This window comes from Carassius carassius, chromosome 28 (genome assembly GCF_963082965.1).
Source record: "Carassius carassius chromosome 28, fCarCar2.1, whole genome shotgun sequence".
NCBI lineage: Eukaryota > Metazoa > Chordata > Actinopteri > Cypriniformes > Cyprinidae > Carassius > Carassius carassius.
Window position 1 is genome coordinate 29,717,511 of NC_081782.1, and position 141,101 is coordinate 29,858,611.

Here is a 141,101-nt window from a genome sequence, read left to right on the forward strand (position 1 = left end):
ACATCCATCAAACCAAGATGATACACAATGCTACAGCTGATGCCACAGTGGAAGTGAAAAAATACATCAACGATGCGTATTTGCCCAGAACTCATGATCCACTAACTTACTGGAAAGAGAGAGCAGTAATCTTTCCTCATTTGTATGTCCTTGCAAAAAAATATCTTTGTATGCCAGCAACAAGTGTCCCTTGTGAGAGGATTTTTTCAAAGGCTGGAGAAATTATCTGTAAAAAAAGAAGTAAGCTAAGTCCTTCCACAGCAGATAAATTAATATTTTTGAATAAAAATCTCTAAAAAAGTGAGACATTGTGGCTTGATTTCTTTTATTAATATTCATTTTTCATGACCAAAATAACATTATGCACAGTGAGGAGCCTATAGGTTACAAGCTTCACATATTAGAACATTATAATAATAAAAAACAACACATTTTTTTAATGGCTCGTCAAGGTTGTTTCAGATCAACACCTGCAAGTGACCACTAGGCGTCACCGTTGAGACAGGTGTTGGATTGATTCGAAGCCTCGAAACAATATGGCACATTTGGTTCAACTGTTTCATTGGTTCACGAGGCCTCGATTTTGCCATCACTACATAAAACTATACATTTCCACCTTTCGTACTTTACCTCTCAACCATCACTCCACCACAACTTGCCCTGACGACTTCTTCATCCCTTGGCTCATTGGCGACTCGCGCGCGTACATCGCCACCTATGGGGTTGCCCAATTATATTTAACAAAGAGGAACTCTCAGACTGGGAGGAAAAGAAAGAAGCAAAACAAAACAAAAAATTATATGACTTATATTTTTGGTAACACCATTGCTTTGAATATAATAGGAAAACACTATTGTTGTTGTTATTATTATTATTATTTTTAATGCAAAGTTAACGCAGTGTGTCATTATATCATTGTATATACAGAAAGATAGTAATACATTTTAATCATAATAACAATCTGTCTGAGGGAGCAGTTCGTTTTTCTGAGGGTTATACTACTAAAATAAATAGCAGGGGTTTTCACTCATGAAACCAGTTAAATTGTAATAAAAATTGGACTTAATAGAAATTTTTATTTTCCGTTAAATCTATCACATTTCACAAAGACGATTTTCCGTCGTTTAATATATCGTTACAGTCCGCTCATCAGCGCCGTTAAACACCGAAATGCCGTTGCGTGATTTTTTTTCCCCAAACCAGTTGAGCGCAAACCACGCCCCCCTACGCGAAAACCCCACCCGGCAGCCATTACTCACGTCTCTAGGTCGATTTCATTGGTCAACTCTTTTACGTCACCTGAGAAGAAGAAGTTTGGACGTCAATCAAAGTCGTTGATGGATCCGTCGCTGACTAACGGTAAACAGTTCTTTTCAATAACATTTTATTATTAGAAGTATTTGTAGGTCTCAATGTTAGTTTTTACATGTATTATTAAAGTTTTCATTTGAACTTTATCTTATTCATTAGGTTCGCTCTCAGGAGAGTGCCCATGTTTTGGCTGTGGTGAAGACCAAGCCGTACATCTGAAGGTAAAAATATGATCTCAGTAAAAAATAAAAATAAATAAACCCAGTTACATATTTATATATTTTACTCAATGACATGATATTCAACTCATTTATTAAACGCTCACTACTGCCACCTACTGGTCATTTTAATTTCGTTGAAAAGTATAATTTCCACCATAATTTCTTGTTTTTTATATATAAAAAAATATTTAAAATAATCACATGATATTATTTAATACAGCTGTATTTTTCAGTGTAAATTATTACATTTTATAGGTATAGATAATCACATTATTATAAATTGTATTCATGGATCAAATGTAAGAATTTGAAATAAAAGTATTAATGAGATTAATGGGAAAATGCCCTATATAAAGAAAAAAAAAAAAAAAACCCTGGATAAAATTTACATCCGTGTGACGTCATTGCTGATAGAGCCAATCTACTCCGTTTGAGAGACGCTCTTTCATTTTAGAGTTATGTCATGTTAACGTTACTTTAAGAGACCAATCATACAATTATTCTTAATAATATCTTCATTATTCACAATTGTATGGAAAGTAATGCGTTGTTGTCAGGTTTAACTGCGAGCGCGTAAACCCTCTCTCTAACACGCTGTCGCGTGCACTTAGAGCGAGAGCGAAAGCGAGAGAGAGATAGAAAGAGAGAGAACTCATAAGCCTTGACACCTTATTTGTTAGTGGGCTATAAGGTCTCATCAAAAACATTGGTCTGCATTCTTTTTCTTATCATGCTTTATCAAATAATATTATACATATCCATCAGAGACTTTTATAAACTTTGTGATTTAATAGAGTAACTTACAGTGATATTAATTATCTTCTCTCTCTTTTTCAGTGTCGATTGCCGTCTTATTGTTGTAAGGGGAGTCAATGCCATTTCTTATTTGCCAGATTTATCACAACATGTTTAATCAATAATCACTGATGAAAGTGAAAACATTTTAATGTGTACAGACATATCTCACTCGTATGCGTTCTTCTTTTTCTCTCTTTTTTTGTTTGTCTACAGCAGCTACATACACCACAACGGCTCTTTTAAGAGCCACATCTTGAGAACGTCTTTGACTTTGTAAGTTAATATTTTAAATGACCACCCAGTATTTGGGTTTAGATCAATTACAACAACATCATGCAGCATGTTAGTAATGTCTTAATGAAGACATTAAAGGAATACATAAATAAAGGAATAATATATATATATATATATATATATTAAATGCATGTGTGAATGAAATGGAAACAAAACTAGCATCCTGCATCTGATTTGCCAGATTCATCATAACATCCTAATTAATGAATAATCACTGATGAAAGTGAAAACATTTTAATGTGTACAGACATCTCATTTAAATGCATTCTTCATTTTCTCTTTTTTTTTGTTTGTCTACAGCAGCTACATACACCTGTTACCAACGGGCCACTTCCTTTAAATAAAGGGAGACCAAAAGGAAATGAACTACAATGTTCTCAAAAAATTAAACAAATTTATTGGCAAATAAATCAATAACAAATATATATATATATATATATATATATATATATATATATATATATATATATATATATATATATATATAATCAAAAAAAGAAACTACATTGTAGAGCAAAAACTCATCCCCCCCCCCATAAACGATGTAACTAGCCAGCCAACCTCTTATGGACCCCTATACAATCCCAACTTTAGCACACACCACAATTTCCAAGTAAAGTTACAAAGTAAATGACACCAACCCCAAAATCATATTAGATAAATATAAAACATACTCAGACCAACACCAAGAAATCCACTCCACTGCAAACTTAAGTCTCATGCAAATGGTTGGTGTGATTCAAAGCATCAATATAGTACAAAGAGTACAAGAGTTGGCTGGCAACACGAGGCTGGGAAGTGAGGTTCAAACAAGAAAAAAATAAAAAGAGGAAACACCCCACTAGCCAGTACGATTCACAACATCTATACACATAGCGCTGGGGGCATACAGCGCACACCTATCGGTACTGGCTAGATGGGAAAATCAAAACAAAACAAACTCAAGAAGAACAGCGATCAACTAAACCTAATACAAAAACAAAAACATTAACAATACAAATTAATACACAAAAATAACCGCAAAACGCATTTCTTTAATCTTGTTCGAAAATAAAACCAAGACACTTACAAACACTATAAAAAACCTCAAATTACCTGCAACACCACCACTAATCCTGGACTAACTTCCAAGATGGAAACGGGCGTGACCAGCGGCCTACAAATTCACACTATTTGGCATCTGCATTAAAACAATTCCCGAATTAAATAAAAGTCTTCATAAATATGAAACTAGTTTCGTACAAAAACAATCAATATTTGCTTGGCCTACCTTCTCAACCACACCACGTCTGTACACCACCACACCAGGGAAGGCTACCAAACAACACAATTCCACACAATAGATTGGACCTCCTCTCTAGGCCTCCCTAGAGGTGCCCGCTTAAAAACCCTCTACCTACCTGGCCACGCCCTCTACTAATTGCCACCTCACCGGCTACATTCTTCCCCCCAGGAATTAATCGGCGACCCGCCGATAAACACACAAAGTAGTGTTCTCATCACCATAATAAAGAGCATATCCAATCGGTCTCTGGGACTACAACTCCTCCCCGACTACTGGTGCAACAGCAGCCCGAGGCAATCTAAAAGGGTTTGAATGCTGACCCGCTGTACTCCTCCTAGAACGCCTCGGCTCTAAGGTTTGAGCCTCTGGAGAGTTCTCCTGTATCAAAGTGCTATATTCACCTGTCCTAGTTCGTGACACATCACAATCATCTTGCAATAATATACATGATGCCGACTCACTATCTGAATCTGTGGTAGACCCCCCATTCGAGCCAACAGCTTCAGACCCAGACGAGTCTACATCACCTAAGACAGGGTCAATAAACGCCTTACGCATTTCCATCCGGTGGACCTGCTTCACAGGCCCTGCCTGCAACACAGGGGCAACGGAATACACCACGCTTTGCTCCCCTGGTTCACGCACCACCTTATACAGACATGAATCATATACGTCCTGAATTTTATGTCGCCCACGATGATGGCTTTTGAGATAGATCAACTCGCCCTCTCCAAACCGTGTATCGTTTACTCTACTCTCATCACGTCGATTACGACGGGCAACCTTTTCTCTCAATCTCTCCTGTACCTCCTCATATGCTGCCTGAAGCCTACCTTGATGTTCCACAATCCACTGATCAGGTGTCTCTACGGTCTCTTCTAACTGATTTAACAAGAAATCAACTGGTAATTTGGGTTCACATCCAAACATTAAAAAATAGGGGCTCATCCCTGTGGAGTAATGCACTGTGGTGTTGTAAGCATAAACAAGCTGTGGTAGATGTTGTGGCCACCGCCTCTTTTTCTCTGGGGCCAAAGTCCGCAATAAATCATGGAGAGTACGATTAAAACGTTCGCACTGCCCATTACCCTGTGGATGGTACGGGGTAGTGCGACTCTTTTGTACACCATAAACCTTACATAACTGGCTAATAAGGTTACTTTCAAAATTTCGCCCTTGGTCTGAATGCAGACGACATGGAACCCCAAACAAATGGAACCAATGCCGGACCAACTCCTCCGCTACAGTGCTTGCTTGCTGATCCCGAGTAGGGATGGCCTGAGTGAACTTCGAAAAAACATCAGTGAGCACCAACACATTTTCCCTCCCGTCACTAGCAGGCTCCAACACTGTAAAATCAACAGCCAAAATTTCGTGAGGCCGGGTTGCATGTAATGTTCCCATAAAAGACCTCACCTTTGGTTGAACTGCTTTAGCGAGAATACACCGCTGACACTCCCGACACCACTTTTCCACATCTCTCACCATCCCTGGCCAATAACAACGACGCTTCACTAATTCTACCGTTCGATCCCTTCCTTGATGCCCATGACTGTCATGCAAACTACAAAACACCTCTCTTTGAAGTTTCTGAGGTAACAATAACTGATGTATCTCTCGATGACCATCAGGTGTGTACGCTATGCGATAGAGGCACCCATCCTTTTCACACAAACGGTCCCACTGCCTAGCCAACTCCTTTACAGCTCGGTCTCTACCGGTCAACTCCGAAGAACGCAACACACTACCTGCCTCCCAGGCCTTGGCAATAGTTCCAATGACTGGGTCGGTTTTCTGCAACTGAGAAAGATCTACCTGTGAACATCCAGGCAATGCAGCAACTTCACTGGCACTCATCACTACCCGCTCTGGAGATCTTCCCTTCACCTGCTGCTGTAACACTTGGGGAATTTCGGTTCCTGGAAACACATTATTCATGGCCTGCCGAGACAGTGCATCAGCATTTTGATTCACCCTTCCTGGGCGGTACTTGATCACAAAATTGAAAGAAGCCAACTGTGATAACCATCGCTGTTCCAGAGCACCCAACTTTGAGGTCTGCAGGTGACAGAGAGGATTATTGTCAGTATAAATAACAAAGTCATTCCCCAACAGATACTCTCTAAACTTATCACATACAGCCCATTTTAGGGCCAGACACTCCAGTTTCATGGAGCTATAGTTCTCCATATTCCGCTCTGTCCTCCGCAGACCTCTACTGGCATAAGCAATGGGACGAAGCTTACCACCCTGCTCCTGGGATAAAACGGCCCCCAAACCTTGATGGCTTGCATCGATCTCCAGAACAAATGGCTTCCGGAAGTCTGCATAAGCGAGCACAGGTGCCGTAACCAGCTTGGTCTTTAATGTTTGGAAACGGCTTTCACACTCTGCATCCCACACAGAAGCTAACGGCAGCCTTGGGGTCTTACCCTTCCTTGCAGAACCACTCAATCTTGTTACCAATTCATGAAGAGGCCTGGCCAGCTTAGCAAATCCATCAATAAACCGGCGATAATAGCTGGCAAAACCTAAAAATGAACGAAGCTCTGCCAAGTGTGCTGGACGACTCCATTCTTTTACTGCTGCCACTTTGTCAGGGTCTGTAGAAACCCCCTGCTCAGACACTAGGTGCCCCAAATACTTCACCTGCTTTTGAAAAAAACTGCATTTGCTCAATTTAATCTTTAGACCTTCCTGCTGCAATCGCTTAAACACCTCCTCCAGTCGTGACAAATGCTCCTGTACGGAAGAGGAAAATACAATTATATCATCCAGATACAAAAGCAAAGAAGAGAACCGCTTATCCCCAAACAGCCGTTCCATGAGTCTTTGGAATGTCCCTGGGGCATTACACAGCCCAAAGGGCATACGGTTAATTCGAACAACCCAAATGGAGTACAAAAAGCTGTCTTTGCCTTATCTGCCTCCGCTACCTCAACCTGATTATACCCACTTACTAAATCTAAGGTGGAGAACCACCTTGCCCCAGTCAGAGCATCTAAAGACTCTTCAATTCTCGGCAGTGGATAAGAGTCCTTTCTAGTCTTCGAATTCAAATGACGATAGTCAACACACATCCTAATGGTTCCATCCCGCTTCTGCGCCAGGACAATCGGGGACGAGTAAGGACTACTACTCTCCCTTATCACCTTACTGTCCAAAAGCTGTTGAATATGAGCCCTTACGGACTCATACTGGGAGGGAGGAATTCGTCTATATGGCTGTCTCACTGGTTTATCATCTTCCAACGGAATCTCTTGTTTAATCAGAGCAGTACACCCTATATCGCCCTCAGTCTTGGAAAAAATGACCTGATATTTATTTAATAGTTGCTTTGCCAGCTCTGATTCCTGTTCAGTAAGTCCCTCGCAGGAAGGAAGGTCAATGGCGCCACTGGACAACTGCTCAGCTACCTGAACAGACACCTGAACACTATACACATTTTCAGGACATATTTGTAATTTAGGCCCAGGGGCAGTAACCACGTTCACCACTTGGACTGTACCTATAATACGACGTGGTGCCACCCATACCACCGTACTACCTACATTAACAATAGGTGCATACACTAACCCCCTTTCTGCATATACCAAAGAGGGAGATAACAGCAAACCCTCTGGAAGGGCATTTTCCTCTGGCCCCAAAGGTTCTAAAAGAAATTCTATCACAGCATCTGAAACCTGGGGACAGGTCACCGGAACCATGGTCATGGTACCTGCAGCAACACGGACAGGGTTTTTTCCCTGAACTCTCACCTTGAATTCAGAAGAATTTGAGACTGCTTCGATTTTTTGACAACAGCGGAGTGCCTGTTTCCATGCTGGGGTAGCTGCTCGTATTTGGGGAATCTGAAAAAGCTCAGTACCATGTTCATTAAATAAATTAACATAGCACTCTCGGATAATATTCATGCCCAACACAGCTGGAATCTTCTCCTTCTGAGCATACATACTAGGGGAACAGGCATCTTTTACAATCAAAATTCCTTTCTTAGGTAATGTTACCCCAAATAAACTGACATCAAGTTCAACATACCCCACACATGGAATATCCATCCCATTTGCAGCTTTCAATGCCAACCATGCACAGTCTCGGAGACCACCTTTCCCCAAATCCGAAAAATAATGGTTAAAATAACTCTCTGTTATGGTGGTAACCATAGACCCTGTGTCCTACAAGCACAACACATCAACCATTCCCATTTTAACAATTAATGTTGGACAAGACCCTACTAAACTAGAAAAAGCTTGAGAATCACTTGAGCCTAATGTCCTCAGCTCCAGTGTGTGGCTCTGCATACTGGAGGGCTCTAGTTTTCCGGTGACGAGACAGACTCCACAACTACCCCCCCACTAGCACCTGAAGCAGGCAAAGCCCTAGTTTGCATATTGGGTACACAATATCTTGCTATATGACCAGCTTGATTACATTTGATACATATTGGTTGGCCATCAGGTGCTCTACGAAATCTACTAGTTCTAGGAGTTCTGTTAACATTATGTGCAACCCCTTCTGGAGTAGTCAAAGTTTTGAGAATCAAATCTAATTGTGCCTGTTGTTGTAGGACCATATCTTTCAATTCTGCCAATTCAGAACCAACCACCCGGTTCTCTTCACATGTCACAGCTTGAGTTTCAAATGAATGAGGAACTACTCTACTTGACCTATTTCTTTGAGGCTGTCCCTCCTCCACCCAACGCATTGCCTCCTTGCGCAAGTCAAGGAGAGTCAAAGAAAAATCCTGCCTCACCAACCGCTTTAATTCTCTACGAAGGGTATGGTCCAGAACATTTTCACAAAATTGATCTCGCAGAACTACCTGAGAGTCAGACACAGCATTTGGGTTAGCTTTTTGTACCCTGTCCATAAGAGCCATCAATGCATGAGAAAACTCTCGTAAAGATTCCCCCTCCTTCTGCTTTCTATCAAAGAACTGCTGCTGCAGGATAACATAGGGAGAAGAAGAGCAATACAGTTCGCGCAACACTGCAAATATCTCAGTGAAATTCTCTTTAACTTCCCCAGACCTAAACTTGATTTCTGTCCGAGCCTCCCCCTCTAAATGATCATAAACAAACATGGCTTTGTCTAATTCAGACATATGTCTCCCTCTAATACAACTCTCCACCTCTTCAATCCAATCATCCAGAGAAAGAGAACCAGGAGACAGTTTACCAGAGAATTTTGAACATTTTCTTTCTCTAGGCACATATATAGCCGGTTCACGCCGCTGTCCATTTCCTTCTAGGGCTGAACTCGATGCAACACTTGTTGAACCTCCAGCTTGATGAGGCCGTCTCAATCTTTCATTTTCAAGTCGCAGTTGCTCTAACTGCTCTCGTAGTTGCTGCAGCTCCTCTGCCATAACTGCAGCAGACCAATCCAATGTCGTCACCAGCAGTCGTCCCACAAGCCGATCGCTGTTCTTCCCTGCCAAATACACCAAAAAAAGAAAAAAACAAAAAAACTATCCACTTCCCAGCCTTTAATACCAAATACTAAAATATGGGGACCCTGCAGACTACGCCAAAATGTTACCAACGGGCCACTTCCTTTAAATAAGGGGAGACCAAAAGGAAATGAACTACAATGTTCTCAAAAAATTAAACAAATTTATTGGCAAATAAATCAATAACAATATATATATATATATATATATATATATATATATATATAATCAAAAAAAGAAACTACATTGTAGAGCAAAAACTCATCCCCCCCCCCATAAACGATGTAACTAGCCAGCCAACCTCTTATGGACCCCTATACAATCCCAACTTTAGCACACACCACAATTTCCAAGTAAAGTTACAAAGTAAATGACACCAACCCCAAAATCATATTAGATAAATATAAAACATACTCAGACCAACACCAAGAAATCCACTCCACTGCAAACTTAAGTCTCATGCAAATGGTTGGTGTGATTCAAAGCATCAATATAGTACAAAGAGTACAAGAGTTGGCTGGCAACACGAGGCTGGGAAGTGAGGTTCAAACAAGAAAAAAATAAAAAGAGGAAACACCCCACTAGCCAGTACGATTCACAACATCTATACACATAGCGCTGGGGGCATACAGCGCACACCTATCGGTACTGGCTAGATGGGAAAATCAAAACAAAACAAACTCAAGAAGAACAGCGATCAACTAAACCTAATACAAAAACAAAAACATTAACAATACAAATTAATACACAAAAATAACCGCAAAACGCATTTCTTTAATCTTGTTCGAAAATAAAACCAAGACACTTACAAACACTATTAAAAAACCTCAAATTACCTGCAACACCACCACTAATCCTGGACTAACTTCCAAGATGGAAACGGGCGTGACCAGCGGCCTACAAATTCACACTATTTGGCATCTGCATTAAAACAATTCCCGAATTAAATAAAAGTCTTCATAAATATGAAACTAGTTTCGTACAAAAACAATCAATATTTGCTTGGCCTACCTTCTCAACCACACCACGTCTGTACACCACCACACCAGGGAAGGCTACCAAACAACACAATTCCACACAATAGATTGGACCTCCTCTCTAGGCCTCCCTAGAGGTGCCCGCTTAAAAACCCTCTACCTACCTGGCCACGCCCTCTACTAATTGCCACCTCACCGGCTACACACCACAACGGCTCTTTTAGGAGCCACATCTTGAGAACGTCTTTGACTTTGTAAGTATATATTTTAAATGACCACCCAGTATTTGGGTTTAGATAAATTACAACAACATCATGCAGCATGTTAGTAAAGAGATTCTTACATACATAAATACTAGCATTCTGCATCTCTGATTTGCCAATTTCATCATAACAATTGATTTTTGATATCAGGAATTCACATTTTTAAAGGGATAGTTCACCCAAAAATTTTAAATCTGTCATTAATTACTCACCCTCCACGTCATTTCTATTTTCGAAACACAAATTAATATTTTTCGATGAAATCTGACAGCTCTCTGACCCTCCCGTAGACAACAACTCAACTGTAATGCAGGTCCAGAAACGCAGTAAGGACATGGGTAAAACAGTCCATGTGGCATCAGTGGCTCAACTTCAGTTTCGCAAAGAAAACAAAAATAACAATGTATTCAACAATTCTTACATACGCACGCTGACACAAATGCTAATTATGAAAATGCAGCCCTTACCCTGGAAACCCCCAAAATAAAGCAGCTGCACTACTTTAAAAAAACTTAAGTAGATTTCAATAACTATTTATATTTGTGTATTCGCTGTGGTGCTCATCACAGCACCAAATACTTAAATATTTAGACTTAATAGGCTATTCATTTTAAAACTTTTTTTTTACATTTTAATCTGGACTGCAACATGCCCTAGATATTGTTTGAAAGTGTTTTAATTCTTTGTTGTTTGTTTACACTTTACATTAGGGCTTCATTAGTTAACAAACTGCCAGTGAAAATTTCTTCTGAACATTCATTGATCTTAGGTATTCCAATATTTAATAACACAGTGTTAAAATCTAAAGTTGCAACTGTGTTATTTAATGAGCTAACATGAACTAAGACTTGTACTTTTTAACAAAGATTAATAACTTCTGTAGCAAATGTAGCTATTGCTTATTGTGAATGTTAATGCAGTAACTAAGGTTAACTAATGAGGTCTTATTGTAAAGTAATACCGGTAGCAATTTATTTTACAGTCCTGTTCCTCATGTAAATACTATGTACTTATTATAGTAATTACAACAACTATGTAATAACTAGGTACTAATCCTGAACCTACCCCTAAACCTAACCCTACCCCATGTAGTTACCTTGTATTACCAGAACTTTCTTAGATAAATACACTGTAAGTACACTATAAGTATGTGTTAGTACACGTACTGTAAAAAAAGTGCAACCGTAATACCTATTGGTCTTTATAGTTCTTTTGCACTTTAATCTGTGTAAAACCTTAACTTTATATAGTTTTCTGTATTGCTTTATTGTATTTTTATTTAAATATTCAGTTGTTTTTTTACAAAAAAAGTTTTTAAACCTGTTATACTGGATTATAACCATTTTTTAATACTAAATTTCAATAATGTGATAATACCGTATACCGTGATAAAGCATTAGTAATTAATCGCAACATGAAAATCTGATACCAGTATATCCCTACTCATGTCATTAAATTTTGGGCAGATCAAATTTATATTTTTACTTTCAATATTGACATTTTAGCCATTCTTATGAGTTTAGTTCCAACCCTCATCCAACAATTATCATCTGGTTGGAATTAGAGAAAAATTTTCAACTAGTTGAATTAAATGGATAAACTATCTAAAATAAGTGACCACACATATTTATTAAGCTTTTGCATGCTATTTCTAGGCAAACATTTAGATCCAATACTTTAAACACAACGACAAAACTGACATTACCTGTTATATTGCTTCCCCAATCACAGAAAGTTCTCTACAGTCAACCACACTCACTCAACGATATCCACAGTTCACACTTGATCAAAACCAAGGTATGTGTATTTATTGTGACAGAATTATTAGACATTACGCATTGTCACGCAATATGATGAGTTAAACCACATGTAAAAGACATCCAAAATGTGCAATGCAAGGGTCTTCCAAAACTTGAGTTGAGAACCACTGCATTTGGCTTATCAGGTTAGTGCACTGCATTTTCTGTGTGTGTTAATATCACAGTACCATGGATTGCAAAAAACCATCTTACTGGACATTGCGAAGAAAAGCCAAGGCTAAGGTGGGCAAACAACTCCAGTCAATAGAAGCATCACTACCATCATCATGGAACATGGAACAGTATGGTGGCATGAACAGTGACACAAGCAGCATCGCTGATGACAACAATGACTTTATGGACGGTTTGTCCCATATTGATGAGCCTGAATGTGTCACCATGGCAAGTGCTTCACATAGCAGTGAATCTGACACAGACTCAGACACAGATTCTGAACTGCATCCAAATTCCCTTAATGATGACTTGGCAACCTGGGCAACAGAACATCAAATAACACATGTGGCACTAAATTCATTACTTAATATCCTCCGCAAGCATGATCTGAATCTGCCAAAAGATGCCAGGACACTATTAGGAACAGTGCGTTCAAATAGAACTGAAGTCCAAAACAAGGCTGGTGGTCAGTACTATCATTTTGGTCTACTGGAATCCATTTCAGGTGTACTCTACAACAACATGGACATTTTGCGGAATGTGAGCAATTTGAAGCTCCAGGTGAGCATCGATGGTCTGCCTCTCTACAAGAGTTCAGCAACTCAATTCTGGCCCATTCTTGTAACTGTGCAACATTTGGTGCAGGAGGAACCTGTGACAATAGGTTTATTTTGTGGTGATAGAAAACCAAGCTCACTGGATGAGTATCTTGAGGACTTCATCTGTGAAATAAAAGACTTAAGTCATGGTTTTGAATTTGAAGGACTCAAGTTAACTTTACAGCTTACCTCAATGATTTGCGACGCACCTGCACGTGCATTTCTGAAAAAAGTGAAGGGCCATGCAGGCTACCATGGATGCGAAAAGTGCATTCAGGATGGTGTCTACCTGGAGAACAGGATGACATTCCCTAGAAATGACATGCCTCTTAGAAATAATGACAACTTCAGAAATAAGACTGATCCAGATCACCACCATGGCATCTCACCACTAGAAGAAACATCCTTGGATATGGTCTCTGGATTCCCCCTTGATTACACCTTGTGTGCCTTGGTGTCATGAGGCGGCTTCTCCACTTGTGGCTTCGACTGGGTCCTCTAACTTGCAGGCTGTCAGGATTTCAAGCCACTGTGCTGACAGAAAGGTTGGTTGATGCCAAACAAAATGTGCCTATGGAATTTGCGCGCAAACCAAGGGCAGTGAGGGAAATAGATCGATGGAAGGCGACCGAGTTTAGACAGTTTTTATTGTACACAGGCCCTGTTATGCTGAAAGACCTACTCAGCACGGAGGTGTACAAAAACTTCCTGCTGTTTTTTGTGGGAATCCTCATCTTGTGCAATAACAGCCTAATTGGTGATCACATCGACTATGCCAATGATATTCTGCGACTTTTTGTCACACACTTTGGACAGCTATACGGCCCCAAATTCCTGTCCTACAACGTCCACTGTCTTGTACATCTTGCAGAAGATGCAAAACACCATGGTGTCCTCGACAACTTCAGTGCTTTCCAGTATGAGGATCACCTTAACAAGCTGAAGAGACTCCTGCGGAAACCTACATGTCCACTGAGTCAAATTGTGAGAAGGTTCTCAGAAATGCAAAGCTGCAGCAAAAAAGGAGAAAAACAACCCACCACTGCTCAGAAAACAACACATGGCTGGCCCTCTACCTGAATGTTTTCATGGATCTTCACAGTACAAAGAAATAAAAACCTGCTCTTACACTCTTAAACTAGACCAGGCCAACAGTTTTGTTTACATTGATGGGAAAGTTGCAAAGCTGCAAAATATAATTTCAGCGAGGGATGACATTTACGTGGCCTACACTACCTTCAACAATCATGAACCTTTTTTGATTATCCCCTTCCATCCTCAGAACTTGGTATTCATCTAGTTGATGGCATCTCAGGACCAACACATTTCTGCAAGTTTGAGAACATTGAGGCGAAAGCTTTCTTAGTTCTTTATGACCGTAATTTTGTTTCAGTCCCTCATTTACACACACACTAATTTTTTTTTTTTTTTTTTGGACTTGCTACTTTAATTTTGGGTAACTGAATCATGCATATGAACAACTGAAATGTAATAATAATCGTTACACTTTATGGGGCTTTAGGTTGTTCCAGCTAAAATAAACAAAACAACTACAAAAAGAACATGTACCTGATAGTGGAGTTCGTCGGAGAAGGGAGTACCGGTCCTGTAGCAAAGTCCTGGTACTCAGATGGCCACTCATGGTGGCCTCCATACAAAGACTTGGACCGGTTACTAAAGAGCGTCAGGTTGATGGAGGCACCACAGCCAGATAAGGGTTGGACCAAGCATCAGGCCAGAATTCTACATGAGTCGGGTAAGCAAGTTAAAATACACTTTAAATAAACATTATTAAAACCGATGACAAAATCACTAATACATGGCATTCCACAGCTTAATGTTTTCATGAATTAAGATCACATACTTTGATAATTTCAGCATCATTTGACAACATTTCCAGAAAATGGAAAAGGGCATGCTACACTTCTGACATCTCAGAATCTGAAAATTCTATAAAAAGAATTCACAAGTAAGTTGTAAAAATACATATTTCACTTTAAAAAGATACACTGAAAAGTAATTTTAACAAACAGTAATATTCAGTATTCTGAAACTATACAAAGTTTATGTGAGTAACATAGATAAATTTAAGTTATTTACTTATCTTGAATTCAGCCCTACCTTTTCACTCACAATTAGAAACCAGCTATGTTCAGTTTCTAATGCAGGGTTTGACATTAACGCTTTTCAGCTTGTCCGGGACAAGTGGATTTTGTGAAGGGGCAAGTGAAAGAATTGTACTTGACCGACAGGACAATTAACCTCATTAAGGTGAGACACTGCAGGCAAAAACACTGTTTTTTCAAGCACGTCAATTTTGAGATTTTGGGCTTTTTGGTTTTTCATAAAGTGCTTTTTCAAACTAGTGGAAGGAAAACATCCAAAAGACACTGTTAATTGTTTCTTTTATAGCACTTTATCTGTTTGTGTCAATAGATTTCAATTACAATATATATTTTTAAAGGGCGTTTTCTCAAAATGAGTTTTTTCTTCAACACTGAGCCATAAATCTCCACTTCAGTAGCACTTACACACACCAAACTTGACATTTTTATTCCTGTCTATATTCTGAAGGATTTTACAGAGGGAAATGTTCATATATATTTTCCTTGATTATATACAACATTTTATTCCCCCCAAAATTGTGAAAATATATTGTTTTCTGGCTCTTCAAAGTATTTTCTGAATTATGGAGTGACAAAAAAAGATAACCAGAATTCCCTCTGTAAAAACATTTGACTCTAATATGTCAAAAAAATTTAAAAAGAAATTTGAAACTGACTTCATCTAGTGTTCAGATTTTTGTACTAGACATTTATGCAAATGAGCACATATTTCATTAAATAATGCCTCATTTGCATATTTAAACATAACATTTTTGAAAACTTGTAATACAAAAAATGTTTGCAATAATCAATGTAATCAATCAACTGGGTAAGTAAGGTGATAACTATTAGTTATTTTTTTTGCCCTATTCACCTGCAGTGTCTCGCCTTAAAATTTTAATAAACAATAACTAGGGCAGCACGGAAACTTTGGCGAGAATGACTCTGATTGTATTACTTTCACTTACTTACGCTGATTAGAGAACCGGCTTTACTGAAGAGATGTGCATTAATCATCGGCCGATATATATCGTGCACCCCTATTTAAAGTCTATACAAAAATTATTTTAGTCCACCAACGTTAATCCGGTCATTTCTCTCCGGTCTGGTTTAATTGTCGGACTAAAATCACAGATTTTGCGATATGATTGGTCAGCCCGCCTGCCTGTCAATCAAACTTCCTGCAAAGGGTCAATTTTGCCAATTTTTTTGCCACATTCAAATAAGAAGAGCTTCTTTTTTATATATTTTGGCCTTTTCCTAACGTACCTGGGTTATTGTACGGTGTCAGAAAACCTGTATATAGACCACAGAAAGTAGTATGCACCCTTTTTGGAGTTTGAATTGGAAAAGGAAATTACACTGTATTTATTGCTTTTTTTGTTTTTTATTTTTTTTAATTGACAAACATGCTAGTTTATTACCTATATAATCAATTTTTGTAAAATAATCCAATTCCCTGATTTTACTCTTAGAAAGAAAACATTCTCATCAGATGATGAGCTTCATGAAACCCCCAACAAAAAAAATAAAATTAATAGAGACAAAAATCCACCTACACCAAAAATCCAGCCCGCACCAAAACCTCCAGCACCTCTAAATTACATCAAGACAAAAGGTAAAAATACAATAAAAGAGTTAAATTACTAAGACATAATAGTGTGTGACTGCTGAGTGCTATTTTTTTTTCAGGTCCTGTTGTACGACCTCTGCTTACAACAAGCAAAGCAGTGAACTCTTTCAGCAATTGTGAGTTTTAAATTTAGAAAACTTGTATTTGTGGATGTTTTGTTCCATACTCAAGAATGTTCCTTAGCCATGGTAAGATCAATGTATAGCACAGGCTCTCGTGACTTGTTGGTTTACATCACTTTTCTTTTTCAGCCTTACCCAATTCTGTTGCTATTTTAACAGTTTGGACAGAACTACTATCATTACATTCATAACCTGAGGATTTACATACTAAGGATGATTTAATAATAAACATTTGGTTGCCAATTAGAAGCGATAGCAATTTCAAGCTTTAGTAAGGCTTTGTGTAGTACAAAATCTTGTTTTGTGAGGCAGACATAACATCTACATATCAATTCTTTCAACAGCACTTGTTAATCACCACCAAAGGGCCATGGAGAAGCCACAGCAGGCCCATTTTGAGACTTTCCCCAGCTGTCAAGGTAACAGGCTCTACATGAGTACTGTAAACACAAATAAATTCACAGCATTTATGACAACTCAAAAGCCTGACTCCATAACAGGGTGGATCTTTTACAGGTAAAATTGTCCATAAAAGAGATTTAACTCACAAGTTTACAATTATTGAAGGGGTCATATGATACGATTTCATTTTTTCCTCTCTCTTTGGAGCGTTACAAGCTCTTGCTGCATAAAGAAGATCTGTAAAGTTGCAAAGTTTCAAATCCAAAGAGATAGTAAACCACACCCTCCTAAAACGTTCTATGTCAGTACAGTCGTGGCCAAAAGTTTTGAGAATTACATAAATATTGCAAATTGGAAAAATTGCTACTTAAGTTTTTATAATAGCAATTTGCATATACTCCAAAATGTTATGAAGAGTGATCAGATGAATTGCATAGTTCTTCTTTGCCATGAAAATTAACTTAATCCCAAAAAAACCTTTCCACTGCATTTCATTGCTGTCATTAAAGGACCTGCTGAGATCATTTCAGTAATCGTCTTGTTAACTCAGGTGAGAATGTTGACGAGCACAAGGCTGGAGATCATTATGTCAGGCTGATTGGGTTAGAATGGCAGACTTGACATGTTAAAAAGAGGGTGATGCTTGAAATCATTGTTCTTCCATTGTTAACCATGGTGACCTGCAAAGAAACGCGTGCAGCCATCATTGCGTTGCATAAAAATGGCTTCACAGGCAAGGATATTGTGGCTACTAAGATTGCACCTAAATCAACAATTTATAGGATCATCAAGAACTTCAAGGAAAGAGGTTCAATTCTTGTAAAGAAGGCTTCAGGGCATCCAAGAAAGTCCAGCAAGCGCCAGGATGGTCTCCTAAAGAGGATTGAGCTGCGGGATCAGAGTGCCACCAGTGCAGAGCTTGCTCAGGAATGGCAGCAGGCAGGTGTGAGCGCATCTGCACACACAGTGAGGACAAGACTTCTGGAAGATGGCCTGGTGTCAAGAAGGGCAGCAAAGAAGCCACTTCTCTCCAAAAAAAAACATCAGGGACAGATTGATCTTCTGCAGAAAGTATAGTGAATGGACTGCTGAGGACTGGGGCAAAGTCATATTCTCCGATGAAGCCCCTTTCTGATTGTTCGGGGCATCTGGAAAAAGGCTTGTCCGGAGAAGAAAAGGTGAGCGCTACCATCAGTCCTGTGTCATGCCAACAGTAAAGCATCCTGACACCATTCATGTGTGGGGTTGCTTCTCATCCAAGGGAGTGGGCTCACTCACAATTCTGCCCAAAAACACAGCCATGAATAAAGAATGGTACCAAAACACCCTCCAACAGCAACTTCTTCCAACAATCCAACAACAGTTTGGTGAAGAACAATGCATTTTCCAGCACGATGGAGCACCGTGCCTTAAGGCAAAAGTGATAACTAAGTGGCTCGGGGACCAGAATGTTGAAATTTTGGGTCCATGGCCTGGAAACTCCCCAGATCTTAATCCCATTGAGAACTTGTGGTCAATCCTCAAGAGGCGGGTGGACAAACAAAAACCCACTAATTCTGACAAACTCCAAGAAGTGATCATGAAAGAATGGGTTGCTATCAGTCAGGATTTGGCCCAGAAGTTGATTGAGAACATGCCCAGTCGAATTGCAGAGGTCCTGAAAAAGAAGGGCCAACACTGCAAATACTGACTCTTTGCATAAATGTCATGTAATTGTCGATAAAAGCCTTTGAAACGTATGAAGTGCTTGTAATTATATTTCAGTACATCACAGAAACAACTGAAACAAAGATCTAAAAGCAGTTTAGCAGCAAACTTTTTGAAAACTAATATTTATGTAATTCTCAAAACTTTTGGCCATGACTGTATGTGGGAAGATTTGCATAATACCGCCCAAATGTTCACGCAAATAAAGAAGGCATAACTTTCATACTCGCTGTTGCCGTCGCTACCATGTTGTGGAGTCACTGTGTGTTTTGTTTTGAAAGCAAAACTAATTTGTTTGGCCTTCCAAAAGAGGACATTACTAGAAATCAGTGGTTAAGTTGTAGTTCATCCCAAATATACAGATGTGTGCAGCGAGGAGCAACAATAATGTACATTATGTGAAAAATGTAAACCACATAAACACATTCAATTGCACCAATTATGCAACAATGTTCTTTTTAGCAATGTCATATGACCCCTTTAAATGCCCAGGAGAAAGATGCAACACTATAGCAATTGCAAAATTGAGGCTTACTTGAACTAGTGGTAATACCTCAAGAGTCACTCTTAACCTATCTTCATCCTATCCATGAAACCCATCCATAAAACTTTTTTTTTTTAATCAGTCTTCATTTGTTTATGACACTTCAGCTTGTGGTTATGGGTTATTATGGTTTGTAATTGGCTAAATACTTGGATTTTTTTTGATCAGATATATACAAGCATAATAATTATGCACACACTGTAGATGTTTAGTCATGTGCTTATTCTGCCTGATGTCAGAAGTTGCAAGACACTTAAATGAATAAAAACCAGCCATTAAAATGAATGTGTCATGTAAAATTATTTAAATTTACCAGTTCCATCATTCTCAGCTCCAGATGTTCCCATGAGCTTCTCCCAGGCAGATGAGCCACAAGATGCTTGGGGTGAACACTCACCTGACATTCAAGGTAAAAAAAAACAATTAGTATTTGGTAAAAGAAAACAAAAAGGACAATTACTGTACACACATAAGGTAATTCAGCATGTTATGTACAATCCATCAGAGAATGCATTTTCTTTGCGGAGACCTTCAAGTTCCAAGCAAGAAAGAACACAGCGTAAGTTGTATGACTCACTTTTGGTAAGTACTGTAGGATTTCATGTAGGTGTACTATAGAAAATGTGCTTGTTTAAAGCAAAAATGTAAAGCTAAATAAGCTAGAATACAAAGAAATAGAGAGCACAATTCAGCAGCAGCAGAATGGGTAAATGTAATGTCAATTAAGCTCATTTAACAGAGAGCTTCTCTCATGCAGACCGCCAGCTGGGAAGAACACCCATCTATCACTCAAGGTAAAAAACATTAATTAGTTAGTATATGGAGGAAATCAAAAACACAATTGCAAATGAGTCATGGCCTAACACAACCTAATACAATTTATTTCACTTTTTCTAATTAGAGAACAAATTCTCTGCCTTAAGACTCTCTCAAGACCAAAGACCATCAACCACACAACAAGGGAGAATGCAAAGTAAAAAAATAAATAAAAAAAAGTAAATTTCAGACATTACTAAGGTATCCCTTTGTATATTTGGTGTAACAGAATATGTGGACATGCTTTCATATTCAAAAACATTTTTCAAATACTATACATTATTGTAGTTCCTCTATGTCCCGCCTCTCTCAAAAACGTCATTTTCAACAAAGTCCCTCCTTCCGACAAGCACAGGCTGCTCTGATTAGCCAACTTACCCAATACATTGTTATTGGCTGAACACCGCAAGCACTCGTCGGAAATGCAACACCCCTTTCCATAATCGCGAGCTTCATCTTTCCAAATAAATATCAAGACTGTTAATAATGTCATTAGTTTTACCATCAGTTCAAGCCCGAAAGGGCAACAGAGTCGTGTGACAGACACAGTGATGATGCAGTACACAAGCCACGGTTAAGACAACTTATGTGCTATGATTTCTGACAGTCTGTTTACTCTGCTGTGATGTTACCCTCAAACACACACGTAATCACACAACACGTTACTCTATGCTGCGCAAAACTCTGCATTTGAACAGTCAATAGCAAACACTTAAACTATTAAGAAAACATACTTGAAGTAGCGATTCAGAATAAGCACCAGATTCAATTCAAGTTTATTTGTGTAGCGCATTTTACAATACAATCGTTGCAAAGATTGTCATAGCAAAGTCGGAATTTACCTTTTTTTTTTTTTTGAAATAGCCTTTGTGCACAGCCAGCCTTGTACTCTCCTAGGTTCACAAAACTGTCATCCATTAAATGTGTTGTACTAATTTGAACATCTGGGTTGTTCTGTTGTAAATAAATCTTAACAATGAATCCTCATTGCATCTAGTTTCGGAAGGCCACATAAAGTGCTTTTGCTTTTGCCTAGAAACACAAAGCGTCTCCCTGACATGACTGCTTTAACACTAACTGCGGTTCCTGAAACCACACCTTTTTTTTGAGTGAACATTACGCAAATATTTCCACATCTTGACGTAGATGTGTGGGGGCGTGTTTGAATGAGCCGTTTAGCATGGTCTGGATCAGCCTTATCTTTTAGATAGAATAAATCCTTTAGTGGGAGACTTTAAGCTTTGTAACTCTGTAGATCTTATACATGTACAAATACCTACATAACACACTGAAGAAAAGGAAAAATAGAAATCACATTATATGACCCCTTTAGGAGCCCTTGAGCCAGATTTACTAAACAGACCAAATTAGCATTAGAGCGCAATTCCATAAATGTGAAAAAAAGAGGTGTTAATTATAGGACCTAAAACTCTGCTTGTAATAACCTAGAACACTGTCTAAGACTTGATGGTTGCTCTGTCAATTCTTCGTCATCAGTTAGGAACCTAGGTGTGCTATTTGATCGCAATCATTTGGCGCCTAAACTCTGGAATAACCTACCTAACATTGTTCGGGAGGCAGACACACTCTTGCAGTTTAAATCTAGATTAAAGACCCATCTCTTTAACCTGGCTTACACATAACATACTAATATGCTTTTAATATCCAAATCCGTTAAAGGATTTTTAGGCTGCATTAATTAGGTAAACCGGAACTGGAAACACTTTCCATAACACCCTATGTACTTGCTACATCATTAGAAGAATGGCTGCCAACACGGCACATTATTTAGTGCCGGGGCCCCATCCCCATTCGCCGTCTTGGCTGGCATTGGCCAGTGAGAGTTGCAACTTTACTGGCGTTGTGCAATAAGATTTCAGGTAGGTTGGGAAGGAAGGGAGTCCCCAAGGCATTAACGCCATGTCAAGATACCATTCTTGAGAGGGAACAATCTACCTCCCTTCCCTCAAACACTGTATCGGATTCCTGTGGAGAAGACCCGTGAGGGTAAATCTGTTAGGGTACAGTTATGTCAGGTTATGTCAAAAAACTCCCAACTAATTTTCTGTTCCAACATCAAAATCATCCTACATCGCTGGAGAAGCACAGACCCACTGTTTACAAAGTGAATTTGCAAGGAGCATCAAACACTCTTTCCAATTAAAAAAAGAAGGGTAAAACATCAGTGTAGGTCAATTTTGAAGGAGAAAAGTGTTGGGAGTTTTTAGACACACCCTGTTTAAAACCATTGTACACAGAGTATGCATGCACCAGACAGAGCTAGACGAACATTTGTGGTTAAAAAGTGTTTTTTTTTAAGAAAATGACTGATCGTTTCACTATATGAGTTGCGACTGATAAATTCAACAGAAATAGAAACATCTGTTCGCTTGTAATTGTCTAGAAATGTGTCGATGAGTAGTGAATGTTTGTCATTATTATTACTTGTAGATCTGATAAAGAATAGAGCAATACATTGGTGTACAAACTGCAGTGCCTTATCAATATGTTTCTGCATTGGGGACCACTGGGACAAGACCACAGGAAACAGATGATTCTTCTGCACAATCTGACTTTGCTGCAGCCTGGAGTTGAACTGCTGGTTTCGTCTGGTCAGAGGAGAACTGGCCCCCCAACTGAGCCTGGTTTCTCCCAAGGTTTTTTTCTCCATTCTGTCACCGATGGAGTTTCGGTTCCTTGCTGCTGCCGCCTCTGGCTTGCTTAGTTGGGGACACTTTATTTACAGCGATATCGTTGACTTGATCGCAAATGATTGCACAGATATTATTTAAACTGAACTGAGATGATGACATCACTGAATTCAATGAACTGAACTGCCTTTAATTGTCATTTTGCATTATTGACACACAGTTTTCCTAATTAATGTTGTTCAGTTGCTTTGACACAATCTTTTTTGTTTAAAGCGCTCTATAAACAAAGGTGACTTGACTTGATGACAGATTTTTTGAAGGAGGTGGGAACCACTGAGATAGCAAGGGAATCATTAAAAATATATGTAAACAAACCAGCGAGCTGATCAGCACAGGTCCTCAGAACACGGCCAGAAATTCTATCAGGAGTTCTCAGACACGGTGATCACATGATTATCTCTGCTCTGACTGCCGCTTCCTGACACGCTGATCGGCAGACTCGCGTTGCCGCAGTTGCATTCAAAGCGCCCATAGAAAGAGTTCACAGTTGCAGAGGATTTGTTTCCAAAGGCACGTGTGGTTCTTAGTCCTTGCCACATGCGTTGGGAGTCATTTAGCTTGAAATGTGACTCTATGCGTTCCCTGTATCTGTGTTTGGCAGCTCTTACTACGCGCCGGAGAGCATAGCACAATGTTTTGTTCTCACTTATGTTCCCTGACAAGAGACCGCTGTTGTACGCAGCAGTACATTTGTTTACTGCTGCACGGATTGTTCTGTCCACCCATGGTTTCTGATTTGAGAATGTCCTTATAATTATTGTATCCATAGCTTGTTCGGTTAGTGTGTTTACAAAGCTTAATTCTACATCCGTGAACGGGGCTGTGTGCTTTTTTTCTCAGTCGGTTGCAAATTCCAGCGTGTTTGTTTCTTGATCTGTCGCCTCGGGTGGTTATTCAGGTGGCCATAGTTCATCTCTGCGTTCCGGAGAATCTCAGATCGTCACGATGGTTTGAAGGATAAAGTGTCCTGAAACAGGTTAGAGAAATGGTTTCCAATGTCCAAAAGTGTTCCTTTGTCGGAAGTGATCAGTGCAGACGATATATGTGTAAAAAAAGAGCAAAATAAAGTACAAAAGTAAATAAAAACCTAATCTAAGTGGAGCAACCTGGACGGCATCCGAACTCAGCGGGCGCCATCTTGATTACCCATAATAGGGGCACTTTATACTCTTTTACTCAATATTTATGCAATTTTCTTCATGTCCACATCCACACAGGGCCAGTTTTAGACATTTAGAGGCCCCCACAAAGCTACATTACATATTTCATTTTCTATCATGACAGAAAATAAAGGAAGTGAATGTGACTTATGAGCATAGGAGGTTGCTATAAGCGAGGGCTTTGAAGAGGCCTTTAAATCTCACAGATGTCATTTACAGTATTTCCAAAATTCAGTATTTTTGAAATCTTGTGTTTTGTAATAATTTCCTTGCCTAACAGCAGAGAACTATAAGTAGTGTTTGTTTTTGTTAGTTTTGCATTTTGTGTTTAGAGATTTAGGACAGTGTACCAACTATTAAGCAAACTTTGGTAAACAATTTGGAAAAAACAATATCCTCTTTGAATTGAATCAATTGCATACAGAACTCTTTCAATGATTGAAACATAGTCGTCCTTATTAAGGTGGAATTAGGAGAATCTGCTCAAATTGGGTTGAAGTCTTTGCTTCCCTCTTTATCATTCCATTAACAAGTACATGTTCTTGGTCTTGTTCTTCCTTATCTACGACAAACACACAGTCTTCCTCCCTCCTTTGATTGTTGCCATCAACTACTGGTATTTACATTAATTATTTTGTTTTGAAAAAGTATTGCACAACATTTGCTAATTTTTTAACTACCTTGCCTTGCTTAAGGATTTTCCTTAATAAACAGTGATTTATTCAATATATCTTTGAAACTTCTGTTCAGTGGGACAGAAATTAGACACTTCCACCTTAAGACTTACTGAAATTGATTAGTGCATAGTAGTTTCCCAGAATTGCGTTAAAAATGTTAATGTTTAATCACTCCTCAAATACATGTTACAAAGGTTCATATTGGTATTTCACCTCTATCAGAGAGTTAAACCAGCACACATCACGTCAGCATGTACTACGCCACTGTGTGCTTTGTCACTTTTTTCATGTACATTTCTGTATGTGAAGGTAAGTGCATTTAAGGTTACAAACAGGTTTTCAAATTGTAGGTCACTAAGCAAGAAGGCAAAATTTGTGCATCTATGTTAGAAGATGATCTGTGGCCTGACAAAACAGGTTATATCCCTTTGTGGCTGTTATTATATTAAGAATTATTTCTGTAAGACATTTCCTGTACATTTCTGTAACGAATTAATCATTTGGTTGAGGCACTTACTAGAAAAGCACTGCTTTATTTTGTTTTGGATTATGAAATATAAAAATGATTCTTAAAATTCAATTAACAAGTTGGTTGGTGGGCATATATTTACATATTTCTGATGTGATTCATAAGTGGCAAGTAACAGATTACACTGTTGTTTCCAGAACTGCTTTTCAGTGGGAGTGATTCTTCAGGGCTGAAATCAAACATGCAATGTTATCTGTGCATCTGTAATGTCAATAGCAATTTGCTTATGAGCTGGTTCTTTTATTAATCTGTTTAAAAAGTATTACAAACACTAGAGTTTCTGGTTTAAATCAATCTGACAAATATTCCAATGAATAACCTCACCGCATCCAGTGACTAAATTTAAGTGGATATTCTGTAACTCTGTGTAAATTACTACATTTACATGCACACCAGAAATCCTCGTAGCAAAAAAGTGCCTTTAAACAAGAAAGTGGCATTTACATTTTCAGGCACTGTTAGCAGAGTATTCTCCATTTATACAGGTCAGTAAGCAGCTTTCTTCAGATCTCTTGTGCATGCACACTCTTCAATACTTGACTTGCTGTGTCACAAGAAAGCAAAATGCAGAAGTCAACATTTGAAGTGGACCAAAAAGCTTCATCAAAGTTGTCCTAACGCATTTCAGTTTTAGGTTAAGGACAACTTAGGAGAAAGGGTTTGACCCACTTCAAATGTTGACTACTATATATTCACTCTTTATCTAAAAACCTAATGTCTTTTTTGACAACTTTGCATAAAAATACCATAATATGTTTGCAGCTATTTAGGAAACATGCTAAGTGCACATACGTGTTTCTCTGAAAAATCAGTTATTCTACTTTGAAATATGTATTCTGTTTGCATCAGGTGTGGTTATCAGCATTGTGCTTCTACTACTGACATTAGCTTTGAGACACAATGAATTTCAGATCTGAAATAATCAAATGTTAAGGTTAATCAAATTGAATATTTCTGTTTCAGTGCAATCACAATATGACTATGATTATGAAGAGAACGTACCCAAAAACTGCAACACATCTGAGTCCATCACTGGAGGCATGGTGGAGTATTCCAATGGTGGAGCTGTAGGAAGTCTGCTAATTTATCGCTGCAGAGATGGATTTGAACCTTATCCAATCACCCAAAAAGTCTGCAGCTCTGATGGACAATGGAAGCCTAAAGTATCCAGGGTCAAATGTGAAGGTGATCTTCTTTAAGGGGCTTTTGCATCCAAAGAGCGTTTTCATAGTTCCTAAAATTATTGGCAGAAACGCACCGCTTTTTGGCACATTAAGAAGTACCAGTGACGTAAGTGTATGCTGATTGGCTGAATGCATGCCACGCAAATCACCAGCAGCAGCCATTTTTGAAAGTGCCAACTTTTGCCTAAATGGTATTAAACTTCGGTGGTTAACATTATTTGGTTACCTTTTATTCTGCAGCATAGATTACACAGAGATAATCTGTGCACATAGTGCACATTATTCTCTTCATCTCTGAAAGAAACCATACCAAAGGACATTTTTAAAATAGTAACATGAACGTTAACAGTGAACAACGTGTAAACAAACAAGTGTATTCCTTGACAAAGATTGGATCAGTTACTTAGTATGTACAACCCGAATTCCGGAAAAGTTGGGACGTTTTTTAAATTTTAATAAAATGAAAACTAAAGGAATTTCAAATCACATGAGCCAATATTTTATTCACAATAGAACATAGATAACGTAGCAAATGTTTAAACTGAGAAATTTTACACTTTTATCCACTTAATTAGCTCATTTAAAATTTAATGCCTGCTACAGGTCTCAAAAAAGTTGGCACGGGGGCAACAAATGGCTAAAAAAGCAAGCAGTTTTGAAAAGATTCAGCTGGGAGAACATCTAGTGATTAATTAAGTTAATTGATATCAGGTCTGTAACATGATTAGCTATAAAAGCTTTGTCTTAGAGAAGCAGAGTCTCTCAGAAGTAAAGATGGGCAGAGGCTCTCCAATCTGTGAAAGACTGCGTAAAAAAATTGTGGAAAACTTTAAAAACAATGTTCCTCAATGTCAAATTGCAAAGGCTTTGCAAATCTCATCATCTACAGTGCATAACATCATCAAAAGATTCAGAGAAACTGGAGAAATCTCTGTGCGTAAGGGACAAGGCCGGAGACCTTTATTGGATGCCCGTGGTCTTCGGGCTCTCAGACGACACTGCATCACTCATCGGCATGATTGTGTCAATGACATTACTAAATGGGCCCAGGAATACTTTCAGAAACCACTGTCGGTAAACACAATCCGCCGTGCCATCAGCAGATGCCAACTAAAGCTCTATCATGCAAAAAGGAAGCCATATGTGAACATGGTCCAGAAGCGCCGTCGTGTCCTGTGGGCCAAGGCTCATTTAAAATGGACTATTTCAAAGTGGAATAGTGTTTTATGGTCAGACGAGTCCAAATTTGACATTCTTGTTGGAAATCACGGACGCATTGTCCTCTGGGCTAAAGAGGAGGGAGACCTTCCAGCATGTTATCAGCGTTCAGTTCAAAAGCCAGCATCTCTGATGGTATGGGGGTGCATAAGTGCATACGGTATGGGCAGCTTGCATGTTTTGGAAGGCTCTGTGAATGCTGAAAGGTATATAAAGGTTTTAGAGCAACATATGCTTCCCTCCAAACAACGTCTATTTCAGGGAAGGCCTTGTTTATTTCAGCAGGACAATGCAAAACCACATACTGCAGCTATAACAACAGCATGGCTTCGTCGTAGAAGAGTCCGGGTGCTAACCTGGCCTGCCTGCAGTCCAGATCTTTCACCTATAGAGAATATTTGGCGCATCATTAAACGAAAAATACATCAAAGACGACCACGAACTCCTCAGCAGCTGGAAATCTATATAAGGCAAGAATGGGACCAAATTCCAACAGCAAAACTCCAGCAACTCATAGCCTCAATGCCCAGATGTCTTCAAACTGTTTTGAAAAGAAAAGGAGATGCTACACCATGGTAAACATGCCCCGTCCCAACTATTTTGAGACCTGTAGCAGAAATCAAAATTGAAATGAGCTCATTTTGTGCATAAAATTGTAAACTTTCTCAGTTTAAACATTTGCTATGTTATCTATGTTGTATTGTGAATAAAATATTGGCTCATGTGATTTGAAAGTATTTTAGTTTTCATTTTATTCAAATTTAAAAAACGTCCCAACTTTTCCGGAATTCGGGTTGTAATTTTAATCTTGTTAAAATGGTTTAATATTTGTGATTAGATATTAGATTATGTACTTATCCATTTGTTGCAAGTATAGTGTGCCTGCAGAGAGAGAGACTGCTCACGTGCTTTTCTAAATGGCTGTGATATTATTGATATTATTGACTTGGCGCCGGTACAGGATGGCTGCCTCCGTGACGTGCTCTGCATATGTTTTTGTCTTTTTGTTAGTTTGTCCTGTTTTTAGTTATATTCCTGCAATCAGTTTCACCAGGGATGAACTGCTGAACATTCGGCAGAACGCACCACAAGATGTTTTTCCGGATTTCAATTATTCAGACGTTTTACTAAATATTGTTATCGGAGGAGCAGCGGCACTGATCAAACGCTTCAGGACGCGCAGGCGGGGAAAGCGAGCGGGAGTGCTCGTCAGACTCAGGAAGCGCGGATTTCGAACGCCGTTGCCTAGCATCCATCTGGCAAATCTACGCTCTCTACCCAACAAAACGGACGAACTCCTTCTGCTTTCTCGGAAAAATAAGGATTTCACACACTCTGCTGCTCTGTGTTTCACGGAAACCTGGCTGAATGACGCCATACCGGACAGTGCGCTCCATCTGCCGGGCTTTCAGCTGTTTAGAGCGGATCGCGACGCAGAATCAACGGGGAAATCGCGCGGCGGCAGGACATGCTTTTACATCAATGAACGGTGGTGTACAGATGTAACTGTGTTAAAGAAGATGTGCTGTCCTGATCTAGAAATGCAGTTTGTCAACTGCAAGCCGTTCTATTCACCGCGGGAGTTTCACTCGCTCATTCTGGTTAGTGTTTACATCCCTCCGCAAGCGCAAGTAAGTCTGGCTTTACAGAAACTCGCTGAGCACATCACAGAGATAGAACAACAACACCCGGACTCTGTTTTAATCATTCTCGGGGACTTTAATAAAGCCAATCTCTCCCGTGAACTGCCAAAATACAGACAGCATGTTACATGTCCCACCAGAGACAGTAATATATTGGATCACTGTTACACCACAATAAAGGATGCATATCACTCTGTTCCACGAGCAGCTTTGGGACGTTCTGATCACCTTCTGGTTCATCTTATACCGACCTACAGGCAGAAACTAAAATCAGCTAAACCTGTATTAAGGACTGTAAAAAGATGGACTAATGAAGCAGAGCAGGATTTACAATCTTGTTTTGACCTCACTGATTGGAGTGTTTTTGAAGCTGCTGCCACCGATCTGGACGAACTCACAGAGACCGTAACATCATATATCAGTTTCTGTGAGGATATATGTATTCCTACCAAGACTCAACTAAATTACAACAATGACAAACCGTGGTTCACTGCAAAACTCAGACAGCTCCGTCAGGCCAAAGAAGATGCTTACAGGAAGGGGGACAATGTCTTGTATAAACAGGCTAAATACACACTGGAAAAGGAGATCAGAGTGGCAAAGAGGAATTATTCTGAAAAATAAGGACTCAGTTCACTTCCAACGACTCAGCATCAGTGTGGAAAAGTCTAAAGAAGATCACCAATTACAAGACACCACCCCCCAGGACTGTGGAGAATCAACGACTGGCAGACGATCTGAACGAGTTTTACTGCAGGTTTGAAAGAACACCCATCACCAGCCCTGAACACCTCTCCACACAACCGTTCACACCAATAACAACTCCTGCAACCAACCCTGAATGCCTCTCAACACAACCGTTCACACCATTAACAGCTCCTGCAACCCACCCTGAACACCTCTCCAATCAAGCGCTCTCACCATTCACACCTCCTGCATCCCCCCTCTCCCCCACACCTGCAATACAGATCAGCGAGGATGCGGTGCGCCAGGTCTTCCGGAAGCAGAAAAGGAAAAAAGCACCAGGCCCAGATTGTGTTACACCAGCCTGTCTGAAATCCTGTGCTGACCAGCTGGCCCCCATCTTCACAAAGATCTTGAACAGATCGCTGGAACTGTGTGAAGTCCCTTCATGCTTCAAACGCTCCACCATCATCCCCCTCCCAAAGAAATCCAAAATTACAGGACTAAATGACTACAGGCCTGTGGCTTTAACATCCGTAGTCATGAAGTCATTTAAAAAACTGGTGCTGGCCCACCTGAAGGACATCACTGGACCCTTGCTGGATCCTCTTCAGTTTGCCTACAGAGCAAACAGGTCTGTGGACGATGCAGTAAACATTGGACTGCATTATGTTCTGCAACACCTAAACAGACCGGGGACCTATGTGAGGATCCTGTTTGTGGACTTCAGCTTGGCTTTTAATACGATCATGCCAAACCTCCTCCTGCCCAAACTAACTCAGCTCTCCATGCCCACCTCCGTCTGTCAGTGGATCAACAGCTTCCTGACAGACAGGCAGCAGCTAGTGAGGCTGGGAAAATACACATCCAGCACCCGTACAATCAGCACCGGAGCTCCCCAGGGCTGCGTTCTCTCCCCACTGCTCTTCTCCCTGTACACTAATGACTGCACATCTAAGGACCCCTCTGTCAAGCTCCTGAAGTTTGCAGATGACACCACACTCATCGACCTCATTCAGGACGGTGACGAGTCTGCTTACAGACAGGAGGTTAAAGAGCTGGCTGTCTGGTGCACTCTCAACAACCTGGAGCTTAACACGCTCAAAACAGTGGAGATGACTGTGGACTTCAGGAGAAACCACCCTGCACTCCCCGCACTCACCATCATGAACAGCACTGTGACTGCAGTGGAGTCATTCAGGTTCCTGGGCACCACTATCTCTCAGGACCTGAAGTGGGACATTCACATTGACTCCATTGTGAAAAAGGCCCAGCAGAGGTTGTACTTCCTTCGCCAGCTGAGGAAGTTTAACCTGCCACAGGATCTGCTGAAACAGTTCTACTCCACCATCATCGAATCCATCCTCTGCACTTCAGTAACTGTTTGGTTCAGCTCAGCTTCTAAATCTGACCTCAGAAGACTACAGAGGGTAGTCCAGACTGCTGAGCGAATCATCGGTTCAACTCTCCCATCTATTCAAGAACTGTACTTATCCAGAGTGAGCAAAAGGGCTGTTAAAATCACTCTGGACCCCTCACATCCAGCACACTCCCTCTTTGAACTGTTGCAATCTGGTCGACGCTACAGAGCACTGAGCACCAGAACGACCAGACACAGGAACAGTTTCTTCCCTCAGGCAATCCATCTTATGAACAGCTGATACACACTGAACACACTGAACACACTACACTTTATATTTATATACACATACACTTAATTTATCTAACACACATACTTAGTATACACTTAAATTTTGCACATAATATACATGTACATACATAACTGCATTTTTGTAATATACCTGCCTACAATTGTCAATTTGTATATTGTCATTCCTTGTCTACTTATTTGTATTTTTTGTATTTTTATATTCTTTTATTATGTGTTTTATGTTCTGTCGCTGTTTCGCTTATCGTGTTGCGTCTTGTTAGACCAGGGAGTAAGTATAAAATATTTGTTTTCATATATTATGATGAAATAAAAATGTACTGCTATCTAATACCAAGATTACTATTGTTGAATTTTTATACTGATTGGAATCCCGAAAATCCTCTAATCCATATCTTAAATATCAAACCCATTTCAAATCAGTAGATTTGCCCTTGCCTGACAGATTAGGAAATTTTACCAGCGGCTTTTTTAGCGAGATGGGTAATATGTTCCAATAAGTACATATCACTGCAGTTTCCAAATTAAATGAACACTAGAGGCAGTAAAACTCTTAAACCTTTTATTCCTTTTCACACAAATTTACAGAATTTCGATTAATAAAGTGACTTGAACAAAATTACTTGAACAATATCATGTTCTGACTTCAAAACAATATTAATATGCTGGGAGATTTGAAAACTGATGCTTTTGAACGTTAGCATCGCACATATCCAGTTTCATATCTATGGGTTTTCAGAGATGGAAGGTTTGTTCAGTAGCTCATGGTGTATGGAGAGGTACTTGAGAGGTGAGGAGCTCCAGTTCAAATCCTGCTTAACCATTGTTCAACAAAGCAGTTCAAATCTGCATATAAGGAAGTTAATACGTACAGGTGCAGCTCAATAAATAAGAATGTTGTGGAAAAGTTAAATTATTTTATTAATTCAACTCAAATTGTGAAACTCGTGTATGTATTAAATAAATTCAGTGCACACAGACTGAAGTAGTTTAAGTCTTTGGTTCTTTTAATTGTGATGATTTTGGCCCACATTTAACAAAAACCCACCAATCTCAACAAATTAGAGTATGGTAACATGCCAATCAGCTAATCAAATCAAACACCTGCTAAGGTTTCAAACATTTAAGTTTTCAAACATTCATTGCCAAAGAAGCTGGCTGTTCACAGAGTGCTGTATCCAAGCATGTTAACAGAAAGTTGACTGGAAGGAAAAAGATGCACAACCAACCAAGAGAACCACAGCCTTATGAGGATTATCAAGCAAAATCAATTCAAGAATTTGGGTGAACTTCACAAAGAATGGACTGAGGCTGGGGTCAAGACATCAAGAGCCACCACACACAGATGTGTCAAGAGATTTACTGAACCACAGACAACATCAGAGGTGTCTTACCTGGGCTACTAAGAAGAATAACTGGACTGTTGCCAAGTTGGTCCAAAGTCCTTTTTTTTTAGATGAGATCAAGTTTTGTATTTCATTTGGAAACCAAGGTCCTAGAGTCTGGAGGAAGGATGATGAAGCTCTTAGCACAAGATGCTTGAAGTCCAGTGTTAAGTTTCCACAGTCTGTGATGATTTGGGGTGCAGTGTCATCTGCTGGTATTGGTCCATTGTGTTTTTTGAAAACCAAAGTGCTGCACCCGTTTACCAAGAAATCTTGGAGAACTTCATGCTTCCTTCTGCTGACCAGCTTTTTGAAGATGCTGATTTCATTTTCCAGCAAGATTTGGCACCTGCCCACACTGCCAAAAGCACCACAAGTTGGTAAAAAGACCATGGTGTTGGTGTGCTAGACTGGTCAGCAAACTCACCAGACCTGAACCCCAGAGAGAATCTATGGGCTATTGTCAAGAGGAAGATGAGAAACAAGAGACCAAACAATGCAGATGAGCTGAAGGCCACTGTCAAAGAAACCTGGGCTTCCATTCCACCTCAGCAGTGCCACAAACTGATCACCTCCATGACACGCTGAATTGAGGCAGCAATTAAAGCAAAAAGTACTGTGTAAATGTACAGTAAATGAACATGCTTTCCAGAAGGCCGACAATTCACTAAAATGTTTTTTTTTTTTTTGTTTTTTTTATTGGACTTGAAGTATTCTAATTTGTTGAGATTGTGAATTGGTGACATAACGTAACGTAACATAAAGTGTTACAAATGTAAATAAAAATTCTGTCCAGTTTTTTTGTGTTACTTTCAGTAAAACTGTGAAAACTTTATTGGCTTGTGAGTTAAATTTTTTAGTCTTACAAAATTACTTTATATCATTAAATAAAATAATAATTAATCATTATAAAGCATTTTCGTTTTTCTACCAAGTGAATCCAGAATATTCGTTTTCCGTTTCGGGCCCAGAATTTTCATTTCAGTGCATCCATAGATGTAAGACTACATGTTTTATTTAATTTGATTTAAATTGAACAGTTATTTTCTTTCAAATGCCCCAGTTGCTGAAGGGTCTGCACAACTTCAAGTTGCACTGTTATATCGCAATATACTGCAGAATATTGCAATATATTTAAAATCGCAGTAATATTGTATTGTGACACAAGTATCATGATAATATCATATGGAATTCTTCTGCTTTTTGACTTTACTGCTCCAGTCTTTTTGAATCCCTTGGACAAGGAGAGCATCAAAATGAATTTCTAGTTTACCTGGTTCATAGTTATTGTTCCGAATTGAGATTTGATCAAGGAATTGCACATTTATTGGGTTATTCGATTGAACACTATGAATCACATCTGTGTATTTTAGAAACCAATGATTATGGAGATTATGAGGAAACACCGAAGAACTGCACTTTGGATGTGTCCATAAAGGGAGGTAGCGTGTCCTACTCCAATGAGGGACTGGTGGGAAGTGTGCTGACCTATCACTGCAAAGCAGGACACTACCCTTTTCCAGCAATGCAAAGAGTCTGTGACAAAGATGGGGAATGGTCAGCCCTGATCCTCCCAAATGGACAGAGAAAACGCGATGCTGTGTGCAAGGGTATATTCTCATATACATCTAAGTCATTATTTAAATAGGCTTGATTTATTCGATCAATAATACAGTCATTACAGACATGATTGTTAAACTGGAATTTAATCCAGGCTAAAGATAGAACAGTGTGAAACATAATGTTAAACCAAGTTTGAACTTATTTAAGTGTGAAAATCCCAACAAATTTTGACTTCTACTTAAAGCACTCATGTCTCTGTTTGACTCTCAGAGATCCTTTGCCCTGCTCAACTTCAGCTTGACAACGGGCAGTTCTGGCCCAGGACACAGTGGTTCAAGATTGGAGAAAAGCAGACATTTTCTTGTCATGAAGGATTTGTTTTGACTGGATCTGCTGAGAGAAACTGCACTCAGTGGGGTGGATGGACCGGTACTACACCCGTTTGTGATGACCAGTGTAAGCATTTATACTGCTTGTCAGTATCTGAAGTTGCATTACTTTCAATGGACTACCTGCGATGAGATTTATATTTCTGTTTTCCAATAGTACAGCTCTCTAATTTCCAGTTATGTATATTTTCACTGTGATGTAGCCACCTAGTTGTCTAAACGAAACTTACAATGAGTGACTGCAGGAAGCTAAAGTAAAGATATTCTAATGACTAATAAAACAGTAACACTTTTGCAATTCTCACTATTAACTAGTTGCTTATTAGCAGGCCTATGATTAACATATTTATTTATTAGTACATATAAAGCAATTATTCTCATGACCATATTCTTCATAATCTTACGTAATATACCTAAACTTGAATCCTTACTGAAAAATGCATCGTTTCCATATAAAAATATATAGTATATAATTGATAAATATATTCATCATTGTTCCAGCGGAGGACTGCAAAAACCCAGGCACACCTCCAGGAGCCTTACGTTCTGGGGAACGCTTTCATATCGGAGACAAAGTGCACTATCTGTGTCAGTCAGGTCTGGATATGCTTGGCTCCTCTGAGAGACAGTGTTTGGATTCAAGGGAATGGAGCGGAGCAGAACCACGCTGCTATGGTCAGTCACAGAAACAGAGGTTTGTTTGCATGTAGTTGAGACAACATAAACATATCTCATTTGTTTTTTTTAGCCCAGTACACATATGATCAACCAGATGCTGTGGCTCAGGCCTTAGGAGGATCTCTGACCGCGGTCATGGACGTGTCACACCCTGACTTCAAAAAGAAAGGTGAAAAGAGCACTTTTGTAAAACATCATTTTCTTGTGCACAAGTGATGAGCATTACATCATTGCTTCATTATTGTAGTAGTTTACTTAGGTTGTGTTTAATCACTAGAGCAAGCTTTGGGCAGGACTATCAGGGTTGCAGAAGGACGTCTGAATGTCTTCATCCTTTTGGACACATCAGCCAGCATTTCACTGGAGAGTTTTCACTTAGCAAAAAATGCCACTATTCAACTTGTCCAGAAGGTTTGTATTTGTAAAACTTGAAAATTTAAAGGGAACCCCGAGTATTACGACTTGTAACATAAATGATTTGTCTCCTACTGAAATATGTAGTAGAAAACCCAAAAGAGATCTAAGCTATTTAAAAAAATCCATTTGGTTTTATACACATTTGGGACTATGGGAGGTGGCTGGTTTGATGTTGCCATTTTTAATGCACAATTTAGAAAATAAAATACTGATACGATGCCACATAAGCCCCTTTCCTGGTAAATTGCTGTAAAATTACCAGTATGACTTTACCAGTAAATAGAGACAATGTTGTTCACAAAGGCAACAGCGTTCTGGCTTTTTACTGTTAATAGACCATTCACACAGAAGCACCAAAATGCCATAAATTCATAAATGCTCATGAAGAAGATTCCTGAGGAGCACTTGTGCATTGAGCAAGTGGTTGAATGTACTTGCACCTCAGCTCAGAATGCTTTTATGATGCAAGATGAATGTAGCAGTGCCATGCGGCCTACTAAATAAGAGAGTGTTGAATTCGTCACATGTAGTGTTGGAGCCGAACCATGAGACACCATGGCCAACAGGCTTAGTCATCAGAGAGCAGTTAATTCGGCTCCCTTCTGAAGATAACGGTAAAATAGAGGTTACTGTTGAAAACCTGACTGACAATGACATCATGCTATGTAGTCGCACGACACTTGGGTGGTTGCACAGTGTTGATGCCATCTACCCGTCGCAGACAAAGTCTATGTTTGATCAGAGACCTGAGGCGCGAGACAGCAGCAGTGTCACCTCACTTGCACAGCAATCCAGCTCTATGCCACAAGCTGAGCCCTGGGACCCACCTGTGGACCTGAGCCATCTGCCAGATGACCAACGGCCACAGGTACAACAAATGCTCAAGGAGGAATGTGATGTTTTTGCAAAGGATGAGTGGGACACGGGTTGTATCAAAAATTTGCAGATGGACATACAATTAAAAGACAATGTGCCTGTCCAAAGAACATACAATGCAATTCCTAGACACCTCTACCAAGAAGTGAAAACTCACATACAGGACTTACTCAGTCGAGGCTGGATCCAGAAGTCTTGTTCGTCATATTCTTCGCCTGTGGTATGCGTGAGGAAGAAAGATGGAGGTCTACGCTTGTGCATAGACTACAGACTGCTGAACGGGAAAACACAGCCGGATCGTCATCCAATCCCGAGAATACAGGAGATCCTGGAAAACCTGGGGGGCAACTCCTGGTTCACGGTGTTGGACCAGGGCAAGGCTTACCACCAGGGTTTCATGAGTGAGAAAAGTAGACCCTGCACCGCATTCATAACACCATGGGGACTGTATGAATGGGTGAGGATCCCGTTTGGGCTTACTAATGCACCTGCAGCTTTTCAGCGCTACATGGAGGGATGTCTGGGAGATCTGAGAGATGAGGTGTGTGTCCCATATTTAGATGATGTGTTAGTGTTTAGCTCCAGCTTTGAACAACATATCCAAAACGTGAGACAGGTACTGCGACGGCAAAGAGAATGTGTGCCAAAAAAATGTGACTTTTTTAAAAGTGAGGTCTGTTATGTGGGTCGAGTAATCTCTGCAGAGGGATACAAGATGAACCCCAAAGAGGGGGAAGCAGTTCAAGCACTGAAGCATGAGACACCAACCACTGTGCGAGAGGTGAGGAAGCTGATGGGTTTCCTCAGTTACTATAGATCCTATATACCAGACTTCTCCAGGATAGCCAAACCTCTCTACGAACTGTTAGCAAAGCCCAAGTCTGAACAGACGCAAAGCCAAAAGAGAAAGAATGTAAGCCGTAGGTCTGCTCAGTTGCCACCATCCCATCCTGTCCAGTGGACAATGATTCACCAGGAAATACTGAACAGGATGGTAGATCAGCTGACAAATCCACCAGTGATGGCATATCCGGACTTGGAGAAACCCTTTGTACTTCACGTGGATGCCTCAGAAGAGGGCTTAGGTGCAGTATTGTACCAGCGTCAAGAGGGTGTTCTTAGGGTCATTGCCTATGGCTCACGGACATTGTCACCGGCAGAAAAGAATTACAAGAATTACATTCTGGCAAATTAGAATTTTTGGCACTAAAATGGGCCATCACAGAACGTTTTCGTGACCACCTGTTCCATGCACCTGACTTTGTGGTATATAGTGACAATAATCCCTTGACCTATGTCACGAGGTCAGCAAAGCTCAATGCAGCGGGACACCGCTGGGTGGCAGAGCTGGCGGATTATAGATTCACATTGAAGTACAGACCCGGAACAGCAAACAGAGATGCAGATTTCCTGTCACGAAGACAAAAGCCCATTGAAGAGATCATGCGAGAGTGTACAGAAGAATGCCCCCAGGAAGCTATAGAATGCATCGGAAAAGCTCTGGAAAGAGATAAAACCCAAGATGTTGATTGGATCTCTGTTGTCACATGTAACATCGATGCACTACCAGAGGAGTGTAACATCTCAGAGCCAATCCAGCCTCTTGCAGTGGAAGACATCAGAGTTGCCCAGAGTGCAGACTTAGCCATTAGTAGAGCACTGGCTTTGAAAAAAGCACATTTATTCTTGAAACATAAAGACAAGCTGGCAGAAAGTGGAGCAGTGAGACAACTTCTCCGAGAGTGGCCCCGTCTAAAGATTGATGGAGAATGGCATTCTCAGAAGAGAGACTGCAGCGAGAAAGCAGTTAGTTGTTCCTGAGTCCCTGAAGCCTATTGTGTACAAGCATCTCCACAGGGAAATGGGACACTTAGGTGCCGAACGAATGGTGGCTCTCGCAAGAGAACGGTTCTTCTGGCCAAAGATGAGACAGGAAATGGAACACTATGTTACCCAGATGTGTCGCTGCATAAAAAGGAAAAAACCTAACAGAATAATCAGGACACCTATCCAGACCATTGAGACCTCGGCACCGTTTGAGATGATATCCATTGACTACTTACACTTAGACAAGTGTAAAGGGGGTGAGGAGTATATACTTGTAGTGGTGGATCATTTTACCAAATACGCACAGGCCCTACGCAATGAAAGACAAGTCTGGGAAGACCGCGGCAAGAAAACTCTTTGATGATTTTATTATGCGTTTTGGTTTTCCATCTAAGATACATCATGATCAGGGAAAAGAGTTTGAAAATACTCTCTTTCACAGGTTACAAGACTACTGTGGTATTCGCCATTCACGCACCTCCCCATACCACCCTCAAGCTAATCCTGCAGAGCGCTTCAACAGAACGCTAGTGGGTAGGTTGCGCACGCTTGAAGAGTCTCAGAAGTCAAGGTGGAAAGAACACCTAAACAAAGTGGTCCATGCCTATAACTCAACTGTGCATGAGGCGACGGGATTCTCCCCATTCTTCCTTCTCTTTGGTCGTGAGTCAACTTTACCAGTCGATCTAATGTTCCCCAAGGAAGGAGGAGAAAGGAACCAGTCACAGACTGACTATGCAGGGAAATGGAGAGAAGTCATGCAAGAAGCCTATGCTATTGCGATGCAAAACATGAAGAAAAGTGCAAGGAGAGGACAGAAAAACTACAATCAGCGCACGTGGAGTTCTGTTCTGGAACCAGGTGATCATGTCCTGGTGAGAAACCTCACGCCCAGAGGCGGTACTGGAAAGCTGCGTAGCCACTGGGAAGACATGATTCATGTTGTCAAGGAAAGAAAAGGCCCTGATAGTCCAGTGTACGTGATTGAACCATTGCAAGGAACAGGGAGAAGACGGGTGTTACATCGTAACCTACTTCTACCATGCCCTTATCTGGTTGAAGAGCCGGAAGGTCATGAATCCAACCTTGAAGAGAAAAACAACAGAAAAAAAGCAAAACGGACAACAAGAAGGGATCATATAGCCAGACATGATACTTACCGAGCAGATACAGACAGTTCCAGTGAGGAGGAGTATCGTCTCTGGACAGCAGTGGGACATGCTGAGACACCTCTGAATGCAGAAGCAAAAGAGTTCTGTCCTAGAACAGAGACACCCCGAGACAGGCCTGAGAGGGCGCTTGTACCGGAGTTACAGCCTGAAGAGGAGCCTATTGAGGAGAGACATAGCTCGGAAAGGGAGATTGAGGTTCCGGCTGTTGAATCAGAGGATGAGCAAAGTGATACAGAGATGTGGAGAAACAGGCTAAGGAGAGCTAGGCAGCCCAGGCGTATCTATACCTATGACCAGCTAGGCCAGCCAACCTTTCAACAGCTGAAGGCCTGCCATGTTGGTGTGAAGACGTCCGCAGGAACTGCCTGTGGTTTCTCTACCAGATCATCATTTGTGTATCCTTTTTATCATGGATAGATATAAAAGACACATAGAGATAATCTTATTCGTTAGTTTATGGTTAATGTTTATCTATTACAAGTTACAGTTCATGGTAGTAGCTAACACATAATACAGAACAGGTAATCTGGACAGTTATTTAAGTAATAAGTACAGAACTAGGTTATTATCCTAGTATATTGAAATTAAAACAGTGGTGTAATATACAAGCAGTGGTTACAGGAACAGTAGTTGTGTTTACACTTACGGTATAGATTACTAAATGCATGGTTTTGGAATATGTAGACACATAAGTTTGGGTGTATGTGGTATTTTCCTTGTCCCTTTGTGAAGATTGGGGGGCCCACCAATACTTCAATGGATTATTCACCCTTCAATACTAATGGACTATGGACACTTAGTCTAGTATTGTTGCCATGAGAAACTTGAAAAAAGAGAAAAGAATATGGAGAGATAATATGTTATAACCACTCTGTAATGTATGTGTGTGAAAATACCTGGTTAATTACCTTCCTCCATGTGTTCCATTGTGGAGACATTGTTGATTAATATTGTGAAGATAGGAAAGAAAATGTTTGGACACATTTGTTTTTTTTCTAGTGGGGGAGGGTGTTGCGACCTAGAATTATTATTTATAAGTATTATTTTATCATTTCATAATTTCCTAGAATAGGGATATGTTTAGAACTATGTAAGGGGAATCACTATAATTTCATTGTAATTTAATTCGATAAATATTCTGGAAATTATTCTGATTTATGTTACTGAGAGGTGAAAGTTCAGTTATGATGATGTGATAGGCCAGCGCAGACGGAAAAAAAAGAAGGAACGTAGGCTATAGCGTGGCTGGTATGAGATGTTGTGTTGCTTCGTGTAAAAAAGATAGTTTCAACAGAACTGGCTAAATAAAGTTGCAAAAAGGAAGACGGAGTCTGTTTTAAGTGTGCAACAAATGCAAACAAAGCCCATTGTGAACACCCTTGTAATTCGATTCAAACTTTTCAAACTTTATGAATGATTATTTGAGGTTCAAGTGGTGTGTGTGAAAGGAACTGGAAGCAATCAGATTACAGCTGTTTCTAAAGCACCCAGTGCAACCTGCTGTTAAAATCTAAGCTCAGAATCGAGTCCAGAGAGAATCACGATGTATTTGGAAAATCGCAGAATCGTTTTTCGATTCACGATGCATCGATTTATTGTCATAGCCCTAATAAAATGATGTAGGGTTTTTTTTATAACGTAAGTCTTTGGGTTTTCTACCACATACTTCAGTAGGAGACATCTGTATTGTTAAATGTGCTAAATAAAGATGACTTCACTTGACATCATTTACATTATATTAAGCCATACAAGTCTTAACCCGGGTTCCTTTTAAAGCTCACTGCATATGAAAATAATAAATTCGAAAAACTTGTTTAAAACAGCTGGATGCAGAGCAACACTGAAAAAAAATATTTTCTTAGTATTTTTGTCTTGTTTTCTAGTAAAAATATATGAAAAAAAAGATAAAAATTGTGTTCATTTTTGCTTAAAATAAGCACAAATATCTGCCAGGGGGGAAAGAAAATATTCTTGTATAGCCTTTAAATTAAGATTGTTTTTCTTACCGCACTGGCTGATATTTTTGCTTATTTTAAGCAAAAAACTAACAACTTTTTATTAAAACTAGACTTAATATCTTTAATCATTGTACTATCGAGTAAATGCATCTTGATTTAAGAATGTTTAGATATTCATACTGGAAAACAAGACAAAAATACTATGAAAGAAAATCTTTATTATTATTTTTTTATTTTTTGCAGTGAATGTCCAAAGTCCAGACATTGTGTTGACATCCTGTGAACATCTGATACATGTAAAAACAGATCAAATGTTCAAAAATAGTGCGGTTAGAACACAGTGGGGTGTTTTCTGTGAATGACCCCTAAGGGCTGGAATACACTACAAGACTTTTGCCAAAATTTTACCTCGATTTAACCCGATTTGTCTGTTGTGCTTTTATGTGAGAAAATGATTCCAGACAGTCATGTAATAAGTAAAAAAAAAACTAACATTTAACCAATAATTCCTACTAGAGTTCTGTTCAATAACCAGCAAATTATTACACAGTTATAAAAATAACACTTTTTTTTATATAAAGGAAGCAGTCTAGGAGAAATATTCACATGATGATTATACACAAAACATTTCAAACCCTAGGCCTTCTCTGCATCACTGCTCCTCATATACTGTATGTGTGCATAATGTTTTACAGTATAAAACAGCCAGCGTCTGTTTGAATCAAAATAAACACTTGTGCAATAATTAATCTTCTAGCTGGACAGCTATGAAGTCACCATGAGGTTTGGCATCATCTCGTATGCCAGCGAGACCAAAGAAATCGTGTCCATTACAAACGACCTGAGTCAAGATGTGCATTACGTCATGAGGAAATTACAGGAGTTTAGCGATGAAAGTATGTTCACTTACTACAAACTTATCGCAGTGTTCTTACTCCAGTTTCTAATTTTATGAAATCATTTTAGGCCACGGGAGTAAGAGAGGCACCAATCTGCATGATGCCCTATACAGGGTGTACGAGCGGCTTGCTCTCCTCAGAGAGAACAAAAGAAGTCACTTCAATGAGACTCAGAACGTCATCATCATTGCAACCGACGGTAAGACTGACCTGTATGAGACGGCTAAGGGTAATGGGTTAAACAAAGTTACTTCTCCAGTATATGTGTGTGCTGTAGTGATCAGTGTAGATGCAACACACGGTTACACTTCTGTAGGATTGACCATCAGTCTCCAACTTACATTTTCTAGCATAAATATCTAAACATTCTTATATCAAGATGCATTTACTTGACAAGTAAAATTACTTAATATATTGAGTCTGTTTAAAACAAACAAACAAAAAAAAACGTAATTTTGTTAGCTTTTGCTTAAAACAAGCAAAAATATCTGCCAGTGCAGTAAGAAAAATCATCTTAATTCAGAGGCTAAACAAGAATATTTTTCTCTCACCCCACTGGCAGATATTTTTGCTTGTTTTAAGCAAAAACTAAAAAATATATATTTTTCAGAAAACAACACATAATATCCTAAGTCATTTTAGATTCAAGTAAAGTCATCCTGATTCAAGAATTTATAGATAATTATACCAGAAAAGAAAATGACAAAAATACTCTGTAAGAAAATATTTTCTTTTTTCAGTGTAAATCTGTCTGAAGGTGGTAGTTGACTGAAAAAGAAAAATTTTATTACTCACTTACCAATTCTTAGGTCATGTGACTTCTTAGGAACATAAAATAAAATGTGAACTGTAGGGTCCCAGCCTCAGTGGACTCCACTGACTTCATATGAATCGAAATATATTCTGTGCTACACAAAGGATGCAAAATATGTCGTTGGTGTTGAGAGTAAATTATAAAAGAATTTTAAATTTTAAGTGAACTATCTTAACGTCACTTCTTATTTTAGAGGTCATTCAATCATGTACTTATTTTGCTTTTGTGTATTTTCAGGTTACTCTAATATGGGACCCAGCCCACAAATCGTTTTACCCAAGATCCGAAACTTATTTGGCTACAAACCAAACTCACAAGACCACACACAAGAGGAGCTCCTGGGTTAGTCTCATAAAGGTTTAACCCTAATGCTACCAGACTAATGTATACAATGTCTATAATTTTACAATGAATATGGTTTAATTACCTTAATGACATACCTACTTGTATGTGACAAGTTTAAACGATTTTCATGTGTGTATTTCATGAAAGTTTAATTTTGTGAATGTTTCTAGGTAATGTTTTTTTCTCTCTCTCTCTTAATGTTACCAGTTGTGTATGTTGTTGTGTTTCTGCAGATGTCTATGTGTTTGCTGTTGGACAACAAGTTAACAAGATAGAACTCAAAAGCATTGCCTCTTGCAAGAAAGATGAGCGTCATGTTTTCGTTCTGAAGGACTACAGACAGCTCGGGCTTGTGTTCAATCAAATGATCAGTAAGTAATCAGGTCAGCAGTAGTAGAATCAGGATAAACTGTAGGCGTCGCAGATTCACTTTTAAATACAGCATCAAAAACAATTCACAATTGCAGGTATTATATATGAAACTTTTGCAACACTTTACAGGTGTTGCTAATGTGTTAAAGTATTAATTCCCTAATAAGATATTATATTAACTATAGTGTAAATGCATATGTTAATTACCACAATGGGTAGAAGCATGCATTTTCAACTTCCAGTCGTCTGCTTTAATGCATATTAGTGCCGCTGCATTGTAAAGTGTTACCAGACTTTTCTCTCCAGTCATAGTCTGTAGTGCCCTGCTGGTTCTTCTGCACAATAGAATCACAGTATCCAATAAAACAGATGTAAAAAATGCCAAATGATTGTGATTTCAACTATGAAGATGTATGCTGGTTTCTGTTGACCTTAAAAAAGTCTCTTTTCCAAGATGCAATCCCTTCAGTGTTGGATTTGCGCAGTGTAAACCTCCTTCTTCTTGTCCAGGTGATTCTGCCGTGACTAAGTGTGGAGTGGCACAAGAGGAGCAGGACAAATCTGAAACCACTTACACCACCAAACCTTGGCACGTCGATATTTACTGGGTTAGTAAATTCACATCAAGAGTGAAACTTACATAAAGAAGTGATAAAGACATCTGTCACAGTTATGTTCGATTTCATGGACTTTCTGCTTAGTTTTCCTTTGAAACTCTCTCTTGTTCCCTCTCTTCACTTGTTGATATGATTTGATTAATTGTGCTCACCTGTTCCCAGTTTTGTTCTCATTATCTTGCTGTATATCTGTTGCATGTTTCCCTTGTGGATTATCTGAGTTTTGTTTATAAAAACGGGTGCATTTGGAAGGTAGATGATATTTGATCAGTTTTTCTGTCATCCAGGGACCTCGAACATGCAGAGGGTCTATACTGACCAAGAACATGGTGTTGACAGCTGCACACTGCTTAATAAAAGTGGATTCGAATGAATCTATATCAACAGCCAGTGCTTCAGATATAACAGTTCAACATGGTAAGAACTGGTGTTTTTTTTATTTCCAGCATCTTCATGGAATTCAAGGACTTAAACTAATGCTATATTCCACACAAAGATAATCAATTAAGTTGGCAGAACCCAATTTGATAAAAGATTCAAACAGCATTTTGTGATTTAAAATAATGTGCAGAGATAAATCAATATGACCATGAACAGTAAATTGGGTCAGCATGTTGACTTCATGCTGTTAATGAGTCAAACTTCAACATGAACATTTACAATTCTTCGATTCTCTTACAAAGGTAATGGCAAAGCTAAAGCCATGGAGCTGATTCTTCATCCACGGTTTGATGTGAGAGGCCTTCAGGACAAGAATGTCAAAGAGTTTTATGATTACGACATTGCTTTGATTAGATTGAGTGATATTAAAATATCTAAGAATGCAAGGTACGATTCAGCTTTTACGTTTCTTCTCATTCTATTGGTTTTCACAAACAACTGCAATTGGATTTATGTTGTGTACCGAAGTTCACGGTTATACCAGTGGTCAAAAGATGTTTACTCATAAATTAAAACTAAACAATATATCAATAATGTGTATCTTTGTCATATCTTTAACATACATTACTAGCTTTGATGCAGTCATCATCTTCTCGAGGTGCAAACTGGAATTAAACTGCTCTGGTCATGTGAAAACTATTTATACTAGACATGTGAAACTGCACATATTTAATTACGCACTAAAAAGAGCTTGATTAATGAAAACCTTCCAGTGGGATTTAAATGGGTTAACGATATATCATAACTCTTAGTGGATTGCCTTCGGATTTATTGACATGTAGTTATGTCTTGCCAGTGAAAGCATTACATCTATAACTTTGTCCACAGGCCCATTTGTTTGCCTTGTACCAGTTCATCAAATCGTGCTCTCCGATTGGCTCCAGACTCTACATGTGACCAGCACAGTAAGTGTTCATAAAATTCTATTAATATCTATTGTTATGAAGATATTTTGAAGACTCTTAATCTGTAGCTAAAAATCATTTTATAACGAATGAATGGTTGTTTTCAGAGAATATGCTGCTGCATCTGGATGAGACTCCGGCTCAGTTCATCAGACAGGGCACTCATCGATCAGACACCCGCATACATATCGGTGCAAAAGTGAGGATTTCTTTATAAACTCCTATTTCTTAACACTTAACACAAACACGTTTTATATGGGAGGTGGCTGTCTCGAACCCTAACCCCTAAATTTCAACTTATGATATTGAATTAATTTTGCATTTTATTCCATTGTTGTTATATATATATATATATACAATAAAGTTAAGGTAAAAAAAATACTTATTTGATATTTTCTTTGTAAATTATGAAACTTAATGTAAATGTTTTGCGCATTTTCATGTCGCTATCAAAATGTAACGTTTTAGTCCATTGGCTGAGATTGATTTTAATTACACCCCTACATTTATGATCATGAAATATTCCTGTCTCAAAGCTACATTATGTGGGTAGATAGGTCTCATCATTTTGAGGTAAATGTGTTTAATATGGGATTTAAATGCTGCCATGATTCAAAACTGAAAATACAGGTCTGAAAGGTTGAAACTAAGTGTTCGAAAACTCAAAATCTTACAAAAAAAAGTTTTGCAAGATCGAAAAATAAGATTTGCAAGCTTGCAAAATGTAAAAAAAAAATAAAAATATCTGTGCAAACATTATGTTGTTTTTGAGATTTCCTTCTTCAGAACTGCAACATTTTTTTACGATGTTGCGCAAATAATCTTTCAGAGTTTCAAATTTGTCAGTGTTCTCCCACTGTATTAGATTGTTCCCTTTCGAAAGGGAACTCTACACTACGTCAGAATGACGCTTTGGGGAACGCCTCAGGCGTGACAGGTGTCTGAAATCACTATCAAATCACGGCAATCATAATGACCGGCGACAGCCCGTGAATCATTAACGTGAATGATTAACGTGCGACCTGCAAGTATAAAAGGGAGCCTTGCAAACATGACAAACATCTTTTCGTCTTCAGGGACTGTCTGTTTGATATCGCTGGAAAAGTCGGCAAAGAAAATGAAACGCACGGAGAAGGCTGAAAGCTTCAGGAAGTGTGCGGATCCGTGCCCAAGGTATTTGACGCCGGGTGATTCACACGAACTGTGCGTTCTCTGTCTGGGCAAAGAGCATGCACAGGCGGCTCTTGAGGGAGCTGTCTGTGCAAACTGTGAGCGTTTTGCTTTGAAAACGCTCCGCTCTCGTCTAGCCTTCTTCTCGAGTGAGGAGGGCTCACCATCTGTACCTCGTGGCTCAGGTCCCGCTCGCGCTGAGGCAGAGCGGCGACTCGCGTCATGGGGTTCCCAGAGGGATCTCGCCGATCGTCTTGAGAGAGGTGTTAACCTCTCAGATGATTCGGCGGATGACGAGGGTGAGTTGCAGGTGGATGACGAAGAGGATTTTTCTCCTACTGTTCCTGCAACAGATGCTCTTCAGGACGGGCAGGTGATGGATGATGAGGAGGTCATTCAGGTGGACCCTGAACCCTCTCAGCCACCCTGCCCCATGTATGCTGAGCTGCTGGATGTAATGGAACGCGCCACTGACAGGTTGCAACTGCCATGGCGGCGCGTTAGGGGAGAAGTTGTTCGTGGCAGGCTGGACGATCGATTTCTCCCCGGCCATAGACCACCAGCTCAGGCGAGCCTTCCATTTCTTCCTGATCTCCATACTGAGATCGAGAGGGCATGGAAGAACCCATACTCTGCTCGGATCCACCAACATCAGCGGGCTAGTTTCGCTGATGTTGAGGGGATTGGCGAGTATGGGTATGTGTCGATGCCGCCCATTGACGAGACGTTTGCGAACCATCTCGTGTCTGGGCGGGCGTCGACACTGAGTGCTCCAGCCCTGCCATCCAAACCGCTCAAGACCACAGCGCGTTTGAATGGCAGAGCATACACGGCAGCGGGTCAGGCCGGTGCTGCCCTGCACACTATGGCGGTGTTGCAGGCGTACCAGGCCGACCTGCTGGGGGATCTCGACCAGGGGGCAGGGCTGTCCCCTGAGGCGGTGGCTGAGCTGCGCCGCACCACAGATCTTGCTCTCCGGGCCACTAAACAGACTGCCGCTTCGATCGGTCGATCGATGGCGGCAATGGTGGCCACGGAGAGGCATCTGTGGTTGAACCTGGCTGGCATCGGGGAGAAAGAGAAGGCCTTTCTCCTTGATGCACCGGTTTCGCCCTCTGAACTTTTTGGCACCTCCGTGGAGGCGGTGGTTGGAAAGTTCAGGGAGGCGAAGGCGCGCTCAGCGGCGTTTAAGACCTGTATACCGCTGAGATCCGGATCCGAGCCCAGACAGGCGGGAGAGCCTGGCCCTTCACGACCTGAGGGCCGTAGACAGGGCCAGAGAGCTAGTGTCGCCTCTCGTGCACCCCCTCCATGTAGGAGCAGGTCACAGAGGAGGCGTGACTCCCGCAGGAAAAAGAAGGATCTGAGGGAGGTGATCCAGTACAAACGATCACAGCGTTAGTGATGGATCATCTCCTGGAGGGCTGTTGCTATCCTAGCCCTCTCCTCTTTTTCCCGACTCCCCAGGCGTTTCTTACACCAGGCCTGGGGCTGGGTCTATGATGAGAACAAGGTTCTGATGGCCCGCCTCGGCTTGGTTGGTGAGAGCGCCTCTTTCAGGCGTGTAAAGTGATGGCCCCCAGGTTCATAGAGAACTCTCTGGCGAGTCTTCACTCTGCACGCCGCAGGTGAACTGGTTGGTTTTTAATATAATTTCTGTGTGTATACTAACACTGATTTGTATTTCTCTACAGACCTTGTTCCCTGTATAGACCTAGGGAGTCATTCTTAGAGGAGCAATGAGGTAAGGTATTGGAACTTCAGGGCCCTGAAGCCCCCCCCCCCAGCTTGTGGCTAGAACGATTTAGGGAGAAGCTCAAAAAAGATTTGACTCCCGTGTGAGTAGGTGATGGCCTTCCTGTCATGACATTTTTATGCGTGGTGGGCCACCACTCATTTCTATGTTAGCCTCAGGGCTTTAAGCCGCCTAGGGGTAGAGTAGTTGATCTTCCTAAAAAAAAAAAAAAAGACTTTTTTACTTTAGGTTTAGACTGACGCTGGCGCTTCAGATAGATCTTATGTCCTACCTTTCGGTTTGTGACATTGGTATCCTGAGTACTTCGCTCCCCTGGCAGTAGGTTGAGTGTTTCACAGCCTCTCAATCAAGTAGGCTGTGGCTCCTCCGATCCCTCAGGTAGATCTATGCTTGTAGGTCGGCCCTAACCCGGGCCGCCTCTGTAGCTGGCCTAGGCTATGTTTGGGATGTTGGAGGCGTTTTGCTAAGTATAGCTGCCGCATTTTATTATGTGTAGGCTTCCTCCCCGAGATTTCAGCCTCCTCCCTTAAATGGGAGTTGTTGGCCAAAGCCCGCCCCTTTCACTGCATTCAGGGGTGATAGAGTAATGCAGGGTGGTAGTTGAGGTATGATCCTTCAGGCGGGTCAGGCTGTCTTTCGCTCTGCGATGTGATAGTTTGCCAGACCCTGCCGAACAGAGCTACTTGTTTTTAGGCCTCTAGAGCTGGCTCCACTCAGCCCGTTGAGCTGAACCGCTCGGACGATGGGTGAAAGTTGGTTGGCTTGCAAGCAAGCTCCGCTCCCCCAGGCTGGGCACAGGACAAATCCCTGTCACCCTTTGGAGCCACTTGCAGGCCCGCTCCCTGTCTAACATTTCAGGGGCATATGGTGTTACTCCCCCGCTAACGCAGGGTAGTTTTGAGTAATCCATTCTCAGCTCTGTATTATCTACCTCACACCATGATGGCTCCGGTTGAGCAGGGAGTTCTAACTACATTTCATTCCGGTATTTGAACTCCGCTCCCTTGAAGCCAGAGCATTGCCATGAGCTGATGCCCTTGCATTTAGTAGGTAGGCCCTTAAAATGGGGCCTCCACTAGGCAGAGTGGCGTATGTTGTACTCCCCTGCTATGAGGGTATTGCTTTTTGCTGAGTACACTGCCTTTGGCAATGTGATTAGGTACCAGGATGCTGTAAGCGCTGTAGTAACAGTTTTTCTGCCTTGAAGGCTGCACAGTTAGGTAGTAGGCCCCAGCAGGCCTCCTTGACTGGGTAACCCCTAAGATAGGGCTCCTAGGCCAGCTCACCTTTGGTGGTTGGCCCTGGTAGTTTGGGCAGAAGACTCACTACCGAGTAGTAGGTCTTAACAGGCCTCCTCGGAGGTGGGTCACAACATTGTGGAGCATACACTAGGTCAAAACTTTAGGAAAGTTTTTTATTAGTATGGTTCCAGCAGTGTTCATTAAAGTAGCAGAAAGACTCGCTATCAGCTAGTAGGCTCGACCGGGCCTCCCTGTTAGGCGAGTCCCCAGCAGCAGTACACATCCAGCTGATTAGACCGTTTCAGGAAGTAGGCCTCTTCAGGCCTCCCTGAAGATGGGCTCCCACATTTTTTGTGGAGATCAGGTAGTAGGCTTTACTAGGCCTCCCTGAGGGCTGAATCCCTCATACTGTGGTACTAAGTGGCCCTGAGGTTGAACTATCAGGTAGTAGGCCTCATAAGGCCTCCCTGAAGGCAAAGCCCCATAGACAGTCAACTGGACTGCCAGTCTGGCCCACTGTCAGCTGTGGTTTTCAGGTAGTAGGCCTCTCCAGGCCTCCCTGAAAGTAAGCTCCTTCATGTCATGGTTCTCTGGTAGTAGGCCTCACCAGGCCTCCCTGGAGTTGAGTTCCAACATACTTTGAGTTTCCACTTAATGTGGGTTTTCTGGTAATGGGTAGTAGGCCTCTCTAGGCCTCTCTGTAAGCGAACTCCTATGTACTGTGGTAGGCTTCACTAGGCCTCCCTTAAGTTGAGCTCCCAGGTTTTGTGGTTGTCATGTAGCAGGCCTCTCCAGGCCTCTCTGTAAGTGAACTCCCATGCGCTGTGGTTATCAGGTAGTAGGCCTCACTAGGCCTCCCTGAAGTTGAGCCCCCGCATACTGTGGTTGTCATGTAGTAGGCCTCTCCAGGCCTCTCTGTAAGTGAACTCCCATGCGCTGTGGTTATCAGGTAGTAGGCCTCACTAGGCCTCCCTGAAGTTGAGCTCCCACATACTGTGGTTATCATGTAGTAGGCCTCTCCAGGCCTCCTTGGAAGGTTAGCTCCCACTTACTGTGTGTTCCACTGAGCATGGTTTTTCAGGTAGTAGGCCTCTCCAGGCCTCTCTGAAAGTGAGCTCTCACGTTTTATGGTTATCAGATAGTAGGCTGCACCAGGCCTCTCTGATGGTGAGCTCCCACATACTGTGGTTGTCAGGTAGTAGGCCTATCCAGGTCTCCCTGAGTAGTTTCACAGTGGTGCTGGGTTTTGTAAGCTAGTGGCCGCTTACTTTCAGTTTAGCAGACCTTATCAGGCAGCTACCAAAGGTGAGCTTGCGCCCTGGCTCGACTCAAGTTTTTATTCTCTGCTACGGGTTCCCTCCTGGAACCTCTTTATCTTGCTACAGCCTGGTTGCCTACCAGGTAGATCTAATGCTCCCCTCACTGAGGGTCAGTATGAGTATGTGGTCTCCTGAGTCTGATCAGTCGGTCGTAGGCCTCTCATGAGGCCTCCCAGTTAGATCAGTCCTTAGGCCCTCACAGGCCTCCTTAGTGTTTTGAAACACAAACACTGGGTTGATCCGTGGATCGAGTAGAGAAACTCCCCTCTCTGGCAAGGGTTGTAATGCACTATGCTGAGTCATACTCTCCAGGATATCCCGTCTCTGAGATCCGGTCCGAGTGGTTCACTGCCTGCTTCGCAGTCCCTCGGGTTGGATGCCTTCCTAAAGGCAAGTGTCCAGAGGCTCTGTCTTCGGACAGACAGGAAGTGGCCAGACTATAGTGTCTTGTATGGTGACACCAGGTCAGGCCTGCCTGGTGGCATTTCAGGTGGCACGTTCCCCTGAATAGTGACTGGCTGGGGTTCCCTCAGGTTCCCTAGCCACATTCCCTAGAAGGGACCCCTTCTAAGAAGTTGAAGTTGTGGTCCTAGGCCCTTGAGCAGGCCCAGGTAGACCTTTCACTAAAACTATGTTTATGGAGGTTTTTCTGTGGTATCATATAGCTTGGGCTATGACCGTAGGGAGTGCTGTCACTGACAGCCCAGTGTGACCTGAGGGTGAGTGGTTCTAGCGTTTCATTTGAATTTGCTAGTTCTGTCAATTGTCACTGCCGCTTGGCAGGCACTCCCCTTAGCATGGTGGCGTTGGTATATCGTTCCCCAAAGCGTCATTCTGACGTAGTGTAGAGTTCCCTTTCGAAAGGGAACGTCTCAGGTTACGACTGTAACCTATGTTCCCTGAGAACAGGGAACGAGACACTACGTCTTCCTGCCATGCCTCGGGGCCTGCCTGCAACAGTCCCTTCAGACGATAGGATGTTTGTCATGTTTGCAAGGCTCCCTTTTATACTTGCAGGTCGCACGTTAATCATTCACGTTAATGATTCACGGGCTGTCGCCGGTCATTATGATTGCCGTGATTTGATAGTGATTTCAGACACCTGTCACGCCTGAGGCGTTCCCCAAAGCGTCATTCTGACGTAGTGTCTCGTTCCCTGTTCTCAGGGAACATAGGTTACAGTCGTAACCTGAGACGTTTTCCATGTTTGAAACCTTGAAAATAGTGATCTGAAAACTGGTGTGCGAATGTGTGAAAACAAGATTTTGAAACTCTGAAAACAGAGCTTTTCAGGCTTGCAAAGTGGTAAAAAAATTACATCTCTTCAAACGTAATTTTGTTTTTGAGTTTTCCCTCTTCAGAAGTGCAACACTCTTTTTTATGGTGTTGTGCAATCATTTTTTCAGAGTTTCGAATTTGTCACTGTTCTCCCAGTGTATAGTTTGTTTTCAAGATTTGAAACCTTGTAAATAGTGATCTGAAATCTGGTGTGGGAATAGGTGAAAAAAAGTTTTGAAACCCTGAAAACTGAGGTACGAAAGGGCGAAACTTATTACATTACATTACATTTGCACTCCTATTGCAGACTGTTTTTTCAGAGCTGAGTTTACAACACCCACTTTGCGAAGATACGCACACACAGTTGCGAGTTTGCGACTCACGTGATTTGTGGCAGTGTTGTCACGCAGCTCTGCTCTGAGACTCTGAAACTCAGACTGAGCGAAAATGAAGCTTCGCAACCTCGCAACTAAAAAAAAGCCTGGAGGGAGGGCCTTCTGCTCTTGGCCAATGCTTTGCTGTCTGCTGACGTACAGTCCAATCACAAGTCGTATTTACTGGAAAGGTGGGATTGACCGACTGCTCCGCCAATGACAAAAGCGCACAGGACACGCAAACAGAGGAGGCACAGATTTCTGTCCACAGGGCGGTTCCGTCGCGGTCCAGTTCTAAAATAAAGGTTTACCCACTTGTCGCTGAAATTCACCATACAATTGCCAGTAGCCACTGAGTTTACCACTGATACACCGGCGGTGCATCAGTATACTAGTGATGGGAAGTTCGATTCTTTTCCGCGAACCGGTTCTTTCGGTCGGTTCGATTCAATAAACCGGTTCACCGGTTCTTTTATGCTCGATGTAATGACGTCATTGGCGATGACGTAATGGCGTCACGTCTATCAAACATTCAAATATATAAAGTCAGTAATCATAACTTTAGTCAGTTAAAAACCTCATAATCATGAAAAGTTTACAATTAAGTTTTGCAACAACGCACCCAAATACAGTAACAGCAATAATGTGCATATGAGGATTTAAGTCTTGAAGATATAAAGTAAATAAATTAGGTGTCATCAGCGCAGAAACCACTATACATAAACCATTGCGATGTATTTGTTATTAAATGAACTTACGTTTCGCCAGATTGCCCCTTCATTCAAGCCCTCGGTTTACCCGCGCTCATAACATAAGCACAGAATCAGTTCAGAATCAAATACCAAAAGAATCAGTTCGGTTCAGACGTGCTGTGAGTCAGTCGACTTCACTCTGAATCACGCATGCGCAGTATCATCAGCTCCTCTGTTCTCAAAACGGACACGTCCGAAAGAAACGATTCGTTCACGAATCGGCCATCACTATTTCAGAGCAGAGCTGCGTGACAACACCGCCACAAATCACGTGAGACGCAAACTCGCAACTGTGTGTGCGTATCTCCGCAAAGTGGGTGTTGTAAACTCAGCTCTGAAAAAATAGTCTGCAATAGGAGTGCAAATGTAATGTAATGTAATATGTTTCGCCCTTTCGTACCTCAGTTTTCAGAGTTTCAAAACTTTTTTTCACCTATTCCCACACCAGATTTCAGATCACTATTTACAAGGTTTCAAACATGGAAAACAAACTATACACTGGGAGAACAGTGACAAATTTGAAACTCTGAAAAAATGATTGCACAACACCATAAAAAAGAGTGTTGCACTTCTGAAGAGGGAAATCTCAAAAACAAAATTACGTTTGAAGAGATGTAATTTTTTTACCACTTTGCAAGCCTGCAAAGCTCTGTTTTCAGAGTTTCAAAAACTTGTTTTCACACATTCGCACACCAGTTTTCAGATCACTATTTTCAAGGTTTCAAACGTGGAAAACAATCTAATACAGTGGGAGAACACTGACAAATTTGAAACTCTGAAAAATTATTTGCGCAACATCGTAGAAAAATGTTGCAGTTCTGAAGAAGGAAATCTCAAAAACAACATAATGTTTGCACAGATATTTTTATTTTTTTTACATTTTGCAAGCTTGCAAATCTTATTTTTCGATCTTGCAAAACTTTTTTTTTGTAAGATTTTGAGTTTTCGAACACTTAGTTTCAACCTTTCAGACCTGTATTTTCAGTTTTGAATCATGGCAGCATTTAAATCCCATAGTTTAAAAGTCTGAAAAATCTGTGTGTAACTTTAAAGAATGTCACTACCAAACACCCTTTTTTTTAATAATGAAACACTTTTTTTGGGGGGTGTTTTTCCGTAACATTTAGTTTTTAATGAGTACTATTGTTCAGAACTGTGCTAGCTAACCATGTGCTGATTAGTATCTTTCAGCTAGGTTCAAAAGTATCTAAAATTGTCAGTCACAAATAAAACATGTCGTCATTGTTTCAGTAGTGACAACAGGGAATACATAATCCTTTAACACAATTTTAGTTAGTTTTAGCATTTAAGTATGCTTTAGTAGTGTTTTATTATGTGGGTTAAAATTCTGTAATGTGATGTGGTCACTTCCAAAGCATTATTGTCACTACCGAAACATGGAATGTTTTGTCAAAAATTTATTTTTTATTATTATATTACTGAATTATCAACTAAGAAGTTATGATAGTGTTTGGTTCAATGTATATTCAAACTAATGAATCCTTAACTCTGAAATCAGTAAGATTTAATATTTTGCATTTTACAAAGAATAATTGAACAGAGACTCTCCTGTCCTTTAAATATGAACTAAAGCTTAAAACTGTTCCCATCATGCCCTCATAGGTCTCGAGACGCTGTCCAAATTATTCAGGGGGGTTTCTAACAGGTCAAAAGAGCAGATTTCTCTATACATCTGTGAAAAAATGTTGATGGTATTACAATTAAAGGTGCGTGACCATCTAGCTATGCCATGCGGTTTTACATGCTGAACTTCTAGATAGTCATATAAGAGATGAGCATATTATGTGACAAAACCAGGTCTAACATATGACCCTGAATATGAGTAGGGCCTTTCATGAGATCAATGATTTGATCAAGTTTAAAAAGTCCTTTGACATAGAGTCAGATCCAAAACAAATGTGACTATTTAAGTCCCCAAGAATTATCAGTTGATCATATTTAATAAAGAGTTCATTTAAAAGGACTGCATATTCCTTAATAAAATCCTTTGAAAGTTTTGGAGGACGGTAGATCAAAGCCACCACCAGTGGGTTGGAGGAATTTAACAGATATAATTTCAGTTCAAAGCTGTGGAAGGCATTCATGGGTAGAGTCCGGCATAAAAGTAAAAAAAAAAAAAAGAGCTAACCCTCCACCTAGTCTCGTTTAACCTCTGTGTATTTATTAATGCATAATCATGAGGCAGAAGTTCAGAGAAAGGCGAGAAATCACCTGGTTTCAGTCACAAATAAGACATCTTAACCAGCTGACGTGATAAAATCATTTAGTAGAAGTCTTATTGACCAGTTAGCGAGCATTGATCAGTGCCATACTGGCCTGAACCATATCATAGGTCTGCTGTGGATCGTGGTAATACTGGCGGAGATTACCTGGATTTACTCATCCACGGCGAAATCTTGGATCCAGCTTCGAAATAGCAAGTGTAGTCTGTAGTAACCAGTCGAATCCAGCGATATGGCAGCAGGGAGCGCCAAAAGATGAAATGATCTCCGACCAGAGCAGTGAAGAGAGGAGGCCAAGAAGCAGAAGATAACTGCTGCTGCACCAGATGGGACTTTAGTCTGACGGCTATTCCTCCCCACTTAACTTTTAAAATTGCAATTGTTATTGATTTACCTCTGAAAACTTGTTAATGAAATTGAACAAAATATATATTTACAATGTAGATGTAAGCAAAATCTTGATAGGTCAATATATACCTTTTTATTAAATTATATATTATATTATTGTGTTTTGGTAGTGACACATTTAGGAAAAAGACAAATATTTCAATATATATATATATATATATATATATACATATGTATGTACATACCCTGGACCACAGTGTCAATTTTTCAAAATTGAGATTTCTACATCATCATGAAAGCTGAATAAATGATCTCTCCATTGATGTGTGGTTTGTTCGGAGGACAATATTTGTCTGAGATACAACTATTTGATAATCTGGAATCTGAGGAAGTAAAAAAATCTATTGAGAAAATCATCTTTAAAGTTGTCCAAATGAATTATTAGTAATGCATATTAAAAATCTAAGTTTTGATATATTAACAGTAGGAAATGTACAAAAAAAATCAATAATTTTGACACACAATTTTCTATTGCTACAAATATACCCCAGTGACTTAAAGGGTTTGTTCACCCAAAAATCAAAATTATGTCATTAATAACTCATCCTCATGTCGTTCCAAACCCGTGAGACCTCAGTTCATCTTCGGGACACAGTTTAAGATATTTTAGATTTAGTCCGAGAGCTCTCAGTCCCTCCATTGAAGCTGTGTGTACGGTCTACTGTCCATGTCCAGAAAGGTAAGAAAAACATCATCAAAGTAGTCCATGTGACATCAGAGGGTCAGTTAGAATATTTTGAAGCATCGAAAATACATTTTGGTCCAAAAATAGCAAAAACTACGACTTTATTCAGCATTGTCTTCTCTTCTGGGTCTGTTGTGAGAGAGAGTTCAAAACAAAGCAGTTTGTGATATCCGGTTCTTGAACGAATCATTCGATGTAACCGGATCTTCTTGAACCAGATCACCAAATCGAACTGAATCGTTTTAAACGGTTATTGTCCTTTCCTAACAAACCATACATCAATGGAAAGCTTGTTTATTCAGCATTTGTATGATTTATAAATCAATTCAGTTGACCCATATGACTGGTATTGTGTTCCAGGGTCACATTTATTTATTCCTATTGGGTCTATATTGGACAGAATATCAAATTGGCTTATTATACTCTACAGAAATCTATTTTGTCATTAATACACTTATGTTATAATGTAAATAAAACACCACTTTCACCTTACTACATTTTGTAATGTTTGTTCAACTCTTACAGTAACAAAATTATGTTTACGTGGCGGATTTTGTCAGCAAATGTTTTGGAATTATTTGTGATTCATTTTGACGAATTATTCAGTGCATGATGTAATTGTTTGATTTGTTTATAAGAGTATAATTCTTTCATCCACAGAGAGGTTCATGCATAGAGGAGGCAAGATCCACCATTCCTGAGCACAGCACCGCATCTCTGTCAGAAGTGATCACAGACCGGTTCATGTGCACTGGAGGAACAGAGAAAAACAGAGTAGAGTTGACTTGTAAAGGTAAGCTTGAAGAAATGGAAAGATATAGTTATATACACGCACTTAGACTGCACATTAAGAGTGTAATTCTTTGCAGGGGATTCTGGAGGACCTCTCTTTCTGCGTAAGAGGATGCGATATTTCCAAGTGAGTTCTTTGGAGTTTATTTTCTAATTTCTTTAAAAAATAAATAATTCAACCTTTAAAATAAGATGCACTTACTACAGAGGTCAAATTATATGACATGCGTTATCATTGGCAGGAAGTACAACATTTCTAGGGTGAATTTTCATTTCATACTGACTTTAATTATCAGCAGGAAGTGAAGTGGCAGCAGGGAGCAAAAAAAAGAGTTGACTGGTTCATGTGTGAAATGAGATAAAAATGCAAACTGAACTGGAAGATATCTTATGACTGCACAGCAGGCAGCATCAACTTCAATATATTTAAAGGATTAGTTCACCCAGAAAAGAAAATTAGTCCATAAATTACTCACCCTCAAGTCATCCTAGGAGTATATGACTTTCTTTCCAGTCAGAGTTATCCTAAAAATTGTCTTTGAACTTTCAAGCTGTTTATTGCCACTCAGCGGGTGTTGCATGCATCAGTCCAAAAGAAATTAAATAAAAAAATTGCACATCCATAAAATAAAGTGTTTTTGTAAGAAAAATATCCATATCCAAAAGGTCATAATCACTTTAATCTAGCAAAAGTACAAAAGAAGGATTTGTAAAGAAGAATGATTTCGATATAAACCAAGAGGAGACTTCCTTTGCTCCTCCTAACAAACATTGGTTTTCACGAGACTGACCTCCACACATCAGCCCAGACCTGCTTCCGTGTACAACTGTTGGTGCAAGCTACATTAAAGTGATTATTACTTTTTGAATATGTGACCCTAGAGTACAAACCCAGTCTTAAGTCACTGGGGTATATTTTAAGCAATAGCCAAAAAAAAAAAATACACACCATTGTATGGGTCAAAATTTGCGAAAAATAAATTTCATTTTCCATGAAGATATTTTGTACATTTTCTACTGTAAATATATCAAAACTTAACTTTTGATTAGTAATATGCATTGCTAAGAATTTATTTGAACAACTTTAAAGGTGATTTATTTATTTTTTTTGCTCCCTCAGATTCCAGATTTTCAAATAGTTATATATATATATATATATATAGTGGAATATTTGTCTTCCAAAATGTGTTTTGTTTTTTATGGATGGGCGCTTTTTATTTAACTTCTTATGGACTGATGCATGCAACACCCGCTGAGTGGCATTAAACAGATTGAAAGATCAAAGACAATTTTTTTATATAACTCAGACTGTATTCCTCTGAAAGAAGAAAGTCATATACACCTAGTATGACTTGAGGGTGAGTAATTTATGGGCTAATTTTCATTTTTGGGTGAACTAACCCTTTAATTTACTGTAAAACCAGGTTTATCACTATTTATTTACTAATCAGCCTACTTAGAGAACTCTTGCTCAAACTGCCATTACGTGACTGGTAATATCATGGCTTTCATCCACAGTCTGTTATCCACAAGGGAAGCCACACTAGAAGGCCTATCCATTGTAGGGCCATAGCTCTAATGCCTTTAGTTTCTCATTGACTTGGAAAAACAACAGACGCAGAAGATTTTAGAGAGAACAGTGTTGTAAAGTGCTACATTAAATCTACTTCCCCTTCAAGGGAACTTAGAGCTGCGTCCCTCTTTAGGGTACACTTTGGGTAATACATTTGCAACAGATAATGCTCATGTTGCTTTAATGATGAAGTGTGAGCACAGAGTAATTTTTAGCTCTGAGCATGCGAGATGGCAAGATCATGGAGTTATATTCAGCTCAGCTGTGCCTCTCTAATATGAATGTTATGTTGTGTGTGGAGAGCCTTTCTGGGCATGGATATATAGAATCCTCTATAGAGAGATGCTTGAGAGCTTTCTCTCCCAAAGTGTTTCCGTGACCTAGAGTGGTTATGGGGAATGTCTCTTCCTGTGTAAAGACGAAGGGTTCAGGAGTGGGCTGCCTCCCCAGGCTTCTGGGTACTTTTAAGTGGGCGGTCCCTCTGAATCCTGCTTAGTAAGTTTGGGCTGAGTAGACGTTCCCCCTCTTGAGGGCTTTAAGTGAACTGTCTCAGCTCAGATTGTAGCTGTCTGTGGATGGTTATGCTCCAGCTCAAGCTTGCTTTGCTCTGGAATATAGCAGTCTGAGGAACAGCTGTGTTCTAGCCTGGCGTCTATGACTTGGTTGGGTTCCTCTTGGCACAAGCTCTCTCAGGTTAGCACTGAAGTCTTTGTCTTGGAAACTTCTATTCGAGGATAGTTGTGTTTCAGCTCTGAGACTGCTCTCCTTTTTTAGGTTTAAGTAGTGGTCTCCTTGAGCCCTTGTCTAGACTGTGCTGTCTCACCTGTTTGGGATTTAAGTAGATGGTCCACTTCTATGGTCTGGGCAAACTTCAGCATTTTCTGAGGGAAATGCTATTCAAGGATAGCTGTGTCAAGCCACCTAGTGTTATGGTCGTAGCTTGCATCAGGCTTTGATGTTGTATTAATGGTATTTTATGTTTTTGCTCTTCAGCGAATGATTTACTGATGGCCTGGATCTCTCTCTTGTGAGCCTCTGGTCAATAAACAGTGCTTGCTAGCCTACCGTGGGACTGACATTGATTCGGGACCTCCTAAGTATAGCCATCTGAGGGTGGTTATATTCAAACCATGGTTATGGAAGGACAGGCTTACTTTAATACAGCTATGTGTTTTAACTTGCAGTTTCTGTAGCCCTTTTCTGGAAACATAGCTATCTGAGGTTAACTGTGTACTACAGTATACCTGTGATTGCTCTACTGCCTAGGGTATTTAAGTAGCGGTCTCCTTGAGCCCAGCCTAGATAGTGCTGTCTCCCCTTAGACAGCCCACTGCTGGTGGTCTTGCCAATTGCAGCAGGCCCCTTTCTTAGAGCCTAGCTTGTGCTAGCTCTGGGTAGTTTCAGTTGGTCCCCCTTCTGGTAGCCCTTCAAACATAAGCTGCTTTTCCACTGAAATTATCTGGAACAATTTGTCTCAGGGACCCCCCCCCCCCCCAACACCAACTAGCGGCCCAAAGTCCTAAGTTCTTGGGGAAAGTTCCTATGGTGGAAATGGGTCTTCTATATAGCTATCCGAGGACATCTATGTGCTAGCTTAGTGACTGCTCCCCACTTTCTGTGTTTTTTAAAAAAAATGTTAAACTAGCGGTCTTCTTGAGCCCTTCCCTGCTAGGGTCGTAGCCCACTCTTTGTGGTCTGGGCTGGTTCACAGTAAGACTTACTTGGTTTTTAGGCTAGGTGGTTGGGACTAGCTGAGTGACAGCTCGTTGATTGCTCACCTGCTTAGGGTTTTTAAGTAACTGTCTCCTTGAACCCTTGCTTATACAGTGACTGCTCCCCTTCTTAGGGTCTTTAAGTTGTGGTCTCCCTGAGCCCTTGCCTTGACAGCGCTATCTCTCCTGGTAGGGTTGTATAGCCCACTTCTTTGGTCTGGACTGCTTTTAAGAAGGCTCATGTTATAAGACCCTGTGGATATAGCTGTATGCGGATAGCTGTGTTCTGGCTGGGATTGTTAGTAGCAATCTTTCAGCTCCTCTAGGCTTACAGGCTTTTCGGTGGTCTTATGTACTGTATCATATGCTTATCATATCCTTATGTAGCATAGCTATCTGAGGATGGTTGTGTTCTTATCTAGGTTAGAGTGTTCCCCCTTTATCTGGAATTGGGCTCCCTATTTCTACCAAGTTATGTGAGTGGCCCGAGGGAAGGTTTGGTGTATGTTGGTCACCTACTTTAGTGCTCTCTCACCAGTCAGAAAGGCATGCCCCTCAGCATGGCGTGATTGGGTATCATTCCCCAAAGCGTCCCCTAGAGGAGGACGCAACCAGATTTTCCCTTGAAGGGTAACATTTTTGTAACCATGGCCCCAGAGAGGGAACAAGTTGCTGCGTCCCCTTGCCATGCCTTCGGTCTACCTGTTCACATCTCCTCAGACAACCAAGTTTGTGATGTATTTAGCAGTTGCCCTTTATACTTTTGGGTTCTTGTCTATGACATCACAGACCACATGGTCCACAAGAATTGGTGTTCTTTCACACATGCTTCATACTCCGGTCATGCTGGCAGCATTCCCCAAAGTGTCCCCAAGAGGTGGACATGTTGATTTACCTCTTGGGGAACCATGGATAAATGCGTAACCTGAGACATTCTGGAGTAATTTGACTTCTGCTCCTGTCCCCCAGGTGGCAGTGGTGAGCTGGGGCACGAAGCAGATCTGTGACTCACATACCAATGTCAAAGAATGGCCTCAGGATGCAAGAGATTTCCACATCAGTGTGTTCCCTCTGATGCCCTGGCTCAAGCAGCACCTTCAGAAGGATCTGACATTTCTTCCTTAGAACAACCGAGAATAACAGCTGATTGCAATGCAGTTTTTTCAGACTTACAAGCTTCAGTGCAAGAGAATAAACAATAATGTGACTAAAAAAAGATTATGATTGCATTTATGATTACACATTTTTTCATAATCCCTGCTGAAAGATTCTTTGCATTAGACACTACAAATTTAAATTTATTTAAAAGGATATTAAGGGCCTCCCATAACTGGACACAAGTTCCCATTCTCTTTGCAGAATATTGCCTTGCCTTTTTAAGTCGATTATTTTTAATATATATGTATGCAATAGTTGAAATCTAATTTTAAAGAGATACACATATTGTATATGACGCAGAGGTAAAAAAGTCAAAGTGACAGTCGCCAAGTATGGTAACCCATACTCTGAATTGGTGCTCTGCATTTAACCCATCCAATTGAACACACACACACACATTTACATTTATTCATTTATCTGACGCTTTTATCCAAAGCGACTTACAATTGCTATATATGTCAGAGGTCGCACGCCTCTGGAGCAACTAGGGGTTAAGTGTCTTGCTCAGGGACACATTGGCGTTTCATAGTGGATTCGAACCCGGGTCTCTCACACCACAGGCATGCGTCTTATCCCCTGCGCTAACACCACCCCCACCCCCACACACCATGAACACACTCCCGGGGAGCAACGGGGGTTCAGTGCCTTGCTCAAGGGCACTTCAGCCATGGGTATTGAGGGTGGAAGAGAGCACTGTTCATTCAACCCCCCCGAATCTACAACTCCTGCCAGCACCGAGACTTGAACCTGTGGCCTTCGGGTAAGTAGTCCAAATCTCTAACCATTAGGCCACTTACATGTTCCCTAAGATGAAATAGGAGGCCTTGATTTGTTAATTTATCCAATCCCCTTTTAAAGTTTTTATTGTATTATAAATTAATACACTATCAACAAGAAGAGTCTATGAACTGTGTATCTGAGCAATAAACTTGGAAGAAGCAGATGTGAAGCACACCAATGTGTGTGTGTGTGTTCTTACAATTCTTCTTTTATTCCCATATAACTTACAGTATTTCTTTAGTGTATAGTATGCATACTTACAACTCGTTTGTTTTCTGTATGTATAGAGCACCTGAATGCTATACTAAATTTTCAATATGAACATTGAGCACACTGTATTGGGTACATCATTCAAAAATGCAATGATCTTAATTTGGGTGGTCCATTTTTTTTTCTTTCTTTTACTAAATGAATTTTAAAATCACTATTTTCTGTAGTTTGTTTCATTGACAAATATGGCTGTGTTAAATCACCTTTCTTTCAATATAGCTATATGTAGAAAGTAGTATAGCTGTCAGTGAATTGCTAATTAATTTGAAATGAATTAAATATTATTTGTTAAAACATTTTATTTCAAACACACATGCCACCAAACTTTAAAGCATGTGAACACTTTAATTATAAGCAGTGATGTTAAATAAAATGACATTTGTATTAGACTCACATTTAAAACAATCATCTGGGTAAAGATGAAGGAGAACAATGTATAATGTTAAATCCCAAAAGTACAATCAAATGAATGTGCTTTGTATAAACAAACACTCCTGATTTCACTGGAGGCTTTTCACTAAAGCAAAGCTGCTAACCAGTACAATTAATTCAGTCATTAACCCTAAACATACCAATGGGGGGGATCTCAGAAAGGTGCTACTGAACCACGCTGTGGTCTAACAGCTGCTCTGGTGGCACAATAACTTTGAGTGTGTGATCCAGGGCCACTGCTGTGAGACCCCAGACGCGATGCTTAGGGCTGTGGAACACTGGGAGTGTGTACCCGTAATGATCTCCAGTGCGGAAGTGTGTGTAGCCTCGGCTTTGGGGTTGACATAAATGCTCAAGCGTCAGGGTAAAAATCTCTTCCACCTGTCAGAAGAAGAAATGCAGTTTTACTCAACTCATATCAGAGGACAAAGAGACTGCCATGATTACAAAGAACTGAATAGATCGTGTTGGGAGATAAACTGTGCTGTACCTCACTTGGATTAGGTTGAAAAGAGAGCACCTCCAGTGGTCCAAGATTGGCTATTACAGGTGCAATCATCATTCCAGACTGCAAATTAGAAAAACAAATATATACTTTCAACTGGAGAATTACACTGATTTTCCCTTCAGAAATGCACTCATGGTACATTGAATAGAGTCAGAAGAATATTCATACTCCTGGAAATGAGCATAGCATGTATTTATATCCATCAACACATTGGTATAAACTTTAAAATCTTGCTAAAACAGATTATGTTGATGAGACAAGATGGCGGCGCGAACACATCGCGAGGGTCAGCATCTTACCAGATTTCGGAAAATAGTGTTTATTAACCTGGTTATTTCCTTCGTGTTCGCTCAATTCAGCAAACTACAGCTACAGTGAACAGTCACTCCAGGTAATCAACAATCGGTGTTCCAACATAGTTTTAGACCATCCTTTCGACTTCATCGAACTCCCGTCGGAGCTACAGAGATTGCCGCAGAAAAGTGGATCACTAGCACCGACCGGAAGTGCTCGACGTCGCGTCGAGACTGTAAACAAAGACGGGGAAGGCGTGGAGGGCTGTGTGCTAAGCTAAGTCTAAACCCACATCGACCAGCTCTGCCCAGCATCTTCCTTGCCAATGTACAGTCTCTGATGAACAAGATGGTGAACTAAAGATCTGGACCCTCACACAGAAATGGCTTATGGACTGCACTGTTATGTTCTTCACTGAAACATAGCTCTGTAATGGTGTCCCAAAACAGCGTGGTGCATATGGATGGACGCTCTTTCTCCAGGGCTGACAGAGTAGCAGCAACCTCTGGTAAAAACAAGGGTGGCGGAGCATGCATTTATGTGAACAAATCATTGTGTAAAGACTCTGTCATTGTTGATACCTACTGCTCTGCTGATCTGGAGTTCCTGATTATCAAGTGCAGGCCATTCTATCTACCACGTGAGTTTACTTGTATTGTTGCTGCTGCAGTTTATGTACCTCCGGACGCTAATGCTAAAGTGGCTATGAAAGAACTTTGGGCTGCTTTTAGCAAATTACAAACCTTGCACCCGGATGGAGCCTTTATTGTTGCTGGGGACTTCAATCACTGCACTTTAAGATCTGTTCTCCCTAAATTTCATCAAAATGTCTGCTGCTCTACAAGGGGACATAAAACATTGGACCTTGTTTATACTAATGTGACTGATGCCTACAAAGTCACACCCCTCCCCCACCTGGGTCAGTCTGACCACCTCTCTTTGTTCCTGCTCCCCAAGTACACCCCGGTCATCAAATGTGAGACCTACATTAAAAACTGTTAAAATCTGTTTGGTAGGTGCTGACTCCACTCTTCAACATCAATTCCAGCACACAGATTGGAGTGAGTTTGCTGCCCAGGCCACCACAAACTCTCAGATTAACATCGACAATTACACCAACTCTGTCCTGGAGCACATCAACAGATGTGTGAGCAGAGTGACCACACACAAATTCTTTTTTGTTAAATTTTCCCCAATCAGAATCCCTGGATGAACAGAATAGTTTGCCTTCTGCTCAAAGCAAGAGATGCAGCCTTGAGGTCTGGAGACAGGAGGCTTACAGCTCAGCCAGAGCCAACCTGAGGAAGGGTAGATACCTGGCCAGGCCAAACTCAAACATAAACAGAGGATTGAAGAACACTTCAATTCTTCAGACCCCCAGCGTATATGGCAAGGCATACAATCTATCACAGACTACAAACCACCTAACACTGTGCCCCCCTCCAGCTCTGCCTCCCTCCCTGACGAGCTCAATCACTTTTATGCTAGGTTTGACCAAAATAATAAGATCTCACTCAAAGCTGAGCATCAACCCAGTGAACTGCCTCTCACACTCTCTACATCAGATGTTTACCGTACTCTGTGTAAAGTGAATGCACGGAAGGCAGCTGGCTCTGACGGAATACCTGGTCGTGTGCTTAAAGCCTGTGCGGAGCAGCTGGCTGAGGTCTTCACGGACATTTTCAATCTGTCCCTGGCTCAAATAGCTGTCCCCACTAGCTTCAAAACCTCAACCATCGTGCCAGTACCGAAGCACTCCACTGCCTTGGCCCCTCACAACTTCCGTCCTGGTTTTAGATTTTCTGACTAAGTTAGATAACCTCTCCTCCTCCACCATCACCCTTAACACCGGCATGCCACAGGGCTGCGTACTGAGCCCTCTCCCGTACTCCCTCTTCACCCATGACTCCAACATCATAATCAAATTTGCAGATGACACCACCGTGGTAGGTCTGATCAAGAATGACGATGAGTCAGCCTACAGGGATGAGGTGCAGCACCTGGCTGTGTGCCACGAACAACCTGGAACTAAACACCAAGAAGACAAAGGAGATCATTGGGGACTTCAGGCGGACTAGGAGTCATGCGGAGGTGTAGTGGAGCGTGTGTCGAGTTTCAAGTTCCTTGGCATCCACATCTCTGATGACCTCACATGGTCCCAGAACACCTCCACCCTGGTCAAAAAGGCACAGCAGCGCCTTTACTTACGAAGCCTTAAGAAAGTTCACCTCAGTCCCAGGATCCTTGCTGAATTCTACCACTGTACCATTGAGAGCATACTCACAAACTGCATCTCAGTATGGTACAGCAATTGCTCTGCATCTGACCGCAAAGCACTCCAGCGGGTGGTGAAAACTGCTCAACGGATCACCAACACCCAGTTTACTTCCATTGAGAACCTTTATCACAAGCGCTGTCTGGGCAGGGCAAGAAACATCATCAAGGATGCCTCTCATCCTAACCATGGACTCTTCACCCTCCTTCCATCCAACAGTGCAAGTACACATTGGTACATAGTATCTACAGCTCTAATGTTTGTGTAACTACACATGTAACAACTCACTGAATGGTATATGAAAATACAAATGTGTAACAGGACATTTTTGGTAATGAACGTACAAATGTGTTACAGGACTATCAGCACTTTTTGGTAAAGAAATATAACACTTTATATTAGATTTATCAAGCAATTACTCTGATGTTAAAAAGCAGCAGCAGCAGTTAGTAAGTTAGGCTTTACATATAAATTGTGGTTGGTGTCTAGAATGTTACACTTTATATTAAGTGGACCGTTCCTGAGGAGTTACCATGTAAGTATCCCATCTCTACCCCCCTGGTTAGAGCGGTCACATCACGCGACAAAAGATGACTCGAGAGATAAACTAATCAATTCTCTTTCCGGTTCAGACTGCATTGGTTAACTTAAACCCGAAGACTTGTCAGATAAGTGGTGAGGTGAACTAATCATAGACTGAAGACCAAGGTAAACAACAAATTCATATTTTCTGTTTATTACAGCATTATAGCTCTGTATTGTTTGTAGTGTAAGTACTAGTAGACATGTTAGGGAAGTAACACGTAACATTTTAATTACATTTTGCTAAAATGAAATAAATGACTCAAAAAAAGATTTGTTCATTATGCTGAACGAGACTCAAGGTCCGAGTTGGTAAAATGATCCGACTTTCCCATCACTATCTTTCACACACGATGCGCAAAACTCTGCATTTGAACAGTCAATAGCAAATACTTAAACTAATAACGAAACACACTTACAGTAGCTGATTCAGAAGCAGCAGATTGTCGTAGTAAAGTCAGAGTTACCTGTGTGACCCTCGTGGTGATTTCAGCTTATGATTTCATTCGATTGAAAATAGTGTCATAACTTATACACACAGAAATGTAAAGGTTTATACGGCAACCTGTCAAAAGAAAAGTTTGGTTCAACTTTAAGACAATGTGCCAGAAATATATTACTATTATTAAGTAAAATCTATTACTACCTATTAAGGAATAATCACACAGTATTAATTCTCCCACGTTTTAATTTCGAAATTAAATCGCCTTTATTTGCCCAAAAAAAGTTAGTTTAATTATTATTTATTTAAAGATAAAATAATGAACCAAAAATATATAAATGCAAAACGGAATCTCTGAAGGGAAAAACATTTCATGAGGCTATTTCAAGAGTGAATAAAAGTAGTTTTATGCATTCGAATAATTAGACATGCCAAAACTCAGAATTCGGTAACAATCAAACAAAGCAAAAAGAAAAAGATATTTCATAGGGCCTTTAACATAAATAAATTGATGTTAAATTGTATAAGTTTCATGATTTTAATTAATTAGACATGCTTTTTGTTTAATAAAATGTAACTAAACCATTAAAAAGGAGTCTTTTCTGCATTCACATACTCAAGTAAAGTATGTTTCCAGTCTAATACCTCACAGAACATCACACATGCTACGTGCTAACAAACAGGAAGTGCACACTGACCGTATCACGCAGCGGTTTGAGCACACCCCACACTTTCTCCTCACTGATGTGAATCCCCAGCTCCTCGTGCGCTTCTCTGAGAGCCGTGTCTACTACTGTCCTGTCAGACGGGTCCTTCTTTCCCCCTGCGAAACTAGCACAACAGGGATGAGAAGGGCATTCAGATGAGTTCAGAGGAGCTTCAGCGCCGGACGTGATGCATACCTGACATCTCCTTTGTGCCTGCCCTTCAGTGTGGCGGATCTGAGCGTGAAGAGCAGCGCGGGAACCCCGCTCACGGCACACAGACACACCAGCACCGCGGCCCAGCTCTTCCCTTCCCGAGCGTACAGAGCAGCGTTGGCCTGCAGCGAGCGTCTGCAGCGAGCCTCGTTCCCTGCAGACAAACACTGGTCCATCACAGGCCGCTGAGGGGCGTTTCTGTGCAGCCCACGAGTCTGGACTGCAGCTTTACAAAGGACTGGGCCAATGCTAGACAACCCACAGAAGATGCTAGGGCTTTCTGTGCTGCGCTTTAAGACACTGCAGCATCTTTTAATACTGCTTTTCTGGCATTTGCTTCGATTAGTGGGGCTTTGAGAGGTGTGTAAAAACAGCAAGAAAGCATTTGGTATGTGTAGCCAGTTCATACAGCCATAACTCATGTGTGTTAATAGAAAACGAGTGCCAGTGTGTATCCGTATGGTGGCCGGTGGACATACATGTTTAGGAGAGTCCAACGCATCAGAGAAAGCTCTAGAGATGGTGCTGGAGCAGAAGTGCTTGTGTTGTACATCATCTCTTCTCAAAGAAGAAGAGCCTCGTTCATGAGTGCCTCTGAGCAACGAAACCAGTCTGAGCTGATTCAAACAAGTCTTTGTGTGTGGAGTCCGAAACATCCTGTAAAAACACAGTTCAACATTAATAAAGCGGATTCTCGGATACTCTTGCAATAGTGAGCACAATTCAATCCACACTTTTGATGTAGAAATGTTTTAAGGAAAAATATATAATCTAATGTTGTGAATAAATGGCAACAAAGTCTCTTCTGCTCACCAATGATGCATTGATTTAAAAAAAAAAAAAAAAAAAAAAACAGTAATATTATGAGATATTTTTATAGTTTCAAACAGCTGTTTTCTGTGTGAATATCTGAAGAATTTCAGTCAGGTTTTAGGCCCCACCATAGCACAGAAACTGCACTTGTTAAAATTACAAATGACCTGCTTCTTGCGTCAGATCAAGGCTGCATCTCATTGCTAGTTTTACTTGATCTTAGTGCTGTGTTCAACACCATAGATCATGACATACTCATAGATCGATTACAAAACTATACAGGTATTCAAGGGCAGGCTCTAAGATGGTTTAGATCCTACCTGTCTGATCGCTACCATTTTGTTTATTTAAATGGGGAGTCATCTCATTTATCACCAGTAAAATATGGAGTGCCACAGGGATCTGTCCTAGGTCCTCTTATATTTTCAATATACATGTTGCCCCTTGGTAATATTATTAGAAAATACAGGATTAGTTTACACTTCTATGCTGATGATACTCAGCTATATATCTCAACGAGACCAGATGAAACCTCTAAATTATCTAAGCTAACAGAGTGTGTTAAAAATGTAAAAGATTGGATGACAAATAATTTTCTCCAATTAAATTCGGATAAGACAGAGATATGAATTATTGGACCAAAAAACACTACACAGAATCTTGTAGATTACAATCTGCAACTAGACGTATTAGATGTACTGTTACTTCCTCTACAGTCAAAAATCTTTTGAAAACCATATTTCCCATGTTACAAAAACTGCATTCTTCCATCTTAGAAACATTGCCAAGCTACGAAACATGTTATCTGTTTCTGATGCAGAAAAGCTAGTTCATGCATTCATGACCTCTAGACTGGACTATTGTAATGCACTTCTAGGTGGTTGTCCTGCTTCTTCAATAAACAAGCTACAGGTAGTCCTTACCAGGTCAAGAAAATATGATCATATTACCCAAATTCAACAGTCTCTGCACTGGCTACCTGTTAAGTTCTGTATCAGTTACAAAATATTATTACTTAACTATCCAACTTTTTCCTGACGTAAAAATGGGCGCCACCATTTGTAAATTATATGGGTAAAGCTTCCGGTCTCATTTGCATCCAGCTATTTTTAGCTGTATAAAACAGTTAGTTTTGCTGCTTGATATTGAAAATTGATTTGTCCTATTATATTATTTAAATCGTTATCTTGATTAAGAACACACTGGTTTGTACTGCAAATGGTTTTACCGTTTACTGCACGTTGCTATTCTCCTCATTATTTACCTATGGCGGCTAATGAAACGGAAGTCTAACCCATAGGCTTACTTCTGTGTTGAGGAAAAAGGCGGATAATGCCCTAAATGTTTTAGCTCCTGCGTACCTAACTAGCCTTCTACCACGTTACAATCCATCACGCACCCTAAGGTCACAAAACACTGGACTTTTGGTAGTTCCTAGGATAGCAAAGTCCACTAAAGGAGGTAGAGCTTTTTCACATTTGGCTCCCAAACTCTGGAATAGCCTTCCTGATAATGTTCGGGGTTCAGACACACTCTCTCTGTTTAAATCTAGATTAAAAACGCATCTCTTTCGCCAAGCATTCAAATAATGTATCTCATAATTTATGACCAGTTATATCTGATCAAATGCGCATTATTATTCTTTAGCTTTGTTTAAACTTATTAATTTTACTAGGAACAGCAGCTACGCTAATTATGTCTCTATTTGTTTAGGATTTACACAAGCTCCAGTCTGGATCCAGAACACCTGAGAAGAGATGATGCTGACCCTCAGATGACCCCAGATGATGCTGACCCTGAATCAACAACAGAACTAACAAATATTGCTACAAGTGTGACTGCATCATATAATAATTGCTGTTAATAGTGTTCATCATCTAGTTGACTACGTATTTTATTAATTCTTCTGCAAAATCCTGTCATATGCACATAATCTGACAGTCACCACTGATAAGCTACTACTAAATATTGTAGAAACGTAATTTTTTGTATTTGTTTTTGCTTTGCAATGATTTGTATCATAAAAAAGTGCTATACAAATAAACTTGAATTGAATATCTGTTAAAGTGTTATTTATTTCTGTGATGCTCCACTGTATTTTCAGCATTATTACTCCTGTCTTCAGTGTCACATGATCTTCAGAAATCAGAATAATATGATGATTTACTGCTCAAGAAACATTTCTGGTGCTATATCACAGGTGTGAGGTTTATAAGGTGTGTTGTTCTGACTGGAGCTGGTTGAACATGGTTTCTAGAAACACTTTAGTTGATCAAAACGATGGATCAGCTGGAGAGGCCTAACATCACCTGGATAAATAGGTTGAGAGGTTGGTAAAGATACTCGGATCGGAAACACAAATGATTTAATATTACTATAAACACACATTCGAATTAAAATCTAACATTATCTGAGACACAAACTTTTTTGGCAGCTCTTATCCTAATATTCAGAATGACATTGGTTTCGAATAAACAACAATATGAGACAAACAACACCGATGCCATTGAAGACTCGTTATCATATTAACAAAACAATCACTGAGGAAAAATGAAACACTGAGTTACTAAGATCTCAGAGTGATCAGCCATTTATTCTTTCTAATACACGTGGAAACACAATTCCTCCACAGCATAACTGTAATATACAGCGGTGTGAGCACACGTTGGTTTTAAGACGAATAAGTCACAATAAAAGATTTTAAAAAGAAAGCCGTTTATGACTCACCTTAAAATAACTAAATCAGCACGATGACGTCTGACGGATGTTGTGACAGAAGCAGCTTCTTCTTCGGCGTGTGTTTGAAGCGTCATTTCAACAGCCGCGTGGCGCCACCTACAGGACAAACACAGCACTGCAATACACTCAAACAGCGGACAAGTGAACAAATTAATTAATCACATTAACACTTCACGGTATGTTTGGTTTATTAGCCATATAACTGAATGTGATTCAAATTGATTTAACTCAGACTATGAAACATTTATTCATTCGTACACTATAAAACGTTTATTCATACACGTAGCTATCGTGTTTTATTTGTAATTACTGTGGAAATTATTTTAACAGCTGTCAAAGCGTATTGTTCACACATTTATTTTCCTTCGCAAGAGTCAGGTTGGCCTCTGATTTTTGAATCGTCATTCGATTCGATCGATTCATCAAAAGGAACCGAATAAGAACGATTCATTATCGATCAGTCAGTGCCTCGGTTCGTTCAAAAATGCGTTTGTTTGATCGATGATTTTCTGAGTTTACACCTGTTTTTATACAGTCTATGGTTTACACGCAGACTGCTGAATCCTGCCTCACGACCTGTAAGTACATTTGAGGGTTGCAGGTCAGTGTCTGTTGAGCTTTAGTCTAACTGTGAAGCTAAACACTTGCAAACAAACGTGTTTTCAAAATCTGGCTTCTGTTTGAATTTGTTAGGAACCGAAATGTAAAAGGGCATGAAGATATATTTAATACTTTTTGAGTTACAGGCATTTGAGCATTCATTGGCTTATAATGCAACAATAGCTAAAGCTCCTCTGTTATTCAGTGAATATACATCAATGGCATTTAATAGTTTGGCTTTCATCACTATACACATTTATCTTACTTAAGAAAATCAAAAGTATAAGCTGAGAAGTTTCTGAAATTTGGTTGAATTGGAAAAACACCTGAAGAATCGATTGGATATTATAATCAATATTTTATTTATGTAGACGGCTACGAAAGTTAACCTGTCACTAATCATATTATTATTATTATTAAGTTAACTACTTAATACTTTACTACTTTTTTCTTCTGTTTTTATGCTTTGACCAAAACAAGGACATGTCAACAACATGACTAACTAACTTTGTAGCATACTACGAAGGCATTATAGGTCTAAACACAGCAGTGTTTCCACGCTCTTATAAACTCTCAGAGACATCACAAACTCACACGGAGCAGTTTTTAGCAGTTTCTCGCAGTCTTTTTAGGCAACTTCTTGGTTGGGCTTAAATTGGGCCACATACCCAAACTTCTTAATGATTGGCAGAAGCGTGGTATAAAATTTGTGACATGTAGCTTCAGTTCAAACATCTTTTACTGTACAAGTGCCATGACTCACAGAATATAGTGCCAGGGTTAGTCAAATGTTCTTTGGTCAAAAAATGTCCTTTGCTCATGCATTCACACCATTATCTGGAGTCTTGGAAATTTGGGATCAGGATGATGTTTTTGAAAGGTATGGTCATCAGGGCTGCATTTATCATCTCAAAATACAACCAGTTGTATTTTATTATATCGGTTTTCTGTGAGAGTATCTGTTCAAATTTAATTGATTGCTGTGATCAAAGCTGAAAATAAGGCTTAATCATGTGTCACATGACATTACTTTCTGACCGACATAATTGCCAGGCCTCATGCATAATATTAAAAGATAATCTAGTGCAAATCTCAAACATGCACATCGCATCCACATGATCTTTTCCTGATAATGCTTTAAAGCAGGAAGAAGGAAATACTCTTTAAAAAAACATAAAACATTGCATGACATCATTGTCTTCCATCACATGCAACATGAACATATCTATCAGCATCTTGAAAACCTGTATGAGCGTGATCGTGTAAAACCTGCTGCTTAGACCATCATGAAATGATAATGAGGTACATGAAAACATTCATATTTTTGTTACAAATATTTTAATATTTTCTTTTCAATATTTTCATTTGTTGTAATGGGACTAGAGCGTGACAACGGAGATAAGATCCAATTGCTAGCTTAATTGTACAGATCGTGATCACGACAGGCATGGTCAAACATCAACAAACAACAGTGTCCAAGACAAAGAGTGAGTGGCAGTGGTCAGGGCAGGCATCGAACAATCACAAAAACAAGAAACAGTCCAAGGTCAAAAACACAGGCAAGGTACACATGGGGATGGCTTCGGTGTGGAGATCCCGAAGCGCAGATGTTTCGAAACATGCTCTGAAGTGTGTTTCACTTCACTTGACAAGTGTTTCGAGACCCGAATCTGCTTTTGATCGACAAGGTCAGGAACACCCTACACAATCGCACATCTGTCTTAACTTAACTGGAGTTAATGCAACAGAACAATTAATACATTTAAATAAAAATCTTCATAATGTGTAAAAAAAATGCTAGTTGTGGCTTGATGTCTTTTATGAATGTTTCTTTTTTCGTGACCAAAATAACATAGCCACAAAGAGTTCATTCAGTTATCATAGAGATGTCACAACACATTACAAGAATAGAACAATAAAAACCAAGCTTTCAAATATTTATTATAATTATATACATAATTATGACACTGCTGTATTACACTAACTATAAAATAAATAAAAATGAAATCCTACGGCGATTTATTATTTTTTGTGTGTGCTTGTGTACACTGCTGCTCACAAGTTTGGGATCAGTAAGAATTTTTAAATTATTATTATTTATTTTTTTATGAGTTTCTTATGCTAATCAAGGCTGTATTTATTTAATCAAAAATACTGAAAGAAATGTAATATTGTACTAATATATATCATTCACTCACTAATTAATTATATATATAAATACAGTACAGACCAAAAGTTTGGAAATATTACTATTTTTAATGTTTTTGAAAGAAGTTTCTTCTGCTCATCAAGCCTGCATTTATTTGATCAAAAATACAGAAAAAAACAGTAATATTGTGAAATATTATTATAACTTAAAATAATAGTTTTCTATTTGAATATACTTTACAAGAATAATGTATTCCTGTGATGCAAAGCTGAATTTTCAGCATCATTCCTCCAGCCTTCAGTGTCACATGTAACATCAGTCGATCACATGATCATTTAGAAATCATTCTAATATTCTGATTTATTATGAGTGTTGAAACAGTTCTGCTGTCTCATATATTTGATCAATAAAAGGTTAAAAAGAACTGCATTTATTCAAAATAATAAAAATATTCTAATAATATATTTTCTTTACTATCACTTTTTATCAATTTAACACATCCTTGCTGAATAAAAGTATTGATTTTATTAAAAAACAAATTACTGACCAGTAGTGTATATTGTTATTACAAAATATTTATATTTTAAAAACATAGCTTCTTTTTTTTATTTTATTTTTTTTACTTTTTATTCATCAAAGTATCCTAAAAAAGTATCACATGTTCTGAAAAAATATTAAGCAGCAGAACTGTTTCCAACTTTGATAATGAATCATCATATTAGAATGATTTCTAAAGGATCATGTGATAATGATCCTAAAAATTTAGCTTTGCATCACAGAAATAAATGAAATTGTAAAGTATAATAAATTTAAAAACATTTATTTTAAATTGTAATAATATTTCACAATATTACATTTTTTCTGTATTTTTGATCAAATAAATGCAGGCTTGATGAGCAGAAGAAACTTCTTTCAAAAACATTGAAAATAGTAATGTTTCCAAATTTTTGGTCTGTACTATATATATATATATATTAGTGAGCTCTTACTCTTACTAATTATGTTTTATAATACTATTTATGGTAATTATATACACACATGGCATTTTTGACAAAAACATTACGTATTACTGACTGTTATGTAATTATGTAGTAATTATGTAGTTTGAAGTCGGACGTGGAAAGGTGGTTTCTGAAACATTACAAGGGGATGCACTAATGTAAAAAACAACAACCGTTCAATACTTAGACGTCACAATGGGAATGTTAACAACATAATAGCAACGTTTATACAACATTATCAGAACCTTTCATAACTTAACGCCTCAAGCTGTTTTACAAGATTGCGTTTCTAAACCCCGATCCCTGACCAGATACACAGGTTTGTCAGCCTGCCATACATTTTATTCTAGCTGTGTCATGGAAAATGTGTGTAGTGCTTAGCTAGAACCATCCAGAGAACTTGTACTACTAGTTTTAACCACACCCGTTCTGGTTTAAAAGGAAGTGTGTAAAGTTGTCGCCTGTGGTTTTGCAGAAACCCTGGATTGTTCAATATACCTCTCTTCAACATCATGGCTACGACAGACTGGGCTCCGGAGGCGTTTGCTTGCCCCATCTGCTTGGACATCCTCAAGGACCCTGCTACCCTTCCCTGTGGACACAGTTACTGCCTGCTCTGTATCCAGAAGCACTGGGATCAGACCGCAAAGAAAGGCTCCTATGAATGTCCTCAATGCAGACAGCATTTCAAACCAAGACCCGTCCTGGCCAGAAGCAACATGCTTATGGAAGCTCTGGAGAAGCTGAGGCTGAGTAGGCAGGACGGCCCGGACTCATCTGTCTCTGAGAGTCCAGAAGCGTTCTCCTCTTCTGATCCGGAGGGATCCTCAGGAGCTCCTGCGTCCCAGACCGGACTGTATCCCTCTCTGCCCTCCAGCTCTCCGCAGCTCTGCCCGCTCCATCAGCAGGTGCTGGAACTGTACTGCTGTGAGGACAAACAGTGCATCTGTGACGAGTGTAGCTTTCTCGGACACAAAGGCCATCAGGTGGTGCGTCCAGATGAAGAACGACTAAAGATTCAGGTATGCAACTGCATCGCGTTTGGGTAAATCTCACAAAACCTGTCAACAGCGTCGTCATGTTTCACCTCAAAATGTAAAAAAGAAAGAAATAATGTGTATTCTGTTCATCAAAGTCATCATTTATCCAAATGTATTAAACTCAAGGGTGACCTGGGGCCATATACACAGCCGCTATGATAAAAGATATCCGATGCCAATTTTCCACAAGTGATTTTTAATGGTCTTAATGGAAAGTCTATAACATTGGTTAAAATTTCTCAGTGGTAGTGTAAATACACCTTTTTACCTTGTCAAAAACGGCTCTGTTCACAGTGACTCGTTTCGGTGCATGTTCCTTTAAATGCTAATGTGCTCTGCTGACCCCGCCCCCCTCTTCTGTGGGCTCTCACTCTTAACTTTAGCCGCATTCATTGTGAAACTTGCTAATTAGCACATTTTTAGGAAAGGCGATTTGCTAAGATTAATAACTTTATACTCACTTCTTCTGTAGGTAAAGCTGGATCACGAATGATTCACGTGTACTTAAACGCATTTAGGTAGATCGGGAGCGCATTCCCTTCATTAACAAACGTAGCCACGTATTCAGCTGCTCAGATGTTGGGAGTAAATGACGACTGCTATGTTCATTATTTCATCCAACCAAAAACCACCTCAATCGCTTGGGAGTTATTCTGCTCCAGCGTCGAACCAATGTCTGGCTGATGACAGCTCACTCAGGCCAGGTCTAAGGTAAAACACCAGTGTCAATCAACTATCGTGGGAGGAGCCTGGGTCTGTGTGATGTCACACAGCCAAGAATATGAAATCGGCTTGATTTAAGAAAAGGGATATTATTTGTAGGGATAATTTCAATTTTTTTTAAACTGGGTGGATTTTTATCATCATATATGTGTAAAATCCCTGCCAACACACATTTATGTTCAAACAACATGTAAAAGTTAATTTAGCTTGCCATGACTTCTTTAAGAGCCTTAAATAGTTAATCCCAAAAAAATTACCCTATAATTTACTCATCCTCAATGCATCCTGTGTGAATATGACTTTCTTTTTTAAGATGAATCCAATTTTAGTTATATTTAAAAACGTCCTGGTTCTTTCAAGCTTTATAATGACAGGTAATGGGTGTTATTTTTCAATAGTCCAAAAGAAGTGGGTTGGGTGACAGATCGTTTATAGTCTTTACTCAGCAGGTGGAATAAACAGCGAATTGTAATTGAGAAAGGTCAAAATGACAATCATCAGTGACTCGAGATTCACCAGTAGTTAAAACCAAAATAATTTGTACCGAGACGAGGCTACAGAAAAAAAAGAGAATACAGGCCATTGCTAAAACAAGAATAAATATAGAAAGTTAATTTAAGATAATATTTAGAGAGTTGGCATGAACTCTGTGTTTTAAAATGTATGCTGCTGCATTTTGAACTACTTGTAAACAGGAAATTCGAGTAGAAACACCACAATAAAGAGAGTTCCAGTAATCCGGCCGAGATATAATGAAGGTGTGGATGGTAACCTCTAAAGACGCTTTAGAAAGCAAGGTTGTCTTTTTAGAGAGAGTGAACATAGGAAAAACTAGAGCCTACTACAGAGTTGATTTGTTTTCAAATTTCAAGCCGTTGTCAATTTCTACACCTATTCTGCACGTTAGAGGAAATAGCTAAATTTAAGGACTCAAGGTGAAGTTTTGTTTTGTGTTTAAGTTTCAGGGGGGCCAAAAACAATAACTTCCAATTAATCTGAATTCAGAAAAAGGATATTTTTTGAAAGCCATGGATTTACGTCATCTAGGCATGCTGATGAACTATTAAGAGCACACTTATTTCACAGGTCACAGGTAGATCATTGGCATATCGTCAGCATAACAGTGGAAAGAAATGCCATATTTCCTAAAGATGGACCCCAAGTAAGTAGATCCATCTAGGAAGTAGATCTAGAGTAAAAGAAAAAAAAAAGAGTAGGTGCTAAAACAGATCCCTGAGGAACACCACAAATTAGATTGCCTAAAGAGGAAGTGAAGTTTCCTATTTTAACTGAGAAGATTTGGTTTGTTTGGAAAGATTTAAACCAATTTAAAACTGTCCCCCTCAGACCCACATAAGGCTCCAGGTGAGAGATTATATAATTTATGATCAGCAGTTGTGAAGATTGAGGACAGGTCCAGTATAACTAAATACACCTAAATCGGTAGTTATTAGAATATCATTAAGAACTCTTACAAGGGCAATTTCAGTACTATGCAGTGATTAAAAAATGTCTCATAGATGTTATTATTAGATATTATTATTAGACTGAAAAACAATTTTTCCCCCATAATCTTAGAAATAAAAGGTAGAACAGATACCGTCCGGATATTTGCTAGAATAGAAGCATTCAGTGAAGGTTTCATTAGCACTAGGGTGACTCCGGCCATTTTTAAATGATCAGGGATAAACCCTGATTGCAGACATTTATTGAGCAGATACAAGTCCTAGTCCTACAATGTCAATTACTTGCTTCAAATAATACCGAGGGTGTATAATATCATCCATGCGTTTTTGAAGGGCCACTTTATCATATGGCCCCAGACCACTGAGCTTGCTTAATCTGTTACTGTAATCTAAATTCAGTTAAGAATAATGAGTAATAAGTCTCATAACAGCAAACTAAACCCTCTTTCTGTCTCACTCATCTGATATGCAGTAACAGTTTTGATTAGTTAATTAAAAGTTGCATTAGACAGATTAATTATGGGAAGGAAAGCAACCCCTGAACTTTTTACTGCTGACTTCCTCTTCAAGTTTTTGATGTTTTTGCTGTGCGAATGTCTTGGACTGTCGTACATTAACATTGTACTGTATGTCTTGATACAGCAAGAGCTGAGGAAAGTGAGTGATCAGATACAGGGGAGCATTGCAGACAGAGAAAAGCGTATTCAGAGTCTTCCCCAGGTTTCCCAAGCACACAAGGTAATAATCCCATAGGAAATCTTTGTCCTTTGTGTCTCAGTAATGCAGTGGTTTAAGACGAGTGTTTGTCGCTCACAGAGCTCCATGCAGCAGATGCTGATGGACAGTCAGGCGGTGTTTGCAGATGTGTTGAGGAGCGTCGAGCTCAGTCACTCTCAGGTGCTCGAGCTTCTTCAGACGCACCAGAAATCAGCCAGCAGCCGCGTCGAGGCCCAAACATACAGCCTCCAGCAGGAGATCATCCGCCTGAAGCAGAAACAAGAGCAGCTGTGCACACTGGACAGCATCCAGGACCCCGTCACCTTTCTGAATGTAAGGGATGATTCAGCTTTAACAATGGCAGCTGATGGTAGTGTATGAAAACACTTCAGAATCGGCATAACTGATATATTTATATAAAACTGAAACCTATTCTGACTAAGGTTTATTAAAGTTTAAATTTAAACTTAACACAACACATTCTAATGCATGGAAAATTAAAGCATATAATGAGTTATTTGGTTGATGTCACCTTGGGTATATGATTTGTTTAAACAAACGTGTGTATAAATGCAGAGTAATAATGAAAGGTTATAAGATTGTACTGAATCTGACCCGTATCTTCTGCAGACGTTCATGGCCGTGGGAACGGTGGATCAGGCTGAAAATGCAGCGATGGAGATCTGGAGTCCAGAGTCTGTGATATCTGGGGTCAGACGGTGTCTGGACGCTTACAGACAGGCCACGCTAAATCTGACCCAAACCAACCTGGCCAGCATCTTTAGAGTGGGTGAGTCATATAACAGTGATTTATCTCATCATATCTGACCCTGGAGCACAAGGGCAGTCATAACCGTCAATTTATGGAAACGTACATTTATGCATCATCTGAAAGCTGAATAAATCATCTCTCCATTGATGTGTGGTTTGTTCGGAGGACAATATTTGTCTGAGATACAACTATTAGAAAATCTGGAATCTGAGGGAGCAAAGAAATCTAAATATTGAGAAAATCATCTTTAAAGTTGTTCAAATCTCATGAATAATCGTAACCAATAATACTTCGCTGTTACACCTTTACAAAGTATAATTCATTAAAACACATGATAATTAAACCTTTAAATGTTATTATGCATTTTAGCTTATGAAAACATGAATGCATTACAGTGTACATAATTTTTTATGCAATGGATCATACGTAAAGACTTTTAAGTGAGGTGTTACTATAAATTGCAATGAGTAAATACATTGATTTTATTAATAATTAGACTAAATATATCTTCTGCTGAATATGTCATTATACTATCTTTATGCTGTTTTTGGTCATCGAGCAACATAACAGATGTTTATTTATTATGTGACGCACATAAGTATTTAGTTTCTAAAGTCACTACAGTGCAGTGCAAAGAAACGTGCTGCTTTATTTTGACATCACAGTCAAGTTTCAGAGAAATGTGGTTGTAAATTTGACTTTTATAAATAATAATCCAGTGTATTAGTGCTGTAAAGAAGCCTTTTGACAGAAGTCTGGTGTCTTGCTGCAGTCAATGAGTCAGCAGCTCAAGTGCATTCATCTGGTCAGTCGTGTGACGGAGGTCTGGTCTCCATCAGTCCACAGCTGCCCTCACTAAACACAGGTAAGACCAGAGTTTATCATTGCAGTACTGTTAGTGTACAAGGAATTTGTCCCGCTTGATTGTCAACTCTTTTCCTCTCAGTTACAGAAGTGAAGTCGGAGTCTGTGAAACCAGATGCTAAAGCCAAAGACCCAGCTTTTTGTACTGCAACTCAAGAACATCACAAGAAAGCAGCGTGTCCCTCTGCCAGTGCAGGTAAACCATCTCCACTTCACTTCATCCCATCCTCCTGAAATATACGTGCACTACATACAGCTTTTGGATGGGTGAAATGTGACTTAAAACATGTTTTCATGAGATTGACCCATTATGTTAAGTTATATCATAAGTGCATTTGGTGCATTTTTTAAAAATTGATATTTCTACATCATCTGAAAGCTGAATAAATCATCTCTCCATTGATGTGTGGTTTGTTCGGAGGACAATATTTGTCTGAGATACAACTATTAGAAAATCTGGAATCTGAGGGAGCAAAGAAATCTAAATATTGAGAAAATCATCTTTAAAGTTTTCAGATGAAGTTCTTAGCAATGCATATTATAATAATAATAATGATAATGCATTTTTGATATGTTTACAGTAGGAGATTTACTAAATATCTTCATGGAACATGAACATGATCTTTACATAATATCCTAATGATTTGTGGCATAAAAGAGAAATGTATAATTGTGACTCATACAATGTATTGTTGTCTATTTCTACAAATATACATCTGTGACACTGATGACTGTGTTTAGGTCACAAATACAGTTTAAACCTCTTTATTGTGTCTCTACAGCGGAGGCATCAGCATCCTTTTGTGTGTCAAATCCAGCTCCTAAAACCAGAGAGGAAATGCTCAAATGTGAGATTGTGTGATTTTTCTACTTCATTAAATTTGCTGGGCATTTATATATATATGTATAATATGTATGTAACTGTGTGTATTCTCTTTCAGTCCGCATCGAGCCCACACTGGATCACAACAGTGCTTTCCGTCACATCCGTCTGTCTGATGGATATCGCAAGGCGACTCTGTGCGCAGAGAAGCAGAATTATCCGGATCACCCGGAGCGGTTCCTGTTCTGGAGGCAGGTGATGTGTGTGGAACCGCTGGCCGGGAGCCCGTATTACTGGGAGCTGGAGTGGACGGGACAGAGGGTGAGCGCAGTCATCTCTCATCACAGCCGAGAGAAAGAGTTCGTGTGTGTGCTGTGACATCGATTACGTATATAAACACACATGCATGTATATAATTAAGAAAATGTTACATTTATTTATTAAATATATTTAAATATATACATGTAAATATTTTCTAAATATATGCTGTATGTGTGTGTGCATGTAATGTAATATTCGCAATGCACACCAATATATTATGTAAAAAGAACCTTTTATTTTGGATGCATTTATTCGTTTGACAGCACTAATTCACAAACTACTCAAATACACTGGATGATTTGCAATGTAAGATTAATGTTTAGCTTTTACACACAAGGTGCATAGAAGCTGTTGTCACAAAATTAGTCATGAGAGAGTAAAGGCCAATATGCACTTATTTATTTATTTATTTGCATAGTATAAATTCATAATCTTTAAAGTATAGTTCACACAAAAATGAAAGTGTTGTGTTCATTTACTCATCCTCAGACCATCTAAGATGTAGAGATGACTCTTTGAAGACTAAAGGCCTCTTGCTGGCTTTTTCACCTTAATTCTTAAAGTCTTTCGCAGTTAATTTCTTTTTTCTGACCCCTTGAACATTTCTACTATACCTTAATTTAGCTGTTTCTACAGTATTGCACCCATTTCAGCGGCATTCAATACGTTTTTATTTTTTCACTGATTTTTGGCTTATTCTACCTGTGAGAGAAAAGATGCTTATTAATTATGCACAACTGTATACAATTCGCTTTACACTTGCAGCCTTAGTTATAAATTATGATTCACCTATAATTAATAACAGTTCTTAATATTGATGTAGTCTGGATATGATTAAATAAAATATGATCAGAATATCAACTTAGCTAATAATTATGCACACACTGTAAACAGAGAAGACTATTAAACAGCCAATACACAAACGATTGTATTTTCACTTATTTATTAACTAAAATAATTATCTTAGAAAACATAATTGAAGTCAGATAAAATACTGCTGAAATAAAAGGCCTCTCTTGCATCAGCTAAAGGCAGTTTTCATTCAGCTGAAAATTAGTTTATTAAGCTCAAGCTTTATCTAAAGTCATGATATTTCACTTCTAGCTACTGGATTATTCCGCTGGTCTCCTGACATTGGTTTTCTCTCTGCAGGTGACGGTTGGCGTGGCCTATAAGGACATGGATCGCTCCGCGTCGGACGACAGCGCCAGGCTGGGTCACAACACACAGTCCTGGAGCCTGTACTGGTCCGGCAAGGCCTTCTCTATGTGGCATGATGGCAAAGAGACCGCGCTGTCCGCTCCCAAAGCCAAACGCATCGGGGTCTATCTGGACCAGCAGACCGGCGTGCTGGCCTTTTACAGAGTCTCGCACAATCAGGCCCAAGAGATATGCAGCGTTCACACGCACTTCGACAGACCGCTCCTCCCCAGCTTCCGCTTCTGGTCTGGAGTGGGATCCTCCATCTCTATCTGTGAGCTCAGCTGAAGAGGAGACAACCACTGTGAGGAATTACTGAAGAAAACCAGCTGTTAAACATACAGCCTTACTGCAATCTTTATCTGTTTACAACCTCATGATGAAAATAAAACATGAATACTAATGCATCATAAGTGTTTGTGTGTTTATCTACTTGAATAAAAGCTGATGCATGTGAGTTATCTCCAGTGTACAGCTATCTGTCGGCAGCGGCTGAACATTTTCAGTCAAGTTTGTCCTGGCAGCAAGAGCAGTGAGGTCTATAAATACTCGGAGAAAGATGCCAGTGTTCCCAAGTGTCCCAGAAAACCAGCAATGTTTCCCAAGCCTTGAAAAGCTGTAGAAAATAAATAAAGCTTCATGCTGAGACAGACACTGATGAAGCACCGCTACATATGTCTGAATTTGAATTTGAGGTAGTTTAGTTCAAGTAGATCCATTACTGGCCCCAAACCCACATCTTTCTGTGAAATTGAGAGCGAAAACCTCTCTCCCCTTAATTAAACTCCTATAGCTCTATTATTTCTTCAGTTGATTAACTGAAAACATAAACTTCAGTTGATTCTCCTTATGCTACAGATGCAATTGAAAGGACAGAAACAAACTAATGATGATGCACATTTTTATTTAAAACCTCGATTTTCAAACATTTTTAAGCCAGGAACACGAACACAATGAAGGAACAAACAAACAAACAAACTAAATAACACTTTCCAGCTATTAGATTAATAACAATACCACTTGATCTGTTTTAGGCGACGCGGTCACGTGATATGTGTTATTTTTCTCAGCGTACTCTAGTTGTGGTCCAATCACAATGGAGTAGACCGTAATAATGTTGGACTTGATAATTGATTGAATTTAATGATTTATCAGATTAATGTGAGAGATTTCTATTTAAATGTTAGATACGACTGAAATTAAACAATTCGATCATCATAAAAATAGAAGAAGAATTTTTTTTTCTCGTGACGCGTTGGCTCACACCGGATATGACGCAGAGGATGACGATCGCGGATGTTTATCGCGTCAGTCTGAGTTCTCTTCTAGAGTGATGTCGCGGACCGAGTCCAGAGCGATCAATAATGACTTTAAACAGTTAGGGAATAAAATAATAATGACTCTGAACAGTTCGGGAATAAAACAGACAAATGATAGTGAAATACATCATCGTTGCCAGAAGGTGAGATGATTATTTATTTCTAACCTGCCAGTTTCACTTTCTTCAGTGCTTAGCTCAGGTGTATTTGATTCATAATTGTATTATGTTTCATTATTGTGTATTTAGTAGGTATTATTAATTAGTCAACACTTGGTTTAGTCATCTGCTGTATGTATTGTAACGTGTTTTAATAAACGGAGCGGCGTGTTTCGACCTCTTCCGGTTTGATAATAAACAGACTTCACTCACAGAGATTATTCTTTTCATTTCAGACACATTTGACATATATATATATATATATATATATATATATATATATATATATAGATTGATATGATATGGAAATAAATCATATAGTAAGTGCACTAATATTACATGTTCATTTTTTTGGTTTATTTCATGTTTATACACATTTGACGGTAAAGCTTGAGTTGGGAAGCTTACAAAATATATTTTAACAGTAGTATGCAAAATCTTTATGTAGAAAAGATAAATATTGTACACTTATTAAATGTACCACTCTTCTTATATCAAACTGACCAAGACCTTCAGTGATTATGTGATTTAGTCCTAAATTGAAGAAAAGTTTTTTTTTTCAAAGCACTTTGTGAAATTTTTTAATTCATACACAACAAAGAGCGAATCTCAGACATAGTCTGATTTCTTGATGATTTGATATTTTATAATGGTATTGTAATTGTTATTTTATAATTTCATCGTATAAAGGAGAAAGTATAAATGAATGATGAGTGCTCCTCTGCTACCATCTACAGGTTATAATGATGTTTTCATGTGTTTTTATTTTTATTTTACACAAGTGTTTGTTCACCGCAGTATATTTTGTTCATCCCGTTGAAAATATCATTCAACTTGGATCATTTAGGAGCTCTAAAGTGCTGGAAAGAGTTGTGTGAAATGCTTGTAAGCCATTGAAAATTGTTTGAATTTCTCTCTCAAGAGGAAGAATAATATAATGGCATTGGAGTGTGGATGCTGATCTCTGTCTGTCTCAGTTAATGAATGTTTCCCTGCAGCTGATCTGATGTGGAGCGAGCGCTGTGCTGCTGTGTCATGATGTGTCTCCTTCATCTGCTGCTGCTCTGGGTCTCAGCGGTGCTCAGCCGCTCCTCGTCCTCGTCCTGCGGGCCGGGCCGGTCCTGGGCGGTGCGTCTGGACGCGGTGACGGCGGGGCTGTCTCTGGAGCGTCTGGCACACAGCGTGGCGGAGGAGCTGGGTCTGGAGAGCCACGGGCAGATCGGGCAGCTGGAGGGACACTACCTGCTCTGCCAGCGACCGGAGGACAGCACAGACGTGCACTCCACAGAGTCAGCTCTGGACCGAAACCCTCATGTGCTCTGGCACTCACAGGAACACATCCTCAGACGCTCCAAGAGGAGCCTGACCTTCAATGACCCCAGATACGCCAGTCAGTGGCACCTGGTGAGCATCCTGTGGCATGAGCTAGAAAATAGATTTCCTTGATGTGGAAAAGTGGACAGAATCACAGACTACGAGAAAAATGTACATTTTTGATTCAGTAATTAAATAGGAGGACTGCATACAATCAATCATAAAGATGCAAAGGAGCACAACATTTCGTCCCCTAGGTTCTATCTGCATTCCGAGTAGTTTTGAGATATTGAACTTCAAAGTTTTTGCATTCCATTCGACTGTGTAGATAGAACCTTATTGTTTTTTTAAATAAAAATCCCATAATGTATACAACATAAAGAAATCTATCACATAATGTAAATAAGTTGTCACAGAATAACAATATGGGAATAACTCAATTTTGACAAAAATGTCAGATAGAACCGTATAATTCCAAGGGGACGATTTCTAGAAACCTTCCAAAAGTTAAAAAAATGTTTGGAAAGTTTCCAGAAATGTGTGCACATCCAGAAGACCCGAAATTGGGTTCAAAGAAACAAAAATATACAAATGATATTGATACACAATAAATAACGTCCACACACTGACCATTATAGCTTCAAAAACATTTAGTTTTCCAAAAAAAAAAAAAATATATAGATATACATTAATTAATTAATGAAAAAAGAGCAGTGTTTCAACCAGTTAGGTCTTCATCATCCACTATACTCTTGTTGATTGAGATTATAATGAACTTTTTATAAGCACAGGTGATCATAATTAACACACACATCATATGACTGCTGATTAGAAACATGAACACCAATCAGAAATCTATGCTTAAAAACAACAACAATAATAATAAAGAATTATTTAATTTTCATTTGTTTGATTTACATTTTAAAAGTTTAAGAAATGTAAAAATGTAATAGTTTTATGCCTTCATTTGATTATCACTGTTTATGATAATAATAATAATGTACATCTGGGAAAGAATAAGTAAAAGTGCATGACAGTTGGCTCGAAGCTAGATCTCCCATCTCCACATTTGCAGCACAACGATGTGAAGCGAGGGATGGATGTGAATGTGACGGGTGTGTGGGAGAGGAACATCACCGGTGCGGGGGTCACTGTGGTCGTGGTGGACGACGGCGTTCAGCACACACTGGCAGATCTTCAGCCCAACTACGTGAGTCAATCACCCCTGACTGCTTCAGTACACCTCATGAGCTTCTGTTCCTCCAGGTCTGAACATCAGTTCAGTCAGGTGCTTAGGATGCAGATTCACAGAGTGTCACCACATCATCACTTTAAATGCAGTGTTTACTTACACAGACAAAGGGCTTTCTGCAGTAATCGGCCTGTGAAATTGGTGGAGGTTTATCACAGGATTGGTGTTTTCTAGAGTCCTGAGGGTAGTTATGACCTGAACTCGAACGACCCTGACCCCATGCCTCACCCTGACGGTCACAGTGATAACCATCACGGCACGCGCTGCGCCGGAGAGATCGCCGCCGCCTCCAACAACAGCTTCTGCGCCGTCGGAGTCGCTTACAGAGCCAGAGTCGCAGGTCAGCTCGCACGGTTTATCACACAACATCTGGTTTTCTGATGCATTATATTCGTCATACAAAAGCTTTAACATGTTAAATCGCTTCTAATCAGTAAAATCCCTTCTTTTTAACTCCAGCAATTCCAAATAAACCATTATAAACAACAACAAAAAAACACTGAATAAATAAACAGCAGGCATTATACTTGAATTATTAGAGAGGAGCCATGATCAGTGAACGAACCTATGAATTCATTGCCCAGCCCTAATTAATCCCATTCCAGAGGAATCATCTTTGAAGAGAAGTGCTTTCTAAAGGCAAAAATGTAATGTTAATATTGTCATCAATTTACACTTGCATTGCAGAGGGATATAGCTAGTATAATTGATATATTGGTGAATTCAGCCCAGTATTCAATGAAAATATATGCTCTGAAATGCATAATACATAGTGCTGCCAAACGATTAATAAAATAAAATAAATAAAAGTTTTTGTTTGCATAATATGTCTGTGTATATTTATTATGTATATATAAAAACACACACATTCACTATATATTTCGAAAATATTTACATGTCTATAATTATATGCACATAATTTATATTATTGGTGTTAACATCACCTATTTTTCTGAAATATGTACATGCATGTGTTTGTGTTTTTATATATATATATATATATACCTAATAAATATACACAGTACATATATATTGTAAACACAAACTTTTATTTTTTATGCAATTAATCGTTTGACAGCTCTAATAAACACCCACTGTATCCAAGTAAATTCAAAATGTTAAATGCATTAATAAAATAATGTCATATATGTAATGCATGTACAGGTCCTTCTAAAAAATATAGCATATTGTGATAAAGTTCATTATTTTCCATAATGTAATGATAAAAATTAAACTTTCGTATATTTTAGATTCATTGCACACCGACTGAAATATTTCAGGTCTTTTATTGTTTTAATACTGATGATTTTGGCATACAGCTCATGAAAACCCAAAATGCTTGTCTCAAAAAATTAGACATTAAATGGCTGTTGAAACGTCTGTCTTGGCGCTCTCTCACATGCAAAGCACAAAACATTGTTGAAATTGTGAAACAACAGATTGCAGTATTCATTGCAGTGTTTTACATTGGTCAAATGTAACACTGGTAATATTGTCTCCACCGGGCATTATTTGTGTGTTTGTGCATGTCCTGGTAGGCATCAGAGTTTTGGACGGACCCCTCACAGACAGCATGGAGGCTGTTGCTTTCAATAAGCATTACCAGGTTAATGACATCTACAGCTGCAGGTGCTCTTTGTGCACGCTCACTGAAAAACACATACTATAAGAGTATAAGTATATACTATATATTGTTCGTGTTAGATAATGCATGAACTGCTTGTTTATAATCCATTAAACCATGGTAACTTGTCCAGTTTAGAATGGATTGAAGTGTATGACGTGTATATGTTGTGCTGCAGCTGGGGTCCGGATGATGACGGCCGTACAGTTGATGGACCGCATCCCTTAGGCAAGGTCAGGCTGTCTGGAGCTTCTCATTTACATTTCATTCATGCATTTAATTATGAGAATCAAAAGACATGCATCCTTCAGCATAAGACTGGCTGCACCTCAGCAATGTAATTAGTTCTCTGTACTTTTACCAAGACGATACGCTTGCATAAAATCAAACAGGTGCATTTACAACAACATGTGTTTCCTGCCATTACCAGAGTTCATCAAACAGTGGTTTTGAGTAATTGATGCAGGTTTTGCTCTAGCCTGTCTCTGTCTGTCTGCAGGCGGCTCTGCAGCATGGCGTCATCGCAGGCAGGAGAGGTTTCGGCAGCATCTTCGTCGTGGCCAGTGGTAATGGAGGACAGTATGAAGATAACTGCAACTATGACGGCTATGCTAACTCCATCTACACCGTCACCATTGGTAATGATACGGGTGTCAAATCGTAGTCAGGAGCTTGCCTGATTCAGATTTCAGCCCGGAATTATGTTTCTTTTCTCTAATATCTGTATTTCTATATTTGTTTTAGAGCATGAAAAGGGATAGCTCACCTGAAAATGAATATGTGCTGTTAATTTACTCACTCTCAGGCTTGAGAGGCTTGAAATGATTGTTCCCTGCAAGAAACTGAACATTATTCATAACATCATTACCTGTAATCCAGAGCCTCAGGTAAATGGTACGGAGATTCGTCTGCTTTGCGAACAAAACCGGCTCTTTCTGGTGAATTAGATGAATCACTTCACCAAATTGTACTTTGAATGAAAGGGCCAAATGACTGTTTTATGGTTTCTCACGGTTCGTGTAAAACGGTGAGTTGGTGAAGACTAGTTCATCCACTTTATATGCTTCAGACATGTTAAACATCCATGATTATTGGGTGCTTTAATAAGATAATTGTGTGTATGTTATGATTACATAAATTGATTCATCAGTTATTTGAACCAGTTGAAACAAACTGTCCGAAAGAACCAGTTTGCAGAAAAGAATAGGTTTATAATTGAGTAAATAATGATCAGTTTCTTGCACAGACTGATTGTTTTGCTTCATAAGACTTTAGTATATCATCAGGTGGCGCGTGTTTTAATTTTGTGTTCCTCGACGTCTTTACTGTTCTACTTTAGAAAAGTCACCTACATCTCTGAAGGACTGAGGATGAGTAAATGAACAGCAAGTGTTCATTTTTGGGTGAACTGTCACTTTAAGAAAACGAAGGCTCTTTAAGGCGGTGAATGATGATGTGTAATTGCAGGAGCGGTTGATGAGAATGGCAAGAGGCCGTTTTATGCAGAAGAGTGTGCGTCTATGCTGGCCGTCACGTTCAGCAGCGGGAGCAGACTGCTGCGCAGCATTGTGAGTATCAGTAGCCTCTCGATGTCATTAGATCTCAGTATTTTCAGAGATTATATCTACAGCGATAATTAGACAGGATTTGTGTTATTCTGCTGATATCTTAAGGAGTATACTGTGGACTGGGTTAGGATTAGTCCCAGCGTTAGGATCTTTTGTGTGCTGGTCAGTTCACACAGATAGAAATTCATCTTTTCCAATGTGTTTAAATAGATGTTTACCTTTTATGGGCATTTTTACCTTTATAAAGCCATTTTTTCTGAAAGTGCATTATCTTTTGAGTCAAATTCTTATATGTAATCAGTCAATTATAATCAGACATTCGGGCTATTAAGCAAAATAAATCAGTATCAACAAAATTTGCAATGCAGAGGAAACACAGAAGCTGGCATCTAGATGCATTCACACGCTGTTTAATGAAGGACATGCATGCATTTAACCTGCAGTTACAAATGCATGAATAATGTTTTGATATATTAAACATAAAACATTGAATATTGATATTAAAATGATTTTAATAATTAAAATAGACTTTAAATGTGAAATGAAAACTGCCAGTAGGTGGCAGCAAGTCACTGTTAATAAGTGAGTCACTGCGAGTGAACCGAATCATTTAAAAGATTGGTTCATTCAGGAACGAAACATTGTGATGTTGCTCAGACACACAAACAGCACTGTTTTGTTGTCGAAATAGAGAGAAAACAGACAATATGATGTCTAAAACTTAAGTCTCTTAACTTATTGTTTAGTGAGCTGTTATAAATAATATTACATATTTGTAATCATGGTAATTTTTGTAGAAAAAAACTGATCTCTTCATATGAAATTGATTTACTATATGAAATGATACAAATGCATGCATTTTTTTAAAAATTTATAATCATTCTAAATGCATTTTAATAGGCTGAATCATGCAGTGAAAGAACAGTGTAAATGCACTCACGCACTAGTCTAGACTTCATGTAATGTCTGTGTGCACTCTGCAGGGCTGTTTTGAATGGTTTTTGCAATTACACTTGATAATGTCTAATCGGACATCGTTAAAAAAACATTACGTTATTATCGCAGACTATATATTTCTATCACAAACACCTAGTTCAGACAGCAGTAGTTAAAGACTGTAACCAAACCAAGACGGTTCACTCAATATGCAATATTGCAGAATAAGCCCCGCCTCCTTAATAAAAGATCCAATCAGCAACTGGTAAAGCCACTGCATTACTGCAACTGCCGTTAAATATTCTGGTTTTTGATTGGATGTTGAGATCCAATGCAGAAGTGTTTGCAGATGAGCGTGGGTGGAGTTTAAGAGCAGTAGATGATTGCGGTGGATCTCGACGTGTTGTGATGTGTTTGTGTCAGGTGACGTCCGACTGGTCTCTGCAGAGCGGCACTGGCTGCACAGACGGACACACAGGGACCTCAGCGGCTGCTCCTCTGGCTGCTGGGATGGTGGCGCTCATGCTGCAGGTGCGGCCCTGTCTGAGCTGGAGGGACGTCCAGCACATCATCGCCTACACCGCAACACAGGTTACACAGCCCTCTCTCTTTCAATGGGATCAATTCACTTTAAATAAACTGTCCGTATGGGATACTGCTGGATAAATCACAATGATATCATAAACGATATTAGGCAAAAGCTGCTATAGTCATGTGCATCTGTGAGTGAAGAGCAGTAAATCTCCCTCTAGAGGGCGCTCTCGTGCAGACGTCCCTGTAGCGGTATCTGAGTAAACCCAAGATTCACCTCTTATTATTGATTCAGCGTGACTACATCAATATATGATTTATCTGAGGTCTTATTATAATAAAGTATATAATAATTCAGGGCAATCAAATAAGCTACTAATTTATTACATTTATTGAATAAATTACATGATTCTTTAAAGAATTTTTAGCATTTTAGTAAACACCGTTGAAGCTGCTATATTATAGGGCTGCACGATAACTTGCATGTGATTGTGATGCGCATCTTGTCAGTAAATCTCCATCATGTGCTTTCAGATGGAGCAGCATTTACTACACAGAGCCCTAGATCACTGACAAGCTACGCAAAACAGTTTGCATATGAATACATCTTAGCTGTTTTTCCTAGAGGTCGTCCTAGATTATTTTTTTTAATAGTAGAAAAATATGTACTAAAATCCACTCAACATCAAACTCTAGTTTTTCCCCCTTCTCAAATAGTCACAATGTTATATTGTGTAAAGATACAGTAAGTACATTTTTGCATTGACCGTATTTGAAATATTTGTTGAATGGCATCTTATCACTAAGAACAGTACTGGTGATAAGTGTGAAGTTACTGTAGAGTTGATGTTTTACTAATGCTACTGGTTTAACGTGGAGGTGTGTTTGTGTCTCCAGCATGACGCTGATGCTCAGGCCGACTGGGGAATCAATGGAGCTGGTTTCCACCACAGTCACAAGTACGGCTTCGGTTTGCTGAACGCCTGGAGGCTGGTTAATGCTGCCAAGGTAGATCTATCACAGCAGTGCTGCTTCCAGAGAGACACAGGCTTCATTAAGCAGCTGAGAGTCTGTATGTGTGTCTCTGGCAGGTCTGGGAGTCCGTCCCCTTCTTGGTGTCCTACCAGAGCCCGGTTTTAAAGGCCAACGAGGACATCCCAGAGAGTCCCCAAAATCTCACGCACACCTGGAATGGTAAGACATTGATTTGGGGTATGATACTGAAATGTAATTATTGGTGACACTTTTTTTAAGAACCAGTTCTCACTATTAACTAGTTGCTCATTAGCATGCACATTACTATCACATTGGCGGTTTATTAGTACTTATAAACACATATTAATGTCTTTTCCTGCATGAGCATATTTTTGATCTTTTAATCCACCTAATACCTAAACTTAACAACTACCTTATGACCATTACCAAGCAGCAAATTATGAGTTTACATAATTGAGTTGGGGAAAACACTTAGTTAATACTGTTATTATGATTGACTGTTTTCTGATCTAATATGTATTTCCGAGCAAACCATGAAAAGGGCTGTTGTGACAGCTGTGTGCTGTTCATGTGCCTCACACAGCAGTTGCCTGCCCTTTTTAGGACATGTTTGTCTGTGTTTATGTGTTCAAGTATACCGAGTAAGTCAAGTGTTGCTTCCCTTCTCCATTGAGCGCACCTCTTTCTCACGGTTCTCCTTCGTCTCTGTCTTCAGTCAGTCGGCCCGACTGGAGCATTTCTTGCTCTCTTTGACAGTTGTTCAGTCTTGTGAACCGAATCTTCTCTGACAGAGTTTGGGCAGCAGCTGCCTGTTGAAGATATGTGTCTATTAATAGCTATAAAGAAGTGAGCATCATCAGACAGACAGGACTCCTAAAGCAACATGTGCACAGCTGATCGAGCAGACCTGCAGTCTGTATTTATGTTTTATACGCATGCAATAAACAGATTCTCTTATGATTAGGGAAAAACGAACAGCTTTTCTTAGTTTAATTCACTGTTAAAATGACAAACCAGCACTTTTTTATGTAATGTAGCAAATTTGGATCAAATCTACATTTACAGATGATATTATATCAAACATTCAGAAAATAAACAAGGTATTGTTTTGTCCTTACAATCTAAATGTATGGGTGAAATGGGAAAAGTTCAATTTAATGCATTTAATTAAAATGCAGACTCATACATACTGACGAATTAACAAAGTCTAAATAAAATGGCTATAAAGTTTAACAACTTAAAATGTAACTTGTATCTACAAACAAAGGCAGTGAAAGTGAGAAGGCAGTAATGAAACATCGATACATTTTCTAATAGATGTTAGACAGTGTAGCTCCATATTTAATTTCTGACAGGTGTGAGGGACTGCAGTACAGTGCTTTATATGGATCACACTGTTTTTTAACAACACATTGCTTATTCAGCCAAACATCTTTACAAAAGAAAAACTGTTAAAACCAATCGATCTAGGACATTTATACAGTGAGTGTGTCCCTCACAGCCTCGTTCATTCGTGTTAAACACAATATGGCATCTAAACCGATCAAACGATATCGGGGGAAAATAGTTTTAATAGTGTAACAGAAATGAAATGTCCCCTCAGGAAGTATTCTTCATTTAAGTAGGTTAATATGCAACCCCTTGTGCTCGGTGAATGGGTCTGTGGTGAATGGATTGATGACTGTTGTGATTGCGTCATCAGAGAAGTGATGTCTGCGCACAACTCCTTAAAGTCATCGACTGACAGTGTTTGTATCTGACAGATAATGAAGCTTTAGTATTTTCTTTGTTGTTTATACCTTTATGTAATTGCTTACCCAGTTGAACCGGTCATTATATCCCTATATGGTTAGAGCGCTTGAGCTCGTATTAGCAAACCTCTCTGAGGAAATGCCATGGAGTTCAGTCTAATGTTCAGGATTCCTCCAAGACTCTCTTCTCTTTCAGCAGTCCTTAAGTCACGCCGTTACTGAGTCGTGTTATTAGCAGCAGCATAACTCTGTCAGCTGGAACATATCAAGCTCACATTTTACATTGTTGCTCTGTATAGAAATAAAAGTGATTTCTGAGTTACTAAAATGTTAATTACGGCCATGAAGTATAAAATGGTTAACAGGAAGGGGCCATTGAGAATTATTAGAAACATGATCATTGAAATCACACTGACTTCACCCTTGTGGATTGTTCAAATTCACTACCCTTTCGAGTTGTTCGGGATGAAAACATCCACTCAATTAAACTGCTGTAAAAAGGTATCAGATTCATATTTTTTTCCAATTTTTTTTTCTGCATAAATCTGTTAATCAACCTCAGTCCTGATCAAAACTACCAAATGTTTTAAAAAAATCCAAGATTTTAACTCTTTAATTGCCAAGTTCATAAATGATGTCACTGATTTGGGGGAAAAAAACACACAAAATGACTTATTTTCAATATAAAAGTAATTGTGGCTGGATTTTTTTTTTACTTTTTATAACAGTCTTGGGCATGTCAAAGATTAGTAGCAACATTGGCTTTGATGCATTTTTAGTTTTTGTGCAACATTAGATTTAATTTTTTTCTCCCTAATTTGTTGTTGGTGGCTGTTTTTGCCCCATTGACTTCCATTATTACGACATTTTTTGATTGCAAAGCCATGACACCATGTAATCATGCATTCTTGATTGTTTGTGGTTTTCCCTTTTGGGAAGAGGTAACATTTGTTATTTTTTACAGTTGATCACTAGGTGGGACCATTAACCCTTTAGATAGGCCTGTGCAAAAAAAGCTTAGTTTCCGACTTGTATATGAAGCTATATGGAGTATAACAGCATATTATATTGAGTGTCTATGTGTGTGTGTGTGTGTGTGTGTGTGAGAAAGAGAGAGCGAGTGTGTGTGAGAGAGACCTTTGCACACTTACCTTAATGTATTTCAGAAAATCACAATGTACACCTCAGCTCTTAGAACTACATGGAGTAAACAAAAGTGTATTTATGCACCTGCTGCCTTTTAATGGTGGTGAAAGTATTCGGTTGTTAAGTGATGACGTAAGAAGCGCTGTTTCCGGGTCCAGGCCTCAACTCGCTTCACTTGAGAATATGACCTCAGCAGCCGTTTATGAGCACGGTTTATTCATATTGATAATTTAAGTTGAACGCTTTCAAACTTACGATATACACTACAGTCTCCGTGCTCACAGCGTCCCAAACACAAATAATTTTTATATATTTTTTTTATATTTATATTTTCATTGTCTGGCTATCTGGTACTTCGGTATGGAGTTAAAGGTTAATATTATAACTTTTTCGCTAGTATTCTATCACATTGTGAGTTTATATTAGCACCTTTTGTTGTTTTCTCGTGGTAACTGATAGAGCGTTTGGACACGGAAGCGCTGCTACGTGACGTCAGACTTAACAAGCGAATAGACTAAACAAAAGCAAAGTACGTGGATTTAAACACTTGCATGCCATCGTGCTGGATATTTAATGGTGAGAAGAGCAGCAAGCAACACGAGAAAGGGCTTGACTTGTACCAAAGTTTTAAATGATTATGTAGCGTGACCCCTCCAGCGAGCTGCAGGTTATTTGAAGTTGGTATTGCATTTTGGTTCATAATACATTATGTTCATAAATTTGATTCGAAGTAGATTTTTTTACAGGATTTTAACGTTTTAAACTGGCTTTACCATCAAGAAAAGAGGAGCATTTCACTTATAGGCCATCTGTACTTTTCACCATCAAAAGGAAGCAGGTGCATAAACACACTTCTTTTTTTATTGTTTACTCCATGTAGTTCTGAGAGCATGAGGTGCATATTTTGATTTTTTCAGATACTGTACATCAAGGTAAGTGCACAAAGGTCTCTCTCTCACCCTCTCTTTCTCTCTCTCTCTCTATCACACACACACACACACACACTATAATTTGCTATTATACTCCATATAACTCCATACAAGCCAGAAACTATGCCTTTTTTTGCACAGGCCTATCTAAGGGTTAATGGTCCCACCTAGTGATCAACTGTAAAAATAACAAATGTTACCTCTTCCCAACAGGGAAAACCACCAACAATCAAGAATCTCACACACACACAAACACTATAATTTGCTGTTATACTCCATATAACTCCATATACAAGCCAGAAACCAAGCCTTTTTTTGCACAGGCCTGTTTAAAGGGTTAATGGTCCCACCTAGTGATCAACTGTAAAAATATATTTTTTTACCCTTTCCCAAAAGTGAAAACCACAAACAATCAAGAATGCATGATTATATGGTGTCATGGCTTTGCAATCAAAAAATGTCATTATAATGGAAGTCAATGGGGCAAAAACAGCCACCAACAACAAATTAGGGAGAAAAAATTTAAATCTAATCGTGCACAAAAACTAACAATGCATCAACGCCAATCTTGTTACTAATCTTTGACATGCCCAAGACTGTGATAAAAGGTAAAAAGTCCACAATCACTTTTTATATTGAAAATATGTAATTTTGTGTGTTTTTTCCCCAAATCAGTGACATCATTTATGAACTTGGTAATTAAAAAGTTAAAATCTTGGAATTTTTTTTAAAAATTTGGTAGTTTTGACCAGGACTGAGGTTGATTAATAGATTTATGCAAAAAAAAAATTGAAAAAAATATTTATCTGATACATTTTTACAGCAGTTTAATTGAGTGGATGTTTTCATCCACGATCATCCCGAAAGGGTAGTGAATTTGCCCACAGTGTACCATTGAGTTTTTGAAAAATTTCAAAGCATTTTCCCAAAATATGGGTCAAAATAAGATTTGTCACCAAAAATCATTCCATTAGCTCAAACACAGAGAAAGTTGTGGCCAAAATAAGACTCAACTTTACCCCCTAGTGGACGAAAACGTCCCCAACAACGCACAAGACGATTATCGGGTTAAGACGATTATTTTGGTGCAGAGCTTGTGTGTGTGTAACAGTTTAAGGGCCAAATATCACTATTAACTAGCTGCTTATTAACATGCCTATTATTAACACATTAGCTATTTAGTAGTACTTATAAAGCACACATTGACCATATTCTACATCCTTAATCCTGCCCAATACCTAAACTTAACTTTAGTTTGAGGCCCCAAAAGTCGTAGGTAAAGTTTTTTTTATTTTATTTTGGAAATACTCTCTCCTGAACTTTTAATATATATATAGTTTTGGGAGGCCGATACCGATATAAGGGATTGAAAAAAAGTCTGATATAGGTATATTGGCCGATATTCTTAATGTGTATATTCTGGATTCCATTTAAATGGTTAAATTAAAATGTAATAATCATAAAGCTAATTATGTAATTATGTCTAATTATTTGAATTCATACAAACCAACCATTTTAATAATAATAATAATGATTTTTTTTTTACATGCCCCCCCCCCCAAACTCATTCAAATGAATATGCAGAACATGAGGATTCATATTTAAAATAGTTTTTTTTTGCAGTTTAATATTCACAGAAACTAGTTTATATCGCTATTTGATTTAAGTGTACTGACCTGTTTTTCATTTATCCATCAAAAAAATGACAAACTCCGTGAAATTCCTTGTTATACAGTAAATTCCTTTTTTATGATTGGATTCTGTGATTCAATCCATGTTTTCTGCATCGTGAAAATCATACTGCTGTAGCAAACGAGGATGATAAACTCATTGTGAGAGTAAAAGATGGGGACATTGTTTATTTACTTATAGCATTGCGTCTCAACAACTAGGTGACAACATAGCGTTAGATCGCCATTCAACAGACTCAAGCCACTTCCTTAAAGTAAAGAATGCGCTAATAAATTGGACTGTTTTATATTTGTCTGGCTTGGTGCAAGTTTCATGTTTGACTAAAACCTGATTATTTAAGCGGTTTAATGCTAGACTTTGCCTGTAGGTTAACTAGTATTCAGATCCATGTGTGAATGCATTGGATTTGTTTCTGCTCTTTGTAATTGCTTCATACCAATGGTGAAATGAAAATCTGTTCAGACTTTGCTGTTGCATGTTTAAATTGAGTTTGCTTTATGCAAGAATATTAATATTTGAATCTCTTTGGTTCGTAGTCTCTGCGTCTGATCTGAGGCAGTCTGGCATGCAGACACTGGAGCACGTGTCTGTCACTGTGATGATCACTCATCCTCGGCGTGGGAGCGTGGAGATCTGGCTCGTCTGTCCCAGTGGAATGAGCTCTCTGATCGGGGCCCGGAGACCGCTGGATGTGTGAGTGTCCACACACTTCTGATTCACTCACACACACACCGTCTGAACCTATCAGGCCACTTTTAACACCAGGTTTGTTGTTTGAGCAGAGATACGACTGGATTCACAGACTGGACGTTTTCCACAGTGCGATGCTGGGGAGAAAGAGCCGAGGGACAGTACACTCTACAGGTCACCAACCATAGTAAGACTGTATCTAATACTATACTAATCTGTCAGGTAAACATTATAGTTTGAAGGTAACCGTTTGGAAGAAATATTCCTTTTGAAACTTCTAGCCTAATGGGCCGTTCACACAGAATGCGTTTTTCCATTGCACTGCACTACTTTCCCATTGGTTTTCTACATAGCATGTGTTTGAGCATTGTGCTCATGTCTTGTCATTTGCAGTGTCTTGTGCATGATACAGCAGTCTAAAAACATGGCGCTCGAGTTAAAATAAGTTTCACTTTTAACAAAACACGTCTCAAGGCCTTGCATTTTTCCCCATTCTACTGCTCGCGTCTTGGGTTTTCAAAGTAAAAACACTCTGAGTGAATGCCACATAATACAGTTAGGCTAAAATGATTAATGAATCATTAGAAAAGTGTGTATTTGTTATGATGCATGTCGATCTCTTGAGTAATTTGGAATGAGCAAAGGACAGATGCTATTTGAGGTGTAATGCGTCACCAGCTTTTAAAAGTAGCATAGATGCTGGTATGGCGATAAAAACAAAGCAACTAACGCATGATCTGTGTTTCTGTCTTCAGAGGAGTCATTGGGCGTCCTGAAGCACTGGAGACTCACTCTGTACGGCTCGTCTCTGTCTCATCAGCAGGTGAAAGAGAGATGGAGGTGAGCCGTAGACGACTGAAACTCATTTCATTAACCATTAACCTTTGACTGTTATATGATGCTTCAGTCCTGCCACTGAGTCTTGTTTGCCTGTTTAGTTTTAATTTACTGCATGTTTGTTTGAATTGTCAGGGTTGTTGAAGAGGCCATGGGTGGACAGTATCTAGACAGCAGTTTTGCTCTTCCCTGTCCTCCTGGTATAGACATTCCTCCTGAAATCGTGAGCCCGTTCACCTCGAGCAGCCTGAAGGTACATCTACTGTACGGCTTACACTAGGGATGCATCACTACAGTTAGTCCACGGTTCAATACGTACCTTGGTTTTTAGTAGAGTTGTTCCGATACCGATACTAGTATCGGAAATATCACAGATACCACAACAAATTCTGGCATCGGCGACTACATGAACCCATATACCGATCCGATACCATTTTCTTAAACAAGACCTAGTTATGACCGCTAGCTTTGCCTAACCGCTGCACGGTTCTTCTTCGCTGCTCAGAATGCATTGCAAACACAGGAAGTTGTGCTGTGTTGCCACAAGCAACCCCTGTTTAGAGCAGCGAAGAAGAAATGAAAACGGGCTAGCAGCACTGATCTATATATGACTGGATCGCGTTCTAAACTGCCAACAGACAGTGAAGCCGCTTCTATATTATAGATCAGTGGTTAGCAGTATGTCCGCTGTTTAGCAGTATTTCAGACTGGACCAACCAGACAGTAAAACGGCGACTAGGGATGCCACAAGTACTGCCACTTCACTACCTGAAAATGTGAATATGTGATGATACCAGCGTCTCTGTAGAACTGGTAGTAAGTTACCGACTCCCGAGTGTATTCGGTCCCCGCAGCTGCGTTCAGTCGCTTCCGTGTTAGTCTAAGCACAGGGCTCCAGACTGTAACCGAATATATATATAAAAGATTTTAAAGAAGGCTCTTCTGCTCAGCAAGCCTGCATTGATTTGATCTAGAATACAGCATAAAGTGTAACATTTAGAAATGTTTTACTATTTAAAATAACTGTTTTCTGTTTGAATATATTTTAAAATGTAATTAATTCCTGTGATTTCAAAGTTTCAGCGTTTCAGCATCATTCCTCCAGTCTTCAGTGTCACATGATCTTCAGAAAAAACATTTATTACTATTATGTTGAAAACAGCGGAGCAGAATTTGGATGAATAGAAAGTTCAGAAGAACAGCATTTTTCTGAAATAATAGAAATCTTTTTTTTTTTTACATTAGAAATGTCTTTATCATCACTCTTGCTAATAAAGTCTTCATTTCTATAACCCCCCCTCAATAAAATAATTTGTATTCCTCAAAGAGTCTAGAAAAATGTACTAGGCTGTTTTAAATATTGATAATAATAATAATGAATGTTTCTTGAAGAGCAAATGTGACCCTGGAGCACAAAACCAGTCTTAAGTGTCAATTATCTTTTTCAAAACTGAGATTTCTACATCATCTGAAGCTGAATAAATGATCTCTCCATTGATGTGTGGTTTGTTCGGAGGACAATATTTGTCTGAGATACAACTATTAGAAAATCTGGAATCTGAGGGAGCAAAACAATCTAAATATTGAGAATATTGAGTTTACAAACTATCTTCATGGAACATGATCTTAACTCAATATCCTAATGATTTTTGGTTTTGGTATGAAAGAAAAATGTATAATTTTGACCCATACAATGTATTTTTGGCTATTTCTACAAATATACTTCAGACTGGTTCAGTGCTGATGATGTGGTCTGTTGAGTGGATGGTGAAGGTGTTGTTGTGGTCTGCAGTGTCTGCTGCTGCTGGGCTGTTTCGCTCTCTTCTGGTCGCTCTATTACACGCTGGAGGTGGCCCTCACTCACTGGGACTGGCGCTGGTGCAGTATGAGCGCTACAGGACGCCACCGAGGCTTTCAGGCCGTGTCCACGAGCCCAGAGGACAGTCAGGTGGTGGAGATCCAGCCTGAGACGGAGCATGAGTCTAAAGCCCCGCTCATCGCTGCAGATGACAACACGTAGCACTCAGGGAAACCAGCTCTCTCTCGGTCTCCATTCCTTTCATTTAAAGTTCAGGTTGCTCTTTTGATCATGTGAGCTAATGCTCTATTTTAAGTTGCCTTATTCAGTTTTCTTTGATGTATTTGCTGATGTTTTGATGAGAAGACGAGAGCCTGATTGAGAGTGCAGTATTTGCGTGTATGATTGAGAGAATGTGTGGTGTGACTGATTGATTGACTGAGTGAGTGTTTTCTTGATCGGGATGCATTGAATGTGTCACTATGAGTATAAATCTGAGTATAAATAAATACCTCCGACACTTGAATTTTGAAAGACAGAAAGAGATTGTTTAAACTGGAGGTCTGCTCCCCTGCAGACGTTTTACTCAATCTAGTCTCTTTTTCTGTCTTTAATTTTCTTTAAAGCGAACTGTGGTATTCTTGTGAACAAGAACTCAGATATGTTTTGAATAAAAAACAAAAGAGAAACTGTTTTACCCTGTCTGTGATCTCTGCATGGGTTACAGTGTGATGTGATTTTAAAATAAACCCAAGATGTTGAGAGCATTTATTTCTGAAGCTGACTTTGAGGAACTGATTGGTTGCTAAGAGTCTTTCTGTATCACAGGTAGTGCATTATAAGCTTGATCTGTGAAATCAGCTGAATAGATTAGACGTTGCATAAGTAGAGCAAGTCACCGTTTTGAAACCTTTTGTTATTTTGCATTAACATGCACTACAATAAGAGTAAACGGATCATTTTGATCCGATGTTGATTTGCAGATAGTTGCAGATGAAACACACAGTTCTACTCCGTTCAACACAGAAGATTTTAATTAGACCGAATATCTTTCAGAAGTAGGGTGTGGAGAGGTGTTTTAGCACTGAGTGGAGTCTGTGTTCATGACTCCGCTGGGATGCTCATGGGTTCATGATCTGTCGAGGTCTGCCGTAGCCTGTCATGCCAGACTGGGTCGCCCCTTTATTGGATCCCATCTGCAGACCGATGACATTCTTCCCTTCCTTCAGCTGGTCATCAGAGAAGTCTCTCCGGTTCTCCTGAGCTTTCCTGCCAGCAGATATTTAACACATCAACAGTAATTCAATCTAGATTTGCTCCATGAGCCCGTGATGGTTGGCACTCACTTGAAGAACCAGCTGGGGTCTCCACGGAAGAAGCCGTCATCTTTAGTAACAGCGATGCTGCCCAGAGCCATGAGTGTCCTCTGCACCGCGGCCAAGTCCTTCCCTGACCGCACAGCAGCAGTGTGATTAAACACAGCTCTTCCAAAGATGCACACAGATCTTAACTGAATTTAGGGACCTAGCAGGGAATGATTCCTGCATTTGTTCTAACCTGATTGATTAGATGTTGAATGTTTTGTTTGTTTTAAAGGAACCATCGTTCATGGTAAATATATCCAGTGGGAAATATTCAAAAAGATACTTTTTTTTGGTATTTGGTATTCTGGATGCAAGTCATGGGTTATTATTTCTTTTGTTTTGACTGTAACCTCACTCTCTGAACGGTTAAGACGCCATTGAAACATTTGTTACAATAGCATTAGAAATCCCCTTTCGCTCTCCTGTGTCACAAATCAGGATATGATCAGCACATTCGCTGCATTCCTCATCAAGCTCTGTTTCAAATTGTATTGTATCAAATAAAGTTTATATATATATTTAACTAATGTACTAATAGTTATTGTTACTGATTCTAAATATAAAACATTATAATTTTTTACCTAAGTACAAAGGTAAAAGCAATTGAAAAAAGGTAAGTAAATTCTGGCAGTATCAACTAGATATATATATATATAAAACATGTCAAAGGAATATTTAATTGCATCAGTGTCTCATCAATGGATGCTCTGCAGTGAATGGGTGCCGTCAGAATGAGAGTCTGATAAAAACATCACAATAATCCACAGCACTCCAGTCCATCAGTGAACATCTGGAGAAGACAAAAGATGAAACGCATCCAGCAAGACATTTTTAACTCAAATACAAGTCTCTTATAACTCTTGAAAATCTTTTTACAGGCCAAAACGGCTCTATAACAGCTCTTTGTGTCTGGATTTTGATGTGAGAGACAACAGGAGATGCACTTTTCCATTGCAGGAAGCATTATTATTATGGATTATGGACTCGTATTTTAACCAGAAGCAATGATTTGATGTTAAAAACGTCTTTATGGATTTATTTCGTACAAACACACAGCTTTTGTCTTCTCCAGACGTTCACTGATGGATTGGAGTGCTGTGGATTATTGTGATGTTTTTATCAGACTCTCATTCTGACGGCACCCATTCACTGCAGAGCATCCATTGATGAGAGAACAAATCTGATGAAGAAACAAACTCATCCTGATCTTGGAAAAGAAAAGAAAAGAAAGGAAAAATAGAAAAGAGACAAGTGGTTTAGAGAATGGATGGATGGATGATATTTACGGTGGCCGAGAGAGCTCAATGCACTTCAACTTAAGAAAACATGCAAACAGAAAAAAGCACCAGCACATTAAGAAAACATCTTCGTCAATTTGACAACACATGCTGCAAATGCAACCTCACAACAGAACCAAAAACAGAAACGTGCTGCAAGTTGTTGTACAAATACCATGGTTAAACGAGATTAGTGTGGTTAAAGAAATGGTTTAAAAAATCCTAAGGAAATAAAAGGATCAGGATGTTTCAAAAATGCACAAAAAAGCATATCCCAGACAGGTTCGTCACTGGTTGCAGTTCCCTTAAACATTTCCAAAGTAGTCTGTGCATGTCTGCAGCTCGTTCTTATTTGTTTGTGTTGTAGTAGGCAATTTGCATTGCATTTCTGTTTTTACTTGTGTTTACATGTTCTGTCAAACAGATGCAGATGCTTTCTTAATGTGCATGTTTTTTCGTTTGCTGTGCGTTGAGCTCTCTCGGCCACCGTAGATAAGGGATGGAACTCGTTTTGTTTTCGATACGATACAGATACTTTTAAAGGCCAGTATCGTCAATATTGATACTGATATGATATTAGATGATGACTTTATATTTGAAATGCATTTTAAAATTCAATATGCTTTTATTGCAACTCATTAGGTCATATTTTTTGTACACGGTGAAAATATATTCTCTGTACAGTAACCATGTAATTACAAATACTATAGCTGAACTAAGTCACTTTAGTAAAGCCATGGTTTATTTTCATAAGGGGCTGCCAGAAACCGGTATGATTTATATTAACATTGATTGATTGGTTCTGACTTGCAAAATTTGCGTGTTCAGAAAATATTTCTATCTTCCACAATTATTTGCTAACATAGGTTGGTTATTCATCCAATTCAATGCATATAGTATGCATTAATGTTTTTGTCAGATAAACAAATCCCTGGTAAATAAAACACACCTTAGTATTGATATTTTTTATTACTCGCATCAGTATCAATTTATTGATACTTCAGATATTACTGGGTTGAATGTTAATGCAAATCTGGCTAATAAATAGACCTAATAAACATAAATACTATTTAATTAGAAATGTTATGCAACAAAAAGGATGCTTTCCCCATGACAGAAGTGATACTTTTTAAAAAATCTAATCATTTCAGATTTAATTACACAAATGATTAATGCATAAATGATAAACTAGTTCTAGTTTAGTTTTGTTTTGTCTCACGCCATACAATAAAAACAATTCAACTTTATTTAACAAACGTATTTAAAGTTAGCTGATAATGTTAAGTTAATAAAGAAATGATCATTTAAACACATGTATTGAATGATGAATTTTGATATGGTATTTGAATGTTTATCACAGATGTGTGTTGTTCTGTAGCTGAACTCACCCTCCCACAGATCTACGGTCTGAAACATGTCGGTTTTGACCACGCCGTATTTCTCGGCTGCGTTGAGGAACTGTGAGATCTGCTCCATCTGTTTGAAGGCCATGCTGGAGCTCTGGATCTTCTTCACAGGCTTGTCCTTACACAGAGTATTGATGAGCTCACACAAAACCTGAGGACGGCACAAACTTCAATATGAGTGACTTTAGAATAGTCACTCATGCAGATACTAATGTGCTTTAATCTGTCACTCACAGAAATGTTATGACATTTAAGTTGGTCTAAACATTTCTTGTGCCAGTTTAGGAATCGCTACATCAATTATTTTATTTTTTTAACTGAAGGAAGAGGAAGATTGGTGCTGTCTTTCAGAGTGTAGTCATAGCACTTCTTCAAGAGCTGGTCCTTTGAATACTCAACATTTCTTTCAGGACACAAAGGCTCCTAGATTTACTTGTTTTACATTACATGAACAGACATTCTTCAGGCCTCAGTTAAAATCAGATGAATTATTAAAAAGATTATTCAAATGAATATGAATGAATGACAGTTGATTACAACAATAACAGTTCAGTTAGTTCCCGTCATTAGTAACAGTTTCCCCTGGGGGATAAATAAGGTTAATGTTAGTCTTATATTAATAATAATACTTGATTAACACTGTGATTTATTATGTATTATTTCAAAGTCAAAAACCAACTTGATATATTTTCCACCATGTTTCCCAGATATCTGTCTCATGTCCAAAAGAAATATAGAAAGACTGCACAAACTGAAAATACTAAATACTTTTGCCATCTATTTCCAGTTATTATTTTAAAAAGACATGGATGTTTACAGAGCATAGCTCAGCTTTTTGATTCCATTATTATTATTATTTTGTGCTCTATTATTTATATTTATGATTCACCCACCAGCTGGTCCAAATGAATATGGTTAAAATGGTCTTTAGATATGCTGCTTAATTTTTCTGGATTCAGCTAGAACAAAATGTGCTCAAAAGTTGGTCTTATTAAAAGAATTCAAGGTCCTTTGAAATGATTAGGTTTAATTTGTATCTGATTGTAACTGACTGATAATTAATGAGATGAGATGACTTACAGTGGTGGCCAGAATTATTAAAACATCTGTCAGATCTATCAAATATTGACCTTTTTTGCCTCCAAAACATGACTTGATTTCATAATGTTCATGAAACATGCAGAGGGTTGTTTTGAGCACAACAAACATCAGATGAAGTGAGTCGTACTGTTATTATTCACATTTTACCTGTAATATTTGGTCACAGCAGCACATCTCTCTGGCATGTGTCAGTATATTTCCTTAAATCTTCAACACTAATGTTATCCCAACTCAAGCAAAAGTACAATAGATCTGTGTACAGTTTAATTTCTAACTCACCCCAAATTTGCTCGATGGGGTTTGAGGGACTTTTATGGGTGTTGTAATGGCCAATTCAACAAAATCAACTGAAACCTCTTAAATATGTCAAGTGCTCTAATCATTTTACACATACACATACAATTTATTTGATGTATATGTCTTTTCTAAAGGTTTAGTTTTGGGAAACTACATGTGTTGCTTGTCTTGCAGAATAGATTTTTAAATCTCAAGGTTTTAAATTTTCTTGGTTAAAGAGAGAATGAACAAACAAATAAATAAATAAAATGCTGTCAAAGTCTGTTTTTTGGGAGCCTTTTCTTAAAAGTACAGTTGTGTACATGACACAGCCGTGAGAACAGCGCACATGCATGACTTACACATCCGTCTTTGAGCCAGCCTTGGAAACCCAGTTTTCCAGCCTCCGGTTTTCCGACCCCGGAGCCGCACTGAGTCCCGATCCACTCCACCAAACGCACCTCCAGCTCGGGGTCGTACTTCTGCTCGATTTTATCTTGCACTTGGCGGCTCATCCCGTACGATGGACCCTTGTTTGCCATGGTTGAAGCTCCCTGCGTAGAAGAGAACTCAATAATATAATATTACATTTCCGAATTATGTGCAGCTGTATTGTTTTTGTTCCAGAGTGGTCTGTCTGAAATGAATAATGCTTGTGTGTTGTAATGTAAAGTTACAAAACAAGAACATTTCATTATTTTACCTTTCCTGAAATCCTCTTCTCCTGAAACAAACCTTTATCTATTTAAATTAAGCAAAACACCATCGGAATAAAGTGGAAAAAGCCAATGATGCAATTGGAAGCAGCCACAAAGCCAAAAATCGGAGTACAAATCATGCAGTGTAAACATTTCCAACGGCAAAAAGTTCAGCTCAATTATAAAAAAATATGTCAGATGGATAACTCGAGCTGAACTGTTATACAAAAAGTAACCATAGAGGCAGAGGCTGAGAGATTCACATGTTCATATAGTCCTTGAGTGGAGAAATCAGTACTGTACAGCTGAATATGACAGGATCAGATGAACATGCTCCTCCAGAAACACCATCAGTTACAGTCACACACCTCAGCAGTCTGTGACACCATCGAAGCCAAGCTCAGACCACACACACACACACACACACACACACACACACAGAGAGAGCTACACCTTCACCTGTGCTGCCATTCTGCTCTTTACCAAGTTCCTCTGACGTCCCGACCTTAAGGAATGAGTTTAAAGTCATTCACCCTATGAGCATTACATCTGCACCTTTTGGATAAATTCATTTATTTGTATTATTATTATTCATTTCAGGACAAATAGTATTTGCTAAAATGTTATATTATATAATAAAAAGGCAAATATACCATTATAAATGTGTCAAACCAGAAGTGGAGTTAGTCCAGAGAAAAATTATATTTTCTAATGCTATGATATTTACTCATTTGTAAGTGTCATTTAAAGCAATAGTTCACCCAAAAATGAAAATCCTGTCATCATTTACACACATTCACTTCCATAGCCCCCCCCCCCCCCACCTCCATACTAGTCAATGGGGACCAGCAGTTTGATTAGTGATATTCTTCAAAATATCTTCTTTTGTGTTCAACAGAAATATAAAACTCATAAAGGTTTGGAGTAAATGATGACGGAATTGTATTATTTTTCCATATAGTTTTACATTTCAATATGAAACAAGCAAAATAATCTTGTTTTCTGATTGAAATAACATTTAGCTTACACCACTGGTTTCACAGTTTTGTTTTTTTCTGAAAACAATAATTTTTTACCTGTCTAGAAAGAGTTGCATGGATTATTACTTTACAGCATGCTATTAAAAAGCCTGAACAATCAGCAAAATACCTGACTGAAAGGAATTGAAAGCTTATGAAAAACATACTTACTCTAGCTCAAATGAAGATGACTGTCGTTCGCACAGGCACCAGTCTCCTGGAGCTTTATGTTCAGAAGAGTCGACCCTGTCGCTGTTTCAAGACGAGATGTCTTTTCCATTAGAGAAATAAAAAAGAGGCATTTGGTGAAAGGGGGCAGAGAAAAGGAAATTGATGCCTTAAAAGGACGCGCTGTTTTTCTCGAGCCCTCCCTTCTCTCCGCTCTGCACTTCAGCTTTCTGGTTCGGCCCTTTGTTAAAGCAAAGCCTTATTTGGGAAGAGGCTTGGATGAGGACAGGAACCAAGCCAAGAGTCTGTAGTTTGGTCAGAGAGCAGAATTCTCCAAATACCACATCACTGCATCAGCAGAGAGAAAGAGGAAGGCTGTGTGAACGCCGGCTGGAGCTCCAGGTGGAGGGCTTTGACTTTAGACAGGGACATAAATGGAATAGTTCCTCAGGTGGACTGTGTAGATTATAGATGACCACACATCAGCGAGGCAGAGCACGGTGTGTCAGCAGTACGGTATATACAGTATTTCAATGCAGAAGCATTGGCAGAAGGGAAATAAGAGAGATCTGAGGAGTGCTGAAGCAACATGATTTACTGACACTTCAGAAGCAACCGCTAACAAGGCCTTCTATGTACAAAACACTCCTCTGTGTGTGTTCAATACTACATTATCTCATGCTGGAAGCATGCAGTGCTACTATATTTTAGTCACACTTTATTTTAAGGTTCAATTCCCAATATTAAGTAACTTTTAACTATGAATTTAGCCGCGAGAAACTCAGTTTGTTGCATATTAGTAGTCTGTAAGGTTGTTGTCAAGTTTAGGTGTAGGGTGTATGATTAAGGGATCTAAAATATGGTCATGCAGAATGAAGCATTAATATGTTTAATGTTTAACATGAAAGCACATATATGCATGTATTTGTTCGTGTATTGTTAGGCATTTCCTTCATACATGGCAACCCACCTCAAGTAATGTATTTACATTCAAACTGGTAATAATAAAATAATAATAAACAAATCAATTAAAGCTGTCTCTTTTCACGTCTGGGTTATGATTTAATTTGTGATGACAGAATTGCACAGCTGGATTCAGTTCGAGTGTCAAGCATGTTGACGCTGATAAATAGATTGAAAATATATATTACTTGCATTAAAGTTTTTGCAGAAAGTACATAATGTTGTATTAAACATTGCGAGAGAGAGAGAATCGTGGTATATAGAATAATAAGGGAAATAGTAGTCTAAACATTTCATAAACATTTGGGGTAACAATTTACTGAAAGCCTTTAAGTATAATGCATTATAAAATTAGCTTTAATACATTAAGTGTGCCTTGTAATGTACATTTAATACATTACACAGTCTCATGAATCATTTTAACCACACTTATTACATTATAACACTTATCAGTTCATTATTACACTATGCATTTTAGATTTGGTTATAATTATTTACGACAAGATATCATGTATTATAACACACATTATGAGTAATGCAATAGCCTTTAATAACCCTTTATAATGAATTATACATAAAGGCTTTAAGTAAAGCATTACCACATTTATGGTTTTATATTTTTATTCAGTAAATAAAAAGCTAGCGATGATGTCAACAAACTAGAATCAATAACACCACAGGAAACTATTGAAGTCACCTTTATTCATAAAGCCATATACATGTTAATTTATTCATTTTTATGGCAATTTTATATGAAGACTCACACATGGACATCTGTTTTAATCTCTGACGAAGATTGGCGTGTATGTATGTACAGTTATTTCCCTCTCACTGCTCAGAGAAGGGGTAGACCAGGTATCCGCTGAAGGTGTTTTGGCCCTGGGTGTCTCCACACAGCTGTCTGCCTGACATCAGCTCCACATACACCTGACAGCCGCTTCTGAGCTGCAGAAGAAGCGTCTGAGAGCTGCTGTCCTCCGAATCCTCACGGTTGTCTTCCCAGGACGAGGCCATCAGCTGGCCGTTCTTCATCAGCTGCATCTTCTGGTAGAGCCGCTGACCTGCGCTGCCAACGTTGGAGTACGCCGTGAAGGAGAAGGAGTACAGACCGGCGTGTGGAGCTGTGAATGTGCCTGTGAAGAATCAGGATCAGGATGATGTCTGTTTGCTTAGCTTCTTCTGTTCAAACTTACTGTGAGAAGCTGGCTCTACAAGGACAATGTGAACTGGATGCAGTGCATAAATCTAAACAGAAAATGAGTTTGGCCTACACTTTTAAAGTGCCCCTATTATGGATTTTTGACTGTTCATGGAGCGTGTAACACAGCTCTAAGTGAATGAAAGGATTTAAAGTGCCCCTATTATGCCTTTTCAACTATTACCTTTCATGCAGTGTGTCATGTAGCTGTATGTGAGCATAAACTATCTGCAAAGTTGTGAAGCTGTCAGTGCACGATAGATAGTTATTGTCTGAGTCCGCTCTCAATCGCCTAAACGAGTCATTGGGAATTTGAATCTTATTCTGTTACGGCTCTAGTACATTTGCATAATGTCTGCCAAGGTTTTAGGTCGGCAACTCGCCTGCCCACAAACACAGTAAAACTTCTGTGTGGTTAACATCGTTTCGAGAAGACGCTGTGTCCTGCGCTGTGAGAGTAAATATCTCATAATTACAGCAAACTTGTCAACATTTGAAAGATAAGGTAAAAATAAATGCATATTATGAGACAATGAAAGCCTTTTTGCCCTTGCATGCATGTCAAATTGTTGCTGAGGACTCCCAAAACCAAAATATGAACATTTAATTACCCATAATAGGGGCCCTTTAAAAATAAAGGTGCTTAAAAGTTTTTTTCAAGCGATTCCACAGAAGAACCATTTTTGGTTCCACAAAGAAGTATTCAGTCAAAGTTTCTTTAAAGAACAATCTCTTTCTTAACGTTTTATAATCTGAAGAGATTTCTGTGCCACAAAGAAGCTTTTGTGAAACAGAAAGGTTCTTCAGATGTTAAATGGTTTTTATGGAACAATTTAGACAAAAGTTTTTTATAAGGCATTTCTGTGAAGCACCTTTATTTTTAAGAGTGTACACTGTATATAAAATTTGCTATAAATTAGGTGTAGTGTTAATCAGTTACATAAGGAATTACTTAACTCCATCATGATTTAAGTTAAATGAAAACAAAACCGATAGTATGCCAAAACGTATGTTAGTACTTAAAACTTAAAATTGTTATGCATTACTCCACAGTTAGACTTTATAATATCTGGGCAAAAGCTGCAGCAACAATAGAGTTCAAGTGTCTGGGTGATTCACTATAATCTGTCCCTTGAAACTTGTGTAAAATATAATCAAATAAGTTATTTCAGATTTACTAGAAATTAATTAACCTTTGATACAGCTATGATAAATATGAATGCCATGATTATTCAACATTTCACATATTGTCATGCAAGCTGGCAAGAAGAACAGGCAAGCAAATCAACAATGAAGCTACATGACATTTTTATAAAAAAGGCACTCAAAGTTTTAGATCAGAAGCTCACAAGCTTCTTGTTTTTTTTTGTTTTTGTTTTTATACATGTTTTACATAGCTGTCATATTTCAAAAAACTAAGTCGAACTGCATCTTGTGAAATATGTATCACAAGAGCACAGAAGCAGTCATCAGTAACACATGTATATTTGTAGCAATAGACATCAATACATTGTATGGGTCAAAATTATACATTTCTCTTTTATGCCAAAGATCATTAGAATATTAAAGAGGTCATATGATGTTGCTAAAAAGAATATCATTTTGTGTATTTAGTATAATGAAATGTGTTTATGCAGTTTAAGATTAAAAAAACAGATTATTTTCCACATACTGGATATTATTGTTTCTCCTCTCTGCCCTGTCTTCTGAAACGCATTGATTTTTACAAAGCTCATCGTTCTGAAAAGCGAAGTGTGCTCTGATTGGTCAGCTGTCCAGTGCATTGTGATTGGCCGAATACCTCAAGTGTGTGACAGAAATGTTATGCCCCTGAACATACTGTGATACTGTGTCCTATCACGACGAGACAAAAAACAACGTTTGAATCATCAGTGGCAATTTAAAAAAAAAAATGAAAACGTACTTACAGACTGTGAGTCAGAAGCTCCAGACTGTCCTTGCAAAGTTGTAACTGCTCCACTTTATAGAAACAGACACCGACATTGCAGGCTACTCTCACAGGAAATAATCCTTGTCCTCCGTAAAAAAAGAAGAAGCTGCACACATCTGAATATTTGGGTTGAACTGTTCAACTTAACCACTGGTTTCTAGTTGTGTCCACTTTAGGAAGTTTTGCTTCACAACGAAACACACAGCATCACCACGACATGGCGCCGGCGGCAACACCGAGAATCAAAGTTATGCCTTCTTTCTTTGAGTAAACATTTGGGTGCTGTTATATATATTTTCCATAGACTGTATAAAAGCATGGATGTAGTGTCCGTGACGTCACCCATAGACTCCTGAAGTGCAGAGCGGGCCATCGCCATCTTGGCAGTGCGTCACCGCGCGACTCTCCCGGACAATCAAAAATGGGCAAAAAGGCGGGAGATGGTTCCTGAAGCCACGCCCACCTAGTGCGACAGCGGTGACAGCATCGGCAATCACCCTGTCACTCAAGTGGCCACGCCTTTAATTTATACAGAACTTTAAGTCTTAATATAATTTAAATGGATGAGTTATAAAAAAAATCACCCCCCTGAAAGTTGTCATGAAGGGTAAAATTAGCTATATAGACCAAAATAATTTTTTGCACCAGGCTGTAAACATGTTTTTTTTCTGCTGTAAAGTTAGGCATTTTAACATGGGGAGTCTATGGGATTGACTAATTAATTAATTTAATTTAAAAAAAATTGTAGTCTCACCCCTCATTTCTGCTGATGTGTTTCAACTGTAGTCTGAGGAAGATGTGTTAACGTCAACTTGTGTAATCCTGGCTATAAAGGCTAGGCAGACCCCACCCTCCCTTTTGCAGCCAGCCTCAAGCGGCCAGTCGATGACTTACAGTTTTAGTCACTTCCTTATTGGCTTCACAAGAGAGAGCGGGAGGTTGGCGCTCGATATTTTCCCACATAGTGATGTAGAGATGTGAGGGCGTGTTTAAACGAGCCGTATTAGGGGGCGTGGATGAGTCTTAACCTTTATAAAGAATATCTCTTTGGATTTGAGACTTCAGTCTTTGCAACTTTACAGATCTTCTTTATGCACCAAGAGCTTGTAACACTCCAAAGAGAAAGGAAATATTTAAATTGCATCATATGACCCCTTTAAATAAAGATCATGTTCCATGACGATATTTAGTAAATTTCCTATCGTAAATAGATCAAAACTTAATTTTTCTTTAGTAATATGCATTGCTAAGAACTTCATTTTTCAACAACTTTAAAGGTGATTTTCTCAGTATTTAACCGCGGGTCGGGTTGGGGCGGGTAAAGAAATTGTCACTTTATTTGCAGGGCGGGTTGGGGCGGGTCATTATAAACTAAAAAAAAAAAGCCATACATGTTGCGTGAAATTCCCTATAGCCTATTTGAAATATTTTGAATATCTATGTTCATACTGTATTAGCTTCTTTGATAAGATTACAATACGAAGGCACCCCCAGGTTGTAAAAAGAACCCATCCTGCACATCACTACTATACATCGATGGAAATCTCTGTTTTAAAAAATCAACGTTTATGACTGGTTTTGTGGTCCTGGGTCACATATTTTTAAGGTTTGTGTTATAAAAACTCTGCCATCAGTTTGAAAACAAAACTTAAATGTTTTATGCATCATTTACATGTGGTTTGGAGTAGTTGCACAATTTTGTGTACCAACTGAAATTTTTTAAATACAAATACTTTCATAAATCTGATAATTTACATCAAAACAGCTTAAACAAACAAAAGCTCATTCTGCTCGTGTTTGATGGATCGTGTGACTGCAGCATGATATTCTCATGTTTTCCACTCATTTCCTGATGTTCTGTTTTTTGACGCTGCCCTAAAGTGTGAAGCAGCATTGGCACAGTGTATTGTGGTCTGCTTACCCAACGCAGGATTGTAGCCATTGCCCTGATTGAGGGAGACAGACTGGTAAGAGATAGACACGTTGCTGGTAAATGGCCCAAGACATCCACTCATTGGAAGCATTGCCGCATTGAAGGCTATTTTGCATCCAGCTACAGGACGGGAAAGAAACCAAGGAAAATGTAACTCTTCAAACACATTTTTTTAAATGATATGCAAATATGAGGCAACGATACCTGTGAGCTCCTCTATTTGGCTGTTCAGATGAGACAGTCCTTCCCATAAGCCAACCATACGCATGAATGTGGCTTCCTCCAGATCAAACAGAGGCTGTGCAACACAACAGCAGCTCTGCTGTCTCCCGAAGGCACATTCACAGTCCCATCCGCCGCAGGGCAGCGACCCCGTGTAACTCACTGATGAGAGAATCAACCAAAAGAATCTCAGAAAAAAGTCCACTACCAGTCAAAACAGTAAGATTTTATTATTTATTTATTTTTCTAAAGAAGTCTCTTCAGCTCATCAAGCCTGCATTTATTTGATCCAAAATACATCATACATTCTGCATTCATATGAACAAATGATCGAGTTCTTCACCAGCAGTTTGGCGCAGAAGGTCAAAGGCAGCGGTAGCCTCCGCTCGCGAGAAGAGACTGAGAACCATCGCAACACACAGAGCAGTCTTCATCCTCAGCGGCCCCTTAAAATACAGGTCATTTAAACCTTGAATGATTAAAAACTTTTACAGTTCAAACCATAAACAAATAAACTTGAAAAATTAAGAAATGTTCTACTCGAGTACTGTACAGTGTTCCCAGACATGTTTCTGGAGGCAAACTGACAATACACACTTTGGTTGTCTTTCTTATCAGAGCAGTTGGAATATATTATTACCAACCTCCACAGCCATTGGAGAGGGCTTGACGGTCAACGACGGTCTTCATGATCAATTACATTATAGCCTTGATTTCATTGAATTGCTGTCATAGTCATTGTTTGTGCATACCAAAGATCATAAACTGAATCCTACCTGTCACTAAATTGCCTGGGATTGTCAGTAAGGTAATACAACTGATCTTCTTATACATATATCAAAGGACACACAACTAATTTAAATAAATCACTCTAGAATCTGTATCTAGAATAGTACTTCTCCTGTATCAGTGGGTAAAGTGAATGTCTAAAGTGAATGTCTTGAATGTCTTTAAGACATGAACTTGACAAACTTTGTTTTTCAGTTCTGATTTTAATAGTTTTCTTATTACTGCATCAGTAAGTAAACATCTTTTTTGTTCCTGGTGGACTGTTAAAAAAGGCTGAATGCTAGGCTCCCCCAAAACCTGCAAAAAACCAGCCAATCAGATTTCAACTTTTGTCTTTGTGAAAGCATTTCCAGTTTGAGGAATCAATGGAAGTCTGAATTTCACAGTGTAACATAAACAGAAATTTGCAGAAGTTGAAATACCTCACCATAAAATGAACAGCGTCAGGTAAGGATAGTAATAATTTTTAAATCATTAAAAAAAAGAAACAAAAATAAGCCCAGCTATGTTTACTGTGTTAGACTAACTGAGATTTGTCAACTTTTGTTCTCTTGTTGCTCTGCTTGCTTCCATTCTCCTCTTTGGATAAAAGCATCTGCTAAATTACTAAATGTAAAAGTAAATGTCATCACTACCAAAAGCAGGCTAAATACATCTGAACATAAACCAGATCTATGTGAGTTATCAATATAAAAACAAGTAAGTAACTGCCTATTGTAAACATAATTGATAAATGCCAACTAACTTTCATTAGAGTATTAGTAGACTGTTAGGTTAGGGTTAGTAGAATAAGTTGACATGTATTTACAAAGTTACTTGTAAAATATCCATCAAAATAAAGTGTTAGTTACTAAGCAGACAGTCACTAATACACTAATGACTGCTAGATGACATACATGTACAAAGTTACCTATAGTAAGCAGTATATCTTGTGGACTATCAAAATAAAGTGTTACCGAATTTTACATTCAATCAGATCAGTTTATGTAGCATGCTGCAAAGCTGTGTGTTAACAAATGTAAAAATACTTGAGTATACTGTCCACTTATCTTTAATAATATTTTGAAAATACTCACTGTGATGAAGATAACAGATCAGGTGCAGAAAAATTGAGTCAGTTAAAGACACAAATGCATTTGTAAGTGAAGCTCTCTGAGCAGCTTTATGCAATGGGTGGAGTTGCTCAGCCTCTGAAGCATCTGATAAGAAAGAATATGAGACACCACCTTCCCTTTAGTTGTCCCACTTCTATGAATGCATGAAAAGTTTATTTTGTTACTGAAACCCACAATAATATTTATAAGCAGGACACTTTCAGCTCCTCATGGACTGCAGATAATGATATCATTCCGGCTGCTGTGTATTATTACTGAATGCAGCTAAATCTGAAGTCTCAATGTAGAGGTGGGAGTCGGATTTGGTTTCCTTATTCTCAGAAAAGGGTGCAGACTAGAGAAAGATCCAAATCTACAATCATTGTTTTTTAATGTTGTCCCAAAGCTTGAGAACAACTCTTCAATAGATGTTATGTGAGATTGAAGTGATATATTATGTTTATATAATGCAACAGAGAGGAAGTTTGACTGTGTGATGGCCAAAAAGATGAAAGATGAAACTCATCTTTGTTTATCTGTTACAAAGAAGCAGAAGAAGAAGAAGAAAACTATCCTGAAGAGATAAAAGGCTAAAGCGGATTCTTCAAAGTGGATTTTAGATGCGTTTTTAAGTGTGTTTTTTTAACTACGTTTCCACTTTTAAATGAATCATTGATAATCAATGGTATACGTTTATCATAAATGTTACCATTTCATTTTTAAAAACTATTAAAATTGCATAAAACTATTAAAATGTTGAAATAACTTTAATAAAGACAGCTTGTTTCAATGCACCATTAAAAAATACACACTCTAACACATTAAAATAAAGCCATGTGCAATATGTGTATTGTATCTTGTATTTGTATTTGAATGTGCTTCTTCTTTTAATATTTCAACAATTTCTACTTTAACACAATGTTAAACTAACATTACATTATAAAATTGATTCAGTGATATTACCATCATTTTTGTTAAAGTTTTTACGCTGTTTCGACATTACACGAGTGTGCAAAATTCATGTTTAATCATTAATTCAATGCAATAAGCACTCACCCATCAACATTGACATGACGTTGTTTTAATGGTTTCCCGCTGTCTGGGAAAGGACAGGACAAAAAGTTGAGCAGGTGAGCTCTCTTATATATTGAAGTACAGAAACTAATTCCTATCTTCACAGTACAGTTAAATGTAAAAGCAAGTTTTCACAGGATTGTAAACCAGGCAAGAAAAACAGTTTTATACCTCAAAAACATGCAAGACGTGCAAATTATGATTTTTCTGGACATTATTTTAGTTTGAAAATAAATAAATAAACAAACAAATACATTTTAAAGGGTGATTCACAAAGTAAAACGATTAAAGAAAATTTTGAAACAAAAGATTAAGGTACCAAACATCAAAATACTTGAAAAGAGGACAAAAATGTCGACAGGTGATGTACAGATGGCATAAAAGCAATGATGGGAAGATAGCCGAAGCAGCATCAGATCCAGTGATCTGATCATGTTCACTTTTAATATTATATCCTGGTTTAAGTCTATTTTTGTTAAATGTAAAAGATTTCAAGGACTGTAAACCAAGCAAACAATGTAAAAGACAATGTGCCTCTTTCAGAAGTTTATACAAAAGAAAGTTGAAAGGGAAGCATTTGATATTGATATGGATCCATTACATCCTATCCATGCTTCTTTTCAATAGTCCCCATCTGGGAAATGGTTTACTGTAACCTTGTTTTTATAAGAACATGTTTGTCCCAATTGCTATTATTATCTTAAATAAGAACATACAGAGTTATGAAGACAAATTGATTTGGATAGAAAATAAAGCCTTTTTTGAATTAGATTTTTTTTTTTGATTACCAATATTCTCTTATATAAGACTTATCAAATGCTGTTCAAAATAGTTTTAACATATCATAGCTCAAAGCATGTCAACTTTCCAAAAACATTTCATGTCAGCTGCTGAAGTAGTACTGAACATTCAGTGTACTTAACACAAGAATGTTGCAGAAAAAAATTATCTATAGCGCTTTGTACGATACAGATTGTTTTAAAGCAGTTTTACAGGGATAAACAGAGAAACATGATTCAAAGATGCAAACAGAGGTCAGTGTAGTGTAGATCATCGGTTATAAAATGAGTACAGTTCAGCTGTAAAGCAGCTCTGGAGTTATGTCATCATCCAGCTCAATCCAATAAAGTCAATGCAGTCACATCAATAACACTGAATTTAGTGGATAAGCAAGCCAGAGACAACAGTGGCAAGGAAGCCAAACTCAACTGGTTACAGAAATGGAGAAAAACCCTTGGGAGAAACCAGGCTCATCTGGCCAGAGGAAACCAGCATGGTGAGATTTAATTCCAGGCTGCAACACAAGTCAGACTGTGGACAGTCATCATTCAGAGCATCCATCCCGTTCCTTCTGCTGGAAGATTGAATACATCACATGGTGAATGAATCGAAGCTGGACACAAAGTCTGTGCAGAGGACTTGTCTAGTTCCTGTGGTTTTCACTGAGGATTTGTGCGGATGAGTTCTTCACAGGAGATTTTTTGTCATTGTGGCTAATCTAGTTTTATAATAAACATCACTGCAGATGGGATTAAACTGACAGATATTAATTATTATTTTTCTTATATATACGTAAGTGCTTAGATGAACCCTATACAAACATTCTGTAACATTGGTGGCAGCAGTTTTGTTTTGGTTGATTTGCATTTGTGTTTACAGTGTCGCAGCAGATGTTAGTCTGACTTTAAAAGTTAATACAGAATCAGTGTTCAGCGCTTCGCTGTCATTATATGGTGTAAAGACAAGGATGGCTTCTTTTTGATGCAGGACTATCACCGCATGGTCAAAGCATTTACGAAGGGAGAATTTTAACAACTAAAATCTAGTAAGGATTCCATTCATTTGTTTAAATGTTGCTTTTTTCTGTGGGACAGCCTTCCTGCTGCTGTTTAGGCTGATTGCAAAGCTGTGAAGGAAATACTCAATGAGGCTTTTGGACATATACAGTTTATGGATCACCTCAGAGTTAGCCTATCAGCCTAACTACATGTTCCATAAGAAAGTTTGGAGGTGTATGCTGCATAGATTAGCAGGTAAAGTTGATGAGGAATTACTAGAGTATCACTTAGGTGATGAAAATCAAAAAGTGAAAACCAGATTATATTCTAGAGCTATGAGTCTGAAAGGATGAGTGGAGTGAAGGCGCTCTTGATCTTGTGGATTGTGTCAATGCTACTGTGGGAGCCATGGATGCCAGTCTCTTGTATTTGTTGAAGCACAGATAGAGGACTTTTCTGTACATAAGAGATTTCCTTTAAAATTGGCACTTTTGAAGACCAGTCATGTCGCTGCATTCTGAAACATTTGTAGAGGTTTGACTGTGCTTGATGGAATTCCAGCCAAAAGAGCATTGTAGTAGTCCAGCCTAGAAATGATAAGGGTCTGGAGAAGTTGTGCAACATGCTCTCTTAGACAGGGCCTGATCTTTGATGTTGTGCAATGTAAAACTGCAAGATTAAGCAGTTTTTGCAATGTGGTCTTTGAAGGTCAACTGGTCAACAAAGAATACAACAAGAATTCTGACCAAACTTGAAAGAGTAATTGTTGTGGATGGAGAAATCATACTGTAGTGTTGGAGTGGCAGGAAAGACAAGAAGCTCAGTCTTTGCCAGGTTGAGCTGTAGGTGATGCTCTTTCATCCATGCTGAGCTGTCCGCCAGGCAGCCAGAGATCCGTGCAGCTACAGTTGGATCATTTGTTTAAAATGAAAAATAGAGCTGTGTGTCATCAGTATACCAAATGGTAGGAGAAGCCATGTGCCTGTATGATGGGACCCAGACATGTCGTGTATATGGAGAAAAGAAGGGGTCCAAGAACTGATCCCTGAGGAACCCCAGTGACAAGTTGATGTGCTTTGGATATCTCCCTTCGCCAGACCACACTGAAAGACCTACCACTGAGATAGGATTCAAACCAGCGAAGTGGAATCCCCATGATGCCCAGTGATGAGAGGGTGGACAGGAGGATCTGATGATTCACAGTGTCAAAAGCAGCAGATAGATCCAGCAGTATGAGAACTGATGATTGGAATCAGCATTTGCAATCCACAAGGCTTCAGTGACTGACAGTAGTGCAGTTTCATAATGAATGGCTACTTCTTAAACCTGATTGATTAATGCCCAGTTGGTTATTTTGTGGAAGAAATAATGCTACCTGTTTGAAAACATTTTGTTCAAGTGCTTTCGCTATGAATGGAAGGAGAAAGACAGTGCAGTGGGGTTAAATGCAGTGGGGATCGTGCCTGTGATAAGAGATTTGTGGGAGAGTAAGAAGCTGAGGGAATTGTGTCTATAGGACAAGTTGTAGGATGGCTGGAGTGAAGAAGTTGAATACTTCTGCCTCAGTGAGCTGACAGAAGGAGGAGAGGGGAGTTTTATAAGTGGTTGTGGTTGGTTTGAGCTCCTGTGTGTGTGGAGCTGAGAACTGACTGCTGATGGTTTTAATTTTTTTCTGTGAAGAATTTAACAAAATCATGAGCTGTTAAAGAGGAGGTGGAGGGGACAGAGCAGGAAATTTAATGTTTTGAACTGACCATGCGTTTCTAAAATGCAGATACCATGCATAGTCTGTTACGTCCACCTCAAATATAAACTCTTTTAGAATAAAAATGTGCAAAGTTCTTTTACCTCTTTTAAACTCTTTTATCTCCAAAAAGATAATTTCATAATGAATATTTAATATATCTTAAACAGACACAATGAAGTAATATTTACACAAGAAGTATACCTTGACTATGTTGACAACTGTATTGATCGAGTATTCATCCAGTAGAGTATTTGTGAGATCAGGAGCTGATGTTGGACAAGAAGGCCTTGCTCACAATCTCCGTTCCAGTTCAGCCCAAAGGTGTTGGATTTGTTTGAGGTCAGATATCTGTGCATGCCAGTCAAGTTCTTCCACACCAGATTCATTCAACCATGTATTTGGGACCTTTGTGCACTGGGGCACAGTCATACTGGAATAGAAAAGGGCCTTCCCCAAACTTTTCCCAAAATGTGAAATCATACCATTGTCCAAAATGCATTGGTTTGTTCAAACAATAAGATTTCCCTTCACTGGAAGTAAGGGGCCAAGGCCAACCCCTGAAAAACAGCCTCTTACCATTAGCCATCCTCTACCAAATGGTTTCTCCTGGCATCTGCCAAACCCAGACTCGCCTATCAGACTGCCAAACAGAGAAGCGTGAATCGTCACTCCACAGAGCAGGTTTCCACTGCTCCAGAGTCCAGTATCTGTGCTATTTACACACTCCATTCCACCCTTGGCATTATTCTTGGTGATGTGAGGCTTGCATATAGATGCTATGAAATCCCATTTTGTGAAGCGCCACTGCACAGCTTTTGTGCAAACCTATCATATGATTTAGTACATAATCATAATTATAAACTAAAAATATATTTTTATAATACTTTTTTATTATTATTAAATGTGATGGAAAATGTCCTTTTAGAAATAAATCTAAACAGTTGGATAAACTTAAAACTGAACCAGTATTACTACAGAATATATTCATATGGAAGAAACCATGTACTTCTGGAACATTACATCAATGTGATGTAAAATCATCTATATTTCAATGTCAGCTGAATCAATGCCTGTTGCTTTTGGGGTGAGATAATATGATATAGACATGAAGGCCAAGTGAATGTGTTTGAGTAGATCCAAATTTTTATTTCAGAACAAAATCACTATTTCGGAATATGTTCTTTGGATTAAAACTATTTTTAATTTATTACTTTAACCTCTTTTTTTGTATTTAAACACTTAGTGTAGCTTAAAAGAAGTCATTTTAAAATATGTAAATGTGCAGGGTTTTGTGGAGAGAGAAATATATTCTGGGCAGAGACAGAAAGAGGTGTCTTTTAATGTTTTAAACCACAACATACCATTCTTGCACTACTGAAACTAAAAAAAAGTACCATACAACAACATCAACTTTAAGTAACTGTTGCATACTTAGTGTTGTATTTTATACTTTTTTGTAAATGTATAGTATACATTGTGTAGTGAGTCATTTCAAACACAGTAGTAGTTATCTCTATATTAATCAGTTGCATAGAGCAGGAACCCAGTGAAAGTATTGTAGTGGTTGTTATTGTCACACAGGAAGCAGCCGGCTGGAAGAGCAACATCCACCCTGTCTCCTGCATGCAGCTGCACTACTAGCAGAGCGCTAGTGCTGTCCTCCTGGTCTTGAAGGTTGTTCTCACTTGGTGATGCAATAGTGCGCCCATTCAGTCGGAGTCGAGCACAAGCAGCCAATTGGGCTCCAGGAGTGCCAGCATCACTATAAACCGTTAGTGCCAGGCTGTAGACACCAGAACGTGGTGCTACAAAAGCACCAGTGTCGGTGCTGTAGCCATCTCCCAAGTTAACAAATATGCTGCTATACTTCACTACAGAGTCTTCACGATTAGGGCCAACGCAGAGGCGCGTGTCAGTAAGAGCCACAGAGAAGGCACTGCGACTAGCTGTGCAATAAGAAAAGGGAAAGAGACTTGTTAAATTAAATGTTTTGCACTTTCTGAAGGACATAGTAGTGCTAAGAAGATAGTAGAGAAAAGTTAACGTTTTAGGTTGGTTTCATGTTTTAGACAGTTTTTTTTTTGTTTTGTTTTGTTTTTAGAAAATTTAATGAACATTAGGCTACCGCCAGTTTTTCATTGTCATGACACTCAATATGTGTCTTGTATTCTGTTGGCCGTGTCAGCCAACACTCCAATTTGCTCTATGGTTATAGATTGTTAAATAGATATAACATATGCAATGCTAATCACAATTCGCAAATAGATGATCAGCATGTAAAATCATGATTCCATCACTGTCAGCTACACTATGAATCTTATAACAAATGCTAAAAGGAAAATTTCAAACCAAAATCTTTTAAAAGGTATTTTAAAATATCTAAATGAAGTGCAAGAAACAGGCAAACACAATATCTACTGTACAAATGTCTCACCACGAATATTGTTTAACACTGACTGAGCTCTCTCCAAGTTCCTCTGTAGTTCATCTAATGTCATGTTGAAAAACATCTCGAGCTTCCACAGCTGCTTCTGCATCAGGCAGCACCCGCAAGACGCCACATCAGTCAGACAAGCTTTAGAGGCAAAGAGACATTTCATTACCCTGATGCCTGAATTATTGTTTAAGGGGTTTTTATGACCTTTATTATTTTTGTTATTTTCTTTTAGTCACCGTTCTCGTTGGCATCAACTTGGCTGTCGTTGCCACTCCAAGAAAAAACCCTATCTTGTCCAAGTGCACATCCCAAGAGACTTAAGATTACAAGTGCTAAAACATGTAAAAGAAAGTTATGTAAACCCAGGCAATCCTGTACATAAAACACATTTATTTGAACACTGTAATTTAATTTAATTAATTTAATTTAAAAAAAATTGTAGTCTCACCCCTCATTTCTGCTGATGTGTTTCAATTGTAGTCTGAGGAAGATGTGTTAACGTCAACTTGAGTAATCCTGGCTATAAAGGCTAGGCAGACCCCACCTCTTGCCTTTCACAAGGAATGGCATGGGCAGGGCCTTTTGTGTGTTTTTATCATGCAACACAGTGCTGAATATAGGGCGACTATTGTTATTCAGCTAAAGCACATCATGTTGTTCCCATGGTTGTTTTCTCTAGGGTACCACTGAAACTTATCTTTCTTCATCTTGGAGCTAAGCGTTGAACTGTAACAACAACAAAAGGAAAAATATCTTAATGATCACTTGCAGTCTGAGCATGAAATAATGGATTTTGACTTCTCACCTAAGGTAAATGATAAACAATGAAAGATGTTTCAAACAATTCACAGAAAAAAACAGCCGTGGTTCCTGGAACTGGTGAACATGTCGCGGCTTCCCCCGTGGCGGATCCTGCCGAGAAGTGACCTCTTATCCCAGGCAAGGGGCACCATATGGCACCCCAATCCAGAGCTTTGGGACCTGCATGTGTGGCAGATCAGTGTGGAGTATATCAACGAGTGCTGCAGACAATAGCAGAGGCTAGAGCCCCTTCGACGAGGCGCTTATACACTCTGAAGTGGAAAGTATGTGCTAACTGGTGTGTTGACAAAAAGGAGGACCCCAAGAGTTGCGATATCTCCATTATTCTGACCTTTCTAAAGGAATGTCTGGATGCTGGCAGTTCTCCATCTAGAGTGAAAGTCTACATCGCCGTTTTTCATGACTTGTTAGATGGCCATTCAGTGGGGAGGCACCCCCTGATAATGAGCTTTCTCCGGGGAGCTAGGAGGCTTAATCCACCCCGCCTTCGTCAGATGCCGGTCTGGGACCTGTCGTTAGTGCTTAGTGCACCGTCTGACCCATCTTTTGAACCAGCCGAGTCTAGTGACCTTAAAGTGCTCTCATTTCAGACTGCACTATTGCTCGCGCTAGCTTGCGGGAAACGAGTGGGGGACTTGCATGCCCTGTCAGTGAACAGCACGTGTATGCAGTTTGGACCGGACGATTGTATGGTCAGACTTTTACCCAAACGCAGCTATTCGCCTAAGGTGCTCAACGCTGTTCAGAGCTCAGATAGTTACAATTCAAGCATTTTGCCCCGAGGAAGCCAGTACTATGTCTCAGAAGTGCGATTTGTGCCCCGTGTGTGCCCTGCGTGCTTATGTGAACAGAACTAGCCAGTTTTGAACCTCAGAGCAGCTTTTCGTCTGCTACGTGGGTGCCATGAAGGGCAGCACCCTGTCGAAGCAGAGGCTATCACACTGGATAGTGGAGGCTGTGCGACTGGCTTATGCTTCCCGGCGAACCACCTGCCCAATCAGGGTGCACGCCCACTCCACAAGGAGGCACATGCCCTAGCCATGGTTTCGACCAGGTCCTATAGACAGTGCAAGTTATTTTAGTAAAAGCTGCGGTTGATGTATTCTTAGCTATCTAATGTGGCCCCTTATTATGCCCACATTATAAGCTGGCAGTGTATTCCCAAGCACCAGCATACTGCTGCATTTTCCCCAATATCACACCAGTGTTGCTTATCTGGGTTCAAGGGATTACGATGGTGTAGGAGCCAAGAGGTGTTTCAACTACGTCTGGTACCCGACCTAGAGCTAGCGCGCTGTAAGAATTAGTGCTTATGCTCTACTTTGGCTCGATGCGAGCTGGGCCGGACAGTTTTTCCTAGTGATGGCAAAATCGAGGCCTCGTGAACCAATGAAACAGTTGAACCAAATGTGCCATATTGTTTCGAGGCTTCGAATCAATCCAACACCCGTCTCAACGGTGACACCTAGTGGTCACTTGCAGGTGTTGATCTGAAACAACCTTGACGAGCCATTAAAAAAATGTGTTGTTTTTTTATTATTATAATGTTCTAATATGTGAAGCTTGTAACCTATAGGCTCCTCACTGTGCATAATGTTATTTTGGTCATGAAAAATGAATATTAATAAAAGAAATCAAGCCACAATGTCTCACTTTTTTAGAGATTTTTATTCAAAAATATTAATTTATCTGCTGTGGAAGGACTTAGCTTACTTCTTTTTTTACAGATAATTTCTCCAGCCTTTGAAAAAATCCTCTCACAAGGGACACTTGTTGCTGGCATACAAAGATATTTTTTTGCAAGGACATACAAATGAGGAAAGATTACTGCTCTCTCTTTCCAGTAAGTTAGTGGATCATGAGTTCTGGGCAAATACGCATCGTTGATGTATTTTTTCACTTCCACTGTGGCATCAGCTGTAGCATTGTGTATCATCTTGGTTTGATGGATGCGAGTATCAAAAAGTTCCCATAAACTGTCCTGTGTTTCTACTGGTGTTGATGGTGATGGTGATGATGATGATGATGATGATGATGATGGGTGTGATGTTGACATTTCTGGGTCTGAATAAAAATGAAAACAGCAATTAGTAACAAATCCTAAACTGACGGCATATATGAAGGATATATTATATTACATGATTCAGATTACATAACATAACACAGACTGAAACTGCTCACCAGGATTTGTGTTTGAACGCATCAGTGAAGCACACTCCAGTGTGATATGCTTTTCAGCTTCCTGGGCTTTGGCAGCATTTCCAAATGCCACATTTTTGAACCTTGGGTCCAGCAGTGTAGCCAGTGCCAAGGCTCTAAAACTCTCATAACCTCCACATCTGGAGTGCAGACCTTCTTGCAGATGTGAGCCTATGAGCCAAAACAGGAGAAACACATATTTATAATAATGACAATAATATGGTATACAGTTATGGCCAATCACATGGGTAGTATGGTCATTGTGGCCTACCTTATTGAACAGTTGATTCCTGCGTTGCATTTCCTTTTTTCTGTGCAAGCTTGTGCTGCAACATCCTGTACAGTGGTATAAGCTTTGAAGCAGACACTCTCTTTTCCTCTGACATCTCTGTTGTTGCGAGTTTGAATGGTTGCAGTATTGACAATGATTGTTGAATAATGTCATAATCAATACTTGTCAGGGGAGCAGTATCATTGTTTAAGTTGGAAAGTGCAGCAGCCACTGGTTCACGTTGGTCATACAAGCGCTGTAGCATGTCAAATGTGCTGTTCCATCTCGTGTCAACCTCCTGTATCAGTTTCAGAGTTGGTCTTACCATCAAGCTCTGCATCTCCACAAGCTTGTCCTTTGCTTTGCAGCTGGATCTGAACAACCCCACTTTCTTTCTGGCCTTCTGGCGTATTTCATTGATGACTGGGGTTTGATCTAGTGCCTTTTTCACAATCAAATTTAAAGTATGAGCAAAACATGGGACATGGCGAAGGTGGAGTAGCTGGGCACTTAGGATCATGTTAGATGCATTGTCAGTCACCATGCACTGAACTTTGGAGGTTATTCCCCACTCAGCCATTAGCAAGGCTTTAGCCTCCATGAGATGCTGGGCTGTGTGGGTTTGGTAAAACCTCCTTACACCCAGTACAACAGTTGCCATTTTTGCCTCTGGTGTTATGTAATGGCCAGTCACACCAAGATATCCATCCATATTAATGGAGGACCACATGTCAGCTGTAAGGCTAACAAATTTGGCCTTTTGTAGGTCCTCCATTGTCTTCTCCTTGGCTTTGTTGTACTTTTCGCTGACCATTATTTTAAGCACCTTCCGGGATGGGAGGACATAGCTTGGATCAAGCTTGTTCACAAATGCCCTGAATCCCTCATCGTCCACGATGGTGAAGGGCTGCAGATCCTTCACCACCATGTTTATAAGAGCCTCATCCAATTCCCTCTGTCTGACTTTTAAAAGAGAAGACAAAACATACTTTCAGACAAATACATTGGAAAAATACAGCTTCAATTAGTGCACATCTATTAAAAGTATAGCCTACTGGTTCATTATTTGGAAACCTTCCAGTGTTTATAATCAGTGCTTTATATAACTTATAAACTTTATAAACAGTGTCCCAAAAGGTTGTAATTATATTTCAATTATAATTATATCCCAAACAATGCATACCTTGCTTAGATGGCCCAGCAGTGTCAGTAGCAGGCCTAGGTACAGGGGGAATGCCATCCTCTGCACCCTGCAAAATGGCAGGATGAGTGCTCCTCAAATGGCGCATCATGGATGATGTATTGTTGCAGTAGGCTAGCTGCCGATCACAATACACACATCTCACTTTATTTGGGGTTTCTAAATGGAAATGCTCCCACACCACAGATGTACGGCATCTCTTCTGGGGAGCTTCCATTTTATCTATCTATCCAAATCTATCTATCTATATATGAATCGATCTATAATATATGTATTTATATATGTATCTGTAATCTATCTATATATGTATCTAATGTATCTAGATATGTATCTATAATCTATGTATCTATATATGTATCTATCTATAATATATGTATTTATATATGTATCTGTAATCTATCTATATATGTATCTATCTATTAATCTAGCTGTCTATATATATTTATATCTATGTATCTATTAATGTGTCACTATATGTATACTCTGTCTGTCTCTAGCCTCTCAGTCAATGTGTTGTGTAAATTTAAATGTAAGTCTAAATTGCCTATAACTAATCAAATCGCACTATGTCACTATATCACCAAAAATCCGCTATCTCAAAGTCAAACTCCTCTCACAAAAACCCACGAGGTCAAAATGCGTTTATTTCACTTTTATACAGATGTGCGATTGTGTGGTCTGTTCCCGACCGTTCCAATGAAACGCTGATTCGGCGGACCACACCTGATGAAACAATTAGTGAAACACTTCGAGGCTTCGTTTGGTCATAGTCACGTGACATGGGTGTTTCGAATCACGCTTCGGATCAGTGTTTCGACACATTTGCGCTTCGGGATCTCGCAAAGCTTCGGAACGACTGTTTCGCTTCAGCCATCCTTAGTTTTTCCCACACGGTGGGGGTTTTGTTGTTCCCCATACGTAATGTCAAGACTCCGACTCGATAAGGGAACATCTCCGGTTACTCACGTAACCTTAGTTCCCTGAGAGGAGGGAACGAGACATTATGTAACCTGCCGTGTGGAAAGCTTTCCAGCTTCATAGCTCTCGTTCATTTGAAAATTCTGAGGTTTTTTGGCGCCCACCATTACCTATATTGAGGACTGTCAGCCAGTCGGGTGAAGGCGGGGGTGCCATTGGCTATTTGCAAGCAAAAAAGTTATTGGTAAATGGACTGCATTTATATAGCGCTTTCAACAGACCACATGGCCACCCAAAGCGCTTTACAATTTGCCTCACATTCACCCATTCACACACTCATTCACACACCGACTATGGTGTCAGCCATTCAAGGCGCCATCCAGCTCGTCGGGAGCAGCTGGGGTTAGGTGTCTTGCTCAAGGACACCTCAACACTTGGTCAGGTGGAGCCAGGGATTGAACCACCAACCTTCTGGTTTTGTAGACAACCTACATGAACCACTGAGCCACTGCCGCCAATCTGTAACACCTCATTTCTTTAAAGCTGTTACTCTGAGGGGTGCAACAGATTTTTAACATGTACTGATTAAAATACTCTTCACAACATAAATGATCTTTGTATCTTAATTTATTCTTCCCACCAGTGTATATGTACATACAGGTACAAAAACCAACAAATAAACCAAAGTCAATTTAAACACCCTTCGTCTTCTAACTCAGTCAGTGATATGAAATAAACTTATCAATCCATGTAGAGTTGAAGTAAGAGAATTGATGAGTGATAGTCCACAAAGTTATTTGAGTGCGATGCAATGTTTTCCTATATCCACTAGTGTCTATATCCACTAGTGGCATTCGGCGTGTTGCTGTCCCATATGCCGCATTGGATGAACCCAGAGGTGAATTAAGATGCATCCATTCAATTATACCCGAAGAAAGCAATCATTTGTAGGACAGACAAGTGTAGACAGACTAAATAAAGTCCTTTCTAAAAAGAAAGCAGATGGCTGACATCAGTAACTACATTGTACAGATGTTGTCAGATAACTAAACCAAACCATACTCACAGCTGAGCGGAAACTTAAAGAGTTCTCAACCAAGGACTTTCATAGAGCAAGCCAGTAGAATGAGTTCAACCAAATGGTTTCCCTCTACCAAACGAACTGACTTACTCTATGGTGAACCGGCTTATATATCCGGTCACCTCCAGGCAATAGAGCCCTCAAGCTGCTCCTAGAGGTACTACATGTAACCCAAATACATTACCTATGAAAACCACCAAGAAAAGTGGAGAGAAACACACAGTAGTCTAATGAGAAACAAAGTAACGTTTTTGTTCGTTACATACCCCTCCCTTTGGTTTCAAAATTTGACACAAGGCAAATTTTTTAGTTTTGGGTATGGTAACTGTCAATCTGGGAAGGATCAGACAACATTGACACCTTGTAATTTACTGGACCTAGCTTTTTGACTACTTTAGCTGGCCCTCGCCATTTTGGAGAAATTTTAGCCATGAAACCATCATCTGCACGAGATAGCGGATGAGTACGCACCCACACTATATCACCCTCCTGGAAGTCTTGTGTTCTTCTCGAGGTTGTAATACTTTTTCTGTTTGGTTTGTGCTTTCTCAACATTTTCTCTGACCGATTCGTACAGTAGTTTCTGGTGATCAATGGTACTGTAGCTTGGTTGATCTGGAGCTGGCGGATTCTGTAGAGCTCTTTGTAGTGGTCCTTTCAACTGACGTCCAAGGGCAACTTCAGCTGGTGAATAACCTGTGCTTTCATGCCATGCTGTATTCAAAGCAAATCTAAATTCGTAGATCCACTGATCCCAAGTACGGTGATTATTGCCAACATATGATGCAATCATGGTTTTTAGATTTCGATTGATGCGTTCAGTCAGGTTTGATTGTGGATGATAAGCAGTAGTAAGTTTTTGGGTTACCTGCCACTGTAATTGTAAATGAAATGATTACAAATAATAGTTTTGGTGTACTCTGCTTGACTGAAACCTGTTTTTTTTTCAAGCAAACACTGACCACTATAATGGTGACACACAAATTGTGATTTTCTCAGTTGGTGATTCTGCTTGTTAACATCAGGTGTCTTCAATAATGGTCAATCATAACTCAATTAACTTCTTAATTATCTCATTAACTTCAACTCTGCTTCAGTGTTAGTTTTAACACTGCTTCAGTGTTTATATATGTCCGCACTCAGAGTGTTAACCCTCTCAAGTCGATTAACGCGGATACGCGTTTTGAGTCATTTGAACTTAAATTACACTTTCAGTTTTAATCGTACAGATAAGAGCAATACATCAATCGAATCTGTAAAGGGTCTACTTTTTTTAGGATACAGACATAATAACAACAAAACTTTGTGCACTTATAAAATAAAGATAACAAACAAGGTGCGCTGTCTGCAGCCTTTGTCTGCGCTGATCTTCTTTTACAAACACGTCATTTAAATGAACTGTAACTCCGTGAATACTCAACGAAAATACATGAGAGAGATATCTATAGAAAGCTTGACATGTCTATTTTTAAACTAAACAAGTGCCGCCGAAAACAGATATTCTGTGATAAAGTAATCCATATGAAAACAACGCGATGTCATTTTTTCATGTCTCCCTTCATTATATCTAATGTGACCACACCCCCGCGCCAAACGCGCTATTCAGATTCAAACTGAAGCGCGCGGCTTGAATACGCCCATAACAGAAGAAAAAGCAGCGAGACTGTTCAAGGTTTTTTTTATTTTAATGTTTGCTTCGCGATGAGAGAAATAACACATAATTCACCCCAAAAAGATGTGATGTGGTTGAGGATTTGAGAAATGGATTTCCTCAGAAAAAAAGAATGAAGCACTTTATTCAGCAGAGATCATAAACATGAGTAAGTCTCTTTTTATTTATTTATATACTTGTACTAGTTTTCACATAACGTGTAAACGTTTTACTAGTTAGACTTTTTCCAAACTATAATTCCTGACTAAATGTATAATCAAGTGAAACATTATGAAGTTTCAATAACAATATACAACACTATACCCTTCAAAAGCTTGATGTAAATAATATAAATGTAACAAATAGATAACTGTAACAAATGTAAAAACAATGCTTTTCTTTCAATGTATTCCCCCTAAAAACCCAGAAAAATATTCTCAGCTCTTTTCAACATTAAAAATAATGATGATAATAACAACAACATTTTTTTTTTTTTTTTTGTAGAAAATAAGATTGTTAAAAGGATTTCTGAAGGATTGTGTGACTGGAGTAAGCATGCCAAACAATTTGTTTGAAAGTCAGCTTTGATTGTTTCTAATAAACTGTTTAACTGCTCCCCCAAGTGGATATTAAATTATGTTGTGGGATAATTAAATATATTCTTAATAAACTACAAACATAAAATTATATAGATTTATTTTGTTCTCACATTCTCTCTTGTAACTCCTCACTCACAGTGGCACAGATGACTGAATGGCTCATTGTGCAGCTCATTATGCAGGCCTTTGTCTTCTCAGGTGTAAATCACAATGATATTCATGGTAGTTGACGCCTACTCGCATATGACTTTTACCAACAAAAAGTGTCTTAGAAAATTTAAATCAATATATTGTTTTCTGTGAGTGAGTAAACAAGATGATTTTCACATCATTTAGAAAGAAAAATTCTAGGCTACAAGCTCCAGTTCTCAAAAATCCCGGGAACCATTGTTCTTTATGTGTTTTTTTGCCTTATTCAAGCGTTTTAACATTTTTAGTTTTTCACTAACCACGCATAATATTTTTTTTCTCAAAGACACAATCATGTACATACATGCATTTCACATATTATTACAGCCCAGTTTGTGCTGATTACAGTGAGATTAGTCTTTACCCATTTAGATATTTATAAGAAACTGAACAAAGCACAAATGTCAGGGCATGACAAAACTTCTCCAGGCCCCAAAAATACCCTTAGACTCCAGAGGGTTAAATTAACACTGGGGATTTTGCTGTGTAGGACAGGAAGAGCTAAATAAACTTATCACTGTATCTAAACCAACAACATGTTTATTAGATTCTGTACCCACTAAATTACTGAAAGTCTTGTTACCTGTAGCAGAAGCACCGCTTCTCAACATTATTAACTCGTCGTTATCTTTAGGTCACTTCCCAAAACCATTCAAGCTGGCGGTTGTTAATCCTCTTATTAAGAAACCACAACTAGATCCTATTGAACTGGCAAATTAAAGGCCCATTTCAAATCTCCCATTTATGTCTAAAATTTTAGAAAAATTTGTGTCTGCTCAATTGAGCTCCTTCCTGCAAAAAAATAAATAATTATCTGTATGAAAAATTTCAGTCAGGTTTCAGGCCCTACCATAGCACAGAAACAGCACTTGTTAAAATTACAAATGACCTGCTTCTTGCGTCAGATCAAGGCTGCATCTGATTGCTAGTCTTACTTGATCTTAGTCAAGTCAAGTCAATTCACCTTTATTTATATAGCGCTTTAAACAAAATACATTGCGTCAAAGCAACTGAACAACATTCATTAGGAAAATAGTGTGTCAATAATGCAACTCTTACTGCTGCATTTTGGACTAGCTGTAGTTTGTTTACTAAGCGTGCAGAACAACCACCCAATAAAGCATTACAATAATCTAACCTTGAGGTCATAAATGCATGGATTAACATTTCTGCATTTGACATTGAGAGCATAGGCCGTAATTTAGATATATTTTTGAGATGGAAAAATGCAGTTTTACAAATGCTAGAAATGTTGTTTTCTATGGAAAGATTGCGATCAAATAGCACACCTAGGTTCCTAACTGATGACGGAGAATTGACAGAGCAACCATCAGGTCTTAGACATTGTTCTAGGTTATTACAAGCAGAGTTTTTAGGTCCTATAATTAACACCTCTGTTTTTTCAGAATTTAGCAGTAAGAAATTACTCGTCATCCAGTTTTTTATATCGACTATGCATTCCATTAGTTTTTCAAATTGGTGTGTTTCACCGGGCCGCGAAGAAATATAGAGCTGAGTATCATCATCATAACAGTGAAAGCTAACACCATGTTTCCTGATGATATCTCCCAAGGGTAACATATAAAGCATGAAGAGTAGCGGCCCTAGTACTAAGCCTTGAGGTACTCCATACTGCACTTGTGATCGATATGATACATCTTCATTCACTGCTACGAACTGATGGCGGTCATATAAGTACGATTTAAACCATGCTAATGCACTTCCAACAGATGCAGATGCCAACAAAGTGTTCAAGTCTATGCAAAAGAATGTTGTGGTCAATTGTGTCAAATGCAGCACTAAGATCCAATAAAACTAATAGAGAGATACACCCACGATCAGATGATAAGAGCAGATCATTTGTAACTCTAAGGAGAGCAGTCTCAGTACTATGATACGGTCTAAATCCTGACTGGAAATCCTCACATATACCATTTTTCTCTAAGAAGGAATATAATTGTGAGGATACCACCTTTTCTAGTATCTTGGACAGAAAAGGGAGATTCGAGATTGGTCTTAACTAGTTCTTTGGGGTCAAGTTGTGGTTTTTTGATGAGAGGCTTAATAACAGCCAGTTTGAAGGTTTTGGGGACATATCCTAATGACAATGAAGAATTAATAATAGTCAGAAGAGGATCTATGACTTCTGGAAGCACCTCTTTTAGGAGCTTAGATGGTATAGGGTCTAACATACATGTTGTTGGTTTAGATGATTTAACAAGTTTATACAATTCTTCCTCTCCTATAGTAGAGAATGAGTGGAACTGTTCTTCAGGGGGTCTATAGTGCACTGTCTGATGTGATACTGTAGCTGACGGCTGAATGGTTGCAATTTTATCTCTAATAGTATTGATTTTAGAAGTAAAGTAGTTCATAAAGTCATTACTGCTGTGGTGTTGGGAAATGTCAACACTTGTTGAGGCTTTATTTTTCGTTAATTTAGCCACTGTATTGAATAAATACCTGGGGTTATGTTTGTTTTCTTCTAAAAGAGAAGAAAGGTAATCAGATCTAGCAGTTTTTAATGCTTTTCTGTAGGATAGGTTACTTTCCCGCCAAGCAATAAGAAATACCTCTAGTTTGGTTTTCCTCCAGCTGCGCTCCATTTTTCGGGCTGCTCTCTTTAGGGTGCGAGTATGCTCATTATACCATGGTGTCAAACTGTTTTCCTTAACCTTCCTTAAGCGTAAAGGAGCAACTTTATTTAAAGTTCTTAAAAAGAGAGAGTCCATAGTTTCTGTTACAAGATCAAGTTGTTCTGAGGTTTTGGATATGCTAAGGAATTTGGATACATCAGGAAGATAACTTAAAAAGCAGTCTTTTGTGGTAGAAGTGATGGTTCTTCCATACTTGTAACAAGAGGTAGAATTTACAATTTTGGCTATATGAGTGCTGCGTTCGACACCAAAGATCATGATATACTCATAGATCGATTACAAAACTATACAGGTATTCAAGGGCAGGCTCTAAGATGTTTTATATCCTACCTGTCCGATCACTACCATTTTTTTTTTTAAATGGGGAGTCATCTCATTTATCACCAGTATAATATGGAGTGCCACAAGGATCTGTCATAGGTCCTCTTCTATTTTCAATATACATGTTGCCCCTTGGCAATATTATTAGAAAATATGGGATTAGTTTACACTGTTATGCTGATGATACTCAACTATATATCTCAAAGAGACCAGATGAAACTTCTAAATCATCTAAGCTAAGAGTGTGTTAAAAATGTAAAAGAATGGATGACCAATAATTTTCTCCTATTAAATTTGGATAAGACAGAGATATTACTTATTGGACCAAAAAAAAAACAGTACACAGAATCTAGTAGACTAGTTTGCAATTAGACGGATGTACACTGTCAGAAATAGGGGTACAGTAGGAGTCCATTTCTGTCCCCCAAGGTACAATCTACACTAACGTCTTGAGTCAAATCCCAAGTCCTCAAAGAGTAAAAGTTAATGAGATAATTAAGTGACTAATTAAATGAAGATGCATAAGTGATGAACACCTGCTGTTTACAATCAACATCACTTAAGAAAAGAGAAACACAAGAACTACAACTGACTTTAAGCACAGCCTTGGATGAAATCAATTGAAAGAAAAAAACAAAACTTTGCCACCATAATTGTGGTGAGTATTTGCTTCAGTTGAGCTCTTGAGCCTTTAAGCTGTTTTAATAAATTTGCTTCTAAACAATTTTATTATTGTTTTGCAGCAAACATTTGTGCAATGCTAATACAACTCTTGATCTAGCAGATGACTTATGCTTTTGATTACTGTATAATCTTGATTTAAGTTCTTGATTATACGTTTAAAGAGAAGAGTTTGTGGCTTAGTCCTTAGAGAGAACGGCCATGTATTCACTACTCTGTCTGTGCACTTTGGATAGGTTAAATGCAAAGTACAAATTCTGAGAATGGGTCACCATACTTAACTGTATGTCACTTTCACAAAAAAGAGAGAAATCTCATTATGCAAATGCCACCATATAACACTTCAATATTAAGTAAAAAAAAAAACACTTTTTGGAATTATGCATGTGATCCTCAACAGTGGTGAAAATTATTATTCATACTGCAGTGCATTATGGGAGTAATTAATGTATTGCAACATGAAGCATTTTGTTGATTGTCACCATTGTAGAGATTCATATTCTGGTTCTTGATATATGTGTTTGTCTAAAAAATCACTGGAGTGCAAACTTCTATACGTGTTATAAATAAAAATTCATACCCTGTAAATATTAGACCAATACTTTTTTTTTGTGTGCATGCTGTAGTTTCACTGGGATTATTCAAAACCTAAACATGTGCAAGAACAAAAGAACAAAAAAATATTTGTTCATAAACAAGAACAAAAAAATATTTGAGATGTAGTTAAACCAGCTCATTGTGACTATATGTTTTTCATATGTCACAGTTCTGTGTTCTCCACAACACCACATGCAGAGCTACAAAGAGAGATCTAGCACAACAAGTCAAGGGTCAAGAGCACAACTAAACCAAACACTGATCTCCATGATGGTTGCAACATTTTAACCAATAAAACATCAACATCTGATCCTCTGTAATTCTCAATAACAGCAGGTGTTAATCACTAATGCACAATCATCATTTAATTAGTCACTTAATTATCTCATTACCTTTAACTCTTTGAGGACTTGGGATTTAACTTGAGAGTCGTTTGGAACTGGGAAGGAATGACTTGGTTCCTCTGGTGAAATCGGCTGCTGGACTTTTACTCTTTGGCCCCTGGACTTCCCACCTCTGTACAAAACTGGTCTCTTAAGGTACAAATCACAAGGGTACAAATTTGTACCCTATGCCAAGGGTACAAAGCTGACAAGCTATTGTACCCCTAAAGGTACAATTATGTACTTTATTTTCTGAGAGTGTACCCTCAAGGGTACAGCTTTTGTACCCTTGGCATAGGGTACATAAAACATCAACATCTGATGCTCTGTAATTTTTAATAACGGCAGGTGTTTATCATGAATGCACAATCATCATTTAATTAGTCACTTAATTATCTCATTAACTTTACTTTTTGAGGACTTGGGATTTCACTCAAGACTCGTTTGTGACTTGGAAGGAATGACTTGGTTCCTCCTCTGGTGAAATCAGCTGCTGAGTTCATGGGTGGAACAAAAATATGGCAGGACTTTTACTCTTTGGCCCCTGGACTTCACACCTCTGGTTCTTACAGGGCTTTCAAACAAGGAGGTCCTTCAAAAAATATCAGAAGCAAGCATAGAAGTAACCGACGTCGAGATGTACTGCATTCTGAGTCTGTTCCATTGTTTTGGCAAATCAAGTATCTTTTTAACATAGACACCATGTGGATCCTTTGTGGAAAAATGTTGAATTCTTTGTCCTATGAGTGTCACTTTCATGCATGCAGTGTCAAAGCTGATAAAAAAAGACTACTGAAACTAGATGAAATGGATTTTCAGGCAAATTACACTCACTCAGTAGATGATCATTTCTATGTTATAGTTAGACATTGGTTTTAAAATGAAAAGGATTTAGTAAATTCTGATTTTAATTCAGCGTGTGTGTGTTAATATATATATATATATATATATATATATATATATATATATATATATATATATATATATATATATATTATAGTCAACGATTGTACCCTTTTTGAAGGGTGAATTTTTGTACTGTTAAATAAAGGTACAAAATTGTCACCACAGGTACAAAACTGGTCTCTTAAGGTACAAATCACAAGGGTACAAATTTGTACCCTATGCCAAGGGTACAAAAGCTTGAGGGTACAGCCCCAGTGACAAGCTATTGTACCCCTAAAGGTACAATTATGTACTTTATTTTCTGAGAGTGTACTGTTACTTCCTCTACAGTCAAAAATCTGGGTGTTATATTAGACAGAAACTTGTCTTTTGAAAACCATGTTTCCCATGGTACAAAACAGCATTCTTCCATCTTAGAAACATTGCGAAGCTACAAAATATGTTACCTGTTTCTGATGCAGAAAAGCTAGTTCATGCATTCATGAACTCTAGACCATTGTAATGCACTTCTAGGTGGTTGTCCTGCATCTTCAATAAACAAGCTACAGGTAGTCCAAAATGCAGCGGCTAGAGTCCTTACCAGGTCAAGAAAATATGATCATATTACCCCAATTTTACAGTCTCTGCACTGGCTACCTATTAAGTTCTGTATCAGTTACAATTTATTATTACTTACCTACATTTGTTTCTCTGTTTTGCTAGGATTTACACAAGCTCCAGTCTGGATCCAGAACACCTTAGAAGAGATAATGCCAACCCCTC

At 39.0% G+C, this 141,101-nt stretch overlaps 8 protein-coding genes across 10 annotated transcripts; 4 read left to right on the top strand and 4 right to left on the bottom strand.

Annotated features, from left to right (window-relative positions):
• The first annotated feature begins 14,704 nt into the window (after positions 1-14,704).
• On the top strand, positions 14,705-23,840 carry LOC132107564 (uncharacterized). Its single transcript, XM_059513679.1, has 7 exons — positions 14,705-14,929; positions 15,052-15,142; positions 16,754-16,896; positions 16,971-17,027; positions 17,378-17,452; positions 20,018-20,095; positions 23,815-23,840. The coding sequence occupies exons 1-7, from the start codon at positions 14,737-14,739 to the stop codon at positions 23,838-23,840; spliced, it is 663 nt and encodes a 220-aa protein (XP_059369662.1). The 5' UTR covers positions 14,705-14,736.
• Positions 23,841-25,239: 1,399 nt separating this feature from the next.
• On the top strand, positions 25,240-63,262 carry si:ch1073-280e3.1 (complement C2). Its single transcript, XM_059514966.1, has 19 exons — positions 25,240-25,359; positions 26,543-26,764; positions 34,736-34,972; positions 35,196-35,381; positions 35,816-35,989; positions 36,063-36,161; positions 36,270-36,403; positions 43,000-43,138; positions 43,209-43,340; positions 44,193-44,297; positions 44,534-44,671; positions 45,183-45,280; positions 45,577-45,706; positions 45,973-46,117; positions 46,559-46,635; positions 46,743-46,834; positions 58,522-58,654; positions 58,731-58,780; positions 62,908-63,262. The coding sequence occupies exons 1-19, from the start codon at positions 25,302-25,304 to the stop codon at positions 63,061-63,063; spliced, it is 2,505 nt and encodes an 834-aa protein (XP_059370949.1). The 5' UTR covers positions 25,240-25,301; the 3' UTR covers positions 63,064-63,262.
• Positions 63,263-64,471: 1,209 nt separating this feature from the next.
• nudt8 (nudix (nucleoside diphosphate linked moiety X)-type motif 8) lies at positions 64,472-73,297 on the bottom strand. Of its 2 annotated transcripts, none has more exons than XM_059514967.1 (5): positions 73,140-73,296; positions 69,582-70,256; positions 69,378-69,510; positions 65,069-65,146; positions 64,472-64,959 (listed from the first exon to the last, which is right to left on the bottom strand). In XM_059514967.1, the coding sequence occupies exons 1-5, from the start codon at positions 73,223-73,225 to the stop codon at positions 64,744-64,746; spliced, it is 1,188 nt and encodes a 395-aa protein (XP_059370950.1). In that variant the 5' UTR covers positions 73,226-73,296; the 3' UTR covers positions 64,472-64,743. The 2 variants fall into 2 exon arrangements, with proteins under 2 accessions (XP_059370950.1, XP_059370951.1); XM_059514968.1 differs by having other exon boundaries at positions 64,783-64,959; positions 65,074-65,146; positions 73,140-73,297.
• Positions 73,298-77,355: 4,058 nt separating this feature from the next.
• On the top strand, positions 77,356-85,234 carry ftr86 (finTRIM family, member 86). Its single transcript, XM_059513680.1, has 9 exons — positions 77,356-77,923; positions 80,773-80,868; positions 80,947-81,180; positions 81,478-81,637; positions 82,392-82,484; positions 82,545-82,679; positions 83,266-83,331; positions 83,425-83,627; positions 84,780-85,234. The coding sequence occupies exons 1-9, from the start codon at positions 77,414-77,416 to the stop codon at positions 85,113-85,115; spliced, it is 1,833 nt and encodes a 610-aa protein (XP_059369663.1). The 5' UTR covers positions 77,356-77,413; the 3' UTR covers positions 85,116-85,234.
• Positions 85,235-86,101: 867 nt separating this feature from the next.
• pcsk7 (proprotein convertase subtilisin/kexin type 7) lies at positions 86,102-104,057 on the top strand. Its single transcript, XM_059514975.1, has 16 exons — positions 86,102-86,289; positions 87,303-87,708; positions 88,694-88,828; positions 89,045-89,210; positions 90,409-90,499; positions 90,673-90,727; positions 90,994-91,132; positions 91,962-92,062; positions 93,422-93,589; positions 94,427-94,537; positions 94,621-94,723; positions 100,580-100,736; positions 100,826-100,928; positions 101,491-101,573; positions 101,706-101,823; positions 103,363-104,057. The coding sequence occupies exons 2-16, from the start codon at positions 87,340-87,342 to the stop codon at positions 103,588-103,590; spliced, it is 2,127 nt and encodes a 708-aa protein (XP_059370958.1). The 5' UTR covers positions 86,102-86,289; positions 87,303-87,339; the 3' UTR covers positions 103,591-104,057.
• Positions 104,058-104,470: 413 nt separating this feature from the next.
• On the bottom strand, positions 104,471-110,838 carry tagln (transgelin). Of its 2 annotated transcripts, XM_059515237.1 has the most exons (6): positions 110,681-110,801; positions 109,950-109,995; positions 109,155-109,346; positions 107,398-107,566; positions 104,715-104,817; positions 104,471-104,637 (listed from the first exon to the last, which is right to left on the bottom strand). In XM_059515237.1, exons 2-6 carry the CDS (start codon positions 109,959-109,961, stop codon positions 104,490-104,492), a joined length of 624 nt encoding a protein of 207 aa, XP_059371220.1. In that variant the 5' UTR covers positions 109,962-109,995; positions 110,681-110,801; the 3' UTR covers positions 104,471-104,489. The 2 variants fall into 2 exon arrangements, with proteins under 2 accessions (XP_059371220.1, XP_059371221.1); XM_059515238.1 differs by lacking the exon at positions 109,950-109,995 and having other exon boundaries at positions 110,681-110,838.
• Positions 110,839-112,321: 1,483 nt separating this feature from the next.
• Positions 112,322-118,920, bottom strand: cbln18 (cerebellin 18). Its single transcript, XM_059515239.1, has 5 exons — positions 118,810-118,920; positions 117,288-117,390; positions 116,927-117,106; positions 116,711-116,842; positions 112,322-112,773 (listed from the first exon to the last, which is right to left on the bottom strand). The coding sequence occupies exons 2-5, from the start codon at positions 117,376-117,378 to the stop codon at positions 112,469-112,471; spliced, it is 708 nt and encodes a 235-aa protein (XP_059371222.1). The 5' UTR covers positions 117,379-117,390; positions 118,810-118,920; the 3' UTR covers positions 112,322-112,468.
• Positions 118,921-124,747: 5,827 nt separating this feature from the next.
• On the bottom strand, positions 124,748-126,440 carry cbln20 (cerebellin 20). Its single transcript, XM_059515240.1, has 4 exons — positions 126,312-126,440; positions 126,100-126,195; positions 125,861-126,001; positions 124,748-125,372 (listed from the first exon to the last, which is right to left on the bottom strand). The coding sequence occupies exons 1-4, from the start codon at positions 126,316-126,318 to the stop codon at positions 124,945-124,947; spliced, it is 672 nt and encodes a 223-aa protein (XP_059371223.1). The 5' UTR covers positions 126,319-126,440; the 3' UTR covers positions 124,748-124,944.
• Between the last annotated feature and the right edge of the window lie 14,661 nt (positions 126,441-141,101).

Coding starts and splice junctions, on each gene's coding strand:
- LOC132107564 (XM_059513679.1), top strand. CDS start 14,737: ATGTACCTGATAGTGGAGTTCGTCGGAGAAGGGAGTACCGGTCCTGTA. Junction 17,028..17,377: donor AGTGAACTCTTTCAGCAATT/GTGAGTTTTAAA, acceptor TTCTTTCAACAG/CACTTGTTAATCACCACCAA. Junction 17,453..20,017: donor GACTTTCCCCAGCTGTCAAG/GTAACAGGCTCT, acceptor CATCATTCTCAG/CTCCAGATGTTCCCATGAGC.
- si:ch1073-280e3.1 (XM_059514966.1), top strand. CDS start 25,302: ATGTACTACGCCACTGTGTGCTTTGTCACTTTTTTCATGTACATTTCT. Junction 25,360..26,542: donor GTACATTTCTGTATGTGAAG/GTAAGTGCATTT, acceptor TTTCTGTTTCAG/TGCAATCACAATATGACTAT. Junction 46,118..46,558: donor AAAATATCTAAGAATGCAAG/GTACGATTCAGC, acceptor CTTTGTCCACAG/GCCCATTTGTTTGCCTTGTA.
- nudt8 (XM_059514967.1), bottom strand. CDS start 73,225: ATGACGCTTCAAACACACGCCGAAGAAGAAGCTGCTTCTGTCACAACA. Junction 70,257..73,139: donor GCTGATTTAGTTATTTTAAG/GTGAGTCATAAA, acceptor GTGTTTTTACAG/GATGTTTCGGACTCCACACA. Junction 65,147..69,377: donor TCAAACCGCTGCGTGATACG/GTCAGTGTGCAC, acceptor TCTAATTTGCAG/TCTGGAATGATGATTGCACC.
- ftr86 (XM_059513680.1), top strand. CDS start 77,414: ATGGCTACGACAGACTGGGCTCCGGAGGCGTTTGCTTGCCCCATCTGC. Junction 81,638..82,391: donor GGCCAGCATCTTTAGAGTGG/GTGAGTCATATA, acceptor GTCTTGCTGCAG/TCAATGAGTCAGCAGCTCAA. Junction 83,628..84,779: donor TGGAGTGGACGGGACAGAGG/GTGAGCGCAGTC, acceptor TTCTCTCTGCAG/GTGACGGTTGGCGTGGCCTA.
- pcsk7 (XM_059514975.1), top strand. CDS start 87,340: ATGATGTGTCTCCTTCATCTGCTGCTGCTCTGGGTCTCAGCGGTGCTC. Junction 88,829..89,044: donor CAGATCTTCAGCCCAACTAC/GTGAGTCAATCA, acceptor GGTGTTTTCTAG/AGTCCTGAGGGTAGTTATGA. Junction 94,538..94,620: donor GGCTGGTTAATGCTGCCAAG/GTAGATCTATCA, acceptor TGTCTCTGGCAG/GTCTGGGAGTCCGTCCCCTT.
- tagln (XM_059515237.1), bottom strand. Junction 107,567..109,154: donor GCTGGCTCAAAGACGGATGT/GTAAGTCATGCA, acceptor TGCCGTCCTCAG/GTTTTGTGTGAGCTCATCAA. Junction 104,638..104,714: donor GACCCCAGCTGGTTCTTCAA/GTGAGTGCCAAC, acceptor ATCTGCTGGCAG/GAAAGCTCAGGAGAACCGGA.
- cbln18 (XM_059515239.1), bottom strand. CDS start 117,378: ATGAAGACTGCTCTGTGTGTTGCGATGGTTCTCAGTCTCTTCTCGCGA. Junction 116,843..116,926: donor CCAAATAGAGGAGCTCACAG/GTATCGTTGCCT, acceptor CCCGTCCTGTAG/CTGGATGCAAAATAGCCTTC. Junction 112,774..116,710: donor TGGCTACAATCCTGCGTTGG/GTAAGCAGACCA, acceptor GATTCTTCACAG/GCACATTCACAGCTCCACAC.
- cbln20 (XM_059515240.1), bottom strand. Junction 126,002..126,099: donor AGTTGATGCCAACGAGAACG/GTGACTAAAAGA, acceptor TTGCCTCTAAAG/CTTGTCTGACTGATGTGGCG. Junction 125,373..125,860: donor AGTGTTAAACAATATTCGTG/GTGAGACATTTG, acceptor CTTATTGCACAG/CTAGTCGCAGTGCCTTCTCT.